The sequence below is a fragment of the Pelodiscus sinensis genome, chromosome 3 (genome assembly GCF_052426305.1).
Source record: "Pelodiscus sinensis isolate ZL-2025 chromosome 3, ASM5242630v1, whole genome shotgun sequence".
In the NCBI taxonomy this organism is placed as follows: Eukaryota; Metazoa; Chordata; order Testudines; family Trionychidae; genus Pelodiscus; species Pelodiscus sinensis.
Genome location: NC_143054.1, coordinates 186,173,289 through 186,297,313, shown reverse-complemented (window position 1 = coordinate 186,297,313; position 124,025 = coordinate 186,173,289). Strand labels below are relative to the sequence as shown.

The following is a 124,025-nucleotide window of genomic DNA, read 5'->3' as shown; positions in this document are numbered from 1 at the left end:
TCTAAACACAGCCCGAGCAGCCAGGAGGGTGGACAGTAGTAGCTTTAAGCTGCTTTTGCTTTGCCTGGGTTCTGGGCTCTACTGCTCCAGTATAAAGTTAAAGCATCCCTAAGGGTGGTTCAGACTGTAGCAGTCTCCCCACAGCTGTCTCCAGGCTGAACTCTGATGACCATGCTCACCACTGCAGTCTGCAAGGAAAGGTGGCATGAAGCCTATGACAGCCTGGTAGAATTTAGCTCTAGTCCCTTGTAGCACCTGATTAACTTCTGCTGCAGTATGCAGGGCAAAGCCCTGAAGCACTCCACAAAAATGCAATGATTTTCTGATGATTTCATAACCTTTTGAAAACTTGCTGTGCTATGACATGACTGGTAAAGGCAAAGTTAGTCCCACACTGCTGAAGGTCTGTAAACTCAGCTCTGACAGACAAGGCTTTTATAGCATGGAAACACTCCTCAAAGACATGCTGTAATCTTGTAATTAACAAATCTTCAGTCTTACTTAGAGATCTGCAGAATTAGCAAGAGTACCCAAACAGCATCACCCCAAAGCCTTCCTGATCATTTTTTAATAGCACACTAATCCCTGTAGCTTGATTGAATACATTGATCAAATGTGGAGCTCAACTCTGAGTCAAGAGATGATCAGCAAAACAAGAGAGCAGCCTTTTCTCTGCCTTACTGGATGTTACCAAGATTTTTCTTTTCATGTTGTTGTGAGGGGACACCTTTGAAAGCCACACCTCCTAGAGAACATCTCAGCCCTTGACATCTTTGCTCCCAAGTGTTTGCCTGCAGGTAAGATTTTTCAAACACCCCGAAATCCCTTCCCATTTCTTTTCACACAATTGAAGCTTGAGATGGTTTGGGCTTGATCTTTTCCAGGAAAATTAGACAACCTGAACTTAGAGCATGGGAGCAACTTTAGAAAGCAACTGTTGGCTTTTTGTGTAAAGTAGCGACAAGGACATTTTTCCTTTTGCAGACACTTTAAGAGATACAACAGCAAGGTAGGCAGTGGGCTAAAGCAGAACTTCAGTGGTTCCAAGCAGACTACAACCAATTAACCACTTCAATTACCTTTAAACAAACTGACTGCTATTTAACCGTCTTCAGATCTAGTATGCATCAGTTCCTCATCCTCCATTCTTGTGAAGATTATTTTTGTGGATTATACATTGATAGGGGATAATAGCATACTTGGAAATATTAAGCATTTCTTTAACAGTAGTAGTTTGTTACAGAATCCTAAGCCTTAACATTTTCACTACCTTGAGGTAGGCAAATGTAGCTTTAAGTAGTGAATTTCAAAACAGTGGGTTAGTATATTGATTTATGCTCCAAGTTACAGGAATTGCTTCCAAACCCAGAATGGGCTGAGTAGATTGGATCATTTACATTTAAAAAAGGCTCCAGAGATAGAGAAGCTGGTGCCAGCCCTGCTTTTGAAGGAGAAGTCAAGTTCTGTTCAGTTTCGTCTTCATAACTTAGCTTCTTAAACTTTTCCTGATTGAGCAAGCATTTCATAGCAATGACACGGAGGCAGGGCAGTGCCTTGACAGAAGGAGGTAACTACCACACAACTAATAGCTTTTTACTCACTAGAGATGCTCCCCACACATATTCAGTTTACACTTGAAGTAAAGTTGAGGTACAGGGGTAAGCCCTAGTAGTGAAAGAAAAACAAATTACACTTCAATAGCTCCAGTGCTCAGAATGGAAGTGAAACAATAGGATAACTTAAGTTTAAATATTCAACGGTTAAGTCACTTGCAGCCTTTTCTCTCTAGGATTACCAAGAAGCATAGCTGCTTCTACAGGTTGAACCTCTTAGTCTGGTATACTACAGGAGGTCAATATTCTTTAGAAACATTAAAACACATCCACTTTATACTGGACTCTTAGACCAGGCCTGCACTAGACTTGGCAACTCAGCTTCAGGTATGCAACTCTAGCTACAAACAGAGAGGCTGATGGGAGCAAACACTCCTCTTGGCTTCCCTTATACCCTGCAACAGGAGGAATACCTGCTGCCAGTGGGGTATCCTTGAGTTAAATTTAGCAAGTCTGAACTAGACTTTAAATCAAACTCTAGAAAAATCTATCATTGTAGCAGCAATCTTCCTTTTACTATAGGCAACGCCATAGACCTTTAGGAGTAAATTAGAATTAAACAGCACAGAACAGCAAGGCCTAGTGTCTGTAAAAAAGCTTTAAGGGATTACAGGAAGCTTGGACCTTGACTAGCTTAAATGCCAGACCACAGATGTTGCTGGACCAGAGTGCACTGGACTAAGGAAGTTGAACCTGTAGTAGAAAAGGGAAATGTCTCTGCAAGAGACACAAGGGGACAAATCTATCTCCAAATGTAGAAGCCAGCAGTATGATTTGGAGGGAAACTGAGTTACTTCCTGTTTACTTATCTGCAGCCTTAAAAAAAAACACCCTACTTTCTAGCTTTGAAACAGGTCAGTTTCTTGCTCAGAAATGTTGACAGTAGCTACAATGGAATTCTGATCCAGCCTGTGGGGAACAGCTTAAGGCTCCAAGGAAGAACCTGGTACAGATGTGTGACCCACAGAAACAGCAGAGATATGTTACCTATGACATACTTGAAGGTTAGGGGAATGAAAAGGAAGTGAATCTCTTCCAATATGTGAGTAGAAGAGTTGAGGCTGCAGTCATTTTCTGAACGGCAGTGGAATAGTGGCTGCAATGTTTTGCTAAGCCTTTGGGCCCAATCATTTCCTCCCACACAGTTCCAAATGAATCTGACCTGCCTCCATTCTAAATTCCTTCACCTCACATTGGCTGCTTTTCAGAGGCAGGTAGGAATCAGCACCCCCAACTTCTGAGGCTCCTCCAAAGGAGGAGTTTCCTTGTGGATCACTGGAGGAAGGCTACCTGCCACCAAACCTTCCCAATTTATAATGCAGGTGATCAGGACAGAGCAGACCCACTACATGAACAGATTATACATCCTGCTAAATGCCTACAAAATAGACATGGCCAGCTGTTTGACTGGTGGATGTTTTGTCATTAGGCAGCTATGCCCACCAAAAATGTAGCCCACACCAGGAAAACTTGCAGGTGTTCCCTATAAGGCTATTTGTCTAGTTAGGAAACTAAATTAAGCTGGCTCTGGTAGCAGCAGGATTAAAATTCCATCCCTCTAAGCACTTCGCACAAAGGGTAAAGTTTAATGATGTTTGTCAGTTTTAACACACATTTTAGAAAACAAAGCAGTAGTGTAGGCCTGTGATGTACTAGCACTTGGCCATTGCTTGGAGGAAGCAAGCTTCCTAGAAACCAAAGTGCCAACTCCTAGGTTCTATTGTTCTTCACTTCTATTTTCCCTACCCCAGGAAGCTTCAGATATTTCTTTAAACATTAGCATGCACAGAAGTACCACCTCACAAATACCAATTTCACTGCAGCATGATTTAGCAAAACACCAAATAAGACTTAATGGTGTAGCCCAAAGTAGGTTTTGCAAGATTTTTATTACTATATATGAACAGTAGGGTGTTTGGATTGCATTTAGCAGGCAGCTTGACATTTAGAAATAAATGAATTCACTTCTATGGCAAAGAAGTGTTTTTTCCTTCAGTGAACACTGTTCTTCAGAATATACTGCCTGTTTCCTGATTTCATTAGCAGTAATCAATACCCAAATACCACCACTCCTGCTTATAACAGAGCAGGTGACCTTACATTAGTCTGAATTGATCCAACAAGCACGTATCTATAATACATAGTATACCACTTTGAGTTTCTCAGATTGAAAATTCAACTCATTTTAGTTATGACAATACTCTTTAAACACTTATTTTGGTACCATGTGTTAGAATTGCCTGTTAAATGGACAAATAAAAAAATTGCAGTAAGTTTGTTGTAAAGAGCTATTGCCTCAATTTGTTTCCCATATCCAAAAGCATATTTGCACCAGTTTGTTTTAATCTACATCTCACAACATACTGAAGTTACACTTTGCAATCACACTGAGTTTATTTTTATCCACAAGGGAATGTACATGGTTATTTTAAAAACCATGAGATATTTACAAAGTAAGCTCCACATTGCAGTTCTACATAAATCTGAACAGTTTTACCTTTATGGGAAGAAGCATTACAGGCTAGCTTCCTGTGTCAGGCACTAATTTGATTAGTTCTGTACAAAGATCACATGCGCATTTGGTTTTAATTGACTCAGTTACTCTGCTACTTAATTTTGAAGTCTGATTTGTAATTAGTTCCTTTATTTTATTTTGGGGTATAATTTTTGGTGGCTTCTTACCAAACTTTCAACTGATTTAGTATCACTTAATTTCATCCTACTTATGGAGAATTGAATAATAACTAAGTTGTTGCACTAAGTTTATTAAATAAAGTCAAAACAGTATTTGATTAAAAGTATGGAAGTAACATAGAAAGACATGACAAACTGGCAGAGTTACATCACCTTGAGTTGTTAGCTTTAAGTCATTCACATGTTAGGAAAAATTGTTTCCACCTCTACTACAGAGCAAAGTAGACAATTTCTAAATGAAGTCCTTCAGAAATAAATTAAACTTCATTGACTAAGACAGGGAAAAATACTGTACATTCAGAATGCATTATGCTTCCATGAACATTAGTCTTAAATTGTGTTCCAAATACAGTAAATAGGCCTGAAAGACTATAAGAACTTAGTCTTTTAGGCCATACTTCCTACTTACATTTTTGGGAAGGGTGTTTGGTTTACTAGAGGGTCTAGAGTGCCATTACTGCACATGATACATTTTGGGCACAATGCAAGCCTAATTTCCCCCTTAGCCATAAAAATTAAGACAATATTTATCACCATACAGTTTGATATTACTTCCAATAAGTACAATATTTATTAAACATTTCTTCAGTTGTTAGTTACATATTGTGCAACAAATTACAATATTCTGCAGCCACAAGTTATATGCAGAGTATGAAGAAACTATTAATCAGATAGTGTAATCTTTCCATTTATAACTCTACAAGAAAGAACTAGCAAATCTTACTAAACTTTATGCATGGAAAGTGACAGACACTGTTGTGCTGTTTGATACAAAATGGCTGAACTTCATCTTCAGAAGACTAAACCCAACATTTAAAACATGCCAATATAAACATCAAAACAAAAGATATATTCTAACCAACCACGGGAAACAGTCTGGTATCAGGAAAAGCAACAAGGATTACACACATTTATAAACCAGCACACAAAGGTTTAAACAGTTCTGAAAATGAAGTCAGCTGTCTTGAGTCAAGGGAATAAAAAAAGTCAGTATTGACCATTTACAATCTCTGACCTTTGTGGAGACGGTAAGAATCTGTTGTAGTGCAGCTACATACAGTACAATTCAGGCAATTTTTTCACTTGGGTTCAGATTGCAAAATTCATTGTTGTGAGACAAAGGGGAGGCAAATTTTAGCAGCAACCTCCACTAGACTGCTTGACTGGAGTGCTCTGAATTTTAACATTGGACTTCTCTGCACCACCAGCTGTAGCTCCAGGACCCATTCGTTTTTTAATCTCTGCAGCCATGGTCATGAAAGACTGTTCTACATTTGTGGCATTCTTTGCACTGGTTTCCAAAAATGGAATTCCAAGGGAATCTGCAAATTCCTGTGAATTGAGAAATAGCAAGTATTAAAGCCTTACGGTTTGCTACTTTAAAGCTCACCATTCACCTGAGTTACTTAAAATTCATTTTCAGTTTAATGTGTGCAGGAAAACTACTGCTGGTTCAAACCACCATTCCACCCCTCCCCAGCAGAATCCCTAAATTAGATCACAGGCATTTCATAACCCTTCAGGAGACATACCGGGATTTGCATTTTCTAGTCCCAGACCATTTGAGAACAGATGTTGAGAGTTATTTACTTAAGTAGGAGGCATTCAAGTGGGTTCAGTTCAGATTTTTGATTAGATCACTTATAAGCCAATGACGTACCTTTGCTGTTGTATAGTCTACTACTTTCTTTGTGGTCAGATCGCATTTGTTCCCTACCAACAACTTGTTAACATTTTCACTGGCATAACGATCTATTTCTTGCAGCCACTGTTTTACATTATTGAAAGACTCCTAGAAGATAAGAGATTACTGTAAGCACTCCTCACCAAGAAAAGTTCCATTAACTTATTCAGAAATTGAGACAACTATCATAAGTCCACTATTGAAAGAGACATCTGCATATCCAGAGAACTTGAATTTCAGATGGTTTACATGAATTCATCTCCTCGGAGTAAAGCAAAAATGTTAACATGGAAGTACACAAGTGGTAGGAATTGATACAGTACACTAGATTTTCAGAAAGCCTTTGATGAGGTCCCTGAAAAGACAAGTCCTGGCCTTCCCTTTAAGCAAGTTAATAGTCATTGATTTTTCCTGGATCAGTAACTGGTTAAAAGATGGGAAAGGAGGCAAGAATAAGTGATCAGTTTTCACAAGGGACAGAGGCAACAATAAGATCTCCAACAAACTAGTGACAAAATGGTCAGCAAAATCCAATGTTAAGTAATGCACATTCATTTTGAAGGTGTAGTTGGGATTGGAAAAAGGGTGTAATTTAGCTGTTACCACAGTCATGGTAAATTCCCTGAAAACATCCACTCAATGTCAAAAAGTTAAAATATTTAAAAATGCATAGAGAAGACGATATAATGCTGTCAAATCCACAATATGCCCACCCTTGAATACTGAGACAGTGACCTGATGCAGTGATGGTAGAACTGAAAAAAGCTGTAGACAAAGGCAACAGAAGGAATTGAGCAGTTGTTATAGGAGAGATTTAAAAACTGGGATTCTTCAGGTTAGAAAAGAGATGACGAAGGGGAAAGTGACAGGTTTATAAAGCCCTAAACACTTTCTCCATACTACTGATACCTTCATGCAACACAATAAGGGGTCATCTGATGACCCATTGCACCCAATTGCAAGTAGTATGTACTTCACACGTCAACCTTTGAAACTGTCATAGGATGTTGAAGGACAAACGTAAAACTGGGTTCAAAAGAGAATGACTGTCATGGAGGACAAGTTCATCGATGGCTATTAACCAAGATGGTCAGGGATGTAACCTCCCTCCCCCCCCCCCCCCCCCATTTTGACTGTCCCTGAGCTTCAAACTGTTAGAAGCTTGGACTGGACCAGAGTTACCCTATTCTGTCTATTCCCTCTGAAATATCTGGCCACTGCAGAAAAATGACTCATGGGGCAAGCCACAAAAGCAGCCAGATGCCCCACCCCTGCAACATGGGAGCGTTGTTTTGAGCACCCAGAGAGGTAAAAATCACTATTGGGGGTGGGAGAACATGGAAGGGGACAGATGACAGGAGTGGAAATGCCCCAACAAATGCTGGGTCAGATCCACTCCCTGTATGACCAAGCCCCATGCTTTCAGACTTGGCAGGAGCATCTAGGTATTACTCACTGCGTCTTGAGGTCCCCTCATACCTGGCTCTCCCCAACTCATGGCTTCCTAACCTGAACCAAGCTCAGCTGCTAGTCCCATGTGGGCAAGGAGCACAATGCTCCTGCATGAAGTGGCTTAATCAGAGCCACCCCCAGAAGCCTCCACTGGTTCCACACCCACCCTCTGCTTCCAAGCTCCCACTGCTCTCCAGCCATGGGAGGGGGGGGGGAGGAGGAGGAGGAGGAGAAGGATCACAACAGGGAGCTCCCTCTAACCCCCACCCCCCTCCAATCAGCCCAATCCCCTGCTGCGCCTTCGCCTTTTAAAATGTTCTAAGCCTCCCAGCTCTCACTACATTTTAAAAGGGAGAGCCACAGCAGGGTTACCTCCTGGGGCTCTGCAGTTCCCCCCCTTATTGATTAGTTGATAGAAATTCTATCAACTACTCAATTAGCTGATAATGCATTTTAACATCCTTAGCCCACACCTGGTGTGCTTGTTTATGGGGAGGAAGGAACAGGGGGGAAGAACAGTGGTCAGGGTATTTGAGACAGTGCAAAGACCAGACCTATCAGGGTTGGGTGCAGCCAGCCCCTGGACACCGAGTCAGTCAGTTCCCACCTTTGCCTCAGTAGCCTGCATTCTCCACTGGCATGTTGGAGCCTCCACATTTGTTGACAAAGTTTTCAGAATTTTATTTTGGTGCAAAGTTTCCTCATGACTGTTTACCCAATCCTGCACTAGCGTATGTCAGTTCTCTGGCCTGGCCCCATTGCTTCCCTAAGCTCTAAAAAAAAAGGGGCCAGGGGTTTCTGATCTTCAGATTATGACTAGCATTATGTAAGCCAGTAGTGCACCCATCCACAAGGGTTTCCTCCAGGGCACGTATTGGGGACCAAGGAGAGCTTCTCGCCCCAGATGCTCCACTGGCTTGGCACAGGAACCTAGATTCCCCTAGTAGCTGGCAAAACATTTGAGCTGTCAAAGTGAAACAGAACATACACCAAGTACCATCCAATTCTTTTGGCTTACAAGTGTAAGGACCTTTTTTTTTTTTTTTTAAGTATAAAAGACAAACATTGGACTACTAAAGCCAAACATGTTGACAAGTTTTGTTCCTTTAGGTCAAGCTTCAGAGAATGTTTTGCACTCCATACTGAGGAGCATTCAGCCAATTGTATATTGTCCAGCTAACTGGGCTCATGGGGCCTTCATTCATCTTCAGATGCTCCCAGCAATAAAACCCTGTAAGACACCACTGGAATCACACATTGTGCTAATGCAATCACTGAGCAGTAATGAATTCAAAAGACTTAAGCAACTAAAGAGCAACATCAGCACCACAGCACAGAAGTTTGGTTCATAATGAAGATTTGCCGAGGGCATCTAACAGATAAAAAGCAGACGGGAAATCCTATTAGGATGTAGTTTGCCAAAATAAAGTAAGTTTGCTAACGTTAAGACACCTATTTATTTAGGAGATGGAAATAAATCCTTATTACTGAAGATTCTCAACTAGCTTTCATTTCAGAAGAACATAAGACAGTGACATCTCTTACCCCGAGAGCATCCAAGAGTTAATCCTATTATAGCCATTTGGCTATTAAGCTTTGTGTGTCCTAAAGCAGAATAATTTGCCATTGCAAAGCAGGCGTTCTCCTTTGGTTAAAATACAAGTTGTTTTAACCCTTCCATGCTGGTATCTGTTCCTGCTGCCAAATGCCAGCACACTGACATGCCCATGGCTCCACTACTTGTCCATTTTGTTGAAATTTTTTCCATCTCCAACATCTCTTCCCCGACTTGAAGCCCAGACAAATCAGCCATAAAACTACATCTGGCAGAGCTTAGAAGTTTGAAGTGGTATTTAAGTTTGTGTAATACTGGTGCAAGTCTGGAGAAAACTGGTCAGTTAGGAGATATTCAGCAAGTGTGACCAGATTTTAGCATTTAGAAATACCATTCATAGCCCTAGAGTGTCTGAGAAGATTCAGGAGCCAAATAAATGTACATCTAAAACAATTTTGTATACCTATTGGCCTAACTACTACACCAGGGTCTAACTTAGACCTTACCTGATCTGTAACATCATACACAACTATGATGCCATGGGCTCCTCTGTAGTAACTGGAGGTGATTGTTCGAAATCTCTCTTGGCCTGCTGTGTCCCACTGCAAAGTGTGATAATTAAGAAGGTTAGGACTAAACGTAAGGCGCAACTGTACCAGAGAATAAAATTTAATCTTTACAACCCAAGACTATCTGAAGCATCCAATGAGTTGGCATAGAAATATCAATTAATGGTCACTGTCAGCTTTTTCAGCAGAGGTGCAGCTTAATTGCATATGTGAACCACAAAATAAGCTATGTTCAGCATCATTTCAGAAACAGCTGCCAAAATATGAGATTCAACTATAGCTGACCCTTCCATCTAGATTTACTGTTCCACTACAATACTTTAATATCACCTACGCTGGTGAAGACCGCCATATACTCCCTGGCTACGTCTAGACTGGCATGATTTTCCGCAAATGCTTTTAACGGAAAAAAGTTGTTAAAAACATTTGCGGAAAAGAGCATCTAGATTGGCACGGACGCTTTTCCACAAAAGCACTTTTTGCAGAAAAGTGTCCGTGCCAATCTAGATGCGCTTTTCCGCAAAAAAGCCCCGATCGCCATTTTCGTGATCGGGGCTTTTTTGCGCAAAACAAATCTGAGCTGTCTACACTGGCCCTTTTGCGCAAAAGCTTTGCGCAAAAGGACTTGTGCCCGAACGGGAGCAGCACAGTATTTCCGCAAGAAGCACTGAATTCTTACATGAGATAGTCAGTGTTCTTGCGGAAATTCAAGCAGCCAGTGTAGACAGCTGGCAAGTTTTTCCGCAAAAGCAGCTGCTTCTGCGGAAAAACTTGCCAGTCTAGACACAGCCCCTGGTAATAGCCTTAATGCATTCACCTGGGGGGCAAGCCCAGCTCCACAACCACTCCCGGGTGAAAGGAAATCAGGCCAGGAGAAGGAAGAGACAGCACCTGCACCCCAGTAAGGCAACAACTGATCTAAAACAGAACAGATACACATATCCCTTTCTTGGGGGCTGGTGTAAGCCCCTCAGTGAAGGGAGAAGATGACACCGTTTCAGCAACAGTATTAGTATAGATAAGGCCTTAGATTTGCTTCTCTGAAAACCAAGTTAAGTGCATTAGTTGTTGCAAGCCATCTACAAATGAGCTTGTAGATTTAGCATGGGAAGATTATGAAAATACCACCTACAATAATAGTGATTTTCAACTATGCCTTAAGTATTCTACATAACTTTTGACCTTAAGTGGCTAGAATGATTCCTATTCACACTAGGAGAGTCTGAGATTTAAGCTTTTTCCACAAAGTATTTTTTCCTCGGTACTAATGCAATGCTTCAGTTCAAAGTTAAGGTCAACAATATTAGGAGTGCCCATATCATAGTATAATCTCTCCTTATTGCATAGTAGTACAGGTTGAACTTCTAGTCTGGCATTCTGGCCTCGCCTGATTTAAGTTAATCAGATGTCCACTTATGGGTGTGGCCAAGTTCCCCATGGTCCCATAAAGCTTCAGACACCAGTCCTGGCTCAGTGTTCTGTGATGTTATTTAGCACTAATTTACCCATAATTGTCTATGAGTCCACTAAGCAGTGAAGTAGTTCCAATAGACAATATGGACTTCCTTTGGTCCATCAAATTCTCTGGTTCAGATCCCAAGGGTGCCACACTAGAGAGGTTCAACCTGTATAACTCAATGAACTTACAATAATTGTTTGTAAAGTCCCTGTCCACTGGTATGCTAAGAGCGGCGACTGTATTGCAAGGAAGATATGCTGTAGATAGTCTATTAATAGACAAATGCTTGCTTTAGATTCATTCCAAACTCAACTGTTAGATTTTCTGGCTGCCATCCCTATAGAATCTGGGCACTTCAATTATTCTGGATGACAAATATTCTGCATAATATAAGTCAGCTACTGCCATTTACTACCCCTACCCTCATACCCTATGTTATGGTAGCCATTAAATACCTTGCTAGGCTGGTCATCCTTGACTTATCCTAAATTGCACAACTGAACAAGTTTAGGCCAGAGCTTTCTATTGAAAATGGTCTTTCCCAGAAAGCAAAAGCCAAACCAGCTTGTAAGTATTACAACACAGGAGAAAAGCCATGTTTCCTGGTGGGCAGATGAAGACCATTCAGGGAATTTAAAGATAAAATGCTTCATTTTACTGGAGTGGCTACCAAAGCATGTTATATGCCTATAATGAAAAAATGCATTTGTGTGTAGAACTGTTGGTGTTCTCTCAATGTCCTAGTTTCACTTCAGATTACTGTAACTTTGGCAGTGTCTAAGTGAGGATGGAGAAGCTGCAGTTTGGTAGAATCAATTAAACAAGTTAATTGATAAAACACTCCTAAATAGGGATGTGAAAGGTTAACTAGTTATCACCACCCTAAACAGGTAATGCCCATCTGTTCCAGTTAACTGGGGTTAGGGTCTGGAGCAGCTCCCCCAGTCACCCCAGGCAGGGGGGCTACTCCAGCCCTGTGGGGCCCAGTGCAGGCAGGGTCTGCTCTAGATGGCTGGAGCAGCCCCTGTTTGTCTGTGCCAGGCCCAGACCATCCGTGCCCTACTCCCACTGCAGGTTACCTGCTGGCTTCCTGAGAGCAGGGAGGTAGCATCACTGCCGGGCTCTGCAGTATAAAGCTTCAGCAAGCTTTATACTGCACAGCCCACAGCATGTAACCACTAGGTTACATGGTTATCTTTTAAAACAATTTTTTCCATCCTATTCCTAAAGCCCTGTCTTGATACCTATTCTTCCAACAATTAAGCTTTAGGCCAGGTGAAAGATCTATCCCTTGTATATACCAGCCAGTCATACACCTACATACTGGCAAATAAACTGTTCCTCTGCTTCCCTTTATGCAGCTCATATACGGAGGTCTCCTTTGTTCTCAGGCAGCCAGCAAATGCAGGTAGGTCCTTGACCTCCCAATTCCTGCCTCTGCAACAGTCTCTATACAGAGCTACAGCTCAAGGACCACTTTGCTTGCCTTCCCCTCTCCTCCTCAAGTATCAGTAGCATCTGACTCATTCTGCTCCTTGCCTGTCCCTACAAGGAAGGAGGATACCAAAGTTACTCTTGCTAAGCAGGCTGCCTTTCAAAGTCCTAACACTTTGAAAGAGGCTATTTTTGCCCTTTGTGGCAAGTAAAAAATGCTTTATGCAAAAGCTCATTTATCTGCTGCTGTTGTATACAAAGTGCTAGTTCTATTTTTGTTAGACAGCCACAGGCAACAGATGAGAAGTCTACTTGACTTGGATAAATAAAACATTAACTCAGATGTGCATAACCTGTGTCAATTTGCAGTTTTGAAGTGCTTTGAGCTGTAAAGATAAGGCTAAATGTTAACACTACATCCCTTGGTCTGAGCTTCAGCAAACTCAAGATGTAATGTTAACTCAAACATTCTTTCTAGCACAAAGAACTTAGTATTAATCTGTATTGCTAAAATTCTTAAGAGTGTCTACATTCCTCAAGTGTTCATGTTGAACTTACCTCGTCACATCTTGTACTATGAGGTCTAACTGTACACTGAAGATTAAGGTCAGTAACCCAAATATTCTTAAATGCAACAGTCTCACTTATTTAGTATCACACCCATTCTTTGCTATTGAAGTGTTTTCCTTATGCTTTGTTTTTAATTCATCTAAGCACCTCAGTTGAGATACTGTTTAACCTTTGAACTTAGACACATCTCTGCACATCCTATAAAATAGTCTACAAGCCTTATACTAAGTAGGGATATTAACAGGTAGCCACCTCAGCCCCTCCACGCACGTATTAGGATCCCTGCGATTAACCCCTTTTGTTTAGGAGTCACTTCAGGTTACTCAGAAATAAAGTACAGGCGGACAGTCCCATCAAGAGCTACGCAAGGTGCCAACTTTAAGATTTCTCGTGAGGACAGTGAATAGTACGCGCTTGCTTATAAGGTGCCAATAACTATGTAACTTGGTTTTCACAAAACTGTTCATGCTTGCGTACTGAAACATCTGACAAGCAAATCTGTCCAGTCTTTCACTAAGCACAGAAAAATGTGCATTATGCCTGATCTATGACATTAGCCATCAATCAGAATTACATAATTACTATTAAAAGCCTCTAAATACAGTCTGAGAGTTAAGACATACTTACTATTTGAAGTTTGATGGTTTTCCCATCTAACTCTATAGTTCGGATTTTAAAATCCACACCAATTGTGCTGATGTAACTTTCTGTGTATGTGTCATCCTAGAGCCAAAGAAAAGAATGAACTGAGTAATGATAGTACAATGAAATCTTCAGACACTCCTCTACAAATATCAGATACTTATGGTGAACAAACAAACCAGCCCTGTACACTGCTCCATACAATGCCTATGTTCTAAAAGAACATTATGTTCATTGGACTGTTGGTATAGTACTTAGCACAATGGGACCATGAACAAGTCCCCTTCAAACACTACCAACATACTTAGGAGCTTTTGAAAATGTTCCCCACAGGTACTTAAGTCACTCCAAAAACTGAAGTCAGTCCTTAGGAACCTGGATTTCACTAAAAGTCAGTGGGACTTGGTACCAAAGTCACTTTTGAAAGTTGTTCCTAGTCTAATTAAGAAATGGGGAATCCTAAAAAACAAGTGTATTAGGATCCCTGGGATTTTTAAAACCCTTTTTTAGGAGTCACTTCAAGTATCCTCAGAAACAAGACTAATTTTATTTAAGTTTCCTAAACATCTAGATGGAGCTTTGTGGAATTTAGAGTTAATTTAGCACAACTCTAACAAGAGCATTAGCATCTCTCAAACTAGCTTCCCACTTCACTTCCCTGGAGTTCTTTTCACAGTATATTTGCTTACAGACAGCTCCTACTGCACTACAGAGGTTTAGCATGGAAAGAATTAAGTTAATGGAGGACAGAGTCCTGGGAAACAGACTAAATGAGAGATTGATTTTCATCTCCTCTTGCAGATGTCTGAAGAGGAATACATTCAGTGGTCACAGAAATCCTTGCTGGGTTTATTGCAGACAGCTGGGATGCAACAAATTTGTATTTCTTGATTACCACCACTTTACCTATAGAATACAAACCCATGTAACCAATAGCCATTATGAAGGGAATCTCTTCAAATGACAGATGAATAGTGGAAGATAGTATATCAGTTCAGAACTGTGTTCACAACCCCTTCCTTCAAGTCAAGGCATACTAAGGAATCCCACCACTTGGTACCTTTTTAAAGTTTGATACTGCATTTAATTCATCTTAAGAATTTGTTTGTGCCACTCAAGTGTACCAGCATAAAGTAATTAGCAGCTTTAAAGAGGTCTGAATGACCATTTGTCCAACCAAATGAAAAGGAAGCCTATATAAAAAAAACCAATGCTAAATAACTTGTGCATCTTCCTTTGGCATGCCAGTTTCTGGTAAATCAAGCATCAGTCTCCTCAAGTGGAAATCTCAAACCATTACTTGAATACAGCTTTTGGTATCATGGACAAAATAGCTTTGAAAGCATGACTGAACTTACTGCAAATCTAAGTAGAAGGCAAGACTTCCCAACACCAGAGTCTCCAATCAGAAGTAGCTTGAATAAATAGTCACTGCAAAGAGAAAAAAATGATTTATATATCACTAACATTTAAAACTGGTATTTGAAGAACTTGAGTTACTCAGACCATGTACACTTTGGAGTAATACTATTTCTTCAAAATAGTAGCTTGCTACTGTTATGTTCAGGAAATAGGAATACCTTTGCTCCCTCAAGTTTAAAAAAGCATCCTGTAAACTGAATAAATAGAAGAAACTGACATATTGGACTGGAAAATTACATTAGACTTGCATTACATAAACAGGGTATTGTTTTTACTATCTCTCATTCTCCTTTGTGCACTCACGAGTCAGTTACTATCAGTATACTCATGTTTCTAAAACAGCAAATTTGTAGAAGGATTTGTTAACCTCGTATCAACTGTGATTTTGAATCACAGCTTTTTTTATTCAAAAAGCAAATTTGAATAGCAAGAGTCAGTAAATATTTTTAATATCCGAGCACCAACTCAAGCAAGCATAAGCATGTAAACCAAAATACCTGGTCACAGCAGAAGAATGAAGAGATGAAACGGATAGTGTTTATTACATTCGAGTGCAATTCCGCCCCCTTTTTAGGATCAATACAATTACCTCCTCAACACCAAAGCAGAATTTATGCCTTGTAAAGTTTGCTCAACGACAACCTTACTGTTAAAAAACTACCGTCAGTCAGAAATAAATGGATTTCTTAACTGTCTAAAGTGTAAGCCTCAGACAGAAGGCTAACAGTGTAGTGTGCAAATCCATAATTTGCAATAGCAATCACTTAAATGCACGTGATCATAAGATCAGTACCTTAGACAAATTATTAGATAGTCTTGACTGAGAGCTAAAAGTGACAGAAAATGATAATCTATTCCATGCCATTCCTGTTGCCGTCTAGTTCAGACAGTTTGCTACTGGCAAACCAGAACACGGATTTTTCATGCTCCAAAAGATGTCCAATGTAACATTAGTTTTAAACACTCTACAGTAGGGATGTTAAAGTGAGTTTATTTCGGTAAATGTGTAACTCAGGGGGTGGGCAATAGTTTTTGCAGGGGGACAATGAATTTTGGTACATGGCTGCAGGCCGGCTCCACCTCCGGAAGGGGCAGGCATGGGGATTAGCTTCCCCCCAGAGGCTTTGAATTAAGACATAGGGCTCACACTTCCCTGCCTCACCACTAATGCATTACCTGGCAACTATCTGGGGTTGCTGCAACTATTTAAAGGGTTCAGTGTTAGCTCCTGCTGGGGCAGCACTGTGACCCATGAGCCATTTAAACTCAGGATCCTGCTGCCTGAGTTACCACCTAGATATTTGATGGCACAGGCAGCAGAATATAAATAGAGCAATTCACAGGCTGGACCAACAGGCCAGAACCCCTCCCCCCTGGACCTCATCTTGCCTAGTGTAACTACTGGAAATTTCAGCAGTTACATGTTTACACAAGGGGTTGCTGGTGTCCACTGAGAGTCTGCTTAAAAGCCAGCTCCCCTTAAGCACCGGCTCCCACCTGCCCTCCCTCTGGTACTGTTGCCTCTGATACAGAGGCAAGAGCATGGAGGAAGTGCCCTACCTGTAACTGGAAGTAGGCTCAGTTACATCAGTGGTCTCTAACCTTTTTACACCCAAGATCACACTTTAAATGACAGAGCAAGCCAAGATCTACTGCCCCACCCCTTCCTTGAAGCCCCACCCTCTGTTCACCTCTTCATCACTTGCTATCCGCAACCCTTACACTGCTGCTTCCCTCCCCGTGCCCCAATTCTTCTTTAGGAAGAAGTTTCTCCAATATTTGGCCTGTCTAGACTTGACCAAATGTCAGAAAAAACCCTTCTTTTGGAAGCCCCCTTATTCCTCGTGGAAAGAGGAATATAGGCGTGACTGAAAGATCATGTTTGCTCTTCCACTAAAAGTGGAACACACACACACACACATCCCTGGATGCAGAAGAGTTTTTCTGGGGTATCTCCGGAACCCTGAAAAACTCCGGCAGTCTAGACATTCCCTCACTGGGTTGAGACAGGATGTGTATGCTCCAGGGGGGCAATGAGGGATTTGGGTGCGGGAAGGGGTGAGGTGTGCAAGCTCTGGGAGGATATCTGGATGCAGGAGGAAGTGGAGAATGGAGGAAGTTCCAAGCCAGGCAGTGTCAGATGTAGGGTTAGGGTACTAAGTAAACCACAGACTTCTGGATGTGAGGGTTCAGGAATTTGGGGTGGGTATGTGAGGAGCTCAGGGCAGGGGGTTCCAGTGTATGATAGGCTGAGATCTAAGGTCTGGGGGAAAGGGGAGTGCCATGATGCTGTGGCCAGATGGGGGCTTGGCCCCTATTGGGGGTTTGTTGGCCAGGCTTCATTTTCAAATAAAATACTATACCAAACAGAAAAAGTTTCTGCATTGTCTTTCTGAGAAGGGCAGGGAACCTGTTTTGACAGGGTGCCAGTGGGGCCAGGTTTCTGAGGCTGGCGAGTGAGGAGAAGGAACGGGGGGGTGGGGGGCAGAGAGTCCCCTGCTATCACCTCCTTCCAGGATTCTCCCCCCAACCTCCCCCCCGAGGGAAGCTGGCACATGCCTCCCGCAGCACAGCCAAACCTCTGCAGGTGCCTGTCTCCTGCTCTCCCCCCCGGCAGGGCCGAGCTGCTGTAGGAGCCTACATCGGGGCCAACCCCCACAGCACAGGGAAACCCCTGCGCTCGACTCACCTCTCCAGCACAGGGAAGCCACAACACTCCTCCTCTGGGGCCAACACCCCCTCCCCTAGCACATTACAGCTATGGGAAGGGAGCAGCCAGCACACTTCTGGAACCCCCAGAAGTGACACGGGCTTCACACAGGGCTTCCATCCACCCCAGGGGAAGCTGGCACTACACTAGAGGTAGGTAGTGGGGCATCTCAGCGTGGTGGGAAAATGGAGGGTGGGGGTGCCCGAACGCCTCACGATCGACTGGTCGATGCCCTGTGATCGACAGGTTGCTGACCATGAAGTTACATGTTTATATTAGGGATGTCAATGTGTAGACAGCTACACGATTAACTGATAAAAGGATTAACCAATAAGCCTAGGCTTGACTACATGCATTCTGCCCCATTGCTGCCTCTGTATCAGAGGCAGCATTGGGAGGAGGAGGGCAGGAGCTGGTGCCTATGGGGAACTGACTTAAGCCAGCTCCCCATGAACACCAGATCCACCTGCCCCCTCTCAGCCCCGCACTGCTGTCTCTGATAGAAGTTGCAGTATAGAGAGCGAGGGGGGCAGACAGAAGCCAATAAATGCAAATAGCTCGCTTTCAAGCTGGCTCTCCATGCGTGCCAGCTCCGTAGACCCACCTGCCCGCCCATCCCTTGCGGTCTTCTACAGAGGCAGGGGGGAGTGAAGGGGGAAGAGGGGAGTAGGAAGGAGCTGCCTAGCTCCCCCCCCCCCCACTGGTGGGAAGCAGGGGAGGCTGCCAGACTAAAAGTCAAACCCTGAGTTCTGAGATCACTTGCTTTGATAAGAATCTAAGATACCATTGTTTAAATAATTTCTAATGCTTAAGATTATATTTTGTTAATACAAGCAGCCTGAGTAACTTAAATTTGGATCAACAGTTATAACTCAAGACAATTAAGGTAGTGGAACACCAACAGAAGCTTTGAGCTTTAGAAAATATGCACAGTACTGAAGAGTAGCATTTTGTTCTCTCCTGAAACTCAGTCTGTGCTACATTAACAAGCTTCCAATTTTAAACCTACAAGCCTAACCTAGGTGGCTCCCAGCCAGCAGCCCAGGGAACCTCAGGCAGGCTTCCTGCCTGCTGCAGCCCCACAAATGGCTGGCTGCTCCACTTGAAGCTTTGCTTTACAGCCAATGGGAGCGGAGAGATTGTGATGGGGTGGGCAAAGCATGCGAAGCCACCTCAGAGCATGGGGCAGAACAGCTAGGCACTCTGAATGGCATGGAGCTGATCCCTGCCTGAGGGTTCCAGTGGGGAAGGCCAGATCCAGGTGTCAAAAAGATGCACAGGGAAGATAGGTATGAGGTTCATGGGGAGGCAGATCCCTGGCCTATAGAAAGGGTGGGGAACCTAAGACAGAGAGGCTGGATGCAGCCCCTGGGCTGCCTGGATCTGGCACCTAAGGCTTAGGGCCTGCCCCAGCATTGGGAAGCCTGCACTGGCACTAGCACCTGGCCACCTCCCTGTGTCCCCCTCCTCCTCCAATTGATTTTTCTATGGGTCAGCAGGACCCCAAACCAAAAGAGGTTCCTCACCCATGTCCTATGGAATGTCAACATGTAGTCTCACACAAATAAGCCTGGGCTTAACGACCACACATACTCCTTGCTGCCTGAGAGGCAGCAATGGGGGGGCACCAGGTAGTACATGCAGGAAACTGGCATTCAAACTGGCTCCCTGTATGTACCATCTGCATGGAGCCACCCCTGATCCCTGCTGCCCCTGTTGGGGTAGCAAGGGGCAGTCTGGAGCCAGTGCTCGCAGGCCAGCTTAAAAGCCAGCTCTCCACAAGCACTGGCTCCTGCTTGTCTCCAAGCCCAATGTGTAACTGCTGAAAAAAATTCAATGGTTACATGTTTACATAAACATTTGTTAACATTCCTAATCCTCTATCCTTTTGGGCTATATCACCACTTGACCTCCATTTCATCTGCTGAATGGACAAACAGTAAGAACGTTCCAAGAATGGAAGTTTATTTCAAATCTGAAGAGGGGTTTCTCTATCTCTGCAAAAAAAATCAAGTAGCTCTGTGGCACCTTAGAGTAACCAGAAATTACCTACTATAGGACAGACCCAACAAGGAAAGCCAAACATCACTGGTTACCCCCACAGCCCCCAGCATATTGACAATACCTAGCCTGGAAAAAGATCCTTCGGTCTCAGATGTTGGGAGACAGGCCAGTCTCTGCCTTCAGGCAGCCTCCCCGTTTCCCCCCCCCCCTCAATTTTAAGCACAAACACCACACCACAGACCCACTAACCCAGGAATCTATCCCTGCAAAAAGCCCCTTTGCCAACTGTCCACATATACAGGCGACTCCATCACAGGATCTAACCACATATACCACAACAGCAGGGTTCATCCACTGACATAATATATGCCATCATGTCAGCTGTGACCCTCTGCCATGTATACTGGTCAAACCAGCAAGTGTCTGCACCAAAAGGATAAATGCGCACACACACACACCCACCCCCCCAGGAAAGTAACTACATATGCCTGTAGAACACTGACTTCCTGGACACTCCGTAATGGATTTAGGAGGAGCCATCCTTCTACCAAAAAGAAGGTTTGAAACCAGACTATTAAGAGAAACAGTATAGTTGTCATTTATTCATAAGTTTAACAATTAAATTAGGATTATGAGCATTTAGAATGATTCTCACTATGAAGGCAATTCTCTCTGTACTCCCACACCCCCACAAGCACACTTGTTATTCACACCTCCCCCATCAGCTGCTAGGGATAGGTCTATACTACAGGTTTTTTGGAAAAAACAGATGTTCTTACAAAAAACCGTCAGTTACGTCCACACTACAATTGTATTTTCAAAAGAAAATACAACATACAGAGGAGTCTGACATTGGTAATCCTCTTTCTATGAGGAAGAAGCCTTTTTCCAAAAGAGCTCTTTCAGAAAAAGGTGTGTATAGGCCAGGAAGAGAGTTTTTGGAAGCAGAAAAACGCAGGTGCTCTGGTGCTCACTCCATCCATAGTACAGTAATTCATCATTTAACATGTGCCCCACTTAACACATTTGTGATAACATGATTCTTTCTTAGGGACCGTTTTTTGAATTACACAACCATCCCCAGAATAACACAATTTCCCCAGCCGGCCCATTGCAGGCCGCTGTGCGGGGCTTCCCCCACGTCCCTGCAAAGCATCGGAGAGTTCACCACTCGCAGCGCTGTTCCCCATGCACTCCCCCGCCGCCGCCAGATGCAGTGCTGGTCCCGGCAGACCTGTAACAGGGGCATACTCCCAACCCAATCCCCCCCTCTCCTTGAGCTGAACACCTCCCCTCCTTGTTATAACCCAGTCCTCTCTCTCCCCCAACCTTGTGTCCCAGTCCCAACAGACACCACTGCTTGAAACACAACACCCACCTTTTCCATTATTTTCAATGGGAAAATTGACCCTGCATAACATTTTCACTTAACACGATCATTTTCTGAAACATCTATAGTGTTAAATGAGGATCTACGGTAATCAAAGTTGAAATGCAAGATATTCAGTGTCCATTCAGTGTGGATGCTATCTTTTGAAAAAGCAATTTGCTTTTTCAATACACGTTGGTAGTGTGGACGCTCTTTTGGAAGAAGGTTTTTCAGAAGGTTTCTTCCAGAAAAGCTTCTTCCAAAAGAAGTCTGCAGTCTAGACATAGCCTTGGAATGAGCAGTCACCCAGATGGGATTGGCCTTGTTAAAACTGATTTTACCCTTCAAGTAATTCCCTTCTTTTGACACGAGTACTTTTATATCCCTGCTTCCCATTTCCACTCCAATGCCTCTGATGAAGTGGCTTTTACCCACAAGCTTATGCCTAAATAAGTCTGTTAGTCTTTAAAGTGCCACAGAACTTATTAGGCTTCAATAAGGAGTTAAGGGAGACAAGAAAAAAAAATCTGACCTTGAGGAGAATAAAAGGTATTCTCTTGCCACCATCAACACTCCCACATTTGGTGGCTAAAGCATGAACAGATACTCCAAGATCAGACACCTGACCTCCACCCACTGCCTGATGAGATCTCTCTTCCCTCAAAAGCTTGTATCTGTAAAGCCTTTAATAGGACCCTCCTCTTGGGCTGAGAAACAAAGAATCACATGAAATGAATTCATTCAGTATTTACAAGTGACTCAGGTAGCTTAACGACCCATTAGAGGATTACTTACAAATGACTGAAGACTGCAACTACTCTAGAATTATGATCAACTGCAGGAACAATCTATTCTAGAAAAAGTACTGAATTATGCTCTCCAACACGCAGTAAGGGTAGACAACAGCATTCTTACCTTGAGAGCCATCAGCTTGAGGAGACAAGCATACTCTAGCTCAGTGATCTCCAACCTTTTAAAGTATGAGATTTTTTTTTTTTTTGAATTTAAGTGCCACCCAGGATCTACCTCAAACCCAAATACCTTTACCCCATCTCCTTCGTGCCTCTTCTCCAAGGCCCCGCCCCTGCTCACTCCATCCTTCCTCCTTCTCCCATCCTTTTTCCATTTCACCAGACGGGGCAGAGAGTTGGGGCACAAGCTTTGGGGTAAGGGATTTGGAGTGTGAGAAGGGCTCTCAGCTGAGCCTGGGGCAGGGGTTGGGGTGTCATAGGTGGTTCAGGGTAAGGGCAGGGGCTGGGGTACAGGAGGGAGTTCATGACTGGGATTCAGGATGCTGGCTCCAGGTGGACACAGCTTACCACAAGAGGCTCCTGTGGGGTGGTGCAGGAGGGCTAAGACAGGCTCACACCCTTATCTTGGTCCTATACCACTCCCAAAAGCAGCCAGCCAACTCCCTCCATCCCAAACCCAGTTGTCTCCACCCTTCCCTATTCTGTAGGGACAGAATACTGGGTGGTAGAGGGGGGACAGCTACAAGGCAAAGAGCAGGAGTTGCACAGCAGTGGAAGTGCCAGACCTTGACAGCTTCTTGGACAAATCCCTCAAGATCACCTGTTAGAGGCACCAAGATTTACCAGTATCTATCTTGATCTACTAGTTGGTAACCACTACTCTAGCTACACCTTCTCCCCCACTCCTCCCCCCCCCCCATGAGAATACTAAATTGTAAATTGTAAATTAAGCTGCCAGAGACAGGAGAACAGTCTTGAAGATGGCCACTCATTCATTTAGCCAAGAATTTCCAGTTGTCACTTCTATATTGTGAATCTGCTCTAGTAGATAAATCAAGGACAATCTTAACTTCCCATTAGCCTAACTGATACTACCTGTATTAATTCCCTTAGCATTGCCTATCCCCTAGGTGGGAGGGCATGTTTAAATAGCTCAACATCTGAAGAGAACTGTAGGCACATCCAAATTTTAAGAGCCCAACCATTCTCCTGTCACTATGTGTTGCTTAGAAATCTCAATTTTAACACTAACCAGGAATTAGCAAGTGTATATGAAGCCTTCAGCCAGCTCTCCCATACTTTATATATAAATCTGTACCAAGTTAGAAGTACAAGGAGGTGTAATTTGCCCTTTTAAGGTTTAGCTTCTATAATCTCACATTTACCAAGCACAAATATAGATTTGAGAGACGCTAGAGATGTTTTTAAATCAGAACTATAGATATGGAGACTTAAGATTTTGCCTAAAGGTTTCTAGATCATAAGGAATCATAAAGGGGTTTAAAATGCTGAGAACTCTTGAACTGGATATACCACCCATGAAGTGTTCATAAGAGTTACAGATAAGTCTGCCTGCTTACAGAAGTGCTCCCCCCCCCAAAATAAAGTTCCCTAGCAATATGCAAGCAGAGACAAGCCAGTCAAGAAGATTCTTTAATTTAAGTCTTACAGATAGACTTCTGTTACAACTTCAAAATCTGATTTATCTAAGAAAAGCACTGGATTAGCCAATATACTTTGTGTATAGTGTCCTGCTTAGGGCTAGCATGTAGACCATATTATGGTCATAGCAGCTTTCAATTGTGTTCCTACTCAAGAATTTTTAAATATCAAAGAGACACATACTGGCCAATGAGCTTGTTTGAATGTTTATTTGTATCAACCCTGCTGCTCCCAGTTTCTGCCTCTCCATCAATTCTGCCTCATGCTGCATCAAAATAAAAATTAAGACAGGCAGACATCTGCTGGCAGCTGCATTGAGAAGGGCTGCTGATTAAAACTATTGCTAGCAGCAAAGAGGCAAGCACTTTGTGAGGAATGATGGACAAAGTACATGACAAGTGGCCCACGATTTGTCCTCTGGCCACTAGGGTTAGACCTTCAGGCCCCCACCCCCAAGGTCAAAGAGCTTTGCTGAAAGCCAAGAGGAGAAACTACTATGTAAGTGACATTTGAGACCGACTCAACAGCTCAACTGAGAAACTTTGGAGTAGTTCTGCTCATTTCTAATTTAGATTGACCAGTAAAGTGAGCCATGCAGTAGTTCTGCCCTCTACAAAGCCAGCAAGATAATTCTAGCAATACAGTTGGTCTTTTAATATGACAGTCATGAAAAGAACTGAGATTTAGAAGGGACACTTACTCCTCATTTTAGAGTACAAGATAACTTAAGAATCTTCGTTAAGAAAAAAGTGTTCTTAGCACGTGTTAGAGAATATAAAAGCCAAATGAAGACAAGGAAGCCGTGAAATTAACATTAGCAGGCATGGGTAAACCAAGCTCCAGTATTTACCTTAAACTGCTAACTGGCTCATCTTCATTCAGCTCATTCATTACATTAGACTTTGTCTATACTGCTGAGTTTAATACAGCAGTGATGTCATGACATCAGCACTGGAAGAGATCTCCTAGTAGGTTAAATCACCTCCACAAGGCAAGTTAACTGAAAAGTGCTGGAAGCCTATTTACACTGGTGCTTTACAGCACTAACTTGTTATGCTCAAGAGGGATGTGTGGTTTTTCACACCTCTGAGTGAGAAAGTTACAGCACAGTAAAATGGCAGGGTAGATCAGACTTTGGTTACCATATGTTAAAACGGCCAGGACAGGCTGCACACCATCAAGAGTTTTTACACTGTTCCCATGTTATATGCTGGCATTCTCGATCAGCCATGAATTCTATTTTAGTAGCTTTTCACAGATTACAATTCTACTCAAGTCTGGCCAGTAACAGCCCTGCCCCATAATTGGGCAGGGCAGGCTATACCCAAGTGGTGCTCTGAGCCTGCATGCAACGTCTCAAATCCCAGAGTAGGGAGCCAGGCCCTGCTCCCTGGGACAGGATCCCAGCTGCAGGGTGTTTACTTATAAGCTGTTTTATTTTGTACGTGGAAAGCATGGGACTAGAACCAGGCATGGAAGAGATCTATGGTTATTTGTGCATTTCCATCATTTTGCAGTGCCTGGAAATGGACCCTTTGTTTTTATCATGCTAGCTTCTATTTTATAGTATGCAGGTGGGGGGGGGGGTGAAACTAAAATTTCTTACAAGTACTGTTGTACTGCAACTCTCCTTGAGAAGCCCCTCATGGCAGGGGGTTGCAATAGGATAGTATCTGTGTAAAAAAAATTGAACATATGAGAGTGGCCTAGCAGCAGCATCCAGAGCCCTTCTCGCAGCCACCTGCTTAGCAGTGCACTGCACCAGGGGACACTGCTTTATTTTCATTTTTGATAGTGTGCATTTCCCCTCTGTAGTTTAGATTAAATTGGAGTCCGAGCTAGTGTTGATTTTTTTCCTAGTAGAGAAGTCATCAGGGAAGCAGACTGGGACCTTCATACATTACTTAAAAAAAGCTGTGTCCCCTCACTACACATTAAAGGAACTTGTGTCACTTATTTATAAGGAAATTCTTGGTACAAAGTCTCCATGTTTGGGCACGTCCATACAAATTTTATCAAAAAAAGGTGGCGGCATTGGCTGCTATACCATGATGCAACTCCTATGGAAGGAAGTTGGTGACATGTAAATTTGAGGTCTACACCCTTGTGCTAATTCAGTCTCAAATTGGAGCACATCAGGACACTTAAAAAGCTTCTTCCTTGAATGAAGGAAGTTAATATTAAGTGACTGCATTACCTATAGCTATGGTGGACAAAGCTGTGAACATAACTTTAACCCAAATGATTATATAGGGCCTTGCTTTCGCCATAAAAGGATGATAAATAAGTGGCTAACTGAGCACAAGAGGGGGGGGAAAATACAGCCAGAGGAAAACATTTTCCATCTCCTTTTCCTGAATTCTGGAAGAACAACAACAAACTCCCAGCAAGGTAAAGTGTTTGATTTTGAGCTAAGATACCTTGAGAGAGTATCTTTAACATCATTACAAGTGAATCTCTTCAGACAGGACCTATGTTATGTGGGACTTTGTAGTTTAGCTTGTGTATAATGCATTCATAGAGTTACAGGCAGCCAGATGATTGCCCTTTATGCAGTAAATGCTTAATTATGTTCTATAATTCAGACTTTTTTAAAAGATAAATCTGATTGGAGAACCTTCATTACATCCATTTACATTCAATACATTTTATGATGTCAGCAGATTCTGCAGCAGCTGGGAAGCGTGCACTTCTCTTAAAAGTTATGATGGGAGTTAATGCTGAATTTGGACTTAGCATTATTTCACTGTGGGATATTAGATAAACAAAATAGCGTAACTAACCATTGTGTCAATATAGAAAATTGCAGGGCAAGGTAAAGCATTGGCAGCTCCATGCCATAAAGCAGTGTTTTTCAACCTTTTAAGATTGGTGTCTTTCAGGAGTCTGAACTGTCTTGCCTATCCCCAAGTTGCATCTGACAATCTACATAAATGTCACAGCACACTATTACTGAAAAATGGTTTCCTCTCATTTTGCCATATAAAATGAAATGGAATATTGTACTTACACTTCAGTTTATCATATATAGATCAGTATCAATAAGTGACTAAAATTTTAATTTGTACTGACTTTGCTTATGCTTTCTATGTTGCTTGTTGTAAACCTAAGCAGCTAGCTGATTTGATGAACCCCTAATTAAGAGCCACTGCCACAAGGATTACTAGGCTGAAGCTTTTCAAGGCTTTCAAAGCTGTTGAAGCCTTACCTTAAGGTAAATTTACCTCAAAGTCCTTACCAATCTGAGAGCACTTTAACGCCATTATACATTTACATTACAAAAATCCCAACACAGGAAGTTTGGGTATATAACAAACTATGATGTTATGCATTTTCATATCTGAGTCATTAAAAACTATAAAGTTTTACCCTGATCTGCCACACAATTTCTAGTTTGCCATAGTGCTGTAAAAAGCAGGGGCCCCTTTGAGCGAGATCCAGCCTGCCAAGTGGATCCAGGCCATGGATGCCCCCAGGCCAATCAGTCAGGGCTGGGGTGGGGGAGTTCATGAAGTCTCCTCCTGCCCTACAAGGGGCAGGTGCCTAGAGGGAACCACCAGCTATTCAGAACAGCTGGCAGTTCTCAGGGGGGGAGGGAGGAGAGAAGAGGAAGACTTCACATGTTCTCCTACCCAAAAGCTAATCAGGGTCTCTGGGAGGGGGGAACATGGAAGTATTCAGGACCCACCCCTTCCATGGCAGCCCAAGGCCACTTAGATGGGGTTGCCAGATGTCTAGTATTAAACCAAGCAGTCCAGTATTTTCACCTCCTGTCCAGTATTTTCTGAATTTTTTTTTATGGATACCTAAAGTGTCCAGTACTTTGATTTTTTTTCCTGGCCAGCAGGTGAAAATCCTGGTCAGTCCAGCTCAATACAGAGACAGCGTGGCAACCGTAGTGCTTACTGGATTCTGCAGGGAAGCTGTCCAGCCTGGCATAGGGAGGCAAGATGGCGGGCAGCTACCAGCAGCCTGTTAGAGCCAAAAAGCTTCACCATGCTGTTTTTAAGAGGGGCCACAGGTGAGGTGGTTTTTTTTTCCTGCACTTAACTCAGTATCCTTTTTTGCTCTAACTTTCTCCTGGCAGTTTTTTGGTTCAGTATTTTTTTCTGAAACCATCTGGCAACCCTACACAAAAAAATTGAGTGAAGTGTTCCCCTTCCCCATCTAAAATTATTGCCCACCCCTGGTCTAGCACCAGCCTATAAGGCAGAGGTTGGCAACCTATGACAAGCCAAATGTGGCTCACTAGTGAGCCAGATATGGCTCTTTGAGCCCCCAACTCAGCCCCCATTATCTCTCCTCACAGCAGGGAGCCAGTGCTGGCGCTACAGCCTTACAGCCCCCCACAAGATTGGAATGCCAATGCCAGCTTCCTGTGGGGGATGGGGGGAGGGGAGAGGGAGGCAGGCAAAAGGAGAAAGTCCTGAGCCTCCTTCCTGGATCTGGTATGCAGGGAACAAGCTCACTAATTTTTGGCTCGGGGCACCACCCTTTTCCTTCCCCTGGCCTGTGGGAAGGAGGCAACCAAAAATAGCTCCATGTGCTGCCCTACTTTCCCCCAGGGCACTTCTTGCAGGCTTCCCTGGGAATCCTTCCTGGCTAATGGGAGCATCAGGAGGCCATGTTACATATGGCACAAAAGCAAGTAACTACCCCTCGCCCAGACCATGCACTCCCTCTCGCTCACCTCTCTAGCCAGACACCCTGCCCCCTACCTACCTCCCACCCTCACCTTGCACCCTCACCCCAGCCAGCTCCTGCACCTTACCTCCCACCCAGATCCTGTACCCCCAGCCCTATCCCATTCACTGGCAGCCATTCTGCATACTTAACCCCCTTATTGTGGCCCCACCCCAGAGACTATGGGGGCCAACAAAAAAAACACTACCCTGAAGAGTAAATGTGGCCTGAGAGTAAATGTGGCCTGAGACCTTAAAGTCTTCCCTCCCCCTCCCACCACATAGCTGGAGCACCAGGGGAGCGAGACATTTCAGTTGGGGGGCCATATCAGTGAGGGTTGGGGATTTTTGGAGGGTTTTTTTGCACTTCTCACTTGCATGGTCCCCGACTGATTTTTGTGGGTCAATGGCCCCCCAACCCAAAAAAGGTTCCCCACTCCTGCCATAAAGACAAACATGTTGAAACCTTGTGTTGGACATAAAGTTTTATTTAAAAATGAAGCCTGGCCAACAAGCAGCCAATTGGCCCAGCCCTCCCCATCATAATACTCCTGCACACACACATCCAACCCTGAGCCCCTCATACTCCCACATCCCTAGTCCCCTGCCCTCAGACTGACAGAAGACAGCCTGAATGTGTGCATGAAGCTGGATTTGACATGTTACAATGTAAACTTCAAAGAAACGTGCAAAGACACAGAAGCAGAAGTCCCATCTTTGTTGGCCACTTGTTCTGAATTTTCACTTAGTCTGGCTCTTTGGTTTGAAAAGGTTGCCAACCCCCGCCATAAGGAATCTTCTGGATATTGGCTGTCAGAGCTAGGTAAAACAAACTGGGGATATGGAAGAACACCCCACTTATATGCCTTTCAAGAGTATAAAGCACTTTGTAGAATATTGGATAAGGCAAGTGGACCATGCACAGAACATGGGGGTTTGTCTAGATCAGTTTTGCAACACAAAAAGGCTGTGTCTAGATTGGCAAGTTTTTCTGCAAAAGCAGCTTCTTTTGCGGAAAAACTTGCCAGCTGTCTACACTGGCCACTTGAATTTCCACAAGAACACTGACGATCTCATGTAAGAAATCAGTGCTTCTTGCGGAAGTACTATGCTGCTCCCGTTCGGGCAAAAGTCCTTTTGCGCAAAAGGGCCAATGTATGGCAATCGGGGCTTTTTTGGACAAAAATAGGTCTAGATTGGCATGGACACTTTTCTGCGAAAAGAGCTTTGGCAGAAGAGCACCCATGCCAATCTAGACGTTCTTTTCCGCAAATGTTTTTAATGGAAAACTTCTCCGTTAAAAGCATTTGCGGAAAATCATGCCAGTCTAGACATAGCCAAAGAGTATTCTTTTCTACACAATATGGTAGTAACATTGTTTTAACCATAATGCAGACAGGAAATGGGACTAGGCAAAACCAAAATTTAGAGTGTAGTGAAAACTGTATTATGATTTAACGCAGGAATGAGAAACCTAAGGATCAGGGGGCTAGCTACAGCTCCCAACTTGTCTGGTTCCAGCCCAAGGATCAGGGCTCCCCTCTGCATTGGAGAGCACCCTCATTGCTGCTCTGACATGCCCCCTCCCCCACTAGACCACTCCCCACAGGGTTGGGGTACAAAAATCTACTAACTTGGGCCTCCCCAAGGCTCTGGGGTGTGTGTGTGGAGGGGGGGGAATGTCTCTCCCCTTCCCAGAGAGGGTTTTTTTTTTTAAGCACTTATTTGTGTGTGGCCCCAATTGATTTTTCTGTGGGTCAGTGGCCCCTACCTTAAAAAGATTTCCCATCCCTTATTTAAAGTGTTCTTTAGGACAGACACCTACTGTAATCCCAAAAATTGTTAGGTTTTTTTTATTCTGCTATCAAACTTTGTCTAGGTTGGTTTTATTTTATAGTCTCATTAAACTCTTATTTTACTTATCAAGTAATCTAAAATTACTCTGAAAAATAAGGCACCACTACTTCTACAATGGCAGCAAGAAAAGTGGTGCATGCTGCACTGTTTACAAGTTGAAAAGATGAAAGTCTCATTTAAAAAGAGCTGATGGATTGATTGACGTTATTTATTGTACTATAACAAGTTAATGGAAAAACCCATAATATTTATACTATAAACATGAACTTTCCCTACACTGGAGAAAGCAGCACACTTACTTGCAGGAACAGCTTATATAGACCTGAAACTTAGTAGCAGGAAAAAAAATGCTTAAAGACAAAGATAAATTTAAGGATGGAGCATTTTAATAAGAGTATAGAAGTAAAGAGTATCAAGTAACTTCCAAGCCATCGATTATTGAAGCCTCCAGAATATACAGTTTTGTAGAAGTCTGAAGAGGAATTTAAAGGAAATAAAGCTTTCCTCATGAAGGTTAATTTTCTCTTTCATTCAGAGACAGGTTACTGTCTAAATTTAAGTGTCAATAGTTTGGTCACTTTGGAAGTTATTGGAAATCTTTAATTCTCAAAAAAAACACAGCAGCTCCAAGTGTCAGTGTCGAGAGTGCTGTATCTTGTGAACTAATTCCTAGGATACAATAAGACTAAGGAATATTAATGAACTCTTGAATTCCTCTTCATTTTAGATGACTAAGTGTACATTAGCCACCATCCTCCATCTAAACTGTGCACTTGCATAAGTTTTTCCCCATACTGAAACTAGCTTTTCTAACATTAAGTGCTAGTTTTGTGAACTGAATATGCAGCATCCCATTTTGTGTATTCAACATGCAATTCTTCTAAAAAGGTAGGTACAGCCATATTGATACATATGGTCTATAAATAATTGCTCTCACAAGTAGAGCAAAATCAGGAATGAAGATTAATACATCTAACAATTCCCTGCAAGAAACACTACCCCAAACATTTAAGAGTCAGAGATCCTGCATTATGGATAGTTTCTGCCCCCGGTGTTGTAGGAATCCAGAACATTCATTATAGGAAGTCTCATAATTAAGACTAAAGTTGGAATGTTACCATATTTTCTTTCTTGTTTTTGTTTACTTACCTGCCAACTAGTCACTGCCAACTAGTCACTGGAAAACTAGTCACATTAAGATGACACGAGTACATGTAAACTGTTTTATTTGAAAGCCAGTCTGTGCAGCTACTTCCCATCCTTTCATACAGATAAGGAACAGAGGGGTTTTTTTTTTTTTTAAAGACTACTCTCCGCCAATTTGTTCAATGTTACAACATTTTAATCAAGTGTTCCTGAACTTCTCCAATAGTTGGTGTAACTGCGAAGCTTTCACTATAACATTTGCTGAAGCCTATTTATTAGCTCTTGTAGGCAGTTTTCCAGGTTACTGGGTATTTCAGAAAGGCATAAAAGATCGTGGAAAAGCTTTGATAAATGAAAGTCTTCACATTCACTGATCATATTTAACCACTGCTTTGCCTGAGAAGTAGTTTTGAGAAGAAACAAGAAAATCCAAACGTGTTACATAATTCTAAAACACAGAAACAAGCCAAACATTCTGGTTTGTCTTGAAGTCCAAGATTAAACCTGACCCAGAACTAATCTAATCTTTAACTTGGGGGTGAAGTTAATTCCCTTCCAGCAATGACTGACCCTTTGAAGGATTTTTACCATTTACAGCTCTTCAGAAATCTCATTTTAAGGCTGCTTTCAATTAACCAGCACAAACCCTCCAAGGTTGTGATCATACATCAAGCAAGGAATTAAAAAACCACCACTACAGAGCTGTAAATATGTAAGAACAAACCTGTAGAGCAATAAAAGGTTCATTTCTGAATGTACAGATTTAACTTTGGTAAGAAATATCTAAGTATAGGCAATAAAGTCAGTCCATAACAATCATTCTTGCATTCCAAATGCTGCAGTTTTGGGATAGTGGATAGCAAAAGAAAGTTAGCTTCATTATCCCAAGCTGAAACCAAGCATGAGAAAGCCAGAAGAAAATAAAGTTAATTTTAAAATCTCAGTATCTGTAGCATTAGCAACATTCTTTTAAGCCAAGGCCCTTTAATAAGCACAGATTCCCCTCTTCTACACTGGAAAAAATAGAGCAGAAAAAAAATGTATTGTCCAACTTTAGAGGTGGCAAAGCCACACTATTCTTCACAATCAGCAGTCTCTTGGCAACAGTAACTAGGGACCTCAATCATCTCTACTCCCAAAGTATTGACTGTTCCAAACAAAAAACAAAACCTTAAGACTTAAGGTGATCAAATAAATTGTCATTAGGGTTGTAGTGGTAATATTTTGACTAGTATAAGATATTTCTCATTCATAATGCCTGTATCCCCACTTCAAGGCATCACCTATAGCAACATTTCACTATCAAGCCACAGTATTGCAAAATCTACATAAGCAAGAATGTGTTTTGCAAGAACCATGTGACACACACATGACTTGCAGCAAAAATTAAGGGTGGACTTCTGCATGTTAAGCTGCCAACAGCAAGTGGTCAGAAAGAGCTTTTCACAAGAACCAAGTACTCTGGATTTTTAAATCATTGGTCCCCTTCCTCTCCAGTGGAAACATAATGTTTTAGTGACAGAACAAGCTTTAGTAAAGTCTTGAGCAAATAATGGCAATGAGATTTACTTTAAAAATCAAACGGGGTTCTTCTCTCTCCTGCAATGGTTATTTGGAGGAAAGTTCGAAAACAAAGTTCGCTATGAATGTCTGCTCTACTGCTTCTCAGTTTAGTAAAGATACCACAACTAGCTTTTCATGACAAAGCATGAGACCTCTTCACTTCCCATCTGCAAGGATTGCTGTAAGCAACCTAAACGCTCCAGAGAAATCACACTTGTTTCTCTTTCCATTCATCCGGGGTAGGTCTTCCAGTCACATTCTGCACTGAGCAAAATCCACTCTGGCGTTGCAGCCTGTTAAATAACTCAGGAAAACGGAAGTGAGTTTGCCAGGGCTGTGCACAAATCGCTCCTGGTGTCTGACAGGCTGGAGCGCCCCAGAGCCGAGCCGGTGACCTCAGGATCGCCCCCCCCCGTGATCCCCTTGTACAAAGCGCAGTGACCTCTCCCTGCCGGTTCAGGTGCAGGAGACGCTGCCCTGCCCGCGCAGTCACACCGATCCAGCCCATCCCGCAGGCCAATCGGGTGCTCGGGGCCACTCACCCCGGCTGGAGGATGCTGCCACCTGGCTCTTGCACAACGCTTCCCACAGCCGGATACCTGCCCCTCGGCCGCATGTCGCCTCCCCCCGCCCCACTCTCACTTCTGGGGCACCGCCCCACACCCTGCCCCCTCCCCACTACAGCCCCGGCCCGCCCCTCGCCGGGAGGCGACACAATGGCCCCCACCCCGCCTGTCCGCCCCGCAGCGGCGGCCTCCCCCTTCCGCAGCCCCCCCCCCCCACCGGTTAAATTCCCCCCCCCCCCAGCGCCGGCCCCACTCACTATTCGGGATTCATGCTGGACATGTCAGAGGGGACCCGCGGCCTCTGGAGAACGAGCTCGCTCTGAGGAGCAGCAGCGGCGGCCAGACCCCCCCCAGCGGGAGCTGCGCGGATGCGGGCGTCCGACGGGGCAGCGGAGGCAGCAGCTTCTCCCCCCTCCCCTCGCAGGCGGCGGCGGCCTCCGCTCCGAGCTCCTCAACCCAAAATGGCTGCCAGCCCCGAACCAGGAAACAGGGAAACCTCTCCCCAAGGAGGGTTTACATGGTGGGAGGGCGGCGGCGGGGGATGCTGGGAAAACGAGTTTCCAGCCGCAGAGCCTGCCCCTCCAAGCCGCTGGAGCCGTGCCCAGATAGGGACTCGTCTTCCCGGCACACCCCGCGCCTGCCGCGGCGCATGCGCAGTCCCGAGCCTTTCTTTTCTCGCTTGGGTTGACGCCGCTTGGATTGGTTGAGAGCGAGCCGGCCGGGTAACGTCAGCCGTGAGACGTGGCAGCTCGGGCGACTCACTAACCCGACTGAAAGAAGAGGGCGTGGCCGCGGGTAGGGCGGGGGCGGGGCAGGGCACCGGGGCCGCGGAGGGTTAGCAGCGGGGAGAGGGAGCACATGCGGGAAGGCAGCGCGGCAGGGGGTGGGGGGAGTAGGGGGCAGGATAGCAGTGAGGGGGTATGGGGTGGGGGCAGGAGTGAGGGGCAGGGGGTGGGGGCAGGTAGGTGAGGGGAGGGGATGGGAAGAGTAGGAGTAGGGGGCAGGATAGCAGTGAGGGGGTGGGAAGAGTAGGAGTAGGGGGCAGGATAGCAGTGAGGGGGTATGGGGTGGGGGCAGGATAGCAGTGAGGGTGCAGGGGGCAGGATAGCAGTGAGGGGGTATGGGGTGGGGGCAGGATAGCAGTGAGGGTGCAGGGGGTGGGAAGAGTAGGAGTAGGGGGCAGGATAGCAGTGAGGGGGTATGGGGTGGGGGCAGGATAGCAGTGAGGGGGCAGGAGGTGAGGGTGCAGGGGGTGGGAAGAGTAGGAGTAGGGGGCAGGATAGCAGTGAGGGGGTATGGGGTGGGGGCAGGATAGCAGTGAGGGGCCAGGGGGTGGGGGCAGGATAGCAGTGAGGGTGCAGGGGATGGGAAGAGTAGGAGTAGGGGGCAGGATAGCAGTGAGGGTGCAGGGGGTGGGAAGAGTAGGAGTAGGGGGCAGGATAGCAGTGAGGGGGTATGGGGTGGGGGCAGGGAGTGAGCAGGGGGTGGGGGCAGGGCAGGGTGCAGGGGGTGGGAAGAGTAGGAGTAGGGGGCAGGAGCAGGGGTGAGGGTGCAGGAGTAGGGGGCAGGATAGCAGTGAGGGGGTGGGAGGAGCAGGGGTAGGGGGCAGGATTAGGGTTGCCAGGTTTTGAACCGGATAGTCCAGTATATGAGCTTTCTGTTCGGGAAGCAAATTGAGAAAATATAAATGTCCGGTACTTTCTAAATTGTGATGTCATGTCAAGTGTGTCTGGTATTTTTGTTGAAACCATCTGGCAACCCTAGGCAGGACTACAGTGGGGCTGCAGCGGGTGGGATGGAGCAGGAGTAGCAAAGGGACAATAGGACTGGGCAGCCGTGGTGGGGCTGCAGTGTGTAGCGCAGTGCTGGGCAACCTAAGCTAGCAAGTGGGTTGCATGAGTGGCTCTTCATCTCTATGAGCCACAAGATTGTTGTAACCAAGATGGTCTCCCAGGATAGAGTAGTTTTGCTAACTACACCTGTGTACCTAGAATTTGCGGGGTGTGCTGATTGAACCGTAGCAGCACTGTGATTGATTGAATGCAGAGAGACGGTGCGGCTGTCATGGTCAATGTATGTAATCAGCGCACACCTCACTTCACGTGCCCTTGCTTTACGGTTGTGTCACTTTAGTAATACCAGTAGGAAAAAAATTACATGAACGGACATCTGAGTCTGGCAACCTTGTACTTGGGCATCAGTAAATAATGTGGATGACAGGAAAAACTATGTGGCAAGTGTGCATACGCTGCATTGCTGGTTCTAACACCAGTGCTCCCAGCAGTTCAGTTTTTTGGATGCAGCAATTTGAGACACCTTAAAGCAGTGGTGCCAAAACTTTTTCTGTCATACCCCCTCCTTACCAGTAATGGAATCTGTCCACTCCCTCTTCCATTCCTGCATAATTGGTCACCAGGCTGAAGGCAGAGCAGGGGGCAGAGATGGGGATGAGAGAAGAGCTGAGGCTATGAGCAGAGAGGGAATGAGGGCAGAGCTGGGCTGGGGGCAGAGCTATATGGCATTCCATCTTGACCTGGCATAGAGGCTGACCTAGTCCTCACTATATTTCACCCCCAGTGTTACTCTATATGCCCACAGTTTGGGGACCACTGCTTTAGCGCGATCCTGTTTTCAAACAGTGCTGAGCATCCACCAGAAAAACTGAAGCACATGAATTGTTAGTCACTTTTTAAAAATTGGCCATAAATGTTTTATGAGTGCCCAGACTCATATTATGGTGCCTTGAGAACTGTTACATTTCATCTTTAAAGGCAAAAGACATACCTGCAAACATTTAAAAGTTAATAGCTTTTGGGGGTGGGAGGAAATAGGCACTCCATTTAACTCCAGTAATTGAAATGTACTGGGATGGAAAATGGAAAAATACTTTGCTACAGAAGAGGGATGACATGGACGAGTGTTTGTGGTACAGTCTCTAAACTAGGTCTGATAGTACAGCAGAGGTGAACAAGTCAGGACTTCTTTTTATAATAATTAATAATAATAATAGTTTGCACCGTCACAGCACCTTTTATCATAGGACCTCAAACACTTTAAAAGCATCTTCACTCAGTGCACAGTCAATTTGTGGAACTCCTTGCCAGAGGATGTGGTGAAGATTAGGATGTTAACAGTCTTCAAAAAAGAGCTAGATAGATTCATGGAGGTTAGGTCCATCAATGGCTATTCGCCAGCATGAGTAGTAATGGTGTCCCTAGCCTCTGTTTGTATGTAAAGGGTAACAGGAGAGGGATCATGTGAGGATTACCTGTTATGTTCCCTCCATCTGGGGCATCTGGTATTGGCCACTGTTGGCAGACAGGATACTGGGCTAGATGGACCTTTGGTCTGACCCAGTATGGCCGTTCTTATGTTCATTAATTAGTTAAACCTCACGATCCCCTTTGTGGCAAGGAACATTTCATTACACTCATTTTACATACGGGAAAAATGGAGATATGGAGAGATTTAGCAATAAGCATCAGGTTGCAAAGTAAATCAGTAGTACAACAGGAAGAATTCAGGTTTCCTGAATTCCAGTCTCATACTCGCACCCTTAAAACAAATCTTAAGTCAATATCAAGTTATATGTCTGACTTGTCAGTACTTCTGCCTCGTTAAAAATAAGGATTAGTTTGTATAAAATTATCCTTCAGAACACACCATTTAAAAATTGCCATTACTATAGTTATTGGAACATTTTAAAACTTTGCAAGTCTTAACAGCTCCTTTTAATCAGCTCAAGAATTTAAATCCCCACCAAACATATTATCTTATGTTATTTCATTACAAAGGGCACAGTATAATGTTCTGACCAAAGATTATCTTGCAACTTGCACTAAGAAGGGGGAGAATAATCCACAGGTTGATTGCAAGATCACTGAAACTTCCATCTGAAAAAACATAAGCAGTAATTTTTCCATCTTCAGACCACAGACTAACAGTGTGACCACAACAGTTATAACATAGCTGTAAACAAGAGATCAGTCAATTTCACAACCCTGCAAACCATTATTTTTGTAAGCAGACACACTGACTTCTGTGGGACTACCCTAACCCTGCTGTTGATGTCAAAGTATTTCTATTAACAGCAATGAAAACTGATCTGAGTCTCAAGTGAGAACTGCAATTGCACAATGCCCTGCAGTTTTTTGTTTCAGTAAATTAGTGAAGTAAATCTGACACCTGTTTACTTTTGGTTTTATATGCCATTGGGGTATGCTTAGAAAATCAATAAAAAGGAAATGTAAACAGTACGACAACATTTGAAAATGTCGACCACCAGTTTAAAAGAGTTTGGATTTATTTACATATTTTACAAGATTCCCCTCCCCCCCCCCCCCGTACTACGGGTCAGGGAATATATCTACTACGTAGTTGAGAGAGTTTGTGTGCCTGTTTGTTCACCTGTCAGTCTGTTCAAGAAATCCTCATAAACTGTAAGAGCTAGGACCATCAAATTTGGTACGCAGCTTCCTCTTATCATAACTTAAAGCAAAGTCAGGGTTTGCTTGTGCCATGACACTGGGATGTGCCTGGCTTATGATTGATCCTCATAAAACAGAAAAGGAGCAGTCTGCTAGCAGGCACAGTTACACGGTAGAATGATTACGGGGGGGCAGGGGCACTAGTCAGAGAGTGGCTGGCTGGAGACAGGGCTCCGGATGTTGCCAGCCACCCATACCTGGGTAAGGTTCCCGTGCTGGTGAGCCGCCAGCAGGGCAGCGGAACCCCCCACCATTCTGGCCAGCCCTAGGGATCTTTCAGCCAGGCAGCTCACCCCCACCAGCTTCCGTGGGCTGCTAGCCGGGCAGTGCAACCCCATCACTCTGGCCAGCCACAGGGAGCCACTGGCTAGGTGATGTGGGCTCCACTGCCCTGGCTAGCTCCACGGAGCCGCCAGCCAGCCAGTTTGGCCCTGGCCAGCTCCGGAGAGCCACCAGGGGTAGTGCAGCCCCCACTACCCCAGCCCTACACTGAACCCCCCCAACCTCCTGCCTTGACTCCTGCACCCCATATCTCCTGCTGTGAGCCCCTCACACCTCCCAACCCTCTGCCCTGATTCCTGCAACCTGAGCCCCCTACCCTGAACCTCACCCACCCTCTCCTGTAATAGCCCCATAACTACTGGAACAAATGTTGATATATTATGTACATATGTGGCCCTAGAGACAAACACTGCATATTGAGTGATAAGATGTGTAGGAGTGACCCAGAAAGCAATTCTTGTTTAGCAGACAGTGATTTGTGCTGTGGTCAGTGCCGTGTTTTTATGCTAAATTCATCTCTGCTGAACTGAGAGTGAGTTCAGGGGTAGAACTTTTAAGAGAACACCAGGTTGTTCTCCCATTTTTATCATTGCTCCACTGATATTAAAGGCTCCATCTCGTATCTTGATTGTTGTTATTATCATGTAATGTTTATATTGTAGCATTGCTTCAAGACCTCTTCATGGCAGGAAGAGCCTATTTTCCATTGTAAATTAGCTCTATGGGCTACAGACCACAATAATCTTGGGTCTGACTGTGCTAGGTACAGTACAAAAACATAATATACTCTGCCCAATAGCTCACAGTAAGCACACAGACAAGCCAACAATAGCAGAGAATTATTATACAGATGTTACTAAATGCAAAACACAAATTAAATTTACATCAGAAGTAGGAGATGGGAAAAGAGGGAGGACATATCAAACCAGACAAATTATGTCTTTAGAATGTGAGCCATTTGAATTTGAACAGTCTGACCAAACAAAAATAATAAAAATCAATAATAAAATAAAAGTAATCCTCATCATCTCTCTTTCTTGGCCAGTGAAACAAATCAATTGAACCGCCACTGTATTGCTGCTGTGTCTTCTATATGTCGATACATTCAACCGAGTGAACTGACTCATGATAGCTGTCCATGGAACTAAACTGGAACTAAAAGGCGATTGATGTGTAATAGACCCTGCTGTGAGTTTTGGAGCCATGGGTTCATAGCTTGTATCTGGCACTAAGCAGCACAGGATGGTGTGAGAAGCTTTGTCTATCTCTTATTTATATGGCTCAGTGACAAAGGAAGGAGCCAGACATTATTTTGGTTTCAGTACTGCTAAGTAGGAAATATTTATTGTAAACCTTTGAAGGCTAAATTTTGCTCTGACATTTGGTCTGAGTCTATCCTATTGGAAAGTTCCCATTGATGTGAGTGGTATACAGGTTCCAGTGCTTACACTACATGCAACATGACTTCACTAAGTATCCTAGGCAAAGAGTAAATCAGAGCAGAATTTAGCCTGATAAAAACAGCAGTCTGCATTGTAGTTACCCTCCTCTTTTCTTAAAACAGCATAGATATTTTCTTAGCAATATAAAAGGACTTGTGCTGTCAGGGATGACAGGAAAGCTTATATGCACTGATGCTCTCTAATGGTCTTCTCTGCTAACACATTCCGAGTGATTATTTGAAGTATTTTTTTCTACGCAGTGTAGCAGTTTTTGACTAAAAAGAAGAAGGAAAAAGAAGAATCACAATTGTATCTCGCAATCAAACTGAAACCAAACCAGCATGCATATGACAAAGGCAGTGCATAATTATAAACAGCCCACATTAATGCTTCAATGGGAAGATGTGATTATACCCCAAAATGTCAACATGTTCTCTCCTCCCTGCACTTCAGATAAAAACAGAGTAGCAGAAAATGGTTATTTTTTCCCCTGCATATAATCCACCCATGGGGAAGTACCAAATTTACTTCTGGATACATAAAAACGAGTTGAAATTCTGAAATAAATTTGCTTGATACCAGAAAAAAAATGTTGATTTTGGCTAGGGTTGCCAGATACTTTCACAAAAAATCCTGAACGTGGCAGGGAAAAAAATTGGTTGAGCAAAAAACAAAACAAAACGGGATCAAGGTTGTTCAGAAAGGAAAAAAAAAGTGTGTGTGGGGGGGAACCAAAGCATGAGGTAAGGTATTTTCTGTTGGTTTTTTTCATGGACAGGGGTCACAAATACCAGACTGTCTGGGAGAAAACCAGACACCTGGCAACCCTAATTTTGGCACATCATAGTGACTACAGTGCTGAGAATTTCCTCATGCTATTAATACATATATAGGGATCCTCATCTTCTAAGGGATTTGAGACAGTGCACATTTCTTGCAATATCTTTGGGAAATCCTATATTAAATTTATGTATCACTAGGGCCAGGGACTGTATGTAATTCTATATAGGAGGGGACCACAACTCTCCAGAGTAAGAAGGAAGTAGAGAGAGAAGTGGTTAGGCAAATTCACTCAAGTTGGAATACCTCCAGACAGGTACTATCCCCGGAGATGCTTGTATATATTAGCTTAAACTGGATTCTCCAAGGACCAAAAGACCAAGCAAGTACATTTGGATAAATAGCCTCCATTTAAAGTGACCTCGGGCCTTCTAACATCAATCCAATGGGGGCCCCCAATTTTTAGGGAAGATCTGGAAGGATTGACACCTGCCAGACCTTGAGGTTGAAATTGGGGTGATCCTCTGGTAAGCTCTTCAGCATGCATGCATGCTCTTTTACTGATTCTAATATGTTTTCTCCACAATGCTTTTACATTAAGAATAAATATGGTGGCTTAGAAAGAGCTGTGTGCTACCTTATAATTGTGGACTATTAAATCTGTTCATAGCCTCTGAGGAGAAAGCAATGCGCAGACCACCCTGGTGTACACTAGAGAGTTATTTCAAAATAACCCCCCTTATTTTGAAATAAGAAGCAGAGAATCCACATTACCAGGCCCATTATTTAAAAAAAAACACAAAAAAACCCCTCAAAAAACCAGGCCGGTTATTTCAAAATCTGTATTCCTACTTTCCTCTGAGAATAAGGCTTATTTCGAAATAGTGTAGATGCTCACTCCCCGGAGTAATTCAAAGTAATTACTTCCCAGTGCTTCCTGGGGCTCTAAGTCAAGGTGACACGTCCACAGTAATGGAGCCTACCTCGGACTAATTTTGAGGCTCCCCCGTAGTGGAGACACGCTATTTCAATTTTATTTTGGGAGTTATTATTTTGAATGTAGTTATTTTGACATGATTTCCTAGTGTAGACATGCCCACACTGGTTTTTTAGGCAGTTTGGCTTGCTGGGAAATAACACTGTGTAGAGGGAACTGTGCAGGCTGGAAAAACCCTGTCTGGAAGGGAGAGAAGTGATGGATGGGAGCTGGAGCATAGAATGGATGTCCTTGCTGGTCCACAGAAAGGAAACAGAGTTGTACTGAACTGTGACAAGCTTTACAAACAGTTAATGCGAACACATGCAGCAGCAGCAGCAGCAGCACAGCTAGCAGTGACAATATTATGTCACAGTCTTCTCTACCTTACTTCTGGATAAGGCAGGGAAAGAGTGAAACTAGGAACGGGGAAGACAAAGAAGAGTATAAAAAAGTTTAGTAGGGAGAAACAACTACCCCAAGGCGTACGGAAGGGACAGGATAAATGGAGTCAACCAAAAGTGTTTGTAGTGACTGGTTCCCTCTTTTATTGGGTTGAACGTTAGGGATGAAAAGTGGTGTTCTGGAAAATTTCAAAACAGCAGGTCATGCATTTATAACAAATATCTATTCCTTTCCAAGGTCTACCTTGTCACACCACACCTATTCAATGTGGCTACTGTGAGAGATAGTGAAACATTCTGACCTACAGTGTCACCAATATGTGGATGATTACATCCTACAGATATACATTTCCCTTTTGTTCAGTCCCGATACAGCAGATTCTGTGCTTTCCCAGGGCATGTTGGGTGTATGGACAGGGAAAGTGGATAGACTCCTAACTGGGCTTGACTCAATCCTGATCTTAAGATGGACTAATGATGATAGGTGGTTTGAACCCTCTTGGGGAACAAGCAAGAGCGTTTGGGACTGTATGTCTCACTGTTGCCAAAATCAAGTGGGCCCATCTCAGTTCTTAAATTCTCAAGTAGCAGCTCTAGCACATAGACAGAACTCCATGTATTCTGTAGCAATGTGCTCCCTAATTCTGCAGCAAGGTCCCTGGATTCTGTGGTTTTGTAGAATAGCAGATTGGAAATCCTGTGACAGCTTCAGCTTAAATTTGAAAATGGAGGATTTTCTTGCCAAAAATATGAAAGCAAACACCACAACCAGTACCTTACTTAGTGTGTGATGGGGTGATATTAAATTCAGTTTACAAAACTGATTTTAAAATGATCTTTAGGTTTTCAAAGTCAGCACCCATATAGATGAATCCACACTTATGTGAGCTTTTCTGTCAGGTGCTCTGCAGATTCAGGCAGACATCACTGTATTGGGTCACATTTTCAATGTTATTTTCACAAACACAAGGCCAAAGAGGATATTGAGCGGGGATCCTCAACTGGCGTAAGTTATCATAGTGTCTTGCATTTCAGTGGACCTATGGCAATTCACATCAGCTGAGCATCTAATCTGTTTTTTTTAAATGAAAGCTTAAAACGTTATTTTATGGCAAAGGATTGGCTTATGTGGATGCAGAATCCTGGACACAGTGCCTGTTTCCATCTAACATAGGCCCAAAGGTTATGCCTCTTTCTTTACGATGCAGACCTGGCATAGTGACTCAGACCTTTGTAAGCTGTAGCGTGGATTACTGTAACACTGTGCATTTAAGCTACCTTTGAAAAGTGCCTCATAAGAGGGGGTCAAGGTACCATATCAGTGCACAATACAAAGGCCAAATTCTGCCCTGACTCACACTTTCTGCAATCCCACTAAAGTCCACAGGGTTACATAGGGTATGAGTCAGGGCAGAAGTAGGTCCCCGCACACAACTCTCCAGTTATCTATTTGCATCAGAGTGCAATTTTATCATGTTGGTTATCACCTACAAAGCCCTAAATGCCCTAATATAGTTACCCAAGAGGACTGCTTCTCTCTCCAGGCCACGGGGTGTTACTTAGTTCAGTCAGGCTGCTGAAATTAGTTTGCTTTCACATAATACTGAGGATGTGAAGATTTTTTATGTTCTTCTGAATGGGAGGTTGCATGGTTAGTCCTTAAGATGAAAGGCTGGTATTTGCCAATGGTTTTTGTAAAGGTACAGTATTGCCAAAGGGCACCAGGATACCTTTACAAATAAACACAGTACTCCTGCCAGGAGGAGCACAAATGAAATTCACCAGACTAAGGTGGTGGTTTTCTTCCATAATCTCTTCTATTTCTTCATCCCTTTATATTTTTTTTTCCACCTCCGTACTATTTTTTCCACTGTTTTCTATTTCCGATATTATTTTCTTACCTCCTGCTTTTTTACATTTTAAATCAGTACTTTTCCTCTCATTTTCTCCCTTTTACATTCACAGTGTTTGTTGTCCTCCCCTTTGCCAGGAGTGATATGCCTAGCTCATTGGAACTTCACCAGAACACCATGTGATGGAATAGCAGATAGGCATCTCTTTGTGCTATAGCCTAGCAAAATAGCTGTCTTTCCCCCTCCCCATCTACTGTGTTTTGTGGCTCCCAGTCATGAAGCAGAAGGCTAGAGCCTGTTTAGAATGGAGCATCCACTGATCACTTCATAAAGCAGATCACATATCTTCATACAGCTAAGTTAAGTGTCATGAGAGTAAAGGAGAGAATCTTGCATCGTAAGGACATAACCTATGCCTGCAATTGTCGATGTCACCTTCTGTAACATACACATTCACCATTCAATTCTAGAGAAGCTGGGGTGGAAGGTGGGGGTGGCTCGCAAGGAGCACAAGAAGGCAATAACTGGAGTGATGAAAGATGCTTTACTCACTGAAGTGCAACTGTATTGAGGACACATCTGAGGTCATGCAACTTTCACCACTGCAATTATTTCTTTCTTGTGCCATACTCAAGATTAGTCTGAGCAACTGGCAAGGAGCTCACCTCTAAGATGAGAAACTCTGCTCTAGTTCAAAGATACAGCTGGTTCCTATCCCCTTTACTTCTCCCATTCTGATCTTTCAGTCTCCTCTATGCTTCTCCCTATATCACATTGATATTCCTTGGTCCTCCCCAAATCTCTGCCCCCTAAAAATCTCTCTCTCAGTCCTGTTTTTCCTGTTTACTCTCTCTCCCTGAGCTCCCCAGGCCTGGCACCAGAGATTAAATTAACCCTGTGTAGAAAACCAGCACACGGCCTATTTATGTAGGGCTTAAATGGTGCATAGACCTTCTACTGGACCTTTGTACATGGATGATCTTCAGCTTGCAAGTTTTACTTGAGTTTTGTAGAAATTGGAAACTTGGTAAGATTTGATGAGATTTTGTATAACTGGTGTATCTTATCAGTAATTATAATTGGGTAGCTTCGTTAGCTAATAGACTAAACCTTGGCTAAAGTAATATACTACATTAAACTAACAACAGAAAACAAGATTAATTTTTTATCATGATTTTTTATGCATGAGATTGTCTATAGATACAACAAAAGCTACAAAACAACTCAGGCTTTGAATAATCTGTTAGAAGAGTGTAATGTAATAGAATAAAGGGTATCTTTATTCTACCCTTGATTTGTTGATACTAGTCAGCTATTACCTATAGACCTATGGTTGATAACTATATTTTAAATCCTTGAGCAATCAATTCAGTGAAAGGATAATGCATTATTAAGTCTGCAACTCTGTTAAATCAAACAGTCTCTGGGTTCACATTGAGTCTTTCTGTAGATTTAGAACTCCTGGTTTAGCACTATTCTTCAGAGGTGTAAAATTAAACAAAAAATAAAAAAACCCACCCACCAAACGAACCCCGAGTTTGTGTCTGTGTAATTCCCATCGTTAGTGAATGCATGATTTTTTTAAAGGAATTTCACTAAACAGTTAAATGCCAGATTTTATTAGCTGGTCATATTCTTGTACATACACTATAAAAATGAAACAAGCAGTTCTTAAAGACAACAGAAATATTTTATTTTACACCTAAAAGATAGCAATGTTAATAAATAAGGGCCAAATTTTGCCACCCTTACTCCTTGAGACTATTCTGAAGTAAGATATTGCTCTATTGAAGGAAAAGTGACAAAATTCGGCCCCTAATTGACACTGTGTAACAACTGTCATAAAACCAAAGCATAATTAGAAGTCTAACAACTAAAGAGATGCAGGACATACTTTCCTGAATTGTGGCTATAAAACATAATTAAGGATTAAAATATTTCAGGCAAGACTAAAAAAACGGGGAGTGTTACACAAAGTTAGAGTCCGAAGTCCTTATTTAGGCCCACCTAAATAATAGATGGATATTCAGGAGTGCCAAACAGTTCCCCTTGGATCTCAGTGGGACTCACTGGATTGCTCACCATTATAAGGCATTCATGACACAGAAGAATGATCTTTTAATGTTATTATTTTATCTCTAGTAGGGTTGTTGCACTAATTCTTCTATGGAGTCCTTTCCCTGAGATCAGATACAGTATGAAAATGGTACTGATGATGCAGTTCCAGCTTCTCCCTAGAACAGAATACAAAAGGAATAAAAATAGATATCTAATTTCAGCAGGTATATATTCATCACTAATTAATTAAAAACTAACCACACTAGTTTTCACTAGCAGTTGTGGTGAAAAATTAGCAAGATAATTTGCTAAAATTATTTATTCTTTTAGCTTTTGATATCTATTTAAAGATCAAGTAATACACAGTTCAGCTTAACAGGATGCCATCACCATATAATTTACACATTACTTACGTTCATTAACTAACATGATTACTTTTATACCACATAAAAGGTCATATTTTGAAAGCATAGGATTAGTGTAAAATATAAACCAGCCATTAGATAATACTGTATTTCACAATGTAAAATGTGTTCCAGAAATAGTGTCACACCACATTTTAAGTATTTTTTAAATTTAGAAATATCCTAATAAAGAGCTAAAATGTTTGAGTCATTAAGTAGCGTTGGGACAAAAAATACTGAAGCTTGATGTTGGTTACATGAGATTTCACTTAAAAGGAAACAAAGATATATTCAAGAGTACAGCTAAAAACATAGGAAGGGCCATATTGGGTCAGACCAAAGGTCCACCTAGTTCAGTGTCCTGTTTTCCAACAGTAGGTAAACATGACAAGACTTACTTGTCCATCCATGTTCCTTATGTTGAAGCTAGTTTCCACACTTAATTACTCTTGGGGGTATTCTGTGCCACTGCACACTAGCAATGTAATATCCTGATTAATCAGTTAACCTGTTAAATGTTAGGTTAACCTAATGTTTAACTGGTTAACTGACTAAGCATGATCCCAGCACTGGGGCTCAGAGCTTGCCAGCTGGAGCAGCCCCAGTCCAGGAGGCTCCCAGCCCTGTGCTGGCCCAGGGCCAGGGCTGCTGCTGGCAAGCTCCCAGCCCTGGTGCTGCTGCTGAGAGCTCCTGGCCCTAGCATTGGAGCTGCAGCTGTCACTGGCAAACTCCCAGTCCTGGCAATTGAGGCTGTAGCTGCCACCGACATGCGCCTGGCCCCAGTGCTGCGTCAGCCCTCCGCCCACAGGGGGATACTCCTGGGCACTGGTTAACCGGCAACTGGTAAGCATCACTCAGCAAGGTTAACCAGTTACCAGTTCACATCTCTACTGCATGTGATCCGCATTTTTTTTTTGTCTGCAGAAAATACATTCTACTGGAGAGGGTCTTCACTTACACCTTTTACCCAGCAGGGGATGCTGTGGCATCAGAACAGAGACAGCTGGCTCACTGTTCACCTGCTGTAGCAGTAGGAAGCTGATAGGTAAAGAGCAGAGCAGAGCTCATTTCTCACAGCTCCTTGCCTGTGAAGTCAGGTGAAGAAGAATGAGATGGGGGGAGAGGGGTTGTTCAGAAGGACTACTGAGGGGGGTAGACAGGACTGGGAGTGCACATGAGGGTAGGGGGGTGCTGAGTGGGAGTGCAGGGCCACATGGGCCTGGAAAAGGAAGTGAGGCTCAGGGGGCGCAGAGCTGTATGGAGATGGGCACAACTGAGTGAGGGGCAAGGGCTAGGAGGCAAGGACACATGTAGACAAGGGGGTGCATGGAGACAGGGATTACAGGGACACTTGGATTGGAGGAAGGAGTGCATGGAGATGGGCAAGGGGGTGCAAGGACACAAGGAAACAGGAGAAAGGGGTTTCAGGGACACATGCAGTAGGGAAGGAGTAGCTGAGCTGGGGGTGCAAGGACACATAGGAACAGAGGCAGGGAGCAGGGACAAATGAGAATGGGAAGGGAGTAAATGGGGATGGGTCAGGGATTGCATGGACAGATGGGGATGGGAGAGGTGGTGGCTGTGTGAAGATTCAGAGACACACAGTGATGGGGGAGAAGGGTGAAGGAGTTAGAAGACAGAGGGTGGAGGCACGAATGGAAGGGAGTGCATGAGGTGGGACGAGGGGATGCAGGGACACATGGGGACGGAGCAGAGGCAGCAGACACATAGGGACTGGGGTATACATGCCTGACTGACTGGAAGATCTTAGGGATTAGCTGGGGAAGGGAAGGCTCCATAACTTCCTAACAATCCCCACTTGCTTCTCCCCCCAAAAAATGTTTCATATTTTTCCCACCGAAATCTAACAACCCTCCAGGTTTACTCAAAGGCTCCTTCCCAGCAACTGCTTCTCTCTCCCTTAGCTCCTCCTTTACCTTAGATTCCCCCAAGCCTTTGAACGGCCTCTGAGGGGTGCAAGAAATACATTTCTGTAGTGTAGTTTAAATTAATTATAACTCAAAGTTCTGTATTAATATGCATACTAAGGAATCTGTAAAAAAAAATTTCCTGAATATTTTTGATATCTATGGGTATGTCTACACTACAGCACTAATTCGAACAAACTTAATTTGAATTAGTTAATTCGAACTAAGCTAATTCGAACTAGTGCATCTAGACCTAAAAACTAGTTTGAATTAGCATTTTGCTAATTCGAACTAGCATGTCCACATTGAGTGGACCCTGAACCGAGGTTAAGGCTGGCTGGAAGCAGTGCTGGCAGGGCATCAGGTTAGGACTTAGAGCGTGGAGCTACTGCCTCAGGCTAGCCGAGGGCTGTGCTTAAAGGGACCCGACCCCCACTCTGGACAGACAGTTCTTAGGGGTTCACCACTTGCAAAGTAGTCTTGGCTTTGAGTGCCCACACTCGGCACATCACAGCACTCGGCTATCAGCCCGGCTGCACTTGCCGCAGGCTGCCATCTGGGGGAGGTGTCAATCGGGGGGCTGAAGGAGAGCTTCCACCCCGAGGAGCCCGCAGAGCCAGCCCAATCCTCCCCATCGGGGGCTCATACCCCATTCCTCCGTCACCTCCTTCCACTTACCCCTCCCTAGCCCCCCTTCCTGATGTACAAAATAAAGGACATGTGAGTTCAAAAACAAAAACTCTCTTTATTGAACAAAACTTGGGAAACTGGGAAAAGGAGGTGGGAGAGGGGAAGAGAGAGGCTGGGAGAGAGGAGGGCAACTAAAATGATCAGGGGTTTGGAACAGGTCCCATATGAAGAGAAGCTAAAGAGACTGGGACTTTTCAGCTTAGAAAAGAGGAGACAGAAGGGGGATATGATAGAGGTCTATAAAAGGATGAGTGGTATGGAGAGGGTGCATAAAGAAAAGTTCTTCATTAGTTCCCATAATAGAAGGACTAGAGGACACCAAAGGAAAGGAATGGGCAGCAGGCTTCAAACTAATAACAGAAAGTTGTTCTTCACAAAGCAAATAGTCAACTTGTGGAACTCCTTGCTGCAGGAGGCTGTAAAGGCTAGAACCAGAACAGAGTTTAAAGAGAAGTTAGATAAATTCATGGAGGTTGGGTCCATGGAGTGGTATTAGCCAGGGGGTAGGAATGGTGTCTCTGGCCTCTGTTTGTGGAAGGCTGGAGATGGATGGCACAAGACAAATGGCTTGGCCATTGTCTTTGGTCCATCCCCTCCAGACTACTTAGTGTGGGCTGCTGTCGGCAGACAGGCTACTGGGCTAGATGGACCTTTGGTCTGACCCAGTAAGGCCATTCTTATGTTTTTATGTTCTAAGCTCAGGGTCGGGGGTCTCACTGGACCACCTTGATTTTCATGCAAACCTGCTCCTGGGTGGCCAGGCTGGCAGCTATCCTGCCCTAGACGTCCACTTTCCTGTGCCTAGTGCAGAGGTCGTGGACGTTGGAGGCTTCCCCTCAAACCTGGATGAGGTCTCTGATCTCCGCACTAGACCAGGCGGGCACCCGCCTCCTGTGGCCCCGGGCTGGATCCTGGGAGCCGCCAGCCTGGTCCCGGGAAGAGGCGGAGGGTTGGGTGGCTGGCTCATGCCGTGCCAGGTGCAGGGTCTGCTGGCTGGGTGCTGGCAGGCTTGCACCTGGCACGGGCACCGTAGCCAGACTGTGCCCCTTTAAGGGCTCCAGGGCCGGGAGGGAGACAGACAAGTTTCCCTGGTGGTGCCCAGAGTGGCCACCAGGGCAAGCTGGGGAGGGCTAGCCTCCCACTAGTTCGAATTAAGTGGCTACACAGCCCTTAATTCGAACTACTTAATTCGAACTAGGCGTTAGTCCTCGTAGAATGAGGTTTACCTAGTTCGAATTAAGCGCTCCACTAGTTCAAATTAAGTTCGAACTAGCAGTTTGTATGTGTAGCACCTATCAAAGTTAATTCGAACTAACGTCTGTTAGTTCGAATTAACTTTGTAGTGTAGACATACCCTATATGATTACAGATATACTTGTTGAAAGGAATGTTAAAATAAATTACCAAAATAAATAAAACTGCTGTGATCACATTGTGCTATTTTGATAAAATATGCAGAACTTTACTATATTGTGCACAGAATTTTTATTTCTTGGCACAGAATTCCCCCTTTATGGAAGAAATGTAACATGAAACTGTTACTTAGAGTATATACTCCTGAGAACAAGAACTGGGGCTTTCTATACATTTTTTACAGGACTGATCTCACCATAGATGTTGGAGAATCCAGGCCAAATTTACCCCTAATATAAGCTGATATTACTTCATCAAAGTTAGTGAAAATGCATCTCTTTACACCACTTCTAAATTTGGCCTTTAATTCAGATTTTTCACTCTCATACAGCTGTTAATCCATTTCATGTGAAGCATACCCTCCAGTTGTTTCTTTTCAATAACACAATATTGTCTTCTGGAGGCACTTGTTTCATCTCTCCATTTTCAGAAAGGTGTGTGATCTTCTTGTGTATAGCTTTGTGCTTGAGAAGGTTGGACGATCTGAAGGACAGCATACTAGGGGTATCCTGGAGGCAGTAACAGAAGACTGAAGAATAGAATCTTGTCTTCTGCCTGGTCTGTTACTCTGCATGGCCTTTGAAAAAAGTCACTTACTATCTTTTAGCTGGCCATGCCACTGATCACTAAAGCTTGTATACTCTTTTATTGGAGGACATGGTCATTCCCCCTCTCCCATCCCTATCCTAGATGTTCTGGAATAGGTAACTCCTTGGAAACTTGGCAAAGTTGAGACGCTATCCCACTTATCTTATCCCTTTTCAAATTTTGACCCAGAAATGCCTTCTCTTTTAGAATATTCTCATCAAAATACCTCCTCAATTAGAAGCCACATTCTTGATGAAAATGTCATGGAATCCATTAATGCAGGGGTGGGAATCCTTCTTTTGGTCTGGGGCTGCTGACCCACAGAAAATTCAGTCTGGGGCCACACAAGTGAGAAGCAAACTCCCCACGTCTCCTCAAACCCTCACAGACATGGCTCCCAACTGAGAAGAAGAAAGACATTCCTCACATTCCCATCACACTAGGGGAGGCTAGATTAGTAGATTTTGTGTGCTCTAGCTGCACTGTGGATGGGCCAAGGGTCTGGAGCTCCAGAGAATCTACATATTCCTGCGCATCCAGAAATATAATTTATGCTATCATGTGTCGAAAGTGTCCGTCTGCTATGTACATTGGACAAACGTCTCACACACTTCGCCAAAGGATCAATGCCCACAAAACAGATATTAGACAGGATCACAAAGAAAAAAACGTTTCTTGCCATTTCAACCAGAAAGGACATTTTCTCAACAACTTAATTACTTGCATCCTGCTTCAAAAGCCTTTTAAGACTGCACTTGAAAGAGAATCCTCTGAACTGTTATTCATGCTTAAATTCGACACTTTACACCTGAGTCTGAATAAACAATCTAATTATCTTACCCATTACAAAGATAGCTTCCCCAATTATCACCTCTAATATCATTAGCTCACAGACATTTACCTCCCCCCCCCCCAACCCCCTTCTGTTCTGAAATGTGATTTGTCCTTTTCATATGTGTTCTTTTTTTTTAATTGTATCCTTTGGTATATATGGTTGTGACAATTTTCTTCCACTACTTGATGTGAGGATGTTGGTCTGGCCCACGAAAGCTCATCACCTAATAAACCATCTTGTTAGTCTTTAAAGTGCTACATAGTCCTGTATTTTGTTTCAGTTACACCAGACTAACACGGCTACATTTCTATCACTATTTTTTATGAGAGGGGTTCATGGAAAGACTTTCTGATGTGAAGTCAGTTTGCTTTCAAAATTCACAATCTGAACCAGAACTATTTGGCTTACAAATACCCCACAAATACAGAGTTTCTTGTGTTCCTTGCAGACAAGTTGTAGCTTCCACAGATTAGAAGGTCTGATGACTTTGACAAAAGAGCTTGTAAGTTCTGCAAGACTGATGAAATGTGCCATCTATCAAGAGCTAACAAGCATTATCAGCAGATCATATCAATAACTCAGAACATTCCACCTAATCTTATCATTTGGCACTAGCTTCGTTTGGGCACTACTGAGTACATCTCATTTAGACTTTCAGATAAAGAAGAAGCAGCAGCAGCCTGATCTAAGAGCTAACTTTACAAAATGTAAGGGCTTGTTTCTTCACTGTCTTGCACCTTATGTCAACATTTACACCTGTACAAAGTGGGTGTAATACACAACCTGATCAGAATGATAATGTTTTACATTAACTCTGCATAGGTATAAATGACTATGCAAGGTGTAAGGCAGTGCAGAATGGGTCCTTCAGCCATTCCCAAATGTGCTTTTTTAAAATCCTCTCTCTCAAACCCCCTTGTATGATTAACCTCATATGTTATCAATTATCCCCATTAATTCCACCACATGTAGGGGCTGTCATATACCTTCACAAAAAATCCCGAACAGGCAGGGAAAAATTGGTTGAGGAAAAAAAAAAGAGGTTGCTGCACCTTTAAATTACTGCACTTCTCACTCCCCGCACCCTCGCAGATGCCACCAGCCAGCCATCTGAGGAAAACAGAAAATACCGGACATATTACATGTTCGGTATTCTCTGTTTTTTTTAAACCAGGCAGAAGGCCAAAATACCAAACTGTCTAGGCAAAAACTGGACACCTGGCAACCTAACCACGTCTTCAAACAAATAAGCTTTCCTGAAGAACATTTTACAAAGATGTTTTCGTCTAATTTATTGCACCATAAATTATAGTATTATTCACACTTTTGAACAGCAGGAAAACACTATAGACTTGCATTGTAAGATTCATAAATGATGCTTTTCTCTCTTTTCTTTCTCTCAGCAGGTGTTATTTATATGGTAGTAATAATTAGTCATGATTAGAAATACTGTCTCAATTATGAACATATTGGGCCTAATCCAGCCCTACCTTTCAGCCTTTGCAACCCCAATACAGTAAATTAAGTCATAGCAGACCTGGTCCATTTTGTAAGCTGTATTGCTCATATTGCAGAGGATGTAAGCGAGTACTTGACTACTTGCTTCCCCAGCCCCTGCTCCTGCTGGACGCTACTGGCGTGAGCCAGGATCGAGCAGTCCTGGCTCACACTGGTCCAGGGCCACTGCACCTCTGTATTTTAAATGTAGTAAGAGCCACTGGGAAAGCCATGACTGCTCAGTCCTGGCCCATACCTGCTCTGGGAGCTACCCTCTGCAAAGCTACCCTTATTGACTAATCACGATTAGCAAAATATTCATTCCTTAACATCCTTAATTCATTGCAATTATTCCAAGCTCAAATATATTTTCCTTCCCAACTTGCAGGAGTGTATCTGAAGGACAGTCTGGCATGCATCCATAATAGGGAAGCCCGGAAAAAATATTGAATGTTGGCAGTTTGTGTAACAAAACATTTCTATTAAACATTTTAAAAAATCAGAGATTTTAATGACCCTCCCTCCCCCCAAAAAATATGTTAAAGAGCTAATCACTTACAAGACACGCCTCTGGAGAATAAGAATGGTTGTACTTTGGCCTTTATTGTAACTAGACACACATGAAAAATCACCCAGTACTTTAGACTTCCTCCTATAATTGGACATAATTCTGAATATGCAGATAGAATGCAGCCTTATAGCTCCTGGGCACAGGCTTATTACCGCTGGTTTCATGGATTTCATTGCAAGATCAGATATGTCACTCTGAATGTCCATGTTTCTAATTTGTTTGTTAGATAACGTTTGTTAGTTTGTTAGATAACGTTATTTTAACAGTTTAGTTTTAGCTAACTTTTTAAAATTAACAAATGGTCTGGTAGCACTTTATAGATTAACAATACATGACTGGAGTTAAGAAGTGGGCTGTGCCCACGAAAACTCATGATATCTACACGTTTTGTTAGCCTATAAAGTGCAACCAGACCATTCGTTATTTTTTTCTGTAACAGACTAACTTGGCTACCCCCTGAAGTTTTTAAAATTAGTTGAAGTATGAAACTAAACCCTCCCATTGGCAGTGGAATAGTCATCGTACACCTATCTAAACAAATGCATTTGATGAATGCACACTGGAAGATGTAATGGGCACTTCAACTGACACACTGATAGCTTCCTTGACTTTCCTTCACTTTATAACAGCATTTGTACTGGCAGTATGACAGCAAAGAGGTATGAGTGTATGAGGAATTTCCAGTGTAAAACAAAGCAGAAATGGTCATGTATCTAACCTAGGAATTATAATGGTTCCATTTCATTTTTATCACACATAAGAAGTAAGTAATACCAATGCCTAGACTTTGTAATTTAGACAGGCTCAGTCCTGCCAAGTTCTCTTTCTGTACGTGTGCCCGTGGAGTAGATGGATTTGCAAGCTAGAGACCCAATTCTAATGAAAATAACACAGCAAGTTTATTGGACTAGAGAGAGATGGAAAAGGCGTTTCCTCCCACTACACCCCAGCTGCATAAATATTAGGGTCTACCCTCAACAGCATGAGAATTAACATAACACAGGGAAGGGTTGGAACTTAACTTCATTTACAAGTTTCATTCTTATCAGAATGGAATGAACAGGGAAATCAGCTGGCTCCCACACTACCTTCCACATCCTACTGACTTAACCAACGAAACAAACAACGGAGGAGCTAATTGTTCTTATCAGCCTCTTATAACTTGAACAATCTATTAACTGTCTTTTTTCTCCTCCCCCCCCCCTTCCCTTATTTATTCTTGGATCTGGACTTTTAACACTCCAGTCATCTGAAGAAGTGGGTTGTGCCCATGAAAGCTCATGATACCATCTACATGTATTTGTTAGTCTTTAAGATGCTACTAACTAGACTATTACTTGTTTTTTAAGTTTTTTTAGTTACAGACTAACTCAGGTACCCCTCTGAAGCTTTATAACCATTGTAGATCAACAGGGATTATCTCTGAACTATAGAGGTAAGAAGCATGCAGATGTCTGGTTTCAAAACAAACTCTCTCCATTACTGCATTTCTTGGAAAAGTTGCTCAGATAAAATGCAAAGAAAGAAAAAAACAAGAATCTGGGCAACTCCCCAAGTAAGGGCAAGTGTGATGTGTGAGGTAGTGGTGCCCACATGCAGAGCTAACCCTCCATACTCCCCCTTAGCATTATGTGGGATCTAATTGCTTGCCCAGTGCTAGAGTGAAGATGAGCCGTATCTCTTCACCCCAACAACAGAGCAACACTCTTTTCAAACAGTGACGCTACAGCTCTGAAGTGTGCACACAAACTCCCATTGCACACGTGCCATTGGAGTAGATGGACTTGCAAGCTAGAGACCCAAGTATCTAATGAAAATAGATGTCTGCACTTCCACAATACAAGACCGGATTTTATGCTATAAATAAACTAGGGGGCTGCACCCCCTGCTTGCCATGCTTGCCAACCTCCCTCTATCCACCGCAGCCAGATCCTGGCCTCTTCTACCCGTGCTGCAGCAGGAGGGAGGGCCACCACTGGCCCTTACTGTGGCCAGATGAGGCCTGGACCACAGGGCTTGCCCCGGGATCAGGCCCAGGGACAGGACGCTGTGGCCATATGTGGCTTGGCCAGGCTTAATTTTAAATGAAGTAAAGTATGTCCAAAACAAAAAGGTTTCAGCATTGTTGTTCTTGCTGGCAGTGGTGGGGAATTGTGACAGACGGCTGGCTAGGCCAGAGCTCTGCCACTGTAGCTTGCCTGAGGAGGTGATGGCCACAGTGGAATAAGCCCAGGCCTGAAGGGCTATTAGAAAAATCTGTGGGCCTCACTGGGAGAGGGCTATATAAGGCAGAGGAAGGCAGCCAGGACGGGGAAAGGAGGAGCGGCGAGCGGCTGAGTGTGCTCCCAGGCAGATGGAGGAGCTGACTGAATGGACTGTAAGCTTTGTAAATAGAAGTTGGTGGGAACTGACAATAAAATCACGGGTGACTGCACCAGAAGTCTCTCTGGCTGATTCGTGGACCAAAAAGTGTCCCAGACCAAGGGGCCTGAGTGGGGACTCTGTCACAGGAACCTTTTTGGGTTGGGGGCCACTGACCCACAGAAAAATCAGTTGGCGACCACACAAGTGAGAAGGAAAAAAAAGCCCCTCCAAAACCCCCCAACCCTCATTGATATGGCCTCCAACTGAAACACGTCACTTCCCTGGTGTTCTAGCCCCGAGGGGAACAAAGCCTCAGTCCAGATGAACTCTTCTGGGGTTCCAGGGTTAGTGGATTTTGTGGGGCCCCTAGGCTCTGGGGCAGGGCCAAAAATGAGGGATTAAGTGTGTGGGACAGGGATGGGGATGCAGGATCTGGGCAGCAGGTGAGGTGTAGAGTGGCTGAAGGTGCGAGGTCTGGGTGGGAATTAGGGTGCAGGAGCAGGCGGGGAGTAGGATGTCTGGCCAGGAGGGAGGGTGCAGGAGCAAGGGAGGGTGGAGGAGCAGGCTGGCTGGGGGAGAGGGGAGGGTGCAGGAGCAGGCTGAGGGCAGTGTGTTTGGCCGGAGTAGGAGGCAGGAGAGGGTTGAGGGTGCGGGGTCTTGGTGGCGGGAGTGAGTGAGCAGGCTGGGGGTGCGGGATCTCGGTGGGAGGGTGAGTGAGGGGGACTTGGGTTGTGGAGTCTCAGCAGGGCGGTGAGGGGTTTGGGGCAGGAGCAGGGTGGGGGTAGGTGTCTGGCCGGGAGGGGGCAGAAGCACGCTGGTGGCAAGGTGTCTGGCTGGGAGGAGTGGGCTGGGGGTGTGAGTTCTCGGGGGGGGGGGAAGTGAAGGTCTGGGGGTGCAGGGTCTGGGCATGAAGGGTGGGAGGCACTTACTTGTATTCAGGCCCTATGTCAGTCCCAGGCTTGGCTTCCCGCTGCTCCCATTAGCTGGAATCTGGCCAAGAGGAGCGCAGGGAAAGCCTCCAGACAGCGCACTGCTGTTCCCCCAGCCCAGGAGGGGGAGTGCTTCTTCCCCACGCAGTGAGGCTTGGGGCTTTCTCTGTACCCCCACCCTGCGCCGCAGTGGGAAGCCAGCGCTGGTGCTCCAACCACACAGAGAAGGAGGGAGGGCGAGGCTGCAGCGCCAGGCAAATGGGGCCCGGGCCACTCAGGTCCGTGCTGGGCACCTCCTCACCCACCTTGCAGGAGCGCCACACACTGCTGCAGCCCCACACATGGCTAGGTGGGAGGGAGCCTGTCTGGGCTTGGGTCTCATGGGGCAGCTCAGCACTGGGCTTAGGACATGGCCACTCGGGACACGGTGGAGGGTGGGGTGGCAGGCTGTTGGGAATGTGGGGCACCTCGCTCTGTACCTGGTGCTTCTCCTGACCCTGCTGGCCCAGCAGCCCGTGAGCGCCAAAAACAGTGACACAAGCAAGCAGTCCTGGAGCCAGTCACAGCGCCCTAAGGTGTGGGAGCCTGCCTCTGTTCCTGGTGTGAGTGGGGCACATCCTGGGCCTCGCACCAGCTGAAGCAGCCCTGGGCCAGGGAACAGGCCACCTGAAAGTCTGAAGCCAAAGCTGAGCAGGCAGGACCCTTGGGAGGCAGAATCTGCCCAGCTTGGGTGGCCAGGCAGCTTTGCTGGTTCCTGAACAGTGTCTGGGGTAGGGAGCCCGTGTGAAGGCGGAGCCTTTGGATGCAGATGACATGTGATGTCATTCTATTGTCCTGAAGGAATGTTATATATATATATATAGAGAGAGAGAGAGAGATTAGCACAAGTTAAAGTGTGAGATAAGCAGCTGACTAATAAAGAGCTACTGTATGGATTAGTCTTCACTGCTGAAAGGCAGGGGACTTTCATGTAGTTTTGATACAGTGGGTGCCAAAAATTGTCTAGGGAATGTTGTTTTCCTGAAATGAATCGACATGGTTGTTAGTTACTGTATGTAAAGAGATTTTTGCTTTATATCTGCAAGATGTGAGGGTATGTCTACACTAGCCCCCTAGTTCGAACTAGGGAGGCCAATGTAGGCATTCGAAGTTGCAAATGAAGCCCGAGATTTAAATATCCCGGGCTTTATTTGCATCTTCCCGTCCGGGTGCGATTTTTAAATCCCCTTAGTCCGAACCAACTGCCCGCGGCTACATGCGGCAGTCAAACGTTAACTCGAACTAAGTCCTTAGTTCGAGTTGACTGTTATACCTCGTGTTGTATCGATGGAAAGGAACCCCTAGATATTGAACCTGGCCCTAGTTGCTACTCTCTCCACCTGGCCAAAGTATATGGCACATGGTTGCTGCTGGCTCCACCTCCAGTATATGGCACCTGGTGAAGTATCAGGAGAATTCAAATGAAAAGGGTGAGAATACATTGTCTTGAAATATATAAATCTTTTTATTCGGTCAGAACCTCCATACAAAAGTACCCGTTTGCCCTACAGCCATGCTACACTATCACTTTCCATTCCTTTAGCCTCTCAAGTCACACCCACCTGCATTTCAGATACTGGTGTGAGGAGGAAGCCATGGGAATACTGCACAAGGCTACATGACTCTGAGTCAGACAACGTCACATGTGGAATAAGAATAATTGAGGCTTCACTCATATCTGAAATATTGTATTTGCTACCCTAAGAAATAATAAGAGTAATCAAAGAGATTTTAATAGGGAGTAAAAGAATATTTTTAGGAGTGGCAGCTACAACTGGAGAGTCTATCTAGGATTTCTCTATTTGAGGGTGGATTAAAAAAAGAAAAGTTAAGACCAAATTAAATGTTTTATCTTCCCCTCCCTTAAATAATCTTTACACCAGCTGAACTTCCTTCTCTGCAGAATTTAGTGTTTGCAAGTGTTGAATATATCTTACTAGTTTCCATAAAGAGAGTAATGTTAGAAATAGCTGAGAAGGAAAGCAGCTCTCTAAAATGGCATCATGGAGATCTATGGTTATTGTCTCAAGCATTTTCATATCTAATGTATTTATTTTACAAACAAATATATGGCTTTCTATCTGTCAGCCCCAGGCCAGCCAACAGGGGGGAGCAAAAGGTGCAATTGCCTGGGGCCCGGAGCTCCAGCTGCCGCTGTGGCAGTGGTGGCACCCAGAATCATGAGGCACTTAATGGAGCTCCATGCGGCACTGAGTGAAGCAATTAGGGCTACTTGAGGAGGTGGGGACACCGAGCAGGCTGCTTCAGGAAGTGCTTGGGGGGGGCAGTGCTATGGTCCAGGCAGTGCTGAGGACGGACTGCCCTCATCTCACCCCTACCACCTTCAGTCCTACCCCTTCCGGGAGTGTGGAGTTGCTCCTCTCCCCCCCCCCCCCCCGCCCCACACACACATATACACACCTTGCCCAGGAGCCCAACCAGGCTTTCAGCTCCCTTGGTCAGTCATTATGTTCATTCTGTTTTCTGAAGGTCAAGGTATGTGCTTTTCTACTGTGCTCTATGAGCCCCCTGCTGGAGTGGCTGGGGAAGGGCATGTACAGTGGCCTACAACAGTGAACATTATTCCAGGGCATGATACAAGGAAATAAATTCCCCCCCCTGCCTCTGTTTCCCCTACTCTGCACAACAAGCAGGAGGCTCCCAGGGGGCAGCTCTGAGCAGGAGCAGCAGAGCAGTGTGGGGAGGGGCACCTGAAGTTCTGGCACTTGATACCTTTCCAGCCAAACCAGTCAGGATCACCTGTCAGTCTCCAAGATCTGCCGGATGGTGACCACTGCTATACACAGAGCACTGTCAAATACAAAAAGAAAACAAACAGGGAGAGGAGAGAAAGAAAAATTATCCTTTCAATTACCTTTCATTTTTATTTATCTCATACATGTGTGTATAAAACAGTAAGAAAAACCTGTTAGAGAAAAATGTGACTATTAAGATGATATTGTCCTTTAATATTTTTGGAATAACAAATCCTCAGGAATAAAGTGTGAAAAAAAATCAGTTTGACAATCTTTTGAACATGGAACTGTGATTTAAATCTCTGGGACTTGCCCAAAATGTTGTAACTAGATTCCACAAATGCTTTCTCCCTCTTCAGCCTAGCATGCAATGTGCAACCTCCCATGAGGGTCATATGAAATGACCTGTCTCTTCTCTTTCTCTCATTATCACAATTAAGGGCCATTCCTCGTAGTTTACTGCAGAAAAGAACAATAAGCTCCTGGTACCATCCACTTTAGGACTCAGGGCAGAGAAAGTGGCAATGTGGGGGGAAAACCAGTTATCTAGCTTTTTGTGTCTATTGATCTTCAAGATGCTTTGCTCATGTCCTTTCTAGTAGGTACGTGCACCGTGTGCAAAGTCATCTGAAGGCTTTTCCCCTAACAGTACATGTTGGGTCAGCTGTGGAGCCCCCTGGAATCACTCCTTCAATCTATGTCCCTATCAACCTGCCTCCTCTCAGTTCCTTTTTGCTGGATATTCAGACAGAGTGGAAGGCGGGTGGATCTTGGAATGCACATGGGCAACACACCTCCAAAAACAACAATTACAAGAAGGTAGATAACCATTTTTCTTCGAATGTTTGCTCATGTCAATTCCAAGTAGGGAACTCCCAAGCATCACCTAAGAGGAGGGGTTGAGCTCAGCAGTTCGCCAGCTGCAGGACCATTCTACAAAATGCAGCATTGTCTGTGACCTGCTGCGTAATGGCATCGTGTGATGGAAAGGTGTGGATCAATGACCAGGTGGTTGTCCTGAAGATGCCTTGAACTGGGGATATGTGCCAGGAACACCTCTGAGGATGCCTCTTGTGGAGTGTGCTATCAGCACAAGGGCAGAGATCTTTGCTAAGTCACAACATGCCCAGATCATTCCCTGTTGCTAGCATGTGGCATAGGAAAAAACACAGGAAGAAAAATGTTCTAGTTTGTGCAGAATTGTGAAATTACCTTTGGGAGAAAGGTCAACTGCACCTTGTCCTTACAGAAAACTCATAGAAGGGAGATCAGAAGGTAAGGCCTGAAGCTCAGACAGCCTCCTTGCTGAAGTTATAGCTGCCAAGAACACTACTTTCCAGGAAAGACAGCATGTTGCTAGTGTCTTGAAAAGAGGTCCCATCAGTCTAGAGAGCACCAGGTTGAGATCCTGTGGGGGGAAATGGTCGTTTTACTTAAGGTACAGACTAATACTTTGAGAAAGTAGCCCACTATGGTGTTAGTGAAAACTTAGTGACTGACCGAACTGGGGTGGATAGTGGCCAGGTATACTTGATGATACTGACAGACCCTGCTGTTTCAGATGCAGCAAATAGTAAAGAGAACTGCTGACTGTAATGGTGGATGTCCTTTTGTAATGCCCAAATGGAGCCTTTCTTCCCTTTAGCCAAATAAGTGATGCTAGTGGATGGCTTCCTGCGGCCAAAGATGACTTATCCAACAGGGTCTAAGCATGTGAGTTCCAAGGGGTTTAGCCACGGAGTTTCCATGCCATGAAATGGAGAGACTGCAGATTAGGATGCCAGAGGTGGCCATAGTCCTGTGTGATAAGTCTGGAACCAAGGGCAGAATTATCAGTGAGTCCACTTACAAGTCTGAAGTGTGGTAAGCCAGTGCTGGCATGGCCACACTAGTGGTATTAAGATCATTGATGCCCCTCCCTTCTGACATTCAGCAGCACCTTGTGTACAAGTGGAAAGGGCAGGAATGCATGCAGTAGATGGTCCTTCCAAGGGATGAAAAAAGCATCTGCAAGTGAGCCTGGTCTGTGATTCAGGAAAGAGCAAAGCTGCTGGTTCCTCTGGTGGGTTGTCATGATCAAATCTATCTGGGGAAATCCCCGCTGTGGAAAGATGTTGATTCTGACATTCAGGCAGAGGAACCACTCGTGATTGTGGAATGACCTGATGAAATGATCAGCCAGTTCATTTTGGGAACCAGGAAGATACGATGCCTCTGGATATATTGAATGGATGATGCAGACATCCCACAGTCTGACATAGGGGCAAGGAGCAAGCGCCACCCTATCTGTTTATATAAAACATCTCTGTCATATTGTTTGTTAATACTGATTACACATCTGCCTTCCAGATGGGCCTGGAACAACTGGCAAGCAAGATGGACTGCTTTTAATTCCCTGACATAAATATGAAGCCAAAGTTCCGCAAGACCAGAGGCCCTGCATCTTCCTAAGGGCACCATCCATCCCATCGCCAATGCACCTGTGACTAGAAACATCAACGGTTGGGCCTGGAGAAGGGCTCTCCTGAACTCACCATTTGCAGGTTGAGCTACAACAGGTAGGACTTAATAACCAGAGGAGGAAGTGTAACTAACTTTTCTAGGTGATCTTGGTTTTGGTCTGCACAGCCAGGCGTGAAGAGGTCAGAGCCAAAGTCTTGCATCCTTTACTGCACAGGTACAAGCAGCAATGTGACTGAGCAGCTTCAGGCAATTTCACACTGTAAAAGTAGGGTATCACCTTAGGTCTTCTATGTTAGTGCCCATGATCAAAAAATGGGATTCCAGAAAGAATGCTTTGGCTTCGCCTCAGTCTAGAAGAGTCCTGAACCCTATCCACTGGGTAGGGTTTAGAGTTAATTTTGGCAATTCAGTATTCATCTGAGCTCATCGAAAGTTGATCTTATCAGGTTCATGTGCTACTACACCTGGGCTTTGGTACAGTCCTTGGTAAGTCAGGTATCTAGATGTGGGAATATTTGTATCTATTGCCTCCTTGGCAAGCCCTTGCTAAACACTGAGGAGCAGCTAATATCCTAACGGGGAGAACCACTACCTAATAATGGGTGTTGTTGACCACAAAGTGCAGGAACTGCCCATGGGATGGTACTATTGACATGTGGAAGTATGCAGCTTTCAAGTGTACCAGTCCCTGGGATTCAGGGAAGGAATAATGGAAGCCAGAGAGGCCATGAAGAACTTCAGCTTTTTCATGAATCTGATCTTAGTCTGCCTTTGGGTTTTGGGATTAGGAAATATTGGGAACAGAATCCCTTGCTCCTGATTGATTTTCTCTATTGCTCCAGCTTCTAGGGCCAGGTCTACACTAGACCTGGAAGGTCGACTAAAGATACGCAACTCCAGCTATGTAGAATTTGCAACTGGAGTCGGTTTACCTTAAGCCAAACTTGGCAGCATCCACACAATGGGGGGGGGGGGGGGCGGATGGGAGCAAATGCTCCTGTTGGTTTCCCTTACTCCTTGCAACAATGAGGAGTACAGGCACCAGCAGGAGCTATCCTCAGTGTTCAATTTACAGGTCTAAATTGAAACCACAAAATTGAATCCCAGAACGTTGATCTGCAGTGCAGAGAGTATAGAGCCTCCTTAACAGTGCTTGCACTTCTTGTATGAGAAGTTGCACATGAGAAGGGTCCCTGAAAAGGGACGAGGAAGAGAGGTGGGAGGGAGGAAAGGAACAGAATTGGAGAGAATATTCAGTTCTACTATGGATAAGACCCACTGGTCTGAAGCAATCTGGGACCACACAAGGTAGAAATCAGATAAATCATTCAAGAAGCAGAAGAAAGATCAGGATTCTGCCTGGTGCGTCGCTCCCTGACACACTTTCAAAAGTTTTGTTTGGGGGCTAACAACTGCCTTAGGGTATGTCTACACTACAGCGCTAATTCGAACTAACTTAGTTCGAATTAGTTAATTTGAACTAAGCTAATTCGAACTAACGCATCTAGAACTAAAAACTAGTTCGAATTAGCGTTTTGCTAATTCGAACTAGCGCGTCCACATTAAGTGGACCCTGAAGCGGGCTTAAGGATGGCCGGAAGCAGTGCCGGCCGGGCATCAGAGGAGGACTTAAGAGTGTGGAGATGCTGTCTCAGGCTAGCCGAGGACTGTGTTTAAAGGGACCTGACCCCCACCCCGGACAGACAGTTCTCAGGGGTGCCCCGCTTGCAAAGCAGTCCTGGCTTGGAGTGCCCTGAGTGCCCACACTGGGCACATCACAGCACTCGGCCATCAGCCCGGCTGCACTTGCCGCAGACTGCCATCTGGGGAGAGGGGACAATTGGGGGGCTGCAGGAGAGCTTCCACCCCCAGAAGCCCACAGAGCCACCCCAGTCCTCCCCATCGGGGGCTCGTGCCCCATTCCTCCCTCACCTCCTTCCACTTACCCTTCCCTAGCCCCTCTTCTTGATGTACAAAATAAAGATAACTTGTCTTCCAAAATGGAATCTGTCTTTATTGAACAAAACTGGGGGAGACTGGGAAAAGGAGGTGAGAGAGGGGAAGAGAGAGGCTGGGAGAGGGAAGGGCAACTAAAATGATCAGGGGTTGGGAACAGGTCCCATATGAAGAGAGGCTAAAGAGACTGGGACTTTTCAGCTTAGAAAAGAGGAGACGGAGGGAGGACAGGATAGAGGTCTCTAAAAGCAGGAGTGGTGTGGAGAGGGTGCATACAGAAAGTTCTTCATTAGTTCCCATAAAGAAGGACTAGAGGATACCAAAGGAAAGGAATGGGTAGCAGCCTTCAAACTAGTAACAGAAAGTTCTTCTTCACAAAGCAAAGAGTCAACCTGTGGAACTCCTTGCTGCAGGAGGCTGTGAAGGCTAGAACTGGAACAGAGTTTAAAGGGAAGTGAGATCAAGTCATGAAGGTTGGGTCCATGGAGTGGTATTAGCCAGGGGGTAGGAGTGGTGTCCCTGCCCAAGGTTTGTGGAAGGCTGGAGAGGGATGGCACGAGACAAATGGCTTGGTCACTGTCTTTGGTCCATCCCCTCCAGGGTCCCTAGGGTTGGCCGCTGTCGGCAGACAGGCTACTGGGCTAGATGGACCTTTGGTCTGTCCCAGGATGGCCATTGTAAGCTCAGGGCTCAGGGTCGGGGGTCTCACTGGACGCCCTTGATTCTCTTGCACACCTGCTCCTGGGTGGCCAGGCTGGCAGCTCTACTGCCCAAGCCGGCCACTTTCCTGTGCCTGGTGCGGAGATCATGGACGAGGTCCACAATGTCCGCACTAGCCCAGGTGGGTGCCCGCCTCTTGTGGTCCCGGGCAAGCTCCCAGGAGCCGCCAGCCTGGTCCCGGGAAGAGGGGGAGGGCTGAGGGGCATCGGGTGGGTGGCTTGATCCATGCCAGGCGCAGGGTCTGCTGGCTGGGTGCTGGCAGGCTTGCACCTGGCATGGGCACCGTAGCCAGCCCGTGCCCCTTTAAGGGCTCCGGGGCCGGGAGGGGGGCAGTAGAGTTTCCCTGGTGTTGGCCAGAGTGGCCACCAGGGAAACCTGGGGAGAGTTAGCCTCCCACTAGTTCGAATTAAGGGGCTACACACCCCTTAATTCGAACTAGTAAGTTCGAACTAGGCTTAATCCTCGTGGAATGAGGATTACCTAGTTCAAACTAAGCGCTCCGTTAGTTCGAATTAAATTCGAACTAACGGAGCACTAGTGTAGCGCCTATGAAAGTTAGTTCAAACTAATGTCCGTTAGTTCGAACTAACTTTGTAGTGTAGACATACCCTTGTTGAGCTCTGCCTCTAGTTGTAAGAGGGCTGTGAAGGATTTTGCCTATTACTCTTCCCTGCTTGCTGTTGTAATCTTGTCGGGGCTGAGTGGAGTAGAAGCACAGTGTAGGCGGAGCCTGAAATGCTTCTTCGTGGGACTGGTGTTTGTAGCTCCAGGGACTTCAGTATTACTTGTGAGTCCTTGAGATTATGGAGCTTAAAGCCTGTTTATTTCAAGAAATGACCGAAGCCATCAAAGGCAAGTCTTGAATTTTTGTTGGATCTTGTGCGAGAGGCCCAAAACATGCAGCCATGAGCTCCTTCACATGGCTATAGCAGTGGACATCCTCTGGGTCACCAAGCCCACTGACTCCAGTGCAAATTGCAAGGAGAGTCCTGTGATAACCTTGCCCTTTTCAAGTATGGCTCCAAAGTCAGACTGATAATCATTTGGGATCAACTCTTTGAACTTGGTCAGAGTATTTCAAGACTTAAAATTATATGACTGGCAACCCGAAGCTGGAGCTCTCCAGTGGAGTAGACATCATGGCTCAAAAGTCAAGCTTCTTTGGGTCAAATTTGGGTGTCGGTCCCTGCTGTCCTTGCCTCTCTTCCTCTTTTGCAGCCACCATGACTAGTGTGCCCTGCTGAGAGTGGGTAAATAGGTACTAATGTCCCTTTGAGGGTACAAAGTACTTTTTCCCAACCCTTTGGCCATGGGACAAAGTACTTTTTCCCAACCCTTTGGCCATGGGACAAAGTACTTTTTCCCAAGTCCATGGGAGAAAGAGAGGTGGGAGTCTGCCATAAGGTCTTGATAGTATTTGGGATGATCTTAATCGGGGAGACTTGCCCTTTAAGGACCCTTAGGAATCTGAATGTCCATGATTAGATCAGTTTCTTCTGACAACTCTGCCTGTAAGCCCAAGTTTTTTGCTACCCCTTCTGAGAAGCTCCTGGTGGGTTCTGTTGTCCATAGCCAGCAACGTGGCAGACGGGCCTGCTACTACCTCATGCAGGGAGTATGAGGATAATATTCTTGATGGCATCGGGTCCTCATTACTTTCCTACACACGGGGATCCTCCCACACTGATACTTCTTGTATGGTGTTGGGGGAGGGGAGAGGTGGCACACCCGCCCCAGTCTTGGTGCCAGCTTTGACATTGGCCTTGATACCAGCTTGGGCTTTGGTCTCTGAGTCTCGTGGAGGTTCCTGCACAATGAAGAATGACTGGGGAGCCTGCCTTTCTGAGGCAATTGACAGTGAATTGGAGCCTGGCCCCTGAGCTTGGTGATGCGCCCATGGCATTCAGAAAGGCCATTGTGTTGGCACTTGCCATTGTGGTAGTGAGCACTATGGGAAATTGCTGCCTTGCCTTCTCCCTAGAATAGCAGTGAGAGTGGTTGCTGGCTTCCCCTTGAGGAATATGACTGGCTACAACCCCAAAAGGTGAGTCTGACCTGGGTGACCACAAAGGTGCCAAACGGAATGGTGCCGAAGAACGGTGCTAACAGGAGGGTGACCAATGCTGCATTATGGTTGGTTTTCCCTTGGAAGACCTGCTGCCTCTGTGTAGTGCTGGTGCCTGTGGTGCTATCACTGCCAAGAGGTCCCAAGCCCTCTCAAACATGTCCAGGATGGACAGAAGATCCAGTTCCTCCATCTGTCTCTCCTGCATGGGGGAGTTCACTAGAACTGGACTCCGTGGATCTCTCTGTGAGGTCAAGTCAATAGTGTCGGTTTCAACGCAGCAGGAGCTGAGTTCACTCAACAAACACTTTTACACTCCACTGCTGATCAAGTGAACACCCCTGTGGCTCTCTTCTGCTTCTTGTGTGGCACTAGAGTGTGAGCGGTGCTGCACAGCCATACAGCCTGACTTTGGTGCTGGAGAGTGATGTTGTCATCAGTCTATAGACCAATATTCCTTATAATCTTTTCCATCCATGTGCAGAATAAATATTTTTATGTGCACCAAGACATGTGCGAATGTGCATGACCCCTAGAAACAAAAAACCCAGCTGTGGACACTCTGATAATCAGCTGGGCGGTATGTGAATCTCTCCTGAGTGGCTACAGAAAGTGCACAGCTTACAAGGAACACTGCTCTCCACCCTAAATCCTTTATCAGCGCTACAACCTGTCACTGAGGCCAGTGAGCTCTGCATCAAAGTACTGTCACATCTTCAGGTGCACAGGCCTGGCTTGGTTTACCATGATTGGCTTAACAATTTTTTATTTAAGAAGTACTAATCATCTTTAACTCAAAATAGAAATGTGAGTCCAACTGCCTCACACTACAAAACTACCAATATTAAAAACTCGAGTTTTACTATTATTGTCCATTGGTTTTTCCTAGGTTGATGGGACCCTCAGATAACTGGAATTTTTAGATAACCGGAACGTCCTAATCAGATAACACAGGTTTTACTATAGTTTGCACATAGTGAAAGGGATCATTCAAAGTAGTGACCCACTAACACCAGTAGAAATTGGTCCAATAAAAGAGATTACTTCACCTACCTTTCCTCTCTAATATCCCGGGACTGGCATGGCTACAATTATACTGCACACTAGACACACAAAATTAGAAAACTGGCAGAAACTTCATCTTCACTGATAATTTTGATGTATTAATGGATTTTTCAAATCAGAGTATTTAACAGTGAAAAGAATTACAACAAGGTGGTCCATCTCTAGATGTCTGCCACTCTGTTGTTTAAGTGCCACAATAGAACAACTAAGGGCATGTCCACACAGAAGCATTATTTTGAAATAACCTATGAGGGCAATGTGCAGTAACTGCACCAGGAGGTGCAGCATGAGGTCTAAGAGCCGGCAACTGCTTTCCAGCAGGTTCGGATCCATGGCTGGGAGTGCTACGGTGTCCATAAGGGCAACCAGAGCATGGAGTGACATGAGTTTGCTGTTCCTCAAGGAGGTAGGCAAAGGTGAAGAGCCTGAGACACCACTGTACAGGTGTGTCCCTTCAAGCATGAGCCTCAGCTAGCCTCAGTCAGTAGCTCCAGGAAGTAGCTCCTGATGCCCTGCCTGAAGCTGCTTCTGGGAGAATTTAAATGAGATTGAGGCTCCAAATAGTGTGGACACTCTATTTTGAAATAGCTCAGCACTATTTTAATGGACATTTGTAGTATAGACACACTATTTAGAAATAAGCTATTTTGGAATTTTTATTCTGAAATTGCTTATTTCGAAATAAGTGTGCAGTGTAGACATAGTCTAAAGGTAACAATAAGGTGTTGCTCAGAGCTGCCACCTCCTGTTCATATTCTCTATTCACATATCCTAGCCATTTTCTAGTCTAGTCAACACCACACAGAATGTTCCTTTTCTCCATCTCCAGAACTAGCAGCACACAGGAAGCATATTCCCATAAACACAATCAGAAACAAATATTCAGACAGCAACTATAAGAATGAAATAAGAAATATGTGCAATTAAACAGTTTACAATATATTTTTTCCTCTTACCAACAGGTACATTTCCATGAATAACCCAGGAAATTAGACCCAATAAATATACAGAAAGAAACACTATGGATTTTGTTTAAACAGAAAGCTCAGTCATGTTTATTTATGCGGATTAGTTAGTCCCAAAATAATTATACATTCTAGGTATCTGAAGCACAGTGGAGAATTTATAAAATATTAATTAACTAAAAAAATGACATGAAAAACACATTTCTCTGGAAATTTTGTACCAACTTTAGTTACAAGTGGCACCTAATATTACTATAAATGAAAAGCTAGCGAACTCTCTCTTGGTATTTTTTCACTTTGTGTATTTGACGACACTGTGCTTTTGACAGCCCTTTGCACACAACCAGTTTAATTATTTTCCCTGTATATCGCCAATTAGACCAACATGCTGTTCATGTGTGTAAGTTTACTCTCATGAGTGATCCTCCTCACATTAGAGTGAAGCTATACATGTCTGTGTTTGCAGGATAAGAAATCTCTTTGCAGAAAGTTTTTGTAGAAAAACCCTTATAAAATATTTTGATTAAAAATATCAGGACATTATGAAAAAGTTGATCTGGATTTTGTAAAAAACTGGATTTTGTAATAATTACTGAAATTTTTTAAAAAAAGCTGTCAATATCCTTTTAGATACAATCAATTTTTAGGAACTTCTCAAAAGAGTTCATATATGTAAACAAAAAAGGAATTTTGCCGAAAAATACATTTTAGCCAGGTATGGATTTACACTGTAAATAACAAGTAGCAAAATAGTTAGGACTTCACCAACAGACCCAAAGAAAATAATTTGGTGTTCCATGATTACTCAGCAGATGGTAGCACAAAGAGTCAGTATATTGCTTCATAAAGCTCAAACATTAAACTGACATAGTGAATTACCATTTTAATTAAAGAAGATCAATCCCTTTAGATTAAACCATAGAAGGCAAACTACAGGGTAGCATGTACACATGATTTGTAGGCAGAAGACTTCTGTCACTAAGGGCTTTATTCTGTCCCAGTGAAGTCAATGGAAATTAGGGATGTAAAAGCGTAACCGTTTAAACAGTTAACTGATAAGTAACAGTTACATGCTGGCTCTTGCTCCCGGAGAGCTGGCTGTGACCCTGCCCCCAGCTCCTGGTGTGTTCCTTCTCCCAGGGAGCCGGCTGTACTGTGAGCTCTGTGACGTAAAGCTTTTATATATAAGCTTTATACTGCAGCACGTATAACTATGTAACTGCTAACATTTTTAACAGTTACAAAGTTCCATTTTTAACTGATTTTTACATCCCTAATGGAAATTACATCATTGATTTCAAAAGAAGTAGAAACATGTCCTAATGTAATTTGCATTTCATTTAATATATAATTAGCACTAATCTCTCACTTCTTGCTCCTTCTCAGACACTAATAGAAACTCTATTTTACTTTACATTCATTTTTTTATTGTATCAGTTTGGTATATATGGTTGTGCCGATTTTCTTCCACATATTGATCTGAGGAAGTGGGTCTGACCCACGAAAGCTCATCACCTAATAAACCATCTTGTTAGTCTTTGAAGTGCTACATAGTTCTGTCTTTTGTCTATTTTACTAAAGCAGTGAATGAAAAATCTGCACTACCATTTAGGATTAAGGAATTCTTGGTTTAGAGAAAGAATAAATTTTACAGATGAACAAATAGTCACATAAAACAATGATCAAGTGTTATCTTTGAAAGTCTTGCTACAAAGAGTCTAGCTAATTTACTTGCTGAATGAAAATTTATTAATTCATTTACAAGAATGTGCAGCATTTGTAGTTAAAATGCAAAAGATACTGGAAGTTTAACAAATCATATGAAGGGATTAAAAAGACAAGACAAGAAATAGGTATGGTTTTGGCAGTAATTCTTGATAGGTGTAATCCTGCAATCCTTATTCAAGCAGAAATCCTGCTGTAGGGAGTTTTGGATGCCCAATGAATCTAGGTTTAGGACAGATTCACAAACTAGAAAACTGTTTACTAGAATAGCACAGTAGCAATCAGTAACCCTCTGGTGTGTAAGTATAGATATGGCCTTAGGAGCCACTATGGCAGTCCTCCTGAAACACCCAATGTCACCCAAAGATAGTCCTCCAGTGGCTAATTTATATGGCTTCAGGGCACGTTTTTGTGCTGGCAGAAGAGCATAAGAATGCTCTACTGCAGGGAGAAATTGGCCCATTATATTCTGACACCAAATATCCTGGTTTAAAGGTTGAAGCAAAAAAAAAAAAAAAAATCTAGCAGGATCCTTGAGACTCAGACATTCAAATTAGCATGAAACACAGCATCTCAGGGCTGGGAACAAGCATGAGAAATTTCGTTAAAGAGACAATTAGGTCTTGGTTAAAACTTTAGGTCTGTAGGATTTTGTCAATACTTATGGCTGGTCTCACAGCATAAATAAACTATGCTGGTATAACTGTTCACTGTAGGGGACTGCAACAATTTAACTACCGTATATTGGGTTTTAATACAATTATATCAGTGTAAAAACTGCATGTAGACAAAATCTTAAACATTCGCACTGGAGCAGGTGGATAATGGCTCTGATTCAATATGGAAATACCTATGTTCCCAATTTCAGCAGGAGATTTACCTAAGAAAGGACTGCTAGAACAGATACATTATTAATAAGTTGTTACCTTAATGGGCACAAAGTAATTGCTGGAATTTCTGCTTAACATAACTGTGCATTACAAACCTACGTTATGAATAAGTGAATCATTAACCATCTAACTATTAGAGAAAAGCTTTGTTTAGAGGGCTACATCTGCTAGCTAACTAAAACATTAATTCAAATCAAATTCAAATGTGCAAGGTGTTTGAATTTTCACACTAATATAGACATTTACAATTTTTAAATAAAATAATTTTCTGTTACTTTATACCTTGCATAACTGTTAACAGGCAGAAAATGGATGGGCGGAAAGAATGTTTTCCCTTTCAATATGTATGCCTAACTTCTATACTCATTTTGCCTTCCAGGTAACATTTATGTTTTAGACATGTAAGCTGTTTGAAACAACAAATGGCACCAGTTTATTTTAGTTTCGGCATGCATTACTCCACACTCAAACCAATAATTTCTTAAAATTAAGTGATTACTATATTCCATGTCAATAGCAAGCATAATATGTGTAGGCATCTATGTATTTTACTCAGTATGGTATCAAAGCGTTTCAAATGTCATCAGGACATTGTGTTTTATTTTGGCATATTATCTACAGCCTGTGAAAGGTTTAATGTGTGTCTAGAGACAGTAATCCTCCTTAAACACTTTAAACAAGCTATCCTGCAAAATTATTATTGTATAGTTCCTTTGAAATGTAAGACAATGAATTTCTGTATCTCAGCTTGTAATGTGAGGTTCCAGGAATTGTTTAGCACTCTCTTTCCAAGATAGGAACATATTGCTAGAGGCTCTCTTTATTTCAAGTAAATGACACATCCCTTTATTCTAGGCCACCATTTCCCTCTTAAAAGTCTCAACTACCCTAGGCTTCTGGGTTTACTGAGTCATAGGATCACCCAAAGGTCAGTAATGGGGAACTCCAAGGTCATATGTGCTAATTCTCTCTTGAAGAGTGAATGCATTATATCAATTATGCCTTGGCAGTCTGAGCAACTGCATCTACTATATATCTGAAAGAGTTTGTCTGTCCGCTTGTTTTTGTCTATTTGTTAAAAAACTCCTAAATCATAAGAGCTAGCACCACCAAATCTGGTATGCAGCTTCCTCTTAGCTTAATGCAACATAAGGTTTGCACTTGCAATTGTAATGGCATAATTTTTCCTTGATTGTCTTCACTAAAATGTATACCAGCTCTTAAATCACTTATCTCTGTGAAGTGTTTTGGCATGTTAATCAGTATACAATTACTACTTCACCATAATATCCTTGCTGCTACAGATAGAAGCTATGTTATCTGTCACTTTAATATCCGGAAAACTCAGTTAACAGGCATCTGTCATGGATGGCAATACAATTCCTCTTTCAGTAAACTGGAAAAATTCCGATAGCCCTCTGGCATCATTTTTCAACATTTTCCGATAATTGTGTAAGTCAAATTTGTAAAATTGTGGCAGTAAAGATTGTTCGGGCCATGCTTCTGCATATAATACCATTATCGGATATTATCTAATCCATCCTTTAACTATGGCTAACACTCGGTGAAAAATTCATGAACCATTGTTGTAAACCTCTAGTAACTGGGACATTTGATTAGCCGGCAACCCCCATTCCTCATGAATGCCAGATAACAAAGCTTGTCCTGTAGTATCCTCTATCATCATATACTTACATAATAAACAGAAGCCATTGAGTCTTAATGACCTCTTTTAACTTCAGTACTTATATTTTTAATATGGAAAAATCCAGTTTTTCTAGTTATTGTTATGTTGTCTAAGGTATTGTGCCCTCTGAACCTTTTTTTCCTAAATGTTCCAACAGAAAAAAATAGAATTAAAGAATATGCTCAAAATCAGAGATATTACAAGAATGTTTTTTCTTCTGAATAGGAATATTTCACATTGTTACATTTTTAGTGTGGTAAAGTGTTTAAAAATTGAATTTTAAAGTCATTCTTACATCTTGAAAAGTGAAACAGTGTAGCAGAAGGAATGGAGCAGTTAAACACATTATTTACTCCTCTGAATGGATTTCCCAGCAGTAAAGTATAAGATTTCAAAACCCCAAGGCCCTTTGTTTAATTTCAGGAGAGAATGTAGTTTGGTTACTCGGACTCAATTATCAGTGAATCATATTAAAATATTATTCTTTATATGGCATGGATGAATTTCAAAACTCCATTTATATTTGAAAAAATATCTGATATTGTCATCTGGAGAAGCAGGTTGGTCTTGAGGTTGAACCAAAGAACTAGGTGTCAAATAATCTGGATTCTATCCCTGTATTAGCTGCAGACTTTCCTTGTAATCATAGTCACTTATAACAACATTTTCAAAAGTAGTATTTAATATTGGGTACCTCGATTTTTGATTGCCAAACTTCAGACATCTAGAACATGATTTTCAGAGATCATGAATCCCCAGATGTCCCAGGCTATGTCTACACTACAGAGGGTTTTTTTGGAAAAACGACTGTTTTTCTGAAAAAACTTGATTTACGTCCACACTGCAATTGCATTTTTTCTGAAAGACCAGAAGGTTTTTTCCGACATTGGTAAACCTTTTTCTACGAGGAGGAAGTCTTTTTCCGAAAAGCCCAGGTGCCCTGGTGGCCTCTCCGTCCATAGTAATCACAGCTTAAATGCAAGATAGTGTCCATTCAGTGTGGATGCTATCTTTTGAAAAAACATATTGCTTTTTCTATGAGCTTTTGCTGTGTAGACTCTCTCTTTTGGAATAAGTTTTTTTGGAAGATCTCTTCTGGAAAAACTTATTCCGAAAGAAGCCTGAAGTCTAGACATAGCCCCACTGACTTCAGCTGGAGATATGGTGCTCACTTCCCCCTTCAAATCACACCTTAGACGCCTCATTCTCCAGTCCTGTGAATTCATGTACTTTACTCCTGTAAAAAGGGAGTGTGAAATGCTACCACTGGCAAAAGTGAGTGGAGAAATCTGATTTGGTAGCATTTTGCAATCACTTTGCACTGGTCTAATTAACTACACAGTCTATAAGGGAGTGGAGAGCCAACTCCTGAGTGCCTGAGAGCTATAAAAGAAAATTTGCTCTACCCCACAAACAAATGTTAGACATCTAATAAAATATACATGTGGAGAGGAAGAAGGTATTTAACTCTCTATTTCTAGAATCAAAGGGCTGGACTGAAGCTTTATGTAGCTACGTTCCTTCCAGCATCATCCAACCAGAATTAGTGGAACTTAGAAAGAAAAAAATGGAGTTAACTTTAGAATTCTGATCAAAGTCTTTCTCTTTATTTTTCTCCTAATAGTCATAAGTAATTTTACTACAAAAAAACCCACATAAAAATGGAATTTTGCAAGCAGTCATACATGCAACACTGGCAAAGTACAATTGTGTTATACACCATTTAAAAAAATCTCACAAAATATTCAGAAACATCAGCAAAATCAGGACTTTGGTTTCAACACTTTTTTTGGCTTTGAGTCAATCAATTTTTGTTAATGTAGCAATTTGGATGTTTGAGATTTTGGAAACTCAGAAATGCTTTATTATAATAAAATCATACTCTGCTAGGGAGGAGGAGCCAGCCCTCCTAGCAAACGGTCCATAAAGATGATAATTAATCACACTTGCATTTCTGACTTGGTTTGCCTTCTATTTTACAAATCCTATGTAACATTTAATTAATGTTAGGGACAGTTTTGTGTGGACTACAAAATACACTGTTTTGTGAAGTTTAGATTAATGAGGTTCTTTTGTGTTAATATGTAAATCTTGGCATCAGAATAATACAGCACAGTAAAAAAATAGATCAAAGCAATGAAGACTAGTTTGATAGGAAGGAACAATCAGTTTCACACATACAGAATGGGAAGCGACTGTCTAGGAAGGAGTACAGCAGAAAAGGATCTAGGGGTTATAGTGGACCACAAGCTGAATGAGTCAGCAGTGTGATGCTGTTGCAAAGAAAACAAACATGATTCTGGGATGCATTAACATGTGTGTTGTGAGCAAGACAGGAGAAGTCATTCTTCCACTCTACTCTGCGCTAGTTAGGCCTCAGTTGGAGTCTTGTGTCCAGTTCTGGGCACCACATTTCAAGAAGGATGTGGAGAAATTGGAGAGGGTCCAGAGAAGAGCAACAAGAATTGATTAAAGGTCTAGAAAACATGACCTATGAAGGAAGGCTGGGTTTGGGTTTGGGAAGAATTGGGTTTGTTTAGTTTAGAAAAGAGAAGATTGAGGGGGGACATGATAGCAGTTTTCAGGTATCTAAAAGAGTGTCATAAGGAAGAGGGAGAAAACTTGTTCATCTTGGCCTCTGAGGATAGAACAAGAAGCAATGGGCTTAAACTGCAGCAAGGGAGATTTAGGTTGGAGATTAGGAAAAAATTCCTGTCAGGGTAGTCAAACACTGGAATAAATTGCCCTGGGAGGTTGTGGAATCTTCATCTCTGGAGATATTTAAGAGCAGGTTAGATAAATGTCTATCAGGGATGGTCTAGGCAGTATTTGGTCCTGCCATGAGGGCAGGGGACTGGACTCAATGACCTCTAGAGGTCCCTTCCAGTCCTAGTATTCTATGATTCTATGATACTAAGGAAACATTTCCTGTTAATACTTCAGGAGCAGATTTTCTTCCCCGATTCTGCTCAAAGTGGGCATAAAGTGGCTTCAACTCCACAGCAAGCAGTGTATGCAGCTTCTGTGTACCCTGCCCTTGGGTGTAAAGGACATGGTGAGGAGTAGGGGCAAGGGCTGGAATAGGGATGGCAGCTGCAAGGAACTGTGTGCTCCATTAACTCTCAGCTGGCAGTCTCTTCCATAACCATAACCAAATGGAAGTTTAGAACTACTCACATGCTGCTCTGGACGAGGCTGGGGCTGACTGAAATATTAAGGGAGCTGCCTACGTCCCCTTTTCATTTAGTACAGCAAGCAACTCTGGGGCAGCAGAGAATCTGGCCTTTAGAGTTTATTTTCCAGTTTATGTGTGTGGGTAACTCCCTGTGAGTATGTACATCAAGATACCTCTTAATATGAAAGTCCATGAAAATACATTCATATCAATACAGGTCAGGTGTAGTACATTATCTGATAAACTTCAGCACTCTAATTAGTCATCAGGTTTTTATTATCTTCTGTTGTGAAGTCCTGCTCTCTTGCAAAAGCCACAGCACCATTTCTAATCAGCAAGCTGTGTGTAGCTGTCTCCATGACTTTATGAGTTACAGTAGAGGTAATTCATTTTCAGAATGAAAGTTACATTTTTACACAATTTTTATAGAATTTTTTTCCTAACTCAGTGCAATGACAAAAACAAGGGCTAAAAATACTTAAAATGAAAATGAAGACATAAAAATATTAGGTTCCAAGAACAGGAAGGGTATTATTTGTTATATATCTTCTTGATTGTTTTCAAATGACTTTCAAAACAACTAGAGCATCTCTCTTGGCCTAAACAAAACAAACACAGACTTGATAGAGACCAAATTTACACGACACTTTTAATATTTTGCCCTAACTTTATATATTTCTATGTTTTCTCCTACAAGATTTTTCTGCCCTAGACCCTTTACCAAAAAAGGTATAAGATATATATTTTCTATCTTGTGTGCACTGGAGTTAAACTAATCCACCTTCTTGTTTGATATTTGTTTGTACTTTTACCAGAATCCAAGCACCTGACAAATGATTATTCTCAACAGAAGAGTTCTGTTTGGAGTTTTATGCAATTTCTACACTGTGTCTAGGATTGGAACCTATGGATTCTCCACTGATGATAGTAGCAGTGGAGGTTGTAGTGGACTGTTCAGAAGGCATGGACCCTTTACCACTGAGGCTAGATCTACACTTCAATGGAAAGCTGGAAAAAGATACGCAATTTATGGTATGCAAATTGTGTATCTTTTTCCGCTTTACTGTCGAAAGAGGCTTTTCTGAAATTTGCAGCGTCTAAATGGTGCCAAATTTCAGAAAAAAGTGCTCTTTCAACACATCCCTTATTTCTTGTAAAATGAGATTTACAGGGATGGCGAAAGAGCACGTCCACTTTTTTGAAAATTTTTCCAAAAAAGTCCAAATGTTCCTTGGATGCCAGTATCCCAGAAAAGCAGTGCAATCTAGATGTAGCCTGCGTTGTGTAACCCAACTCAGAGCAAGATTGAACAACAGTGATAAATATCCATCTGATATCTAATTCCATCATTGCTACTACCAATAAACTGGAGAGAAGCAGGCACAACATAACTACCATTAAGTGGATATATAATTAGTTAAATAACATCAAAAAAGAGTAACTACTAATGGAATTTTGTTGGATTAGACAGTGGTGCGCAACCTTTTTGGATTTGCGACCCCGTGCCGCGGGGGCCGCCAACTGCCAGGTCTAGCCCCGGGCCGCCAGAACTAGGCACTGCACCATGGGGGCCACCAACTGCCGGGCCCAGCCACTGGCCAGCCAGATCTAAGTGCTACGACCACCCGGGAAGACATTCACGACCCCCTTCAGGGTCGTGACCCACAGGTTGTGCACCACTGGATTAGAGCAGTGGTCTCCAACCTTTTTACACCCAAGATCACTTTTTAAATGTGCAAGCCAAGATCTACCCCATCCCTTCCCCAAGACCCCACCCCTTCCTTGAAGCCCAGCCCTTTCCATTCCCCTCCTCTCCATCACTTGCTGTCCCCAGCCCTTACTCATTCTCACCGGGTTGAGACAGGAGGTGTGGGCTCTGGGGTGGGAATGAGGGATTTGAGGATGGGAAGGGGTGAGGTGTGCGAGGTCTGGGGCAGAATGTGGGTACAGGAGAAGGTGGAGAAGGGGATGCTGGTTCACCGTGGGGGCTCCAGGCTGGACAGTGTTGGAGTCAGGTGGAAGATTGGGGTGCTGCGCAAGGTGCAGGCTTGTGGATGTTAGGGTGCAGGAGTTTAGGATGGGGTTATATGGGGAGCTCAGGGCAGTATGGGAGTATGATGTGCTCAAGACACCGATTTGAGTGTGTAGATGCTGTAGGAGTGTTGTGGCAGAAAACTTGAGGATGTGGGGGTACAGGTGTTTGGGGATGTAAGGGGCTCAGGACGGGGTTCAGGTGTATGATAGGCTCAGGGTTGGAGGTCTGTGGGGGTGCAGCAGTGTTATGATGCTGAAGCTAGATGGGGGCTTGGCCCCAATTGGGGGATATCTGGCCAGGCTTCATTTTTAAATAAAATATTATGTCCAACAAAAAACATTTCAGAATTGTCTTTATTTATGGGAGGGGCAGGGAACCTGTTTTAGGTCAGGGGCCACTGACCCACAGAAAAATCAGTCAGGACCACACAAGTGAGTTGCTAAAAAACAACCCCTTCAAAGCCCCCCAAGCCTCACTGATGTGGCTCCAACTTAAATATCTCACTCCCCTGGCACTCCAGCCCCATGTGGGGGGAGGGTAGGTAGGACTGAGGTCCAAGGCCTCAGGCCAGATTAACTCTTCTGGAATTCCAGGGTTAGTGGAATTTGTGGGCCCTTTTACACTCGAGATGGGGCCAAAAATAAGGGATCCAGTGTGCAGGACAGGGCTGCCAAGGAGTGGGATAGGGATCGGGATCCGGAGGGGGGCAGAATCTGGGAGGAGACAAGAGCAGGGTGCTGTTGGGTGTCTGGATAGGAGCAGAATGCTGGTGGGTGTCTGGCTAGGAGGCAAGGATGGGGTGCTGGTGGTTGTCTGGCCAGGAGGCAGGGGGCTGATGCGTGTCTGGTGAGGGGGCAGTGGTGGGGTGCTGGATGGGGGTCTGGCCACAAGGCAGGGGTAGGGTGCTGGATGGGGGTTTCATCAGGGGGTAGGGTGCTAGGTGGGAGTCTGGCCAGGGGGCAGGAGCAGGTGGGGGCCAAGGCAGGGAAAGGATGCTGGTGGAGGTGGGGGCAGGGTACTAGTGGGGGTCTGGGTAGGAGGAGGGGGCAGGGTGCTGTGGCAGGGGTCTGGCCAGGGGGCAAGGACAGGAACAGCTTGGCTGGTACCCAGGGATCCCGTGGTACGCGCTGCCTCTCCCCACCCACAAACAGTCTGCGTGCTTCCAGAAAAGCGATGTCTGGCGTGCAACTGGGGACTTCCTTCCTGCATTGTCGCTGGCAAGGGGCAGAGGGGAAGTCCTGGGCTACATGCCAGATCCAACTTCTCAGGAAGCACACAGGCTGCTCCTCCACTTCCCCAAACAGCCAGTGTGCTTCCTGAGAAGTTGGATCTGATGTGCAGTTGGGGACTTCCTTCCCCATGCTTCCTGCTCAGGGGAGGGAGGGAGGTCTCCGCAGCCTGGGACTTTCCCTCCCTCCTGCTGCTGGCACAGGAAAGCAGGCAGCAGGGGGAAGGAAGTTCCCGGCTGTGCACCAGACCTGGCTTTTCAGGAAGTGTGCCAGCTGTTTGGGGGAGGGGAGGAGCAGCCCACGTGCTTCCTGAGATGTTGGGTCTGGCACGCAGCTGCAGGACTTCTCTCCCCACGCCACAGGAAGTTGGTGCTACCTCCATTTTCCCAGGAGGTAGTGCCAGTGTGTGCTACTTCTTGAGAGTGGGGGAATGGGAGGGTGGGGGAAGTCTGGAACACATTGCGATGACTGGTCGTGCCCCCAAAATTGACCAGTCGATCATGATCAACAGGTTCATGACCACAGGATTAGAGATAGGCCTTATGTCACATTGCACAGGTATTTGTTCTGAGTCTGGTGTTAACATCTTTATTAAAGACCTATGGAGAGCATACTAGGGATGTAAAAATAGTTTAAAACTGTAACTGTGTAACCACTAAAAATCCTAGTTGATACATAGTTATGCACGCTGTTAGCTCTGCAGTATAAAGCTATATACTGCAGAGCCTGCAGCACAGCCGGACTCATGGGATTGTAGTTTAGACATACCCTCTGTGTGCACCGGCTCCTGGTCCCACTTCGGAGGAGCTGGCTTTGCTGTAGGCTCTACAGTATAACTTTTATACAGTAGAGTCTGCACCGCGGGGTGGCAGCCAGCTCCCAGGGGAGCCAGCAAGTAACCATAACAGAAAACAATACACTGATGCTTCTCGATTAACCATTTAAATGGTTACACTTTTACATCCGTAGGAAATAATGAGGAAGTTTGCAGACAACACAAAGCTGAGGGAGGTTGCCAGTACTTTGAGAACAGAGTTAAAATTCAAAGGGATCTTGATAAATTGGAGAATTCAACAACAAAAACGAAGAACCAAAATTGTGCTTATGTGTCTTTCACTATGTTTAATTTGAAAACACTACTTCTCATGCTGTTCTGACATTTCCAGTAATACAAGAAAAAACATGAGGTGTGATCCCACATTTCTTATCCATCTAAAACTTTCACTGAATCCAGGGGAATTTAGGCTGTGCACAAAATGCAGAGTAAATAAGAAAAGTAAGAGAGCATGTTTATCTCATTCTTTATTTAGAACACTCTGAAAACTGCAAAATGTTTGGCAAGCATAAAAACACAAAACTGTTAGGGAAGGACATTCTATTTATAGACTTCTAAGAGGATACTGTAAATATGAGAGTAAAAATTGTACCAAAAGAGTAAGAGTATTACAAACCTTTTAACTATATAAAGGCAGTTGTTTAAAATAGACCATTATATCATTTTATCATTATAAAGTAACAAGAATGAATGGTCAAATAAATTCATTATCTGTAAAGAATCAGAAAAGAAACAGTGCTGGAAACACGTACAGAAAAATGATCATATACCCTCCCTTCTTCTGTATTAAGCTCAACTAAAAATTACATTTAATACACTGATAAAGCCAACTACTTCTGATACATAAAGTGCCTTGCCTCACCTAGATCCTTGTTAGAACATGCCTGATGATTTCATTTTGCATATTTCAAACAAGGAGAGGAAGTGGATTTTTTTTAGGTTTGCAGATAACTAAATAACTCAGAGGGCCTAGTAATTTCTCCCAGGTCTCTGGTTCATGAGGGAGCAGTGTTGTAGAGAGAATATTTGGGCAAGGGATGTTGTGGAGCTCTGGGGCACATCCAGGGAGCTGAAGAGCTTTCAGGCTGGGGCAGTAGGGAAGGTCCACGGGGAGGGAAACACCGTGGTGCTCTGGGGCACTGAGATGGAAGAAAAATCCACGAGGGCAGAATGTAGAACTGTAGGACAGTAAGATGTAGGGATATAAATTCCCATTTTAAAAAGTTAAATGGTTAAACAACTGGTTTAACCAGTTAACCCTGGAGGGCGGGGATTCCATGTCCAAGGACAGCTCTGGCCAGGCTGCCAGTAAGGCTAATCCTTACCAGGTAACCAATTAACCCTTTACATTCCTACTAGGAGGGTATATCTATGTGGACAATGGTGGCCATGGGGTGGGGAACAATGCTCACAGAGGCAGGGGGGGAGTATTGGAGCTTAGTGAGTGTCTATAGCAGAGACGGGTATATATGAGGAGGGCTGGGTCAGAGGTGTGCTTGTGGGGACAGGTGCACTGTGTGTGTCGGGGGGCAGGTGTAGCGTGGGGGTGAGGGGTACCTATAAGGGGCACGTATCTGAGGAGCAGGTGCAGTGTACAGTTGGGAGTGAGGACTGTCTGGGGGCAGGTGGTGTGTGTATGGGAAAAAGGGGGGTATATGACAGGCAGGTGCAGTGTGTGTATGGGGGAAGGGCTGTTTAAGGGGCAGGTGGTGTGTGTATGGAGGTGATGGGGTCTACGAGGGTCAGGGCCAGCGTGTGTCTGGAGGGTGTGGGAGGTCTCTGAGGAGCAGGGCAGTGTGGGCCTGGGGAAGGGGAGGTCTCTGAGGGGCAGGGGCAGTGTGGGTCTGGGGAAGGGGGGGATCTCTGAGGGGCAGGGGCAGCGTGGGTCTGGGAAGGGGGGGGTCTCTGAGGGGCCCTGTGGGTCTGGGGAAGGGGGTCTGAGCGACAGGGGGAGTGTGGGTTTGGGGAAGGGGGGTCTCTGAGGGGCAGTGTGGGTCTCGGGGAAGGGGGGTCTCTGAGGGGCAGTGTGGGTCCGGGGAAGGGGGGGGGGCCCTCCGGGGAAAGGGGCAGTGTAGGTCCGGGAAAGGGGGTCCCTGAGGGGCAGTGTGGGTCCGGGAAAGGGGGGGGGTCCCTGAGGGGCAGTGTGGGTCCGGGAAAGGGGGGGGGTCCCTGAGGGGCAGGGCAGTGTGGGTCCGGGGAAGGGGGGGTCCCTGAGGGGCGGGGCGGGTCCGGGGGAAGGGGGGGTCCCTGAGGGGCGGGGCGGGTCCGGGGGAAGGGGAGGGGGGTCTCTGAGGGGCGGGGGGGGGGTCCGGGGGAAGGGGGGGGGTCTCTGAGGGGCGGGGCGGGTCCGGGGAGGGGGGGGAGGGGGGGGGGTCTCTGAGGGGCGGGGCGGGTCCGGGGAAGGGGGGGAGGGGGGGGTCTCTGAGGGGCGGGGCGGGTCCGGGGAAAGGGGGGGTCTCTGAGGGGCGGGGCGGGTCCGGGGAAGGGGGGGGGTCTCTGAGGGGCGGTGGTTGCGGACGCCCATGGGGGCTGAAGGGGACGCCCAGGGGCCGCGGGTGGAGCTATCTGGGGGTACCGGCGGGGGCAGGCTGCCCGGAGCTACCCCGCCGTGCCCGGCCCCTTCACCTGCAACGGCCGCCTGGCCCCGCGCCCGACAGGACGAACCCCGCCGCCATGACAACGCGGGCCTGAGCCTAGGCCAGAGCGGACCGGAGAGAGCACCGCGGCGCCGCGCGCAGCAGGAGGTCGGACCGCAGCGGGAACTGCAGGCGGGGCCGATTGGCGGCGGCGGGTGACGCAGGCGGAGCGGTCGGAGCATGGACGCGCTGGGCAGGAAGGTGGTGGTGTGCGACAACGGCACCGGGGTGAGCCGCCGCGCGGGTCGCAGGGAGCGGGGCCCTGCCCGGCCCGCCCGAGATCCTCTGTCTCCTCCCGGCCCCGCCCCGCCGGACGAGACCCCCCCCCCACCTGACCCCTCCCCGGCCGGACCCCCGTCTAGCAAAGGCCGCTGCCCGCTCGACCCGCCGGGATCTCCCTCTTCCCTCAGGGGTGCGCGCCCCCTCGCGGCCTGCCCCCCCCTCCGGGACCCACCTGCCGCCTCCGCCCCGGCCTGCCTCTGCGCGCCCCCTGGTCCTCCTAGCACCGACCCCCCCCCCGGGACCTGCCTCCCTCCCCGGCCTGCCTCTGCGCGCCCCCTGGTCCTCCTAGCACCGACCCCCCCGGGACCTGCCTCCCTCCCCGGCCTGCCTCTGCGCACCCCCTCTTCCTCCTAGCACCGACCCCCCCGGGACCTGCCTCCCCCCCCGGCCTGCCTCTGCGTCCCCCCTCTTCCTCCTAGCACCGACCCCCCCCCCCGGGACCTGCCTCCCCCCCCCGGCCTGCCTCTGCGCGCCCCCTGGTCCTCCTAGCACCGATCCCCCCCCGGGACCTGCCTCCCCCCCCGGCCTGCCTCTGCGCGCCCCCTGGTCCTCCTAGCACCGACCCCCCCCCCGGGACCTGCCTCCCTCCCCGGCCTGCCTCTGCGTCCCCCCTCTTCCTCCTAGCACCGACCCCCCCCCACGGGATCTGCCTCCCCCCCCGGCCTGCCTCTGCGCGCCCCCTGGTCCTCCTAGCACCCCCCCCCCCCCCCAGGATCTGCCTCCCTCCCCCGGCCTGCCTCTGTGTCCCCCCTCTTCCTCCTAGCACCGACCCCCCTCCACGGGATCTGCCTCCCCCCCCCGGCCTGCCTCTGCGCGCCCCCTGGTCCTCCTAGCACCGACCCCCCCCCCGGGACCTGCCTCCCTCCCCGGCCTGCCTCTGCGCGCCCCCTGGTCCTCCTAGCACCGACCCCCCCCCGGGACCTGCCTCCCTCCCCCGGCCTGCCTCTGCGCGCCCCCTCGTCCTCCTAGCACCGACCCCCCCCCGGGACCTGCCTCCCCCCCCCGGCCTGCCTCTGCGCGCCCCCTGGTCCTCCTAGCACCGACCCCCACCCGGGACCTGCCTCCCCCCCCCGGCCTGCCTCTGCGTCCCCCCTCTTCCTCCTAGCACCGACCCCCCTCCACGGGATCTGCCTCCCCCCCCCGGCCTGCCTCTGCCCGCCCCCTGGTCCTCCTAGCACCCCCCCCCCACGGGACCTGCCTCCTCCCCCGGCCTGTCTCTGTGTGCCCCCTGGTCCTCCTAGCACTGACCCCCCACTGGATCTGCCGACCCCCCAGGCCTGCCTCTGCCTGCCTCTGCGTGCCTTCTCGTCCTCCTAGCACCGACCCCCCCCACGGGATCTGCCTCCCTCCCCCGGCCTGTCTCTGCGCGCCCCCTCGTCCTCCTAGCACTGACCCCCCCCACGGGACCTGCCTCCCTCCCCCAGCCTGCCTCTGCGCACCCCCTCTTCCTCCTAGCACTGACCCCCCCACCCACAGGATTTGCCTCCCTCCCCCCGGCCTGTCTCTGCGTGCCCCCTCTTCCTCCTAGCACCGATCCCCCCCACGGGACCTGCCTCCGGCCTGCCTCTGCACGCCCCCTCGTCCTCCTAGCACTGCCCCCCACCCTCGGGATTTGCCTCCCTCCCCCGGCCTGTCTCTGCGTGCCCCCTCGTCCTCCTAGCACTGACCCCCCCCCCCCACGGGACCTGCCTCCCTCACCTGGCCTGCCTCTGCGCGCCCCCTCGTCCTCCTAGCACTGACCCCCCCCACGGGACCTGCCTCCCTCCCCCCAGCCTGCCTCTGCTCTCCCCTCTTCCTCCTAGCACCGACCCCCCACGGGACCTGCCTCCCTCCCCCGGCCTGCCTCTGCGCGCCCCCTGGTCTTCATAGCACTGTCCCCCCCACTGGATCTGCCTCCCTCCCCCGGTCTGCCTCTGCGTCCCCCCTCTTCCTCCTAGCACCGACCCCTCCCCACAGGATCTGCCTCCCTCCCCTGGCCTGTCTCTGAGCGCCCCCTCTTCCTCTTAGCACCTTCTGGTCTATGAGGGCCAGCACCTCATGGAAGGGGGGATGTAAAACAAAGTGTTCCCGCCCTGAAGGCAAGACTACTTAAGCAGTGGGAAGCTATCATCCCTTTGTCTTCAGCTGGCTTGGCACACTCCAAAAAGATACACAGAGAGAGGGGTGGGGAGAAAGGAGAGGGAAGACCCAAGTCAGAGTGAGAGTTGGTCCGTGCTTGAAATAAGAACAGCTCTTTAGGGTAAGAATCTGCTTGGAATAAATTTCTTAATAAATTAGAACTAGCTGTGCATTTTATTTTATTTTTAATTCAGTTACTTCCTTTGATCTATCTGTTTTCACTTGCAACCACTTAAATCCTACTGTTTGCACTTAATAAAACACTTATTTTCTTTCATCCCTCGTGTAAATAATTCTTACTTGGGGGGAATGACTAGTGCACATCTTTCTTTCACTGGTGATCATCCTTATGAGCTTTCCCTGTGTAAAACTTTTGCACAGAGAAAGATGGATTTATGTGGGGTTTTGATCCCTTTTGAGGGTTGGTTTCCTGGGTACTGTGTCCTGGATCTGCATCCTCCCAGAGCTGAAGTGGTTCAGTGTATGTATTGCTGTTTAGGGAGGTGGTTACCCCAAATTTGTGCCTTGTCTGGGGAAGACCAGAGTATTTGGCCTAGCAAGACAGTGTGGTGTGGAGCACCATAGAGCAAGCAAGGGGGGTGTCAGTCCCTTTGAAATTGTTCCCTGATGCCATGATCAGTACACCGGGGAACAATCCCAAAGGGACTTCTGTGACTTTACCCTGTTGTTCTTAGGCTGCATCTGTAAAAGGGTAACTCAGTGCTTTGTGTCTCCAACCACAGGGCACATTGCCCTTGTTGTGTTCCTTTTGGAAAATATGGATGCTTGTTCACTAAGCCCAATAGCTCCCTTCTCTCACAGGCTAAAATTGACTGTTGTTGGCATTTCTTGGTGTGTGTAACATTAAATCTACTATGTATAGTGTGAGGTAAGGATGTTAGGAAGTGAGTAATTAGCTAATTGTGTAGTTGTTAGAATTTCTATCAACTACATGATTAGTCAATAAGGGAGGAAGTCTCAGACCCAGCTCATGCTGGGTCGTAAGCTAGTACCTGCAGCAGCTCTGCAGTTTAAATGCCTGTCTCTTCCTACATTTAAGCTGCAGAGCCCTGTCCGCAGCCACAAAGTCCCTGCCTACGGCAGCCTGGACTGGCCGCGAACATAGGCTGCTCTGGCAACAGCATCTGTCTGCAGGCAGAGGCTGCTTCATGGCAGCCTCTCCTGACTGACACTGACACACACCCACTCCTCCTGCTGCCTCTGATAGAGGCAGCTGTGGCGGGGAGGGCAGTGTGGAAAGGGAACTGGCTTTTAAACTGGCTCCCCCCAGCTCCTGCGTCTCTTCTCCATTGCTGATACAGACGCAGCAAGTGTGTTTGGGGAAAAATGCAAGTAGTTGACTTGACTAGCTGATAAGACTACCCCCTTACGTTCTTAATAGGAGGATAAGAGAGAATAAGACTATTTCAAGTTGAAAGATTTTCTTAATGTGAGTTGTGAATCTGGCTTTTACAGGCAGGGTGAGGTATTGGAAACTAACAAAAAAATTGCTTTAGATTAAAGTAACCTCTAATATTGATCTTTATATTAATGCTCCTGACTTCTTTGTTTTCGGCATGCAGGTTAGTCTATCTTCTTGGAGTGTATTTAAAAACATATGTTCAGTGATGACACCGGAAGACAGGCTGTTTCTTTTTTTCTTTTCTTTTCTTTTTTTTTAAATGACACTAGCTTGCTACACCTGTGGGTAGAACCAGACAATCTCTAGGCTTTCGAATAAACTCTTACAAGAAAAAATAAAAAAAGCCAAAACCAGCATATAATTTGTGAGTGAACACTTTTCAGAAAGTGATCACTGTCCTTATCTCAAAGGAAGCCATAGCACTTTTAGAAGATGAGCCGGGGAGCTTATGTTCACAACTTCGCTAGACATTAAAATTAGACTAAATAGAGACTCTTGCCACATCTAAACTGCGAAGTTGGCCTTATGTACATTGTCATATAGCTGCTACAGTAATTACATTGCTTGTATGTGTTTGTCATGACACTGCTGCATGTCCCATTTATGCCCCTTTCCTCTCTATGCCCCGAGTCATCTGCTCGTAGATGTCAAAGTTGCTATGGCTGGATCAGCTGCAGCTGCACACTTGCCTTTCCCCACATGCCCAAGAAATCCAGAAAGTCTGATGAGCTTCAGACAGGACCGTGAAAGCCAGCATGGTCAGCAGGAAAGTGTGGGCTGTCCATGCAGAGCAGACAGGAAGAGACATTTCAAAAAATACTGGGGCTTTAAAAGGGATGGGTGCATACCAGAATACCGGGCTGCAAGGCAGCAGAGAAGAAACTGCTGACCAGAGCATTCATGATGGGCATTGTAGGATACTTTCTGGAGGCCACTCAGGGTGAGAGGAGCAAGTGCGCTGTCTATACCAACATGGCATCATTCTAACTTTGCATTATAAGCTCTCTGCTGTTTGTTGGGGTAGTTTTATTATGTCAGCAAAACAGGAGGGTTAAATCAGTGATAGGCTCACTGCTATGTGTACTGCTATGTGTAAATCAGTGATAGGCTCACTGCACTGTTTTATTGATGAAACCTGACTTTTGATGCAGCTAGGCCTACGTATGCAGCTAGGCCTACACTACTGCTAATGTCAAGACCAGACGCATTGCAGTATCTGTATGTGTAGAAGGACTCATTAGCATATGTTGCAATCTCATTAGCATATTTTCTGCTGTTTCTTTTTGCTCAAGGGGTTTTTGCGCAAAAAGAAGCAGTATGGACCTTTTTTTTTTTTTTGCGCAAAAACCCCGTTTTGCACAAGATCATTATGTCTGTCCCGGAGAGGCATAAGGATCTTGCAAAAATGGGGTTTTTGCGCAAAAAAGAGTCAATGCTGCTGCTTTTTGCACAAAAAGAAACAGCAGAAAATATGTTAATGAGATTGCAAAGTATGCTAATATTTTCTGCCGGAAGATCTCGCTGTGAAGATGAAGCCAGAGCAATCTTTTAAAAGCTATAGTTACAGACCTGTGATCTGCAGAGTGCTATTGGGTTTGTGTCTCCTTTTTTCTTTTTTGGTAAAGAGGGCCTGAAAGGTTATAAGGAAGATGATTTTTTTCCTTTCTCCTTAACAATTTAATTTTTTTTCTACCTGGGAGGACATTTGAATTTGTCAAGATGGGATCCTGATCTATACTACAAACATGTAGAAATACCAACCCAACTCCCAGTGTAGACAGCACTGTGTTGACCGGAGGGTTTCACCCTTTGACATAGCAACTACCTCTCAGGGAAGTGGAGTACCTGTGCTGATAGGAGAGGCTATCCAGTGAGCGTAGGTCATATCTTTACAAAGGGCAGGTCTACAATATGGGGTTAAGTTAGCCGGAGTGTAAATTAAGCTACGTGAATACTGGAGTTGATGCACCTTAGGTTGAATTACAACAGGCTCTCCACAGCAGAGGGTGTGTGGGGGTGTTGAGGAGAGAAACTCTCCCATCGACTTCCCTTATGCCTCTTATTCAGGTGGAGTACTGGAGTTAATAAGAGAGTGATAGGCTGTCTATTTAGAAGATCTTCACTAGACCCATTAAATCAACCCCTGGGGATCAATCATCAGCTCTGTTGGTCCCACAGTAAGTGTAGACACACCCTATGTGCTAGATCAGTGTGCATGTTGCAGCTGAGCTGCTGCAGTGCTTTAAGTGTAGATGAACCCAAGGAAAAGAGGTGCTCTTTAAAAACAGATAATGTAACTCTGGTGAGCTAACATAACTTGAAACTGTTTTAACATTTATATAAATACCGTTTAGCACCTTTACCGCTGTTGAAGATACTGGAGCCTACCTAGGCTTTCCCCAGACAATAAAACTAGTGAAAGGACATCAACAAGAGAAAGAGCCTTTAAGTCAAGCAGTTGAGAAGGAAGTGATAGACACACCAATTTAATGCTGCAGGCTAACGAACATTTGAGACAAAGGCTATCTTTGTTGAAAGTTTCAGCATCTCTGCTATGTAAGTTAAAACATGAGTTTTTACAATAAACATCTGAAATCTCCAAGAAATGTTTCAGGAAAATTAGGGAAAGGGACTAGTTTGACAATATAAAAAAAAATAAAAAAATTTGTGTTTTGGAATGGCAGGGCCTAAAACCCTTAAGTCAGCTCTATATATCGTACAAAAATGGCGAAAGAATGTTCTGCAGCTTCTCTTTCTAAGCTTTTAAAATGCTTCAGGGTCTGATTCTGAGAAATTGATCTCAAAGGGAGTTTCACATGCTCTCAAGATTGGCTCTGATTTGTGGCGTAAGTATGATTATTTGTAAACTGGTTGGAATCTGTTAATTATGGAGACAATAACCATGATTCGTTTGTGAAGAATTATAATAAAACTATGCAGTTTAAAAACTGCTTTTGTCTCTAATCTTCAATCACTTAGGCCTGGTCTACACGCAGTATTTGTACCAATGTAATTATTTTGGTTAAGGATGCGCGTGATTTTTGGTAAACTAAAAGTAATTTTACCTGTACAATCCTTAGTGTGGACACAATCATACAAGTGCTGCTTATTCTCCTTTCTGTATGGGAACTGATACAATAGTGTAAAACAACTTTATATTGATATAGCTAAAATGGTATAATTTTTGTGTGTAGACAATCTGTTGGACAAATGCTTGAATTTCAAGCACAAAAATTGTCCTATAAGCATGCTTACTATTAGTGGGTTAGGAACATAATTATTTGATGTAATTTAGGTCTGTAATCTAAAGTATGTGAGTTGATTTTTCAATGTAAGAAAATCCAGTTTTTGAAGAGAATAAATTGAGCCATAAATTGAGCTAAAGCCATACATTTTAAGTCAATATTGTAATAGAAAATATACTATGGTAGACAAAGATGCCTTATTTTAAAATTATCTCAATAAGATCTTTTTGTGATAAGGTGAATGATTATACCATGATTATCATTTAAAAATGCTTCAGTTAAATCCAACAAATACAGCATAAAATGTGTGTATGAACTACCTTGAAAATTTTAGTTACAATTGTTTTCTTCAAAAATCTTGAATAAAGATTGGAAACCTGCAGTTGTTGTAAAGCTTAATATAACATGAGATTATTGTGGCTCTTATTTCAATCTCTCTTTAAGAAAAAGTCATTTCAAAATGTGTTTTCATAAAACACGTAATGTAGGAGGACTCTTAATAAGGTCAGCAGCCAGTTCAAACATTCTGGATCTCTCTATTTATTCTTAAAAAAAAAAAAAAAAGTTACTTTCAGCCTGGAGTGTTATCTTAATTATATTTAAAATTCTTTTGTCTGAGAGAGTTGTAAGTAGTATAAATATCTTAACATTGATACTTGATGAGATATAAGGTGATTCAGTATAAAATTGGTCTCAAGATAGGTTTGTGAGCAGATGTAACCAGTATACTTATTTTCATTTGAAAGAATATTTATACACTGCATGTTCTTACCACTTGATGACTCAGTAGGAAGTGAGAGCACCAATTTAAACCACAATGCTAAGAGGAGGAAACTATATATGGTAAAATAATTTCTTATACACCGGATTCTTGCACACACTAAGTAGCTGTTGTTAAAACACACTTGTAAGTATACATACAATAGACTTTCGTTCTGTATATTATACTATATGACATCTTGCAAAGATACAATTTTGCATTTGAAAGTTGCTGCTGTTAAATATTTACCATATGGTAAGTTGTGCTAAACTTTGTAATTTCATAGTATGTTCCTTGGGACAACACTTCAATTTTGGTTGCCTTTGGAAATTTGCCAGTGGAAAGAATAGTGACTATCTAGGGTCTTTGATTTTTGTAGTAAAATGAAAAATAGATTATCCTTGATTAATTTGGTCAAGATTTTTGGATGAAAAATAGGTGTTTGATATTTTTCCCCCTATGGAGTCTTTTCTTTTTTTACTCCTTTAGCCTTTTCTTTGATGGCACTGTTATTCCATGTGCCAATTCTGAGAATATTGGTTATATATTAATAGTGTACATGAATTCATTTGGTGATTAAAAACTGTGCTGAGATATGAGTCCCATCATTAACTTCTACCAATCAGTCTCTTTTTTTTCAAGAGAGACTGACCTCTCTCATTCACCAGAGCCTCCTGTAACCTAAGAGAAGGTTCCCTGAGCTGGGACAGTGAAGACCAGGAATTCAGGTCTCACCTTTAAATGCTATTTAAATTCTTATGAGACTTGCTAAACTTATTATTGACCAAGGGGCCATGAACTCTAATCCAGAAAACAAGTTGGGGGACAAGCTGTTGAAAATTCCCTTTCCCCCTGTTTTTGAAGAGGCCAGCAGGAGGCTTATACAAGGGCACTGTGAACCCAGGTTTCTAATGTGACTACCCTGCTTTTATCCATCTTTCAGTGTGACTCGTACTATTTTTAACAACCGTGCACATGTTTCCTAGTGGGGTTTACCAGGCTGAGAGGTTTGCTCCATAGTTTCCCCTATGGGTACATCTGCACTGAAATAAACAAAAATCCCCTTGGCAGTGAGGCTCTGAGACCAGGTCAGCAGACTTTGGCTCATAGGGCTCATGCTCTGGGACTCAAAATAGCAGTGTAGAGACATTCCACCTTGAGCTACAGTCCAAGTTCTGAGACTCTCCCCTGACTTGGATTCAGGACCCAAGCTTGAGCAAAAACATCTACACTGCTAGTTTTAGCCCTGTAGCATAAGCCCCAGGCAGTTAACTTGGCTCTGAAAATTGCTGCTGCAGGTTTTGGGAGGAGGAGGTTGTTTGGGTTTTTTGCCCTGTAGCTATACTCTATGTGCCCCTAGCTTTAACTAGGGATGTAAAAGAGTAGTCAAGTCAACTACTTGCATTTCCACCTGCCCCCCTTGCTGCCTCTATATTAGAGGCAGTGGGGGAGGGGAGAGCAGGAGCCAGTTTGAAAGCTGGTTCCCTCCAGCACTGTCTCTGTGGTGCTGCTTGGCTCCCCTCCTCCCCTGCACTGCTGCTTCCAGGGGAGGCTCCTCTGGCAGCAGCCACTGTCTGTGGGATGTCCCATTGGGGACTTGGGACCCTCCCCTCCCCCTCCATGGACAAGAGCTGCTGCGGCAAACCATTTACTACATTTAAACTGTAGAGCCGCAGTGGGGCTAGTTCCTTCTGAGCACCTTCTCTTACAACTACCCACTTCTTAACATCCTTTGCTTTAACATCCCTGGGCAAGGGCTGGAATTAAAAATACCATTTGGCATGATCCACTAGTTTCATGTTCCTTCTCTAGACAGATGCATGTTTTTCTCCAATAGATGGAGCATAAGGAAGCCTACTCAAGGTCTGTTTAGGAAGCATCACTGGGTATAGAATTTCAGAGCCCAGTTTGGACATGAAGTAGTGGTAAACTTGGTCAGTTATTAAGTGAAATTAATTGTAATTTTTGCCATAGTCTCTGAAGTTCTTAACTTAGATTCATATTTCCCAAACTTTTGAAAGTTGAGCCTCCTTTTGGGGAGAAAAAATCCCAATCGTGCCTCCCCCCCACAATCTCTCAGAGAATGTTAAAGGCCTATTGTTCCTTTTTGTTTATATATCTTCATTTACCATCACTTCTCCTCTTCCCTCATGGAAGTCTTGGTGTATGTCTTGATGATGATATACTTTCTCTCCTTTCTTGCATATTTCGAGCAATAAGCAATTATGATATTTAAAGTACAGGCAGTCCCCGGGTTACGTACAAGATAGGGACTGTAGGTTTGTTCTTAAGTTGAATCTGTATGTAAGTCGGAACTGGCGTCCAGATTCAGCCGCTGCTGAAACTGATCAGCAGCTGATTCCAGGAAGCCCGGGGCAGAGCAACTGTGCCTCGGGCTTCCTGTAGTCAGCGCTGGTCAGTTTCAGCAACGGCTGACTTGGGGACGTCTGGGGCAGAGCAGCTGGGGTGCTGCTGGGTTGCTCCAGTAGCACCGCTCCTCGGCGCTACTGGACCAACCCAGCAGCACCCCAGATGCTCTGCCCCAGGAGTCCTGATTCAGCCGCTGCTGAAACTGACCAGCAGCGGCTGAATCAGGATGCCTGGGGCAGAGCAGTTGGGGTGCTGCCGGGTTGGTCCAGTAGTGCCCAGAGCGGCACTGCGGGACCAACTGGCAGCGCCCCAGCTGCTCTGCCCCAGGGTCCACAACAAAAGCCTGGTCTGCTGGGGGGGGGGCACACTAGCTGCGCCCCCCCCCAGCAGACCAGGGACACAGGGAGCAAAGCGGCAGCGGGGGGTGCCTCGCCCCTGAGGCTTTGCTCTGGCGCCGGACCGCTTTGCTCCCGGTGCCCCTGGTTTGCTGGAGATGGTCCCCAGCAGACCAGGGGCACCGCGAGCAAACCGACAGCAGCGGCGGGTTCCCGCGCTTCTGAGGCTTTGCCAGAGCAAAGCCTCAGAAGCGCGGGACCCGCCGCTGCTGCAGGTTCGCTCGCGGTGTCCCTGGTCTGATAGAGATGGTCCCCAGCAGACCAGGGGCATCGCGAACAGCTTTTCTCGCCAAGGAGCTCAAGGTGGCTGACCGCTGCCTGTGAGCTCCGGGGCGAGAGAGCCCCGTTCGTAAGTGCGGATCCGCGTAAGTCGAGGACTGCCTGTATCGTAACTGGCATTTAAATTAATATCAATTTAAATTAATAAGACCGGTCATACCTTAGAATTCAGGCAGAAATTATGGCACCAGTTCATTTTTTAACTGTTTGGATCACTTTTTGAAGACTTTCCCCTCAACCGTAATTGTTAGAAACTTTTTGTATTTAAAGACACAGCAGAAATGCTGGAGAGAACTTGAAATCTGTTTGCTCCCCATGGGTGGCCACTCCTCCAAAAACAAAACAAAAAGAACACCATTTCCGAGAGTAGTATGTTCCACATCTTGGAAAATGTAGACTTGCATAAAGTTTTTATAAGTGGCATGTGGCTTTCCACGTTTACTTTTTAAAAATGCTTTCTTCTCAAATTCTTAGGGCCTGTCTACATAGCCTTGCAGTTTGGACAAAGGGGCCGGGACTAGCCAGGCACAAGGACTATGCTGTAACTCCCCTTTGTGGACACTGTGGTTATGAACTGCAAAGTCCTGAGTTTGGGGTACGAACTGAGAACTTTTCAGTTAACACCCACAGTATCCACACTGGGGAGTTAGCACACAGCACTTTGTTTTTTGCTGCTATTCACACCCCTTTGGTCTGAAAAACCTTAAGAGTTTGAGGAATAAGCTTCTTCCTGCCAGAGGACTACTTTGAAAGATGATTAATGTCAGCTTCAATGTTGAGTTGTAGAATGGTGGGGAAGGAGTGCCAAATATAGTTAAGGTCCGAGGTCTTGTGCATATCTATCAAATGAAACTGGAAGTTTTAGTCTCTCTCCAAAATTTTCAGATATTTGCTTTAAAAAGTTTCTAAAACTGTTTAAAATGGGTGTTGAAGTTCTAGGCAGAGACTTGTTTGTCAAAGTGCATTTAGTCCTACAAATTTACCCTAATTGTGAGCTCAACTATAAAAAGTGAGTGTATATTCGTTAAATGCCACAATAATTGCTGACCCCAAATATTGGTGGGAAAAGGTACAAAAGTGGGAGATACTGAATTAATTCAAGCAAAAAGGCCTACTAATATTACTTGAGAACTGTGTTAAGATCTTGCTTGGTAAACAAGAAAAGTGTGGAAGCAGACAGAAACCAATATACCAAAATTGGTATATTAGAAATTAGACCTAATTGGTGGATAAAATAATGGACAATTCTAGCCATCATTCCTTTTTGAGGTCCTTAAAGAAAGAGACTGGGGAGAAAAAATAGCCACTGGAGTGAGCTTTACCCTCATAGCTTTTACCCCTATTATATCCTGAGAGCTCAGACCTTCTTTATCCTAATCCTGAAAGATGTTCTGACCAAACTGGACCAAATGATATCTCTGCCCAGACTAGTCTCTCATCCCAAACGTTGCCTGGGACATGAGACTGATTGGGCTTTATCGACAGAAATAATAGCTCCAGCCCATCTCAACTAATTTCTTCTCTTTTTTCCCAAAAGAACAGTAGTTACTATCTTAAGAAGTTCCCTCTTTTTAATGCAATCGAAGAGGCTGATTTTTTTTCCTTCTAAAAACTTTCTTCAGCTAAAGGGAAAGGGTGCAAGAAATGTTTTTAAAATGAGAGCCTTATTTATACTTTATATTTCAATTGCTTTTACTGTTTTTCCTTCTCTGTAATTTTAATAAAAGGATTGTTAATTGTGTGTTTGCCCTGGAACTAAGCAGGCTGAAGTCACTGTATTCCAAAACCCAAATCTTGTTTAAAACTGCTTCATTCTGGACATTCAGAATTATATTAAGACCTTGAAGTCTTTGGCACCCTTGTTAAATTCTTTACTGGTATTTCAAAATTTCCCTTTAACGACTAATATTTTTAATAGTAATAAACAAATGCGATGCATATATTAACTATTCAAATTATTCAACTTTTTTCTTTTCAGTTTGTGAAATGTGGGTATGCAGGCTCAAATTTCCCAGAGCACATCTTTCCAGCTTTGGTTGGAAGACCAATTATAAGATCAACTGCCAAAGTGGGAAACATTGAAATCAAGGTAATATTTTTCCTGTAACATTTGACCGCATTCAGGGTAGTCTTTCAGTTGTACACAGTAGAACCTCAGAGTTGTGAATACCAGAGTTATGAACTGACCAATCAATTGCATCCCTCATTTGGAACTGGAAGTATGCAGTCAGGTAGAAACAAACAAACAAAAAAAGCAGACGAAGTACAGTATGGTTTTAAGTGTAAACTACTAAAAATAAGGGGTAAGTTTAAAAAACATTGACAAGGTAAGGAAACTGTTTCTATACTTATCTCAATGAAATCGGAACAGATAAAATAGCATTTTTTTTGCATAGTGAAGATTCAAAGATGTATTAAGTCAACCTTCAGTTGTGAACTTTTGAAAGAATATCCTATTTTGTTCAGTTATGAACATTTAAGAATTGAGAACAAATTCCATTTCCAAGTATTCATACTTCTGAGGTTCTACTACAATACTTGAAAGTACTTTCTCCTTCTTTTATCGTGCCTCCTCTAGCAGTCTGTGCTGTGCTCAAGTAATGAGCTTTAGCATTTGCACCTTTTTGGAGTCATTATGTGGTGTGCAGAAGGATAGGTTAATATTAATGGAAGCTGACTGTAAGGGTCTGGGACTCTTAGATCTTGATAAAGGATTTGGGGAAATAAGATAGGATGGTGGAATGCTGATCCTTGCTATCCAGTCTCAGTACATGATTGGGACAATGATGAATCATGGATATAATAACCTATAATTGTTACTGTTTAGTATACAATTAGTTGTAGTCAAGACCATCTGAACTTGTATGAGATGCCTAACTTTGCTTGTATCTATTTTTCATTATGTTTTATATACTGATGTGCACTTTACACAGAATAGTGAGACCATCCCTGGTCTGAGGAGATGACAGTCTCAAAATGTTTTGATATTCCAGGTTTGAAAAAATTCTAATCACTAGCATTGAGTTGAAAATCTTGTTTGAGGCATGTGCAGACCTAAGTTTCTAACCCTTCTGATTGCAAAGATAGCATTTCAGATTTAAAACTGCAATGCTACTAACTTCATGAGTCTGTAGATAAAATTCATGTGTTTTCTGCTGCTGCTTGGCAAAGCTATGAGAGACAGAGTGAAATCAGCAAAATTCTGGTCAGTTTTATTCCTGCTATTTGAAATCCTATAGGCAGTTCTGAAACAGTTTCCTGCTTGTATGGCTCCATTTTCTTTCTCCTTCATTTCTATTTTAGACTAGAAGCTTTAGTGTTATGAGTAATGAGTATAATATATTTTTCAAGCCCTGCACAGTCAGTGCTGATAGCCCAACTTTGGATGATCTTTGATCATCCGAGAATTTGATTTTTGTATGAGTTGAGGCTCTGGAATAGGGTTGAGGGAGTTTCATCTATTATGTATTGATGGGTTTTTTTTGCATTTAGTCTCTTACATCACATCTCCCTTTCTAAAGATGGAATTGCTCAGGAATATTTTTAATGAAGAATGGACTCCTATTTAATTCCTAAATATTTTCTATTTTATTGTAGTTGCTATCAAACAAGGCCCACCCCCTCATCCCCCCCCCCCCCAAAAAAAAAACAGGTTGGGAGAAGCAAGCTATTCTCCTACTGATCAGTCTCTGATCTTCCTTTTTGGTGAATATGTAAGATAAATTCACTAAAAAAACACAATGAGACAGTGTGGAGACCATTTTTTCCCCTTTGGATGTTATTTTTTGCTGCTTTCTTAGAGAGATATTTTTGGCAAATAAATTATCCTAAAATGTGAATGGAACAATTCCAGCTACACAGTAAAGAGCATTCTGGCTCATTCAGAAAGACCCTTGAGCAAATGAAATTGACAAGAAGATTGTCAGTTTAGCTCTTCAAAAATATTCAGAAAAACTAGCCAAACTCAGAAATTGAATGAAATGAGCCCTAAAATGGGGTCTAAAAATAGCTTATCTCTCCCTTGCCCATTATTTTGTCTGGAAAGCAAATGAGGACTGTGGATAAGGGGAGACAGCTACATCACAGGTGCATGCATACAAAGGTGTGTTTTTTCACTGGAAAAGTTTCTCCCAAAATTCCAGCCAGTTAAAATCTGCTGAGTGAAACTGATTTTAAAACTGCTTGAAGCTGGAGTGGATACCAGGCCCCTGGCAGCTTAAACCAGTTTTACTTAACTAGCTTCTAAACTGCCTTCAGTAAGCTCTTTTTTTTTTTAAACTGGTTTGGTAAAAATGGTTGGTTTAGGGAGCCTAAACTGTGTTATGTTTCCTCTTGGTTTTGATGGATCAGAAATAGATTTTGATAGATCATCTTTAGGGATGCCTCTTTGGAATAGGTTTTGAGTGGGCGGAGAACATAGCATTCACCTTGTGTTCCTCCTGCTACTAGGGATATGAACAACTAGTTGACTGTCCGATAAGCAAATGCTTATTGGCTAGTTGACTAGCCTATCGACTATCCAGTTGCTTCCCCCCACCCCCTTGCTGCCTCTATCAGAAGAGGGGATGGTGCTTCAAAGCGGCAGTGGAGCCTTAGGCCAGACCCCGGGCTCCATGCCGCGCTGCCACTTTCAAATGCTGCATGCAGCCCAGGACTAGCTGTGAGTCCCCCAGATGACCTCAGGTTCCATGCGATGCTGCTGCTTTGTGACGCCGCGGGGAGTCCGGCGTCAGGATCCATGCGGTGTTTCAAAGCGGCAGCTCTGGGTAGAATCCCGGGGCCAGCTGGGGACTGCTCGAGTTCCCCGCTGGACCCATGCTCCCCACAGTGCTTTTGCCTTTGAAGGCGGAAGTGCCCTTATTGACTAATCGAGTAGTCGATGCAAATTGAATCAACTATTTGATTAGCCAGATAACTGAAATTTTACATCCCTATCTGCTACTGAGGGTACATCTACACTACAGCGGGGATCCATACTGTGAGGCTGATCCACCAGTGGTTGATTTACCAGGTCTAGTAAAGACCTGCCAGATCGATTGCTGATGTCTGTACTACACCCTTGATGTAAAGAGTAAGGTAAGTTGATGGGAGAGTTTCTCCTGTTGACCCCACAGTAATTTGACCTAAAGTACATTGACTCCAGCTACATTATTCATGTAGTTGAAGTTGCATATCTTATGGCTGAATATGGATTTTCTGGCAGCTGCATATGCAGAGTACTTGTCCTAATATCATTCTGATTTGTAAGTAAAGCAAGTAAACATGCCTTAATGGAGCTGATATTTTTCTTACTAGTATGCTATTGGAAGAGTTGGTGACTGAGGAGATCTGGGTTTTGATTCTGGATTAGGTCACAAGTAAAAATGGTATCCTAGTCCCTGCTTGTCCACAAAAGTATGTATCTTGCAGTGTACCACAGTGGCTGCTAATTCTTCTGGTCCCTCTCTAGCATATCAGGGTGCCGGCATGGCAGGAATGAGATTTTCAGCTGTGTAGGGATTTTGCACACATCTGCCTTCACTGTACCTTTTTCAGGTCACTGCTATTGATGTATCACTTCTCGAGCACTTGATTCAGTTAGAATTAATTAATAAATAAAAATATAAATGTATGCACATTATCAAATTGATTTCATTGGCTTTTACGTAATTCAATAGTACAAAGGAACTTGCAGGTTTCTCTTTTAGCTTAATATTTTTATAACTGTTATATTACTATTTCAACTCCAAGGGTTGTGAAAGGATGAATACTTTGAGGGAGGAAAATGGGCTGAGGAAAGCAGGGACTCTGGTAGCAATGTGTTGGCATCTGTTACTTCCAAAAGCACCACCTAGTCTACTCTAGCTCTACCAGTCACATTGTATAAAATTCCATGTTAATAGGATATATCAATAGCATATTGTAGAAAAATGGGGAATATGTGAGCCACTAAACTATTGGAAAAAGTTAATCACAAACAGAAATGGCTTCTGAGAAGCACATCAGTGTCATTGTCAGTGTTAGCTTTTAGCCTTAACTACACTACCTCAGAACACTTACATCTCTTTTCTACTTTATATCTATGTGCTTAAAATAATTTGAAAGAGGATTTCCTTTAGGCCTTTTCTGACTCTCTTGCTTCTACCTTCTTTCTTCACATTTCTTGACCTGTTGAAGTAGAATAACAAAAAGATGGTAAGTGAGGTGACCCCTGTTTGTTTCCCATTTTTTGCTGTGTGAAACATAGTATCCGTTGCATTATTTTGATGCTTTTTAATGTTTTGTCTTGTCCCACATTTTGTTTTGATTACTTAGTTTAAACGTTGTTCATTGCTTTGATTTAGTAGTAACTAATTTTCAAAGAATCATGTATATTGCTTCTGAATGTGATACGACCTATAGTTATGTAAAGATGCAAGAATAAGTCATTTTTCTATAAGATCAACATGAATTTAATGTTAACCCTAGAAAATGCTTCATCTAACAAAATAATGAAGATAGAAGATGATCATAGCTGTTCCTTTGCTTTGTCCTCTTCTAACCATGGGCAGAACAGTTTTCAGGTGTTTCTTCTTTAACTAGCGATTCTTAAATGAAATCAGAATTTTATAATTTTTTTGTGATAGAACTGATGTAGTTGTATGGTTACTTAGTGGTATGTTGATTGAGAAAGTTTAGCAAATAATGATATTCTTCAAGTTTAGGGGCTTAGGTTTCTAATTTTGACATAAATAGCCCATTCTATTTCATGACATTTTTTTTATAAAACTAAGAAAACAGATTAGGGGACTGAACTTAAAATCATGTCATAAAATTACTTTATCAGTTGCTAGTAACTTCTTAGATCATTAAAACTAAAAATAATTTAAAAATTCCAGTTTGCTTTTCATTATGTCTTACATTTGTTTATTCATGTAAACAGAGAATATGAGTCACCGTCACCTCTCAGTGATTGGTTAGCAAACTCTGCAGTAGAATATTTGGTCAAAAGCAGCTATTTCATTGTACTTAAATTTTATGATAATGAAACATACTGTTTTTCTAGATTTTATAGAAATACAGTCATTAAAAAGAGGGTGTATTTTAATTCATTTCTTTAATTATGGTGGTAAGTCAGATATTAAGGCTCTTCTGGAAAAAGATGAGAAACAAAGGTAACATTTCATTGTGCACACTTCCCTCAGAACTTGCCTATGGAAAAAGAAAGGGGTTTCTTATACAATCAGTTTAGAAATTGATTCTATAAATCACAACTGGCTAATGTATATATTTTGTATGAAGTATCATTCTGGGATAGGTTTTTTTGTTTTGTTTTAGATGCACAATAAAAGGGATATATATCAGTTTTTTAACTATCCTCTTAAAACTCTACTGGTATAGACTTTAAACCCTTTTTAATGTAATGTTTAGTGTGGTATTTCCAGTCTCTTATTTGCTTTTGCTACTTGTTCTGTATGCTTATGCAGCTCTCATTATTCCTGGTTTGGGATTGTGCATAGAAACTTCCAGCATGCATGGAAAATTTTTCTGCCAGCCCCACCTACTACCTTTTATGTGTTTGGTTTTTTTTTCATATCTTAACCTGTTCAAGTGAGTACCTGATAAAATAACCTTTGTGAATAAAAGTAACCTCAGTGAATAAAAATCTATACACACTTAGATTTCTTTATTGTTCCACTGTGACAAAATGGAGAGTAGCTTGTTAATCAGGTAAGCTTAATTTAAGAGTGTGAAGTCTTCCAAGTGTGGATTGTTTTAAAAGATCTTGTATGGGTCTCAGCCAGATTAAATATTTTGTCAGGCAAACACTACTTTTCACTCAAGTATATAACAACTAATTTCAGGGCATGGGCCATTAAGTACATATAATCAGAAGCAAGTCGGAATATTTTATATTCTTAACATCAAAAACTGGTAAAGAATAATGACAATCCTTGCAAACTGACATACAAACTTCAGTACTGTGATTTTATAGGATCTTATGGTTGGTGATGAAGCAAGTGAATTACGCTCAATGTTGGAAGTTAACTACCCAATGGAGAATGGCATAGTCCGGAACTGGGATGATATGAAGCACCTCTGGGACTACACTTTTGGACCAGAAAAACTTAACATCGACACGCAAAACTGTAAAATACTACTGACAGAGCCTCCCATGAACCCAACAAAAAACAGGGAGAAGATTGTAGAGGTATGTTTCTTGACTTGAATAAGGAAAACCTATTTGTGGTGAGGCAGAACTGATGATGGTAGTCACTAAATTGTGTCTGAGGTCACTGCTTTTTTATTTAAATATAGGAAAACCCCTCATGGTAACAGTCTTCCGTGCAGAAAACAGAAATTTATCTCAGCCCAGAATAGTCAGCTTCTTACTTTACAAAGGGCAAACAAACCTACTTAGTCCAAAGGCTAAACAGATTGGCAGTCTAATGTAAGCTTCTGTACCAGGAAACCACTGAGTCAGGCACTGACGCTCAAGTAGTTCTGCATATCTAAAGTCAGATGTCTACAGTAAAACTAAACAGACCCTCAGCTGGCACAGGCCAGTGGTGAGTTTTTAATTAGATTGTATATATACCCTTATGCTGTACCCCCAGTCCTGCACTGACTGAGCTGGGCATGTGCCTCATATAAAATAAATGACTCTTCATACTATTCCTTTTTTTAATAATTATCTCTCACAAAGTCTTGCAGTGTAGAAAAAAATAGGAATGTAAGAATAGCATAACATTTGTTGTCTTTCTGTCCCTTATTATTCCAGTATCATAGGCAGCTGTTAATGTAAATATTCAGTATAGTTTCAGATGTAGCAGAGAACATCTTGATAACGTCCTCTTTCAGAGACTTTGCTGCAGGACTAAAGTGATTATTAAAAAGATATTTTAACCGAAAACTTTCAAAGAGTCTGTAGAATGTTAGTCTTAACAGATATGAAACATGAAGTTAGCTAGTAATGTCTGTCTTATCAGATACACTCCTGACTGACTAATATGGTACGATAGACAGACTGAACAGTTCTAACACATATATTGCTTCCTTTGTGGCACGAATGTTTGAATTTCCTAATCAAGTTTCTCATCCCTTCAGATATCAAGGTGTGGTTGGTTTTTGTTTTTCTGGTTTATCCAAAGAGGGTATTGTGATTATACTATTACAAAATTATCTTGTCAGACCTCACCATAACTTCTGAAGTGTGTTTTCAATAAGCCTGTTGTTTCAGAGAATTTATTGGGGAGAAGAAGACAGTAATTTATTATATCAATTCGGAGAACTGAATATGAACAAGGGAACTGAGAGTGATTTATTTGGTGGGACGTAGCAGACTTTCTATATAAACACCTTATTGGTTTTTTGAGTGAAGTAAAAACTTTAGTGTTTACTATCTCAGCTTTTGTACTGGATGACAGCATGATAAAATTAAATTGTTCTACTTTTAAATAGTAATGTTTTAAAAAAGAATAAAAATTGTATTAATTTTTCTTATTTTTGAAGCTAGAATGAGAGACCAATTCATAATAAAATGGAAGACTGAGTTAAGAATTTCATAATATATACTGAAGCTATAATAATTCTGGTATATTTATCATGAAATCCTTAAGCAAATGACTAATTTAAATACGTTTTTATGTAAAGTCATTTTGACTGTGTGCACTTAACATATCCCGATAAATCCTAAAAGCTTATTTTGGTCTGCTTGGCTTCCGTTATTCGTCTCTGACCTTTTTTGTATTCCTCTCTGATATCATCTGTGCATCACTATTGACATAACACAGTGGGTCTGTCACTTCTCTTCATTCCTTCATTAGTGGCGTTAAAAATGGCAGCCACTTCTCTGCTTTTAATGAACTGACTGTTCATTTCTTACGGAGACTACCATAATTTTCTCCTATAAATAAATAAAACTCAGGGGTTTTAAAACTTGAAAATTCCAGCACCTATGGAGCAAGATGGAAAATGTCATGGGACAACTTTTTTCTATCTCTGGGCATCCATTACATTCCCACACCTGTAACATCCCCTTTTTGGAATTGCCCAATCGTGTCTCTTTCTGTGCTGATGGAACTGTCTCTGGTCACCCCTTACAACTCCTTTGTGTAATTTCTGGATCATTCTCTTTTCTAGCTTCCAATGCTTTATCATTGGGCTCCTGCCCTTTTTGGAGAGAGACATTGGACTGGCACCAAAACAATTTCAATAGAAGCAAAGACTTCTGTTGAGGAGAATATTCTTGTCGCTATTTGGTGATCAGATCTGTCAGATGTGGTGTGTGCCATGCATGTGGTGAGACTGCAGTTACAGATGTCAAACAAAATGAGTCTAAAGTGTCTGAAATAAGCATAGTTAAAAACTAAAACCGTGTGTGTTTTCTGCAAAAAGTATATCTTTCCCGTAATATCAGGGATATACTGGAACGTGCAAATGCAGTAATTAATCCCGTGTGCATACTCTGGTTATTGGCAGATAGATATTGTTACATACCTTTCTCACATTACAATTTTGGCTCATTTTATGAGCAGTAGAATCCTACAGATTGGGAACAGCAATAATTCTGTGTCAGCTGAGGTTTAGAAGCTCAATTTCTTGTTTTGTTTGCTGTTCTTTCCCACGCTCCCTTTTGAGGTAAAACATCATTTCTGCCTTCTAACTTACTAAACTACTGTGTTTGAGCACATTAAATCGTGGCATTTATAGTACCTTACTGCTAACCTGTGTTATCCTGCACATATCTGAATGTTCAGGGTGACTAGTTATTCTAACAAGCTGTCTTCCACATTGCATAGTTCAGTCAGTTCCACAACCTGATATTTTTATTTTTACTTCCTCCTTGATTTTCTGTCTTTCTGTATATATGGCTCATGCAAGTGTTTTAGAAAAACGTATGCTGAGCCTTCCAGTTTTTTTTGCAGTTGGCTTTGGATAATCAATTTTTAACCACACGAGATCTCACTTTTTATGCCAAGATCTCTGCAGCCATTCCCAAGTATACTGGAGTTACTTTATTTTTAAAATCCAACTAAGTGTCACAGCATTATCTGAGGGAGAGGGTGGTGCTTCAGCCCAGCAGGAACCAATTAAACAGAATGTTTAACATTCTGTTTAACCAGTAAACTTTTAAACTGGGATTTTATATCCCTAGTTTTAACTTGAAGGAAGAAATTTGTGAAAGGGGCCAGTCTTTTCATTTGAGCCATGTTGACAGCAGAGTTTTTGAAACAGTGCCAAGGAGAAGTTAGAAAAAGCCAGTGCTTGATTCATTTAGATATTTTTAAAATTAAGATGTGAAATGCCATTTTTTTCCTGGAGCTGTATGTTTTAAATAGTCAGCTGTCAGAGCATTTCTGGTTTAATCAGCCTGTAATGCTCAAAGCTACTGAAATCTTATCATTTTTTCTGTTCTGGTAAAAGCATATTGAGACAAGGGGTAGTGGCCAATCACTTCTGACTCATGGATGTAATAAACCGGGGATTTTGTTCACTCAGGCTTTCTTGCCTTCACTGTAAACAGGTAAAAAACCACTCAGTGAAGCACTGTCCTACAATGTCTGTAGAGTCTTTTTCTTTACATAGTCAAATTGTATTTAAACTTATAAGCTAAAGGCAAATTAGCAATTAACCATTAAAATACAATTATGTAGTTTAGGAGAACTAGGATGCAGAGTAAGAACTCTTTGATATTTTACTTGTATACGTTTTGATGAGTGCTGTTTCTTAGAACAGTATATGTTAGCAAGGTATAATTAAATGTGATTCATTAGCAGTGCAATTTAAACTGTGGCTAACTTTAACATATTGCTTTTTAAAAATCATCCAGGAAGTCTGTGTCTTTTATACTTGCTTATTGCAGCAGGATATTAAAATGTTTGAAAAAAAAGTTACCTTTATTTTGTGTTACATGAAATATACATTTCTTTCTTTAAATCTTATATAATTTAAGAATCCTTAGCAAGGCTTCAGAAATTTACATTACTATTTTTAAATAGCCATTTCTAGGTTCTTTACTATCTGACTTCTCAGGCTTTAGGATATGTTCACTTACATATTCAAGATTTTCTTCACAACCATACAATTTGCTTTTCTTTTTATAATGAAACCTTAGAATCTCACACAGTCTCCTCATTCCATGAGCTGGAGCTTTAAGAAAAACACCAAATATTGAGAGACTGATGATAAAATCAGGAATTGGCCACACTGTTCTATTCTGTCTTCACAAAGAACAGGAAGGCAGAGCTATAGAAAATAGCTTGCGATACTGGCTTAGATGCTCGCAGTTGGTTGCGCTGTGTGGATTTATTGTAAGGGGCTGGCCCAATTTGTTACATTTCAGCTGCATGGTCTTATTTCTATGTATTGCACAAAAAAAGTTTGAAGTAATGAGTCAAAATAGGTGAGCATCAGAAAGTGACAGGAATGTAGAGGATACAAGCACCATCAACTGCTTCCATACACCTCAGCCTCCCAGCTAGGATCTCATAAGTATTTTGGTGAGTCCAAGTAGACCTTCTCACTAGCAACTCCTTGCCCAGGAGGTGCAGACCCTCCTACAGATGAGGGCCATGGTGGAGGTACCTTGAAACTTAAGAGGGAAGGGGTTTTACTTCAGTTATTTCCTAATTGCAAAGGCAAAAGGAGGCCTTTGTCTGATCATGGATCTGTGTTGACTCAACAGCTGTCTCAAGAAACATGTTACTTTCAGTGTCCACTCTCTGGATCCAGTGAAAACCTTCTGTGGCCATGGAAGATAGAAATATGAAAGTAAGGGTGCATCTATACAGCAGGGCTTCACTCAAAATAAGTTACACAAATTGAGCTACATCAGTTGTGTAGCTTATTTTGAAATTGGGAGCATCTACACAGCACTTATTTCTAAATAGAGCGCTCTTCCTCTGACTTCCCTTACTCCTTGTACAATGAGAGTTACAGGAGTCAGAGTAAGAAGTCCTCCAGCTTGACAGTATTTTGACATTATTTTGAAATAACTGCCTGCTGTGTAGACACGGACAAAGTTATTTCAAAATAATGCTAGTTATTTTGAAATAATATTGCCATGTAGCTGTACCCTAAAGCCCTGAAAGTCAAGGGTGGTCCACTGGATCCAGAGAGGGAATGATGGAGGCCAGGGACACTGAGAGTAACCTCTGTTTTCTCAAGTTTATTATAAACTAGATTCATCCATTCACTGCTCTTCCATTCGTCCTGTCCACAGCCTCTGGATGTTCATGAAGTGCATGGTAGCTGTAGCTGCCTTCCTCAGACAAAGAAGCATTCAGGTCTGCCTTGTACCTCAGTGACTGATCCAGGGTCATATAGAGGTTCAAGTAAAGAAAACAGCATGAACCTGGTCCAAGCCACCTTTGGAGTGCTGCTCCTGTTTATAAATTAGCCAAAATTGACTTTTTCCAGTTCAGAGAATAGAGTCCTTCTGAAAATCAAACAGGACAAGGCAAGAATTACTTTGTTAGGCCTGGTATGGCTACCCCAGTGCTGGTTTGACACGCTGCTAGATATATCAGTAGCAACTCCACTTCTGCTCTGCACAGCCCTGATCTCTCCACCCGAACGCAGCTCCCTTCACCTAACTGTGTGGATGTTACATGGCTAATCTTGGAGGAGCAGGCATGTTCAGAACAAGTTTGACAGGTCTTGCTGGGTAGTAGGAAACCATCCACTGTGACTAGGGCTATCTGCCTTGCTAAATGGAAGCGTTTCTTGATATAGGCGTCTCAACAAGACCTCTTTATGACTCATCTTCCTTTCAGTCTATCCTGGATTATTTGTTCCATCTTAAACAATAGGCTTTGGCCCTCATATTTATCAAGGTGCATTTTAATAGTAATTTCTGAGAGTAACCTCTGGTTAGTGTTCTCTTATGAAATGAACTTTCTTAAAGGCCTGTCCTTTTCCCTCAGGTCTGAGAGTTGATTTTTTTTCCCCACTTCCCTCCCCTCCCCTCAAATTTAAGTCTGATTCCATCGAGGCTCGTAGGTGCTCCTTTTGAACCACTGTCGTCATGCCTTCTGAAATCAAGGCCTTTATATCAGCACTATAGTGTTCTTCAAGGACAAGGTTCAACTGTCTTCCCACCCAGTCTTCCTGCCAAAGGTGGTTTTGCTGTTCCATAGTAACCAGATCATTTTCCAACTATTCTTCTTCCCAAAATCTATCAAGAATTCAGAAAAGCAGCAGCTTAATTCATTGGAAGATAGGTATGCCCTCACCTTCTACATCCGTGGTCACCAACCAGTAGATTGCGATCTACCGGTAGATCTCAGGGGCTCTAAGAGTAGCTATTGAGCCCTCTCTGAACTGCGCACCTGCACAGTACATTTACATTAGATTTCCTCATGTAATGTAGGCGGGGCTTCAAGGAAGGGGCGGGGCAGTAGATCTTCACCTGTTCTGAGACTTAAAAAGTGATCTTGGGTGTAAAAAGGTTAGAGACCACTGTTCTACATCAAGAGGACTAAATCTTTTTGCAGATCCATAAACAACGAGAAGTCCTGTGGCACCTTATAGACTAACAGATTTATTGGAGCATAAGCTTTTGTGGGCAAAGACCCATTTCATCAGCTGTATCTTTGCCCACGAAAGCTTATGCTCCAATAAATCTGTTAGTCTATAAGGTGCCACAGGACTTCTCGTTGTTTATGCCGATTCAGACTAACACGGCTTCCCCTCTCATACTTGCAGATCCATGCAACTCTTTGTAGAAGTAGCAGGAAGGATGAAAGGCCTACAAGCATTGGCCCAAATAATCTCATCCTGAATAACCTCTGTATTTGGGAATGTTATAAGCAGGAAGATGTCCCATCTCTGGCTATCATAACCATTCACTCCATGGGAGTTCAAACCTCTTGAACAGCATTCCTTACACAGGTTCCAGTCCAAGACTTTTAAAGGGCAGCAACCTGGTCATCAGTGCATAACTTCTCACCCTACAAAGTCCTTGCTCCATAGGCTTGAGACGACGCCAGGTTCGGGAGAGCTGTTATGGTTCAAATGTCCATACATTCTGAGCTCATCTCCTAGTGTACTGCTTGTGAATCATCTAATGTGGAATGGACATGAGCAAGCACTCGAAGGAAAAAATGGTTACTAACCTTTCTGTAACTGTTCTTCAAGAAATAGTGTTCATGTCCATTCCACAATCCATCCTCCTGCTCCTCTGTTAGAGTTAATTGGCAAGAAAGAAGTGAGAAGGTGTGAGACTAGCATCCCCGTTATGCTAGCACATAAGCGCCTAACACCAGGTGGCACTAGAGCTGGATCGAAGGATACCACTAGGGGGCGGGAGGAAATCTCTGGCAACAGTGCACGTGGCCATTTATTGGGGAATGGACGTGAGCAACACATCTCAAACATCTGTCACAGAAAGATTAGTAACCGTTTTTTCGAGATCTGTGGGCTCTACACATGACTGTCACTACATGCGATACACTTCATCCAGTGCGCCGGATGCCACAATAGCAATTATGTGGATGAAACCAGACAGGAAAATGATAAAACACAAAAACACTCTGTTACTTGTGAGTGAAATACTTTTCACAAAGTGATCGCTCTGTCTGACTTACCAGTCCTCATCCTCAAAGGAAATCTGTACAAGACTTTCCAAAGATGAGCCTGGGAGCTTAAATTCACAACTTTGCTAGACACTAAAAATCATCAACTGACTAGACACACCGATTTCTGGCTTATTACAACAATCTGTAACTTTATGTTGTCACCAGCAGAACTTGGTCTAATATTCTATCACCCACCTTTTCTCTCTCATGTCCTTAGACTGACACACCCACAACTGATAGTTCCTCTCATTTGCATGTATGAGCAACTGTTTAGGTGTTGCTTGTTGGAGGGAAATAAATTTTTCTGCAGTTTATAAAAAAGAACCTGAATAGTTGTGTAAAATCCAATTATTATAGGAAGCTACTGATGGGTACAAAGAATCAAAGCATGTATTTGTTGCCACAGCTTGCAACAACATAATGCTACAAAATATTTGTCCAATAACGGTAGCAAAATAATACCCCATTATATCGATCGCCTAATAATCACAGTAAATGTAAACTTTTCTTTTAAGCTGCTATAAAACTTTAAAGAATCTTCTTATTTGGACACTAAGTTTTGTTGTTGGATTTTGTTTATTTTTCAGGTAATGTTTGAGACATACCAGTTTTCTGGGGTATATGTCGCCATTCAGGCTGTTCTTACTTTATATGCGCAAGGTAGGTAAAGATTACAACTTAGCACCTTTAATATCTATATGCATTACTTTGTTGAAGTCTTAACATGGCATTAATAGTGCTACCGATTTAACTGCAGTTAACTCATGTAATTAACTCAAAAATTGACTGCCCTAGGTATTAATAAAGAAAAGATCTTGGTTCCAATCCGTCACTAATATAAGTGAGCCTGGCTGACTAGATTTTCATGAAGAGTTTGTTTGACCGGCATCAACATGAGTAGCACTTCTCATGATTCCTCCTTTCCCTATAAAAATACCACACTGGAATCTTGTTTGTAAATGCAAAGTCCTAGTAATATATAACTAACTGACCTTGTATCTCAGATTTTTAAAGTGTCATTTTCAGAAAGCCTTTAGCATGTTTTCAAGAAAATGTGTCAGCAACCAGTCCTTTAAATTTGACTTGATTTTTATGGAAGCAAAATTAAATTGCTTTAAGTTGATGCGTAAAAGTTGTGACGCCATTAAGATGATATTGCTTTTTTTATTTTATTTTTCCTGGGAAAAGAGAAGAAAGTAGATTTCCTTTCTACTTATAATACAAACTTAGAAGTTAGAATACATCACTATTTGAGTTTGAGAATTGAGATACTGGAGATGAAATCCTGGTCCCATTGAAACTAATGGGTTTTTGCCATTCACAGTGTGAGGCTTGGATTTCACCCTAAGCCTTGGAAGATACTTAATTTCAAGCATACGTGTATGATAATATGGCTCCTTACACCTTTTATTAGTAGCCTACTGAATTCACCTTTAAATTGTAGGATGTGCACAGCCTTTTTGCAATAACATCTGTTATAAAAGCTGTGATATCAAGAATGGTATAAATTTGCTCTGCCACACCACATGTTGAGAGCAAGATATTGACAACTGAACATGGTTATATTTACAGATTTAAGTGCTAGCAGGAAAACCGTTGAACAATTCCGTTCAATACCAACTATGATTTTTTTCCCTTAAAGGGGGAAAAAACTTTTGTGCAACAGTTCAGAACTTCTAGAAGGACTGTAAAAGATGACCCCAAAATTCAGCTGATGTGTTTATGATACTTGAGTTAAACTAATCCCCAAACTTCTCTTAAATCGAATTTGATTGGGTTCATAACTGAACAATAAAAATTCTTTCCAGGCTGGAATTGGCGCACATAGTCTCACTGGGAAGGATTTTTCTTTTGGTATTTTATATTCTTTATAGTACAAGGGAAGTACCATTATTCCCACAGTGGCATAGGTGATAAACCTCTCTATTCCCAATCAAGGACCTGTGTATCCTTAACCTCAGGCTCTGAGACAGGTCTCCAAAGGACAGGATGGACTGCAGACTTCCTGCCCACTCTAAACTTCAGGGGCTGCCTGAGAGTCTCTGTTGACAGTGCCTAAAGTCATTGGCGGATTTCTTTCTCGGTAGTGCTGAACAACTCCAGTGCTCACTCATGTCAGAGGTTTTGGAAATTTAGCCTATAATTCTGCATGTGCCTGCATTTTGGGGTATATGAGTCTTGAGACAATCCCTATGTAAATAGTAAACTACAAAACAATTCTAACTTTTAGAACACTTTGATGTTTATACTATCAACCAAATGAATGTGTGGTGCATGATGTATGAGACTGCTATGTATTTAATTATCTAGTTTCCTAAGGGTTAACTGTAGTTGAAATATACCCATGAACACTACTAGCACTCTTAATATATATGCAGTTTCTCACACACACATTGGGGTGGGGGGTAGGAGGAAGAGATAGCTCAGTGGTTTGAGCATTGACCTGCTAAACTCAGGGTTGTGAGCTCAGTCCTTGAGGGGAGCCATTTAGGGATCTGGGGCAAATCTGTCAGGGATAGTACTTGGTCCTGCTGTGAGGGCAGGGAACTGGACTCAATGACCTCTCAAGGTCCCTTCCAGCACTATGAGATAGGTATATCTCCATTTTAAAATGGGAAATGACTGCATAGAAAGGAGCACTGCAGAAAGGGATCTAGAGATTTTGCAAGCTAAATATGAGTCAGTAGTGTAACACTGTGGCAAAAAAAGCAAACGTGATTCCAGGATGCATAATAGGAGTGTTGCAAGCAAGATACGAGAAGTAATTTTTATACTCTACTTAGGGGTGTTCAATTTAGATTGATTAACTAATCAACTAGTCATTGGTATTTTCATCGACTGTTCAATTAGTCAATAAGGGCACCTCTGTCATTAAACTGTAGCAAGAGTTCTGCTGGGCTCTCGCTACAGTTGAAAAGCAGAAACTCAGCAGGGAGTGCAGGGCTAGTGGGGGACTGGCCCTTTGCTCCCTGTGGCAACCTGAGCCTTTGAAATGTACAAGAGCCCCAGTGGTTCAAAAGCAGATTCCCCGCCGGGAGTGGGGAACTCCTACTGGCTTAGTGCTCCCTGCAGCCTTTGAAATCTTCAAGAGCCCTTGGACATTTCAAAAGCAAAATCACGGCAGAAGCAGAGTGAGTGGAGACTGCTTCAGTCCCCACTTGCGCTGTTTCCTGCTTTACCTCTACCTCCTCTGCCCCCCGCAGAGACAGTGCGGGGGGGACTGGCGTTTAAGCCAGCTCCACCAAGCTCCCGCTCCCCCTCCTTGCTGTGCCTCTCTGATAGAGGCAGCAAGAGGGGAGAAGCAACTAATCACATCACTAGTTAACTATCGGATAAGCTTATACTTATCGGATAGTCAACTAGTCAACCAGTCGCTTACATCCCTAACTGTACTCTGTGCTGATTAGGCATCAACTAGTATTTTGTCCAATTCTGGGTGCCACATTTCAATAAAGATGTGGATGAATTGGAGAAGATCCAGAGAAGAGCAACAAAAAAAGTTTAAAGGTCTAGAAAATATGGCCTATGAGGAAAGACTGGAAGAATTGGGTTTGTTTAGTGTGGAAGAGAAGATGGAGAGGGCACATGATCACAGCATTCAAATGTCCAAAAGACTGTTAAAAGGAGGAGGGAGAAGAATGATTGTCCTTAAATTCTGATAGGACAAGAAGCAATGAGCTTAAATTGCAGCAACGGAGGTTTAGGTTCAACGTTGGGAAAAACCACCCTGATAGTTAGGAATAAAGCATTGGAATAAATACCCTAGGGAGGTTGTGGAATCTCCATTACTAGAGATTTTTAAGAGCAGGTAAGACAAATACCTGTCAGGGATGGTCTGTGGTGCTTAGTCCTGCCATGAGTGTAGGGGACTGGACCTGATGACCTCTCAAGGTTCCTTTCAGTTCTATGTTTCTATAATATGGGAAGGAGTAGGGATGTAATAGGATAGTTGATTAACTGATAAACCAGTAAGCAAAAGCTTATATGTTAATGCTATAGACTACACGCATTTCACCCCCCACCAGTACATTTTTTTAGTAGGCTGGCCACCAGCCCAGCTCTGTCCTGGCTTGCGCCAGGTCCAGGACCTACCTCCGCTACAGGTCTGCATTTAAAGTGTATTAGGAGCCAGGCCGGCAGGCAGCCTGGCTCAGTTCCAGCTTGCTCTGGATCCACTCCCGAGGAGTCCCCTGCCACTCTGCACTGCTGCGTCACTATCAGAGGCAATAACCCAGGGTTGCAGGCAGCTAGTCCCTGAGGGGAGCGGGGTTTTAAACTGACTCTCCTAGCAGACCAGCTCCTACGTGGCACTCCGCGCTGCTGCCTCTGATAGAGATGCAGCAGCGCGGGTTGACGGGGGGCTCCTCAGGAGTGGGGCCAGAGTGCACTGGCTGCCATCCCCATCCCCGGGGACTATAGAATAGTCAACTAACCAATAAGAATTCATGAGATTAATCAACTATTCATTTAACCAATATTTAACATCTAGGAATGAGTTTATGCCCCAACAAGTTTAGATATTCTCCATTTAACTGGACCATGATTTATTGGGGTGTCAGGACATGAGAGAAAATTCCATATGATGGGGCTGCAGTCCTGTAAGAAAGGTTCGTAGCTTTTTTAAAAGATTGGGGTGGAGGAGTTGGTCTCTGTTCATACAGACTTTTCCAAGTAAAGCTCAAAACAAATAGTTGAAATGAAGTAGAACACTTAATTGTAGTACAATATTGTATTTTAAAATGGGATCACACTTCCCTTGCAAGGGGAAAGGTTTCTCATCATCAGGACAATATGTTGGCCATCTGGTTTGTCCAGATGAGAACCCCAATGTAGTGTAATATTCTCCATATTACAATTCTTACTTAGGCTTATTGACTGGTGTTGTTGTGGACTCTGGAGATGGTGTCACTCATATTTGCCCAGTCTATGAAGGTTTCTCCCTTCCTCATCTTACAAGACGACTAGACATTGCTGGGAGGGATATTACCAGATACCTCATTAAGGTAAGCTGAAAAAGAATTCCTGGATCTTCAGTCTCTATCCTTAGAGATATTTGCTATGTGGCCACAATCCAAGAAAAAATCAGTTGAACCTATAAAGTGGAATGCTTGCTAGCAGTGGAGAAATCTGTCCTCTTTCCTCTCAGTTGGTGGTGGGAATGTGTTTGTATGCTTCCCTCAAGATGCCTAAAGTAGGGCCTATATGTGGCATGGAAATTATGGGGGATTTATCCCTTACTGTAGACTGGTGCTTCAGAATCAATTTTTAAAAATACATTTCTAGTTCTCCTGGGTTGCAAGAAGACTCTCTAACTACAAATAATGTATGTCAGTGAACAGATGGTACTAGTCTCTCCAAACGGCCTAAAGAGCTCTGTGGTGTGTGAACTGGCCCATTCATGTAAGTGCTATGAGAACCTGTGGAACCTAAGATGTAATATGTAAATTGTCTGTTTCACTGCTCATTATTTAGGCTGAAACTTTTAGCTGAAGTGGTTATTCCACAATTGCAAATTGCCTCCCATATTCCCAAAGCCCCACCCTTTCTCCAGCCACCAGCTTCCCCCTAAATAAGAGTTCCTGTGAATATCTGGTGTATATTAAAAATGGCAGTTATGAGGCTGAGTTGAATTTAATATCAAAACACACCACCAGGGCTACTGTACCTGGACATAAACATTTGCATTTCATTTGCTGTCTCCCCTTTTTAAATTTAAATTCAGCTGCTTGCAGAATCCAGGGACTTTCTTTCCCTTTAAAACCCAGGATTTTTGTGCTGCAGAATGCCTAGAGCCTGGTCCCATAGTGCTCTGGAAAGAGTGAATGGAGGAGCCTCATCAATTTTGACATCTTGAATTCTTAGGTCTTGCTTTGCAGTGTGAACAGTGGGTGGTGCTGCTTGTCCTCTGGCATTGGTCAGAGAAGGATCAATCAGAAACCAAAGATTTGGAGGACCTCCTTCAGACAAAGCCCTCCTGTCACTGAAATCGTTTCCAAAATGGTAGACTTGAGATGTGCTGCACCAAATTCTGCCTCCTCTCTCTCTAAAATCATTCACACTAGACTGAGTTATACTCTAAGGCCAGACTCTCAAAATCGAACTCCGGAAGATTGATCGCAGCAGCATCAATCTTCCATCCACTGAAGCCTAAGAGTCAGACTGCAAAAGGGAGCTATGATTAAGTGTGATTTACATACTGCTGCACAGGACTCTTAAGTTGGTATGTAACTTACACTCCCTAATACATTATTTTTGAATTTGGTCTCCCCTAATGTGAAGGAAATCCATTTTGAGAGGCTCCCACAGTGAGTTAACATTACATAGACTGTGTACCAGAGAGGATTTCAAATATCATGTTTGGTAAAATAGTTAATCAATGTCATGACATCTTTGATCTGCATTTCTCAATCTAACCCCTTACTTTTAGTGTAGCCTAGGGATTTAGCCACTTAAATTGATGGTGACTACATTCTTTGCTTGTGAATCTTCAGAGCTTGAGTAATTTTTAAAAAAAAATTTCAAGTAAGTGGGAAAATCTTTCCCAGTATTTATATAGCAGTGAGGAATGTTTATGCATCTTCTGCAGCAAAAGTGACTCTGATCTAATCAGTAAAGTGGTCAAATTAAAATCAATTGTGTTGTTGCTAGCCTTTAAAGACCTAAAAGAAATCATCTGGATTAAGAAATCATAACACATCTCCAGATTTTGAAGTGAAATCCCAAACAAAAGAACAATTTATTAGAGCTCTTTCTGTCACATCATCCTTTGTGAAGATCATAGTGAAAACTGTAGTGTGGAATGTATCTTCTACTTTTCAGAGTTATAGTATGTTCACACCGATGGAAATACATGCAGTTTGACCCTTACCCTAACTTTTTCAAACTTGAGTCTTGTCACGTCAGTCACATTTTTCATTGAATTTGTCTTTAGAGAAGTCTGTTTCCTCTGAGAAATACAAAAGAAGAGGAGTAATCAATTAAATGTGAACTGAGTTAGTTTATTGCTAACCCAACATTCATTTCACATCAGCTGCTGTTGCTGCGAGGATATGCCTTCAACCATTCTGCTGACTTTGAAACTGTTCGTATGATCAAGGAGAAGTTATGTTATGTGGGATACAACATTGAGCAGGAGCAGAAACTAGCCTTGGAGACCACAGTGCTAGTTGAGTCCTACACGGTGAGTGTATGAGAGATACACGTTAATTTAGAAGTTTAGAACCCATATGATGAGTCTTTTCCAATATAAGTAGCAGATTCCTAGTCTTTGTAAATAACTTCAGATGAAGTTATAAAATGACTATAAGACTTGGAACTTTTTCCCAACAATACTAAACAATGTTTTTCATAATGGTTGAAACTGTAGTAAGTATGGAAAATGATTGTTTTCTTATATACTGTTTCATAATGGAAGATCCTGCTTTTTTTGGTCTACTATGTCTTAGCAGCCCAGAAATAGCAGCCTAAGCTTTAATTTGTGCTTTCTATTCTACAGCTCCCTGATGGCAGGATTATCAAAGTTGGTGGAGAGCGGTTTGAGGCACCAGAAGCTCTGTTTCAGCCTCACTTAATCAATGTAGAAGGGGTTGGTGTTGCTGAACTGCTGTTTAATACCATACAGGCAGCTGACATTGACACCAGGTAAGAACAGGACATCTAAAATGCTATGGATCTATCAGAGCACAAGTGTGGACAAGGAAAAATCAATTCATTCACAAAAATGGACCTTTCATGAGAATAGGTGAAAGATGATTTCTAAGTACAGGGTAATGGTGAGTGTGGCAAAGTGTTTTCTTGCACCATTTGTACAGGTTGAACCTCTTTAATCCAGCATTCTCTGGTCCTGCAACATCTGTAGTCCAGCATGATTTCCGTTAGTTGGATGTCCATTTATCCCGGGTGTGACCAAGTTTCCCATTATCCCATAAAGTTTGTATACAACCACCAGTCCTGGCTCTCAGTGTACTGTTATTTAGCTCTAATATACCTGTGAATGTCTTCTAAGAGCACAGTAAGCTGTGGAAGTGTTGGTAATGCTGGTAGACTATATTGACCTTCCATGGTTTGGCAAATTCTCTGATTCAGTACTGGTCAGGTCCCAAGGATGCTGGACTAGAGAGGTTCAACTTGTATTCATGATCAGAGTTAACACAATCTCTCTTTGGGACCTGCAGTGTTATTCCAAGGCATATTTCATGGAGAGTTTATATTGAGTAAGAGAATATGTAGCTACTTCAGTGTTAATTCTAAAAATGTTTGTTCAGTGACCGCTATCTATATTTCTTGGACTTTCACTTACCTGCTTACCTTTACATTGGGGTTCTTTTTTCATTGTACAAAAGAGAACTATTGTGCTAGAATTTTTTTTCTCCTATGTTAGGTCTGAATTCTATAAGCACATTGTATTGTCTGGAGGGTCCACTATGTACCCTGGGCTTCCTTCACGACTGGAACGTGAACTTAAACAGCTGTACCTGGAACGGGTTCTGAAAGGAGATGTGGAAAAACTCTCTGTAAGTACAGTTAATTAATTGCTTCATTAGTGGATAGAGCAGATATCCTGAACTACCACAAGAGGGAGCAAGATGGTCAGCAATAGGACATGAAAAGCCTATCGTTGCCAAGTATGTGAAGTATTAACATCCCATCCTAACTGGAACTTCAGTGATAGAAATGTAGCCGTTCAGTGTTTCAGAATGACTAATACAGACTTTGTATTGCCATCCTGGTGACAGGTATAAATACACTTTAAACAAGGCCACAGTGCTGTTAGTTCAGAAGGTTAAGCAGAATTTTAATGTAAATATCTGCTGTTAAACGTTGGTGAGCAGTCTTGCACTCAGATCTGACTTGATACCTTAGGAATTAACTACTATTAGCAACAAAAGTAATCGTATTTTCTAAACTGTGGCAATGTCTGCTATGTATCAGTTTTGAATATCAGCTCTTAGTTTGGATGGCTTACCTGCCCCTTTATCCTTGAATATTTTTTATTTTTAATACCACATTACACAAGTGCTCTGTGTGGATCAGTCTTTTCCTTCCCTTTAATTGATTGGTAATTGTCATGGGTAAACATATCCAGACAAGAATTGCAGAACTAAAATTGCATTATATTGCTGTCTACCTTGAAGAAGGAAGGTCTGACTTCAGTGAGGAAATGCTTTTTGGAACGAAGGGTTTTTTTGTTTTTCAATTTTGAATTGTATCCGGACTCTTTTCAAAACACCTTTTAACAAAATCTATTTTTAATAAAACATGTTCTCTTTAAATCCCTGAAGAGTACTTTATTTTAAAAAGGTTTTCTGGATCATAATTGGACTGAGCTAATTGTATAGGTAGCCAGAATACTTAAACTGTACTAATTAGTCAAGAAAACACTTCACATTCTTTTATCATTTTAAAATATTCCTAGTTTGGTAGTTTATGTATTTCATAATCACACATTTTAAAATGCAAAATAGGGCAGGCTGCTTTTATTGATTGCATTTTAGTTGATACAAGCAGAAAGTTCATATGCAGCATGCCGTCTCCTAGTATTTTATTCACTTTCTTCCCACTAAACACAATTAGAATTTCACCATTAGTTGTAGACAGGATGATTTTGTCCCAGGAATCCAAGCAACACTGTCTCCCTATTCCTATTCCTGCTTAGAAATTTAAGATCCGTATTGAAGATCCACCTCGTCGAAAGCACATGGTGTTTCTAGGTGGTGCAGTTCTAGCAGACATCATGAAAGACAAAGACAACTTCTGGATGACCCGACAAGAATACCAAGAGAAGGGAGTGCATGTGCTGGAGAAGCTTGGTGTGACCGTTCGATAAACTCCCAACCTTATTCCTATCACATGTCTAAAGCTTTTATTCCTTCATTGCCAATCTTTGAATTCGTTCAGCTACATGACATAGAAAGACCTGTCTCTGCCCTTTGATCCAGAGGTCAGGTTTTGTTCTGGCTTCTTGGGGTAGCTATTGTTAAATGTTTGTTAATATGGCTAAATTTGACCACTTCCTTGCAAACAAAACAGAGCAAGAGCAGTCTGTAGACTGCATTGTTCCTTCCCAGGAAGGCAATTCTGGTAGACTTTTTTTTCTTCTGGGTTTATTGCTGTAACGCTGCTGGCTTTTATTTCTAGCTTACTGCGGGTGGTGTACCTTTCATAAGACATAAGAAAACCTTTCAGCAGCAGCTTTTACCATCACATTATTGTGGTGTTTACCTTTGCATCCTTGGACTCTGTTTCCATTGGCCTTTTTTACCGCGGTTAGGAATTCTGATTAAAGCCATAGTTAGGAACTGGTTTAACCAGCCCAAACAGCTTTCAATGCGGTTCCAACATAGTTTGACTCCAAATGCACTGGTCACTTAGACTGCCTTCTAACACAGTTTATCTGAAACTGTCTGACGAGTTCCTAAACAAAATGACTTAATCAAGGTGGTTTTTCATGGTGTGTTTCTTCTGAAAGGCTATCAAAGCAGTTGTTTCCACAAAACTTTAAATTGTCAGAAACCTCCAATATTCTGACACATTTAAATTCTTGGCCTTACTGATTCTTAGTATTGTATAGCTTTGCTGTTAGGGGATACTGGGATTCAACTTTATTTAGAAAAATTCTTTTTATAGTTAAATGTTGGTATCAAGATATGTCCATGTAATAGAGAGCAAGAAATGTTACATTATCAATTGCATTTCATTGGGCTTGAGGCTTTAACTAAGAAATTTTAGAGAAGCTGGGACTGGAGTCTGAATCTTAATCTATTGAAAAATATTTTTTCAAAAATGCCTGTAATAATTCTAATTAGATACAATAAAATATCTCGACAAACGTGAGTTGTAAAAGCTTATTGTAAATGCTTTTGTGTACATCAGAAGCACTTCTGTTAAAATTTGCAAGTCCGTGAATCCAGTGCCAAGTAGTTATTACAAATTAATCTTTCATCTTAACTGACCGATGTTTGTTTAAATAAAGCAAGTAGATATTTATAACAACCACTGGCAGCGGGTTATGAAGAATGACCTATATTTGTTGCAGTTAAAAATAACAGACATGTGAGACTTATTTCTAGTTGGTAAATATCCACAATTCACTCTATCCAGGCTCGATTTTTGATACTGATAGGGAAGGAAGTAAAACCAGTGTTGTGAATATTGTTTCCAAAAAACACAATTAAAAACTAAGCAACACTGAAAAATAGATATTACTGGCAGTTATCACAGCTCTTTTTAGTACAGTTGCCAGTAAGATTTTCTTGTGAACAGAAAATACAGTACCATCCTTAGAATAAAATCTGCTGCCTTGCTGCAAAGTGTAGCATAAATTGCTCAAATAGGCATTTCCTTCAAACTATTCATTGTGTCACTTTGCCATTCATTGAAAATACCAATTTGTGTAATTTCTTACCTGATTTTTCTAAAAGCTTACTATTACATTTAACAACAGCAGAGCCAGAATCCATTGTGCAAGTAGGGACAGACTTTACAAGTTTGGTGTGCATGACATTGCATTCATTGGTATATATGCTAAAACCTGCCAGTTACACACATCCCTTTGAACATTGGACCGTCATAGAACATTGCAATATGTAAACCATGCTTTGATTCCAGATTTTTTTTTCATTCCTAAATTCTTGGAGACGAAGCTTCCTTTTGGCTGAAAGCATAACAATGTCTTCATTTCTTTAATTCTAAAATAGTCACCGAAGTACTGTTAATAGTGACCATTTAATTATAGGAGAGATTTTTTTGTAGCTGTGATTACCGTTAACTTGAACAATATGAATTTATAGGCATGCCGGTCATGCCTCAGTGCATGCACTTACAATGGTTACTAGATTTTGGGGGTACTCTGAATTCCTGTAGTTTTCTGTAAGTTTAATACCTGTTATGCTTTAGAAATGCTGTACAGCTGTCAACAGTAAAAGACTTGTGTTCAGAACAAATAGCAGTTTGTTCCTTCCTCACATGGTGCATGTCTCTTCATTCTCAGTGTGTCCAAAAGCCATGGAAGTAAACCAAAGAATGACATTTTTAGAATAACAATCTGCCATTTGAACATTCAAACTTAGGGACCTACCATACACAATCTTTTGCTCAAATTTATTCTCCTACTGGCCTCAGGTAGGTATGTCTGTGTTAGGGATGTTAGAAATCAGTTATTTTAATGATGTGTAACTTCTAAAATTTTTAGCTGTTATACGGTTACTCAGCGCCACCCCATCAGGGGTGGGGTGGGATCAGTAGTCAATGAGTGAGCCCCACTCCTAGGGAATCCTCTGCCACCCTGAGCTTCTGCCTCTGATACAGAGGCAGCAGTGCAGATCCGCAGCAGCCCCTGTCCGCAGGGGGCTTGAGCTCCCTGCAGACAGAGGCTGCTTTGTGGGATGCTGGAGCAGGCTCTCTCCACGGTTAGCTGGGGCTTCCCATGGACAGGGGTAGCAGGCAGGAACTGGTCCATGCAGAGAGATGGTTTTAAAAACCTGGTTCCCGCCTGCCTCCCCATGTTGCTGCCTCTGTATCAGAGGCAGCAGCGTGCCGGGGGGAAGAGTGGGGAGGGAGGAATTGTTACAGTTAACTGGGACCGTTAACTGACAAGCAGTTGCTTAGCAATTACCTAGGTAGCCGTTAACATCCTTGGTCTGTGTGAGTAAGAATAGTAAGATCTGCCCCTTAGGCCTGAATACTTCATAGTACCATGAGCAATGGATGTTCCTTAGTTTTGCAGTAACGAGTTTCTATGGAGAATCTGTATTTATATTACACTCTACCATAGCATTAAAAATTATTGCTATCCTGGGTTTGAGAGAGTGCATTTAGATGTAACCCAAATGGCACGTTTGTGTGTTGAATGGGTGCTCTTATGCTCAGAGCGGATCTTTCATGTGTGTGATCTCCCACTTCAGAACTTCAATGTTGCTGTGAAAACAACCTGATTTTAACTTTTTAAAAACCAAATACCAAGTAAAAATTTATGATTTAACTTTAATAAAAGTCTAAGCATAAATACTGCATAAATATGATGCCTCAGCAATTGTAAGAGGCCTTGTGAACAACCTTTTTTTAAACATACCTGCTTTGAAAACACAATGCATTTTAGGATGTTAATCGATGTAGCTATTTACGTGAATGGCTTTTTTTATACTTGTATGAGCAATGTTAAAACACAGTGACGTTTGAGACCATGACTGGAAATAGAAACATCCACTTAAACAAATTGACAGGTCTTTTAAGTTTAAAAAATAAATTCAGATTTTTCAAAGTAGCTCGTGTTTCCTGTGTCTCCTTTGGGTGGCCACAATTCTGTCATTTATTATATTTTCTTCTATGATCTGCTACTTTAAATTGGAAATGTTGTGAACTGTTAACTAGAGAATCTGAGACATCAACATAAACTCTGTATTGATCACTGGCACTAGCACCCCTCGCTGGATCTTAGATCAGGTACTTATGTAGAGAAGAAGCACATCAATGATACAATCTGGCTTTATCTCCACTACGTAGCTTTTAGCAACACAACTGTGTCGCTAGAAGTCAGGCAGTGTAAACTCTGCATTTTGGCACTTTTGCCAGCAAAATACTTCCACCCCTACAAGTGCAGTTCATGTTGTTGACAGAAGAGTGTTCCTACCAACAATGAGGCATTTATGCTGCCACTGGCCATGGCAAAACTTTAGCTTTTCTGTGGGTGAGGTGTGTTAGCACCTGTGAACTACAAAAGTTTTGTTGTTTAATTGGCAGTGCCAGCAAAGCCTTAATTCATGTTCAGAATTCAGGCTGGTAAGTGTTAAGATTTTCTGTGCTAGGTACTGTTACTGGGGCTCCAATCCTGTGAAGTGCTAAGAGCTCTCAACTCCCATTAACTTTAAAATACCCTGGACGGCGCCAGCCCAGGGACACGCAGCAAAGCCTTCAAAAGCAATGCTTTTATTTTGAAAAAAGTAGTATTTGGTTTTAAGTGGCAGGGTGCTAAATACTCTTCCCTGTCCGAATCAATAAAAGTGAAGAACTGTGCTAATTGGAAGGGGTAGGAATGTAGGTTTTAAAAGATGCACTTGAAACCACTTCATATAACTCAGTATTCATGTTTTTTTAGCAGTGGGCCCTGTCTACCCTACAAATTTAGATGTCTTAGTGACAGGCTAGCTTTAACCAGAGCTTGTATCCTTGCACACAAAGCTGACACTTAATAGACTATGTCAGCTAATTGTTTCACACAGGTCATCAGCATTGAGTGGCAATTATTTTACCCTATTTTGGTACATAGAATAATGCCCGATTGGCCATTCTCGCAGGGTGCTGCTCTATGTGCTGCTTCTCTGTCGTCTGCTGAGCAACTTGGGATAATTGCCCAGGTTTACCTAGGGTGAACTAAAACTCCACTGGGCCCCATGGTGGAAGAAGATATACATGATTGTGTTGTGAAAAATGCGGATGTGGACACAATTATCTTTGTAGTTGGGTCAAACAA

The 124,025-nt window shown here is 43.4% G+C and overlaps 2 protein-coding genes and 1 long non-coding RNA gene across 3 annotated transcripts; 1 reads left to right on the top strand and 2 right to left on the bottom strand.

The window, feature by feature from the left end:
• Positions 1 to 4,358: 4,358 nt before the first annotated feature.
• On the bottom strand, positions 4,359 to 33,926 carry RAB1A (RAB1A, member RAS oncogene family). The gene is given in 7 exon segments (XM_075925575.2): positions 4,359 to 5,453; positions 5,456 to 5,639; positions 5,968 to 6,099; positions 9,505 to 9,600; positions 13,658 to 13,753; positions 15,031 to 15,103; positions 33,663 to 33,926. Coding segments are annotated over 7 exon segments (684 nt in total). The 5' UTR covers positions 33,686 to 33,926; the 3' UTR covers positions 4,359 to 5,373.
• An 11,256-nt stretch (positions 33,927 to 45,182) lies between these two features.
• Positions 45,183 to 83,268, bottom strand: LOC112544276 (uncharacterized). The gene is made up of 3 exons (XR_012903016.2): positions 83,137 to 83,268; positions 59,679 to 59,756; positions 45,183 to 45,863 (listed from the first exon to the last, which is right to left on the bottom strand). It is a non-coding gene; the product is annotated as an uncharacterized LOC112544276 (long non-coding RNA).
• ACTR2 (actin related protein 2) lies at positions 83,237 to 122,819 on the top strand. The gene is made up of 9 exons (XM_075925573.2): positions 83,237 to 83,375; positions 95,998 to 96,108; positions 101,974 to 102,189; positions 110,146 to 110,218; positions 114,425 to 114,561; positions 116,589 to 116,738; positions 117,054 to 117,199; positions 117,939 to 118,071; positions 119,214 to 122,819. Exons 1-9 carry the CDS (start codon positions 83,328 to 83,330, stop codon positions 119,382 to 119,384), a joined length of 1,185 nt encoding a protein of 394 aa, XP_075781688.1. The 5' UTR covers positions 83,237 to 83,327; the 3' UTR covers positions 119,385 to 122,819.
• Positions 122,820 to 124,025: the final 1,206 nt, after the last annotated feature.

Excerpts from the sequence above, each read along its gene's own strand:
- ACTR2 (XM_075925573.2), top strand. The coding sequence starts at position 83,328 with ATGGACGCGCTGGGCAGGAAGGTGGTGGTGTGCGACAACGGCACCGGG. Across the intron at positions 96,109-101,973 it reads TGGGAAACATTGAAATCAAG|GATCTTATGGTTGGTGATGA; the intron begins GTAATATTTTTC and ends GTGATTTTATAG. Across the intron at positions 114,562-116,588 it reads TTACCAGATACCTCATTAAG|CTGCTGTTGCTGCGAGGATA; the intron begins GTAAGCTGAAAA and ends ATTTCACATCAG.